At 38.6% G+C, this 144,179-nt stretch overlaps 3 protein-coding genes across 7 annotated transcripts in view; 1 reads left to right on the top strand and 2 right to left on the bottom strand.

The window, feature by feature from the left end:
- Nucleotides 1-1,146: 1,146 nt before the first annotated feature.
- On the bottom strand, nucleotides 1,147-33,457 carry LETM1 (leucine zipper and EF-hand containing transmembrane protein 1). Of its 2 annotated transcripts, none has more exons than XM_032987339.2 (14): nucleotides 33,274-33,457; nucleotides 27,789-27,846; nucleotides 24,698-25,154; nucleotides 19,543-19,686; nucleotides 18,364-18,501; nucleotides 15,229-15,432; nucleotides 14,632-14,751; nucleotides 13,844-13,975; nucleotides 13,100-13,279; nucleotides 12,311-12,466; nucleotides 9,403-9,537; nucleotides 8,650-8,837; nucleotides 6,502-6,658; nucleotides 1,147-5,105 (listed from the first exon to the last, which is right to left on the bottom strand). In XM_032987339.2, the coding sequence occupies exons 1-14, from the start codon at nucleotides 33,350-33,352 to the stop codon at nucleotides 4,956-4,958; spliced, it is 2,298 nt and encodes a 765-aa protein (XP_032843230.2). In that variant the 5' UTR covers nucleotides 33,353-33,457; the 3' UTR covers nucleotides 1,147-4,955. The 2 variants fall into 2 exon arrangements, with proteins under 2 accessions (XP_032843230.2, XP_032843232.2); XM_032987341.2 differs by having other exon boundaries at nucleotides 6,502-6,640.
- Nucleotides 33,458-58,793: 25,336 nt separating this feature from the next.
- On the top strand, nucleotides 58,794-136,193 carry NSD2 (nuclear receptor binding SET domain protein 2). Of its 4 annotated transcripts, none has more exons than XM_042807707.1 (23): nucleotides 58,794-59,042; nucleotides 73,434-74,059; nucleotides 89,259-89,424; nucleotides 94,780-94,946; nucleotides 95,313-95,804; nucleotides 100,511-100,655; nucleotides 101,691-101,768; nucleotides 103,243-103,361; nucleotides 106,149-106,230; nucleotides 107,242-107,366; nucleotides 120,405-120,536; nucleotides 121,598-121,721; nucleotides 122,714-122,914; nucleotides 123,590-123,769; nucleotides 124,814-124,970; nucleotides 125,699-125,904; nucleotides 126,343-126,446; nucleotides 126,706-126,975; nucleotides 127,071-127,187; nucleotides 129,521-129,662; nucleotides 130,356-130,462; nucleotides 132,086-132,290; nucleotides 133,374-136,193. In XM_042807707.1, the coding sequence occupies exons 2-23, from the start codon at nucleotides 73,463-73,465 to the stop codon at nucleotides 133,640-133,642; spliced, it is 4,185 nt and encodes a 1,394-aa protein (XP_042663641.1). In that variant the 5' UTR covers nucleotides 58,794-59,042; nucleotides 73,434-73,462; the 3' UTR covers nucleotides 133,643-136,193. The 4 variants fall into 4 exon arrangements, with proteins under 4 accessions (XP_042663641.1, XP_042663643.1, XP_042663644.1 ...); XM_042807708.1 differs by lacking the exon at nucleotides 58,794-59,042 and adding an exon at nucleotides 59,685-59,794; XM_042807709.1 differs by lacking the exon at nucleotides 123,590-123,769.
- A 3,369-nt stretch (nucleotides 136,194-139,562) lies between these two features.
- LOC116960306 (flocculation protein FLO11) overlaps nucleotides 139,563-144,179 on the bottom strand; it is a 16,915-nt gene continuing 12,298 nt past the window's right edge. The window contains exons 7-10 of the mRNA XM_032987432.2: nucleotides 143,924-144,012; nucleotides 142,767-142,879; nucleotides 142,170-142,326; nucleotides 139,563-139,996 (exon numbers count right to left, since the gene is read on the bottom strand). Of these exons, the coding sequence (XP_032843323.2) occupies nucleotides 139,845-139,996; nucleotides 142,170-142,326; nucleotides 142,767-142,879; nucleotides 143,924-144,012 (511 nt within the window). The 3' untranslated portion in view covers nucleotides 139,563-139,844. The remainder of the gene's footprint in view (nucleotides 139,997-142,169; nucleotides 142,327-142,766; nucleotides 142,880-143,923; nucleotides 144,013-144,179) is intronic.

Raw genomic sequence — 144,179 nt, 5'->3', positions numbered from 1 at the left:
AGCCCTATTCACCCCAAATAAATCTATCTTTAATGAACATTTTTAAAGCAAAAGCTTAAAAGGAACAAGTTCTGCTACTTTTTAAGCTATTTGATACTTAGTGTTAAGCAAAAAAAAAAAAAAAAAAAAAAAGGAAAAAACTGCAGCCCAGCCCAGCCTATCTATTATTTTAAAAGCATCTGAAGGCAGGAGGTTGTTTTCAGCCATCTGTTGAAATACTTTGACACTAGAAAGTAGATCCAATGTTTGCACGTTCCCAAATCCTGTTTGAAAGCAGCCAGACTACTTTTGTCAACAGAAGCCCATGAAACAGGACCTCCATGTCTTTTGGGTCTGGATCTTCTTGGCTATGCATTTCTGCAAGCACCAGCCACAGCTGGGCCAAGGCTAGCGCTGAAGCTTCTGAAACAGCAGCAACACAAATTGTTTGAAATAGCTTGGTTATTTCCAAGAGACCAGACACGCACAGGACACCTTGCTGGCTCGGGCTCTCTGCCTTCCCACCCAGGCTGCCAAGGCTCCAGCAGGAGAGGTAACTATAAATCAGTAATAGCTTTTAATTGAAAAAGCATATTGTTGGATATGCCCAAGACTTACAAGTCTGCTGTATGCAGAGATGAACTTTGTGAAGAATATTTGGATTAGGGAGGAATACATATAATTTCGCAAAATCAGGGGTGAGGGGCACAACATGCCATAAAATAACCAATCTCTGGAACCATTTCAGATGTATTTTCTCCCCTAACTTGGACAAAGCTCAAACATGGATCCTTCCTACAGGGACTTATTTCTACCTATAATAGATCTCAACCTTTCCATTAGCTCCTTGTAGTAAAATGAGTACACTGCTCCAACACTTTCATACCTAATATATAATTGCTAGAATGGTTTAGCTCTGTTCACTGCACCAGGCGGGCAGTCCCGCGTGCATCGAGAGAGAATCTGCGAGAATTAACATCCCTCAAATCCCACACGACCCACCACTCCTCTGGGTTAGCGATCTGTCCTTCACCTGCCCTCTTCCACCCCCAACAGCTGAGTTCTAATACACAGCTCATCAGTGTCCAGCTCTGTGACTGGCATCTCTTCTGAACAGCGATAAATTAACACTAAATAATCAAAAGCAACAGAAAAATAATGGAGAGATTGGGTTTCAAAATGATACATTTATTATAACTAAACAAAGGACATGAGCTCCAATTAACTTAAAAATGTGTACTGCATTATGGCAAACACAGGACCAGTATGCTCAGAGCACAGACAAATGATTTTCAACTTAGTTTGACAACATGGGCTGAAATTCTTCAACTGAAAAACAGAACCCAGAACGCATACAAAGAATAGAATATGGGATTATTCTTTTAATTAAATATACCCAGTAATTTGATATAAACAATTTAAAAGTATTTAAATACATGCTAAAGTAGCTCAAGTTTAAATTATTAGCAAGGTATGTAGATATAAAGTTACAAGAAATATTTTGGAGCTGTATAAAAGATGTAACTTTTTCTCCCAGACAAAGCCTATGTAAGTGTAAGGTGCTATCCTGTCAAGAGAATATTCTCTACCTGCATGCAGTCCTGCTGACAAACTACCTATGAAATTAGCGTTCTGGTACTTAACTTGCAAGATTTACTCTCTTAGCATACAGTCAGTGATGAAAATCTCAGTAAAAAACATCTTTTGCACTAACATGAAACGGCAACAAATTTTTCAATAAAATACATCCTATAAACTGCTTGTTTTAAAGGGGAAAAATTACATCTTACTTTACTTCTCATCCCTATTGCTAAATTTATTTTTTAAAAGGCTTTTTCTATGTTTTACACTTTTTCCCCTGAATAGTTTATAATCAAAATCTGATCTTATTTGAATCTGAACAACCCCAACAACAGTCTGACTGATTACCCAACTCTGAGCTTAGAGGCTTTGCCTGTGTAAGTCACAAGGTCACTGAAATCTCACACATCTTTTAATTATTTAAACAAATATCTTACATCTGATTAAATATTCACTCAGGAACAAGTTCTGACTAGTTACTGTACACTCGGAAATCATTCTTTCTCTGAAAGTACTGCAGCTTCTGGTGTTTTTGGTCAACACGGAAGACAACAACGCACGTTATCCAAAGCCAGTCCCCAAGCCACCGATTTGCTGGAGCTGTCTGTAGCGCCCGGACAGAGCCGCTCGGGAAGGTTCAAACACGGGTAAATGTGCATCACCGAGGGCCTCCTGATCTTTTTAAGCTTGCAGAATATGTGTTTTCAAGTCCAGCAGCCACGGGTTTGCCTACTTTCAACTTCAGAAGGAAGATATTTCCCGTGAAAATGCTTTGCTATGGTTGATGCGTATGTCCTGGAAATGCTTTACACAGCAGGGGAAAACTGACATTTGTGATTGCCATTTAAATGTATTTTATGTAACCTGTTAAAATTTCACAGTATGCCAAATTTCAAACAAGTCCAAGAGCTAAAAACGTTCAATAAATGTATTATTTTAATTGGGACATTATTCATTTAAAAAATCAGTTATTTTTTGGCTCCCTTCTTATTTAATCCACAGGAAATCTAAGTGAACAGTAAACACAGAAAAAGAATAGCAAAGTGTCTTAAACTTCCAAATACTACAATCAGATAATTAACTGTAAGGACAGTTAAAGCTCTGTAAAACTTTAATTAACAAATCTTTGAAAACAGCTTTTTCTGCTGCTTCCCTGTTTTAAACTTGCATGCATTCAAGTGCCTACAATTCTTCGGTTTTTGATATTCCATGAAAGGTAGCAGACAATTTGAGAGTACCTTTATCATGTTTCAGGAATGTCAAGTAAAATTGTTATACATTGCTTTCAAAGTGAAGATATGCAACTCCAAAGTTTATCATCTCAAAGCCCATTAATTCTAATTTTATATGACAATTTTATAATTCTAATTTTATATGTATTTTTGTGAAATTAGTTTTACTCTTGCATTTCCATCTAAGAGAAGTTTTGGCCTAAAAATGCATCTAGTGAAATACTATCTTAAAAAAAAGTCTACAAACAGACTTTCATGCTGAAATCTCCAAGTTAATCTTAATTTGCAAGGAAGAGAATAGCCCCCTTTGTTTAGGGATACATTAACTAAAAAGATTATACTGATTTGAAATTTCAGCTTTGTTAACAATTTTTACACTTCAGATACAATTACAGTAATTCCCAGGAGGATCTTACTGTAAGCAGCTTTCTTCACAAACTGTACAGAATATGAGCTAAATACTTGAATCAAACACTGATCCTTTTTCTAGAATTGTACTGTACATCTCACTGTACATCTTGCTTTGGAAACAACTAAATACAATGGTCCATCATGCAAGGCATGAGACTGTCAAAACTTTTGTTCCACTAACTTCAAATAAGTTTTTACAAATAATTTAGCCAATCTAGATAAATACTGAACATGGAATTATGCTGAAATACACCTGGGAGTCAACATTTTCTACAAAAATATGCAACTATGACTAAAAGCATTAAGTACTAACTGCCCACCTCAGTATCACTGTGTACAGCGCCATTGTAAGATGTGCTCTCTATAGTGTACACAAAAATCAAGAATGTTCATATATTTTAGAATAGTGGGTGCAAAATAAAAATTAAAAACACCCAACAAACCACAACCCTGCTGGTTCAAGTCACACTATGTGTATTTCTTAACGAATTTTAAGAGCGGAAAATTTAGGCTACCAAGTGTTATGAAACATCCCAAAGTTGGTATTTTATTTTTTAAATTTAAAATTTTACTACTAAGGACAGACATTAATGAGTAAACCTTGGCTTACTGTCAGTATTTAATCACACAGTTAAAGACAGTAACTATAAGCAATTAATTAGAAAGTCAATGATGTAATCAAAGCACTGGCAATACTAGACATGACTTGTCGACTGCACAGTAAGCAAGGCCATGAGATGAAAGTATTTATGTACTTTGACTATACCTGGTTAGTGATTTTATACCTGAGATGAAAATTGAGAGGTAAGAGAACTAGTTATGGTGTAAATAATTATCAGATGAAAAACAACAAACATGCAAAAATAACTGCATTAAAAAAAATGCAAAAGATCACAACTGACCCTTTCCCCTTATGATTATTTTCATTTTGCTATTTAGACAAACATTTTAACTCACTTTATTGTGTGACAGATTGTGTTCTGAAACTACTTTAAAGGCTCATGTGATTCCAATGCTTTAGTAATTCATGGAATTTCGAGTAGAAGCAATGTCCTCTACTCCCTAGTCTTAAGAAATTTAAGGCACCCGTAAGAAGCAAACTTCATGGGAAGTTTTCATTCTAGGGAAAAATAAATCTGATTTTCCCTTCAACAGAAAAAAAAAAATAATCACGAATTCATGCAAGTGATTAGAATGCCACATTCTCTGTCAGGGAGGCAACAGCTTAGTGATATTTAGCTTAAATAATCTCAGTCTAAAGAGCTACTACTAAAGCCACAGAATCTTCACTAACATGTCACAAAATATGTAATATTGTGACGGAAGAAAAAGTTTGTATTAAATTCTGAAAAAGCTAAAAGGTAGAAGCAGAGCAAGGCTGGGCCCCATGTAATGATGAAAGAAAATAAAAGAGAAACATTTTTCCATGATAGATACACTTAATTTATACAGCAAACTTCTAAGTTTAATGGATCACTGTACCACAACAATGAGTGCAAATACATGATTTTGTGGGCAGGAGCACTGCTAAAGAATCTTATTTTGTTTCCATCTGTATGGAATGACAGTAAATTACTTTTCTAATGAACGGAAACTTCATTCCATATGTCAGAAAACATATCTACAAATTATTACTACAATCAGCTCAAAACACTTCCCATAATCACAAAGCTCAAGTAATATGTAGCCATTAGACACAGAAAGATATACAAGGTTTTGGTTACAATTCAGATTAGCTTCAGATCCTGAAGCTTAATTCTTTGCTTCTGCAGCTTCTTTATCATGTTTTTCCTTTGCTTTCTCTTTTTCTTCCAGTTTTTCTTCTTTTTGAAGCAGTGCCATAATCTCAGCAACCTGACTGGTGCCAATATCAATATCTTCTTTGTCAATCAATTCCACTACCTACATGAACATAAAATTCAATTGAGAGCACCTTTAGTTTTTACATGATTGAGGCATTTTCATATCATAAATTTTAAGACAAAAAAAGTCATCAGTTCTCTCATGTTCAAGAAAAACAGCATTTCTTACACAAAATACAAATTCAAACCACAACCAGTGCCTCAAATATATCCAGAGTATCAAAAAACAAGCTAAAACTTAAAGCAAATGATCTAGAATTTTTGACTCAGCACACAAAAACTCACATTTTAAAGCATTAGTAAAACACACCTGCTTATTATATCTGTTCCAATGGAAAGCTCAGATTCAGTACTTGCTGAAGCAATATTTAAGACTATTCTTATTTTATACGTTTAATTTTATCAGAAAGACATAAGGTACTAAAGAGGCACAAATTTACAAAATCTTAAAAGTAGAGGGGGGTAGGCCTTTCAGAAAGCAGAATGAAAAAACAATTTAGCAGGTGATTTCGAATTCCTTTATATAGCTTTTTGTACAAATGTATTCTTGACATAGATCCTCAAGTTCCTAGAATTACTCTGCATTACATGCAGAATTCAGAAGTACATTTCACCTGTGTTGCTAGACATACAACAGCTGTTTAGAGCAACAGGGAAGATAATCACCACTGGGACAATTTCAATAGAGAGGAAAAATGTGTTTCAAAAGGCTGATACTGTATTTTCTAGCTGACCATAGTTTAAGTGCTATTTCTGTATTGAGTAGGAAAATTACTTGCAAGGAAGTAAGTTTCAAGACATCTCTAAATTTGCCAAGTAAAAAAGAAACAAGAAAATAAAGGAGAAATGCAGGGAAATGTGAGAATGTTCTGCAAAATGAGAAAACAGGACATAACAGGCAAAGAACACAGGTCATTTACAATGGACCTAAAAGGACAACTGACTGATGTCTTTCAAGCATAGGTAATACAGGTCTCAAATATCTACGGTATCCATGTAGACAAGAGAAGCTGTTACCTTGGGCTGACAAAGTCTATCTATCTGCATTATGTCAGAACTCTGGCTAACAGTGGTATTCCTAAAGTAGTTCTTCTAAAGATCCTTCCCATCCTTCCTCCCCTTGATTAATAGCACAACAAAATTACCGTATTTTACAGAACTTGACATAGGCAGACACAGGAAAACCTACAGCTTTAAAGGTAATGTGGGTAATGGACAGATGATAAAGATTCCCCACACACCCCTCTCCAAATCGCCATATAAATTCTGAAGATGCTAATATGTATTATAAGATCTATTTATAATATATTACCAAAAGCCTCACTAGCATCAAGTAAAGCCTCTTGCAAAAGACAGCAATATGAATTTAAGTCAAAACAGGTACAGTGTTTTAGAGATGGCTAGCTTTATTTTCTTTAAGTAGTTCACAGGCTTACCTTAACAACATTATCTATATCAATTTTGCCATCCTTGTTTTCATCTAGTGCCTCTGCAATCCTAGTTAGCTTCTCCTCTGGAATCTTCTGAATTTGTTTCATCGCGTTAATTAGCTCAGCAATACTGATGAGATTCTCCCTGAAGAGGAAGCACAATCTGTACATGGCAAGCAGTTACTCCAAAGGAGTAAAGTTGACAAAAGGCAATACTGAAAGTCACTATGCTGTAAGTAATTTGTAAAAACATTAATTATTTATTTATAACCCAGAATAGAATGCAAAAAAAGCAAAAATGGGTTATCAACAAGCAGATTTTCAAATGCATCTTTATCTTATCACTGAATCTCACACTTTTGGTTTCCATGTGCTGTATTTCACATATGCAGGTATCCAGTAGCATTTTAAATAAAGTTTAGCACAGTTTCTGTGCTTCCTAGACTGTGTATCTAATGCCCTTTGCCCACTCCAGACCATCTGCCAAAGATGCAGGGCCATGCATCTGTCATCCTTTTAGAATTAGAGAGGCTGGCCTACACCAAATTAATGAAAGTCACAGGAAAACAAAAGCTGGGAGTTATTTGCTTTCGCAATTTAGCTGTTTCATTAAAATAGTCTTCATTGTGCATATCAAGGTATAGACTTTGTAGAAGCAAGGACTAAACTTGACATTGTGACTAGCTAGTTTCAGATGTTGCCACTGTCTGCTTACTGATGCCATGAAGCTAACGTTGTGTACCTTCTGTAACCTAACGCCTGTGCTTGCCTATGCAGTTTTGTTAGTTTGAAGGACCATGTTCCAGCACAGGCCAAGTTGAAGTGCAGGAGACAGTGAACCCAACAAATATTCAACAGAAGGGCTTTATCAGTCTAGTCCCAGCTCCCTAACCTCTGGGCACAGACTGACTTTTATTCAAGGAGCATTTCTCAAGCTTCCACTACATGTCCTGGACTTGTGTTGTTTCTACGACTCTTGACGGCTCAGGAATGACTACACCAACTTGAAGGTTAAAAAACCAAGCCTTCAACAATTAAGCAATATTTAAATTAATACTTTTCAGTCTTCCACAATCACCTACAACATTATCCACAAAACCATCCATTACATAAAGTATAATTACATTCAGTACAAGCAGATTCTATATCGTATTTTTAATACACAAATTCGGATGGTTTTGATCAACAGCTTCTCTACAGCACCACTTATATGGCCACCTTAATCTTATTACACAAAATTTGAAACAAATGACCGTTTGCCCTGGGGACTGGAAAAAATAAAGTTCAGAAGCAACAAAAGCAGAATCCTTTTTTCTGTTTAGGTTATGCTCTGTGAGAGCTGGGAATCTCTCTCAACCAATCACACAAAATGGTGCAAGCATAAACTGGAGTAATACAACATTCATAACCACAAACTGAGAATTACAGTCACAGTTTTTAGGCATTTCATTGCCTGTAATATGCAACACATGACAGAGCAACATATGATTGCCTGAGAGACTCTCCAGTAACATTAAGACCTGGAGAAGTGTTGATAAGTGAATTTTGCAATTAAATTATCAAGAAAGATTTTTCTTTGAAAATCTGCAAGCGTGTTAAAGTTGAAATGAAGCTAATTTTCTGAAAGGGATCACATAGAATTATCTCCTTGCACTCATTAGTCTTGTTCCCCCATTTCTCTCGAGAGACAGACTAGACTTTATTGCATTTTTTTTCCTCACTGGCATCTTCACTACTAAAGAACAAGCATAAATATGCTTACCATATTGTCACATACCTTTTCAATCAATGACACAGGATAAACCTACTGCATGAGAAGCATGACTAAAGGCATGATTTCAACTGCATCACCATTAGTGCTACAGGCATGAACAAGTTCATAAGATACTAATCAACACTGACTTTCAGAACCCCCTCACGACTAGCATCTGGGGAATTATACCTGCTTTTTTCCTTCCTCATTTCAACCATATTTAACACACCTTAAAAGACAGAGAATCTACAGAACAATTTTGTCCATTTTATTTTTAAAATAAATTATCTTAATATTCTAAACAACAATTTATTGCTAATTCTTTTCTAATCACACATCACACAAAAGTGAGACTGAAGATGAACAGTCAGAGACACATTCAGTGCTCTCAAGTCACTTACCCAGCAGGACTATCACCACCATCCAGCTTTATATCCACCACTTTTTGACTCGTCTCTAATTCATTAATAATTTTGTCTATCTGACCAATCATTCGGTTCACCCTCTTGGTCAATCGCTTGCTTGCCTTTGACTCTTCCACTGACTCTTCCTGGCCAGCTTTAGAGAGCTCTTTTATCTCTTGCAAATCCTAAAAGAAACAGTCAAGAGAGAAAAGCTTTTGTTGGTGTGAACTCTCAACCACAGACACTACTGATTTCAACTAGCATTTCAAGACAGGAGCCATTAGTATATGAAATGGAAACGTATAAACATATAAAGCCAAACTGGAATTAGAACAGTAAATTCTAACACTGCTTCCTTTTTCATGCACCTCTTAAATGTTATTTTCTACATCTTTCATAAGACTGGATAATATTAATTTGACTTGAAGTATCTGCAATACTGACATCTATGCTTGATGAGAATGAACTGCAGCATGCAGCAGTTAGCCAGCACCTGTTAGTCTAGTCACCCAGGGAATAAGAGCAGGAACAGGATTCACATCTGGTGGGAACTACTCCAAAAATTTAACTAGGCTTCATAAACGTTATACAAATGAGGTTCTGCATCGTCCAATACAACATTCATTCACCCAGCTACCATTACAGGCTAACAGACATCCAAGCAAGATAATCTTTAAACTTGCGGATCATCTGTGATAAAGTGAAACATGAACAGAAATAAAAAATGAACTTCCATGCCCCATTCTTCACCTCACTATACTCCTGGATATCATCTTTCAATTCCTCAAGCTCCTCCTTTTCCTTTGTTAGTGATTTTTTCTGTTCCTGCAGCTTGGTGCAAGCATCACTCAGCATGTCAATCTCCTCCTTAGTGATTTCCTCACCCTGTAACAGGAAATACATACAAATTAGTAGAATATACATTTGTGATTTCTCTCAAATATTTCAGGTCTTTTGCCAGAAAAGACAGACTCGAGATTCTTTTTCCACATTTGGAGTCAATACTGTTATAGCAATTTTGAAGCTAATGCAAAGGTCTTAAATGGCAACTAATTTGCTATGGTATATATTTTTTAAGTCCACTAGTATTAAGTTCAGCTAATGTGATGGAGTATGTGGGTTTTGGCAATTTGAAATTCTGTATCTAGTTGTCTCATTTAAGAATGTTTTACTTCCTTCTTTCCTAGGTGAAAAATACAAACAATCGAGAAACAATTCATTATGTACAGGAAAGATAAATTACAGAGCAAAGTTCAGGAAGTTGAGCTGGAGCAAAGTTATCTTCTACAGCTTTTGTGAGTATGAGGCTGAACATCCATAGTTGGTGAACTATACGTGTCTCTTGAAACGCTGAGAATAAAAATCTAATCCCCAATTGAATACTTAAAATAAGACTTCAAGACAGTTCATTAAAAATGCCAAAATCCCATAACACTAGCTACAGTTAGCATATTAATCTTACCCAGACACCAGCTTTTATTTTGAATGGCTAAACTCTGAACAGCCACATGAGTACAGAAAGACATGTGCAAAGAAGGATGCTAGAAACACAGAGCAGAAGGATGATATACTTTCAAGAAACAACTACAGAACAGTTCACAAAGTAGGCATCCAGCCCCTTCATCAACTCCAAAAGAGTTTCAGTGTGCTGTTAATACCTAAGCATCAGCCTAACTTCTGATTTTAATATATCTATAGTTCACCGTGGGAAAAATCACAAAAATTAAAGCAACTCAGTTTGAAAACAAATTCCTCTGCCTCAGATAAAATCAGTCATCTTCAAGAAGCTGGCAGTCCTACATTCTTCCTTTAAGAGGCAAAAATGTATTCCATGGTGTTTAAAATCTTTGGAAGCACCTTTAGGGAACAGGCCACACTAACTTTGGTTTAAAAATGTGACACTAACTTTACTGTTTTCTCTTATCAGTTAGGGCTGTTGAAGTCCTACTTGTGGCCCAGCATCACACATTCCCACGGCGCTGGTGGCACGGTGGGCAGCAACGCAAACGCTGTGCCAGATGTGGCTGGGTAAGCTAGCTGCGACATCACACATCCTTGCTCTTCCCAAACGAGATCATTCCAGCCTTGCGCGCCTCCCTCCCACGGCATTCCTCATGGCTGCACTATTATGCACCCAGCTACAGTCAGCCGAGTCAGCTAACTCATCACACAACAATGCATGATTTCAATGTGGATCAGTTCCGATTTGTTTTTACCATTAAAACCTTCTCGGCAGCATTCTAAAGTAGAGTGTTACAATAACAGCAGGTAGAAAATGATGCTGTCCAGGAAAATTGAAAATTTTTTTCTACTTAAAGCATCCATTTCAAATTAATGTTGTTATTCTGCAAAGTAACACTGGGACTGAGAAAAATCCTGACTTCAAATTTCATGGATAAAAATAAAGTGCTCAGCTACAAAAAAACCCCTCCAGATACAACTGAAATGTGAAGAAGAAGCATACAAGAGGTGTAAGCAGGGACAGGTGACCCAGGAGAAATACAGAGACACTGTCCCAGCATACATGGATGTGTTCATGAAAGCCAAAGCCCACCTGGAGTTAAATCTGGTGGAGGAATGTGAACGGCAACAAGAAAGGCTTCTATAAGTACATCAGGAGCAAACGGAAGACAAGAGAAAATGTGGGCCTGCTGATGAACGGGACAAGGAACCTAGTGTAAAAGGACACGGAAAAGGCAGAGGTAGTCAATGCCTTCCTCAGTCTTTACTGAGAAGAGTGGCCTTCAGGAATGCCAGGTCTTTGAGACCAGTGGGAAAGTCTGGAGCAGGGAAAATCTACCATCAGTGGAGGAGGCTCAGGTTAGAGAACATTTAAACAAATTGAATACACACAAGTCCATGAGACTTAATGGGATACAACCACAAGTGCTGAGAGAGTTGTTTGACGTCATTGAGAGGCCACTCTCCATTATCTTTGAAAGGACATGGTCACCAGGGAAGATTCCTGAGGACTGGAAGAAAGCAGATGTCACTCCTATTTTCAATAAGGGCAAGGAGGAGAATCTGGGGAGCTACAGGCTGGCCAGGTAGCAAATGATTAAAAACAACACACACTGACTGCAACAAAGCACGCTAATCTTAGAAATTAATCTGTTACTTTAATGGTGGTATAAATTATGTTCAACAACATACTAAAGAAATAGTGAAATACAATAAAAAGTTTTTATAGCGTACATACAGTGCCCATATCAACTTAGATGAGGAAGCCAATTCAAATCTAGTACAGTCTAGTTGAAACCTTGTTCCTTACTTAAGCCTTTGGTCTTAGCTACACCCTTCAAAAGAAGGGAACACCCACCTTTACCTACTCTTGCCCTCTCCCTCCTCATGTCTTACTACACCCAGATTAAACATGCACAGGTCCATTATGTCTACAGCCAGTGCAAATACCCCCCCAAATAGGTATATTAGTTTCGATAACACAGATAACTAAAGGAGATACTTAGAGATGTTTTGTGCTTTCAATTTCTTCATTGGTGGTGAAGAATTTGCAATCTACTAATTAGCTGGTTTTAGCTTACAGAATGTGGTGAGAGGGTTAGAACTGAAGGGCAGCCGGGCAACTTATCATGGCTCTTACGTGGATGTTTTGAATCTTTACATTAAAAAGTATAAAAACGTACAGTTATCCAATTACCTTAATGCCTTCCAATACTGGTGCTGTATCTTTCAGGGTCTCTGACTGCACCGCCATATCTGCCCTTGCCAGTTCTTGTTCAGTGTCCATAGCCACTGGACTTTTTTTAACTTGCAGAGCAGCTGCTTCAAGATCTACTGCTGATTCCACCTCTTTCTAAATTTGAAAGACCAATGAAGTTTCAATTAAAACAAAGGTAACATTATCCGTATTAACATCAGTAAAGAATGACTTATCAAAATAGAAATAGTTGCCAAAGTAGACAGTCATTTTTACATGAAGATCATGTCAAAAAACTGCAACGTATTGAGTGGTTTCACATCAAAAACCCACTTGCACTTAATGAATTATGCCTGTGAGCTCCTGTGGCTTAATTCACCAGTAAAGCAGGCCAGCAGCTTTTATAGTGAAGTGTTATACAATGACATTATCAGGTTAATGGCAAATAGAAAGAATCAAAGATAAGAACATTTAAAGTACGGGGTTGGGGAAATCAAAAAACAAACAAAACCACCACCTTTTCTAAAGGAAAAAAAGGCTTCTCTTATTACTCTAATTAAGAAGAAAGAGAAATCAAAGATACATAAGACTGAGACAATGTTTTCTGTTTCACAGTGAACCCTTCTGTTTTGCAGTCTGTTTTAATATTCTCACACATCTTCCATACGTGGATTTAAAGTCCAGTTTCTTCCAGGCAACACCCACACCCAGAGCAGAGGCATTAACTCAAAACACGCTAGTTTTTATGTCACTAACATTTATTTCTCAATAGTTGAGAGCAGAACTTACAAAGTCTGCCACTTGAAGGGTTTCTTTAGCTTTCTCTGCAGCTTCAGACAATCTTTCCATCTCTTTTTCTTCATTTTCTTTTCTGATGGCTTCCTCTTCCTGAAGTGTTGCTTCCAGCCGTGCTTTGTTATCTACTTTTTCACCTTCAACTTCTGCCACTTTGACCTGAGCCTCTTTGGCCTAAAAATAATGTAAGAAGTCTATTATGGTCTATATGTGTGCATATGTATCTATGTCCACGTAAGTAAGAAGTTTATATATCCTTATTGAGATAAGTAGTACAGGTATGCTAATGAATATAGGTAAAACCCCCCAAACGTTACCCTATTTTTGCATTTTTCAGAAAAAGATGATTTGCTTTCTTTGAAAGTGTGAACTTTCCACCCTGAAATTATACATGTTCTTCAATGTCTTTCTCTCAAGACTACCAATAATCTACTCAAATAATTTCTCTCTGTACAGAACATCATCAACATTTTCATGTATTAATGTTTTTATATTGTTCGGAGCATAAATTGGTTTTTATATAAGTAAAAAGTGTATTCTAAATCTTCCTATGCTATTACTGTCTACCATCATGCAATGAAATACTGACTTATTTGCTTTATTCTCAGTCACTCAAACCTATCCATGGTTTAGCTTTTCAAAGAAAAGAAAGGAACCATGAAAAACATCTACTTCTCCAAATGAGTTTTCAGTGATGCTACTGAAAGCTGGTTACAGACTATGTACACCAATACTTACAACACTCTCTGGTAGTGTTTGAAGTGTTGTTTTGAGCTGGTCAGCTGGAGAAAGGGTATCTGGAAGGTACATGGCTCTGGATAAAATAAGCAACGAAGTAGGGATTTCCTGGTTCAGGTGCAGATCTAACCACTATAAATGCAATACATAATACAAAAGTCTTCAACTTTTGGGTTTGTTTTGGTTTGGTTTTTGTTTTTGTTTTTTTTTTTTATCTTTTTTACAGATTAAGTCAAGCATATACAAAAAAGTATATAATTTTTTTAACACTACTTATCAGTCAATATCGTAGCACAGGAACTACATGCTATAAGCAGCTAAGAATTACAGCAACTGTATTTAAATATATGAAGAATTATTTTGTTTGAGGAAGTATTTCAAGAAGTATTGAATGAATATTTGAAAAAGTGTTTTATTTCACATGCATCTTGCATCTTCCTCTAAACCAGGCAACAAAGACAAAGAACTGATCTACTTGAAGAAAAGTTCTTTACAGAGTAATGCTAAATAACTAAGAAGACAAACCGCCCAAATTGAAAATGTATTTTGGATATTTTTAAGTCTAAGTATCTATTTGCATCATCAAAACATCATGCCCAGTCAAAAACTAGAAACCCACTGCTACTATATATTTACACAGCACACATGACACAAGCTTATTAAGGAGAAAGACTGTTTTAGCCAAGCCTTTAACGAAAAAAGAAACAAAATGACTTCTCAGAATCATAACAAAATCCAGAGCTAGCAATTGAAGTTAGGTCTACGTATTCAGTCTTGCAAAAACACACCTGTTTAAGCTGTTCCTTGAGACGCTCCTCTGTCACACCAAGAGCTCTCATACCTCGGGCACGACAAGCTGCCTGCAGTTCTTTAACAGTCAGGGTATCAACACCTTCTTCAGCAATCAGCTGCACAAAACAAAAAAACTTTAATATATAACAGCTCAAAACTGAAGAACTATCATCAATGCACACCCAAAAGTCCGTATTTTTACAACGGCCACTAGAGGCTGCTGTGATAACACAAAATAGCCTTTGCTTTTTAAACAGTAAACACCATACTGTAGTCTTAACAGCTCCATGTCAATCTCTAAATTAGTATTTATGTCATCTCCCTTACAAATTACAGTTTCATAGAAATGCTTTTCTTTCTAACATAATTACTTTCATTGCAATTAATGGTAGAGTAAAAAAATGTCAGCTTTTCTTTACAAATAAGGACACTTCTGATTTTAAGCTCTTCAAGCCTTTTCATTTTAAGTTAGCTCAAAAATAAGACAATTAAGACAGAAAAGGAAAATGCCTAGAAAGAATAGATATAGCCACACAAATTCATTACGCTCACATGTCAAAATTATTAACCTGTGCCTATTTAGAATGACTCACTTTGTCATCTGCTTTTATGCTTCTCAACCTCATAGTCAGCTGAAAGCGGAGAAAGTTATTTGTCCCAATTGACTGAAGTTCCAACAATTTACAAAGTGCCACTAACTGGGGCCTGGTTAGATTATCCAGAGTTAACTCATCTTCAAACAGTTTAGAGAACCTTAAGATCTCCTCATTACTGGGTCTTTCGCCAGTTTCCCTGATCTGTAAGAAAAAAAACACACATAAAGCTTTGCAAAGCAAATGTTATGATCGGTCATTATTTTGAACAATAAAAACATTCTGCACAAGGAAGACATGAAAAAAAATTTAAAAGAACCCAACAATTTATTTACTATAAAAGGCAAAAGAATTGATGGTATCAATAGTTTCCAACAACATTGCATAATATACTTAAGATAAAAATAACAAAACCAAAAATTAGATGCATCTGTATACTAATGAGCAGGTCTGAGTTGGCACTGCTATAAGACTTCTCAAAAAAAAAAAAATACCTGAGAGAATAAATAGTTGCTACAGAAGTCAAACTGGCAAGTATTCTTTCTGGTACCATACTTCCTAAACATAAAAGCACGTTGAAAGCATCACCCTTTGAAGATATAGTGAGAAGTACATCCAGTGGCAAAAGTTTAGCAACACTGTTGTCCCTATGAAACATGGATTTGGACATTTACCTACCTACATTCTCTCCACAGCCACATTCGTTACAATACTGTTTTATTTCTAGTTCCTAGCTGTTTCGCAGCACCTCAATGCAAATGCATTTGTACTTCAAGTTATTCCAAAGTATAAACCACTATTTGGGAAAAGAATCTGCATCTTTCTTGATGAAAGGTTCTATGTAACTGCTTGTACAAATGCAAAGTTAAGCATTTAAGTTATCTGCTGCCAAATGGTACTTCACAGTAATTAAATCCAAATACTGGAAGCAGAAATAGCAGTTCAAAGAAGTTGAAAAAAATAATTCCCTAGTGTCATCAGGTCATAGTAAAACATTATCACCTGTATAAATGTTTATTTTTCTACTTTAAGTATATCAAGTGCTTATTAGTGATATCACTGAATCCAAAATCTACAGAACTTAACAATAAAGTACTCCCAGTCACTTAACACTTTCAGTCTAAACAGTAGATACACAGATATCTAAAAAACACTTTTCCCAACCCCTCTACTATTTTTTAAGCCTTGTAAAGAAAACATAAGCGAAGTGACATCAAGTACAGTCTGAAAACCTATTACCTATACAGCCTGATTTATTATACCTACCTGTTTTACTTGCCAACTCAAATCTTCTAGTGAACAGCTACTGGGTACAGAAAAAGATAAAAATTTGGAAGACAAGATGGTCTTGAGTCCATTAACCTCCAGGACACTTGGATTCTCTGCTACACAACTCAGAGAAAGAAAGGTCAAAGGCCTTGTTGTTCCACTTCACCAGCTCCTTCACTACAGGAGCCCAAGCAGAACCTTAAAAATACAGAAAGTATTTTCTGCCTTGTTTAAAGCTGAGTTTTGGCAGAGCCAAGCATATGTTTCTTGAGAGTACAGACCGAAACTTTCTAGTACATCACTAACTACAAAGCAACACAGATAAATTCTGGAATTCTGCAGAAAACATCTTGAGCCTCTAAAATGGGTCTTGCAGCATCACACTTCACTGCAGAAGCAGCTATAAAAGAATAGCAAAAAGGTGGGAAACATTTAGGTTTCTTCTTGTCCAACATTTATTATCTAGTACAGAGAAATGAGATCAATAGTTTTTCTCCATGGCACAAAAGAGAAATAGCTAGCTGTAAAATTCACACCCATATATAAGAAATGTCAGGCTTGAAATTTTAGTCAGAGGAACTTGGGACTTCCTCCAGCAAAAGTGGAGTGATACGTCATTTATTTCCACAGAAATTAACCACCAATTGTAAATTCTCAGTAGCAGTTCTTTGAGAAGAAAATTAAGTGTTCCAAACATGAAGCATGGCAGTGGCATGTTCCCAGAGTCTGCAGCGTCAGGGCTTCTGCTACTAACTACTAAAACTAACCATTTAAAATTTTCTGCAGATGAAGAAGAACAGAAACAGATGATTGTATGGAGACTTCAAAGTAGATGGACTTTGCAAGCAGATACCAACTGGCAAAACTTGCCAATATCATTATCTGAGGTAACCTACGAAGCACTATCAACATGATCTTATTACCCCACCCTTTAAAACTTTATTCTCAGCTCTGAGAAGCAGAAAAAGCTCAAGCTAGCTGACAGGACTTGTAAAGTTCAGGTCTGAAATCCCCAGGCTTATGTGCCTTTTTCTATGCAAATACACACTCTCCCCAAAGGAGGGGACTACACTCTTACTTTCAACAAAGCACCTGGGGATGGCTGTTAGCTCGGTCTCTTATTCAACAGCCCTACAATTAAAAGAAATCGTAATTGTGAGCAAACTGCGATAAATCCTATCCCTGAGAAGATTCACGAAGGTCTTTTTAATCTTTCCTGGGAATATCTTACCTTACTTACAACTTGATGAAAGGAAACAGTCAAACCTAAAGGCCATTAATGTAGGAGGCAGATACTTGACAATTAGTCTGTGTCAGCAATTGCTTGTGAATAGAAAAATTTTACACTGAACACAGCCTTCCCATTCCAGCAAAACCCCAGATTATACCACATTCTAGTCAGTATCCAAAAGTATTTCAGCTGTATAGAAACTGTGCATTTAAACTGTTTACAATCAGAATTGAATTTGACAAAAAAATTTTAGTTTTCACCTACTGTTTTTATCAGTTAATTCTCCCACTTTTTACACCCAGTGTTCAAACAGAGTTCAAAAACTACATGAGTAATCACTGAGCACATAACTTTGTTAGAGTTAACTTATTAACAAAACCAAACAAGTGAACGAGCAGATATATACTGCTTCTAGAATCAAAGCGTGAAAGTACCAGCCAGAATACCAAAGCTAAGAGCAGTAAAGCTTCAGCACACAAGTATTACTTGCAAAAAATACATTTATCCTAAGAAACTATTAGAGCCTGCTTCTTCAAAACCAACAGAATAAAGGTATCTGATGATTGCCATAGACCAAATAAAACAAGCTGCTTTTTTTTGGTAGGAAGAGAAAATATATTATTTTTAATTTTTACCTTTTGAAAGAATGTTGAAAAATCTTTTGTAACATTTCCTTTAGCTGCTTTATTTTTTAAGGCCATCTCCTCAATTGTGTCTTGAAGGAATTTAGCCAATTCAAGCTTTACTCTTAATTCTTTCTTCAATCTTTCCTCCTGTTAAAAAAAATACTTGGTTTTAAAAGTTCCTTCCAGAAATACACGCACTAAATAACTCGTCAGAGGTCAGAAGTGGTATGAGGAGTACTTCTGAACTTCTGCTGTAACACATACATCACAAGAGACATTCACTCTTACCAAAAATCCCCAAATCACACCAAAAATATCAGTTGATTGGCTCAAAGCTCCATGATGTAGAAGGTGCAACGCCAATAGAGCAAAGTGCAGCATGGAAGGTCCCTCACCTGCTAAAACTAGCACGCACCCTCTGAATTAGTAACAAAAAAATGAAAATAACCAACTGGTTTGGAAAATTCCCAACTCTTGTATCCGGCACAGAAATCCTTACACTACATCTCATCCAAACAAAGAGGAATTTAACGCAGAATTAGAAATTATTGGTTACTTATATCCAAATATATCATCATGACTGACTGTATCTGTGACTGACCAGGAGCTCAATATGTATAAACCTCATGTAAGTCTTTTGTGCTCTAAAAGTGAGGAGTGGTGTGGCTTTTTGGTGTGTCTTCGCAAAGCTGTAAACAATTCCAAGAAAACTCAACTAAAAGTCGTAAAGTTTAAACAAAACAACGCATAAGAAGCTATTTAAAGTATTAAGTATATATACAAAAATATTAAGTATACATACAAATAACCTTGCATAAACAGTAAGAATTACAAATGTTAAAACAAGGTGTGCCTATTTTAACAAACTAGAAAAATAAAGTTTCATAGCTTTCATGTCTGCTTTGTAAAAGTCATGGAAAACAGAGATGAAGATAGAAGAGCCAAGAGAAGCTTACAGCCCTCGTAGGTAAGTACCTGCACATGTGAAAAGGTAAACCAGGATGGCACTGGTTCATTATTATATGTTAACAGCAACATCATCAAAACAGCATAAAGAAAACAAAAGCATTCCCTTAATACTGAAAAAAAAAATCTGATTTTTAGAATTTTCCTAATTTCTTTCTTTATCAAAGAACGTTTTAATTTTTTCAAAACATATTACTGGATTATAAATTCAGACCTGCTTACCTTTTTAGACTTTGTCTCAAATGTAGAGGGAAGCATATTAGGGAACAACTTAAGAGCTACTGGAAGCAAAAATTCCATAAATGGGACAACAAGAAAAACTAGGAAAGGGACCAAGCGGAAAAGATCAGCACATATTCGAAGAAACTGGAAAAAAAAAAAAAAAAAGTTATTACTAAAAAAAATTTTAATATTTATCTAAAAAATACTTGATATGACCATCCACATTATTACTTAAACTCACATATATATATATATTTGCTACAAAGTAAATTTAAAATAACACAGAAGGATGTAACAAAGTCAGGTTTTAGTATCTTTTTCTTCAAGTTGATATATACCACAGAGTGCCAGAGTTTCACCAGTTTTCAACACTATAGAAAGTATTTCAAAAGCCTCACTGTGTCTCAATAGGATTATTGAACAAGTATCTCATTTAAACCTCTTAAAAGCACCTGAAAACAGGAGGTGGTCATTTGTTGTTGTTAAAGCTGCTTAACTTCTTTTATTCATCTTTATATGTGCTCCACCACTTCTTACATGCATGAGCTACTATGGACTAAGTAATCAAGAATAAAATGAAAGAATCCTCCCCCTCTGCCTTATAACAATTGTAATGTACATTTAAATCCAGGGTAATGAGCCCAGCTTGGGAGATTCTCTTTTTTTAAATCACTGATTTTCTAGAGCAGTAATCCTCTGAAGCAGGCCGATGCATTAGTTATTGAATCTTGAACAGCATAAAATAAATATTGTCCTTCTGATTTCTGTACAACCACAAATGTATATGTTAGGTTGTATAGTCTACAATCAAATCTTTCAGTACTCATTGGAAGCTTAATAACCTGGTTTATATTCAGGAGTGCAGATCTTGCTTGACTACTTCATTTTACAAAGCAAATAACCAGTTCTGGGAACTGTCAGTTCCTAAACCAGGACTGAAGGTCAAACTACACTACAGTAAACTAATTCCACAGCACTGCCATTCAACATCATGATTTGATAAACACAGCTATGATCGGCAAAAACTGGCAACATAAATGCTATTACAGAAGTAAATGCATGCTTCCCCCTCCACCCCCTCCCCACAGCTCATGCCAATCCAGGAGAACAGCAGCAACCACCAGTAGAGATTGCATGCCCTTAGGGCTTATTTGCTAGAATACAAAACCCATAAAACTTCAAACATATTTTTCTTAGCATAAAACCAGCCAAAATCTTAAATGCTGTTTAAGGAATGCACAAACTACAGATCCAAAGTTCAATATTTTTCTTTGTATATAAAAAATTTTGGTTTCCCAGAAGGTATGCTTTGGTCCATTGTTCACAGGCTCAAAGATTTTTTCCATTCATTCCAACAGTAGAAGACAAATGACTACCAGGGAGTTAAAAAAAATGTAAGGAAGTTTGAAAGAAAATTTTAAAAATTAGAAGAACAAGCACATTTTCCCTAAAACAAAACCTCAAAAATTTCTATGGAGTGCAGTACAGAGTTCCTATTTCTACCCAGGATCTATTTTTAGACAGCACATGCAAATATTTGTACAAGGCAAAATCCCTATCTAAGGAAGCAGTTTTACAACTGGATTGAGCTAACCTAATGTTAACCTGAAACAGTGTAGAAAGAGTAATGAATGTGCACTACCAGTCACAGTGGAAAGCTACACCACTGACCTAGCTAAAACCCATAAATACATACATAGGCAAGCGAAAAAGGCTCAGTACAAACCAAAAGGGCAGGGGGAGGGAGGTGTTGGAAAACTTGATTTAAGCACCAAGCAGGACTGGCCTTTTTCGCAGCAGCACTGTCCTGGATCAGTTTACATAAAACATGAAACTGCACCCTCTGCTAACTCAAGGAAAACAACTTTGCACAGGAACCTAATACAATGGTGCGTGATTACACACATATTATTTGGCCCCGCAGCATGAAAAACTTGTGACTACTCTGTATCTGCTGCTACAGTTCATGTATTCCACTCTTCCCTCCTCCACAGTGCTGAAGAGTTTGTAGAGCTGATACACTTGCCACAAATTCCACAGTGTTTGCCATCTCACTTTCCACATCCTAACTACCCTGCTGTAGGAGGCAGCACTGGAGTAATTAGTTTTTAACAGTCAGAATCACATCTTGCATGTTTTAACTCTTCCTACCTTCTCCCCTCTCTCCTAAGAGTAGATTATCTGATCCTGTTGAAGCCAAACCCTAACAGCAAGTACAAGCAGAATTTTGGAACCAACTTCTGGTTTACATAAGCAATAGCTCCCTTGCATCAGCCATGCTGCAATTGCTTGTTAATGTGGTTAGATTACTTGGATATCTTTCCATTATTGCCTCCAAAGAGGAAGGAAAGGGCAGGCAGAAATAACTCATTTGTCAGTCTGCACAGAGATAAGATTTCTCTAGGACTGCCCGTTCATATGCAGTTGAATACATTTAAAGCAGTATGGACTTCAATTTTTTTTTTTTTTAATGCTCAGAAACAACTTCTGCAAAGTTGTAGCTAATACGGCATCAAAGTTAAGACGTTTTTAAATCAGTGTACTACAATTTAAGGCTGACCTGATAAAAAATGAGCAGTGCTGAAAGAAACTTAAAATAAGGTTTAATAAAAGCATATAAAAAGGGCTTTGTTCAGCTCTAGGCTGGTTTGCTTTCCACCAATCCTGGGTCCTAAGCCTACTGTGACTCCATTCAAGAGATAGGACATCCTCTACCTCCATATAAAGAAAACACAAAACCTACATTAAGAAAATAACATTGCTGTAGCTCTTAAAACTATTTTCTCTACATTTTCTACACTGGATTGCATACATCCAGACATACACACACACAGTAAGAGACAGGCTACATCAATGTAAACACTAATTTATACCTGCACAATACATTTCTAATTTTTTTTTTTTTTTTCAAATGAGGCAATTGATACTGAAATCGCTTATCTGCTCAAAAAGAATCCAGAAAGGCCAAATGCCAGACCACTATGTAAGTATGAGAAAGACAGCTCTATCATCACTAGATGACAAAACCAAAGAGCAATGAAACGAATAAATCAATCTGTTGATGGAATAATGCATGTGCATCCAAAGATAACATATTACTTCTAAAGGTTCATGCCTTCTAGAATACAGTCCCGATCTTTCAGCAGAAATATTTCCACGATACTCGTATTTTACTGTTGTTTGTATAATTTCGCAGAAGTATGGCTCAGTGAACATAAAACAGGCAGGAAAACCAATGGTTCCAATCTTGCCCTCTGGAGGATTTCTGATTCTGTTTTAAGCCATGGATTAATTTGTCTCACTTGGTTTTCCAAGTTTCCCAAAGCCCTCAATAAACCAGTACAAGCGAGAACTGCTACTTCAAGAAGTCCTGCGGTCCTCATTCCATATCCTCAGTTACTCTTTCCTGGCACTACATAATTCCCCTCTCTTGCGTCAGCACAGGCTGTTATATTTATTGCCGAGCAATGTTTCAGCTGCCAAGTATACTCTTGTACCAGCATAAGGGCAAAAAAGTAGCATGAAGATGCTGAGACCAAATACCATCAACCAGTGCTGTTGTAGAAAGCAACCAAATGTAATCACGGATGAAAACTGCTACATGTGCATTTAACAATTTTCATTATTTGTCTAACCTTGTAAATACAAGAAAAAAAACACTCTTGCATACTGCATTAAGATGTTTTTTAGTTACACATGAAAATGTTCGACTATGTACCTAATTTTATCAGGAAATTATTAAAGCAATGAGCAAGTATTTATATTTTTGATCATTTATTAAAATTTTTGAAGGCAGCGATGTGAACCTAACAGATTGTGTGTACAAACTGCAGAGAACTGGACCATGATTGTAAGCAGCATTTTTCTCTCCTGCTGTCACAGTACATACACTTTTCACTCTCCAACATTTCTTCCAACACATTTCTATCAGCAACAGCTGAAATTTTTTTTTGGTTTTTTTTTTGTTTGTTTGTTTTTTGTTGGTTTTTTTTTGTTTGTTTGTTTTTTTTTTTGTTTGGGTTTTGTTTTCTTTTTTTTTGGGGGGGTGGGTGGGTGGGTGGTGTTTTGTTGGTTTTTGTTTTGTTTTGTTTTTGTTTTTTAAAAAGAGGCAGGAAGACAGGCTTGAATAGTTTATCTGTATAAACTGCTTAAACATCTTGTGTTTAAAAACAGTAAAATGAGAACTATTAAATCAGCATGTTTGATATATTGCTAATGAACTGAAGTTGCATTCCAATGCATTCTTTCAAAAAAATTTTTTTTAAACTACACCAGTTTTAAAGCTTACTATTTAGCAGTCTTTCCATATATGAGCTCACATCAAAAATTTGTAAATATCAATATATCTTTTAATTCCACTTGACTAAGCACATTTACTTCATCCACAAACTGAAATTACTATTGAATGCATGTATATTATCCTAATTCAAAAGCACTCTCATTTTGTACTCCAGATTTAATCCCCATCCCCTCTTCCCTTTCTCTAAAATTATCAGTTGCATTTTTACAGTTTCATAAATGTAAACTACATGCTATAAAGAAAAACAAAAGTATAAAACAAAAACTTTCCTCAAATTATCTCCTTTGGACTAAAATTATCTCACGAATACATTTATAACTGAGATAGTACTAGTATCTGATTACCAAGCATGCTTTTCAGCTTGCAGCTTTTCCTCTGAAAAAAACAAAACAAAACAAAACAAAAAACCACAAACAACAAAACCAAACCACCACCAACAACAACAAAAACCACCAGAGAACACAACAGAACTGGCACAAATCCAACCTTTACTAGAAGTGTTTTCCCTCTATTTTTCCAGCTGGAATGAAAAAGCAGAGAAAGTGTCCAGGTACACACATGTGGCACATGGATAGGAACTTGAAAATAAACCACGACTGCTGTCCAAGTGACAAAACAGAAGAATTCTCTGCTGTTCCAACTAGAAAATACCAAATTTATCTTCAATTATGGTGAATAAGACTAAAATGCTTTGGAGTCATATCCAAAATTTTTAGTGTCCACATAACGGAGGAGGGAAATACACTTAGCAATTTTAATTCTAGGAACAGAAGACAACAGAAAGAACCAACTCAGTTCAAATACAATGGAGCAATCACTAAGGATACTCAAACAAGATTGGTATTTACTCAGTACCTGTCTCCGTTCTCGACGAGACAAAGTGTTTCCATGAAGTATTCGCCAGAGCATCCTTGCAGCTATTTTGGTGTCAATCCACAGTAATCGAAAACCATGGTAATAGTGCTTCAGTTCATCCACAATCCTCTGTCCAATAGATTTTTTCACAACTTCCACTTCTGTTGGACTATATACAGGACCTCCTTCTTCTAACTTCTTGTTTTTGTCCTTTAAGGACTTTAATGACTTTTCAACTATGGAGTCATCTCGAAGGGGACGGGAAGAATGCCACCATCTAACTGGAAGATACTGGGGACCTAAAACACCCATGGTTGCTAGTGGTGTCCATGAGCCAGAAGAGCTCATAAGAGTAAAGTGTATTTGCTCAGATCCTTTAGTCCAACAACAGTAGCAATCTTTTTTGGAGTACACGTAAACAGGAGGGACACTAGTGCAATATTTAAAGTGTACAGTCCTTGAAAAGAAAAAAAGCATCCAAGAATTAGCAACAGATAATAAGCTATCTGTATATTTATATTTGTATATTTGTATAAATTTATGTATTTATAAAAATGCGTAATTTCAGAAATATCTACTGCATGTTTAAGAAAAAAAACAAACACAAACTTGTGACTCTCAAGATCAACGTCTACCTGAAAAGAATACTTAGCTTTACTTCGTGACAAATAAATAATCTGCAGAGAATTTTCCATTAAACAACTTTGAAAAGGTAGCTTATTTTACTCCAGTTAAATCAAGAGCAGCAACCAAAAGTGCTTTCCATTTAGAAAGCTACATTTGAAAATAAATCTGTAAGTAACAGAAAGCCCCTTCTCTTACTTCTCCTGTTTGAATAAAACACTCAAGAGAAAACAACAGACATTGTGTATTTGGGATAGGTGCTGAGTGAGAGGAAGAGAATCAGTATCAGAGAAACACAATTTCCTTAGTTCCTCTTTTACTATCTCTAGTTTTCCTTTTTCAACAGAAATTTTTGCACAAACTTCCATCATGGTACTGAGGTAGGGCATACAGAACCAACACTCTTCTACCTTATTCAGAATTTTGTTCCTTTCTTAATTAAACGTAAACTGAAGTTAGAAGGAAAAGCTTTGCTCAAACACCCCAAACACTCATTATACATGCAGAAGAACTTCTCACTATATGCCAGTAGGATTGTACACTTTATAAAAGGATGCGACAAACTTAAAATAGTAGATCAAATATTTTATATAAATGAGTTCCATTAGGTGTCCCTCAAACTGAAATGCCAGCATTAAGTTGTCTACAGGACAGAATTGACTGGGGTGTTTCTTCACTGAGCCCTTTCACTACCAAAACCAAATCAGAATGTGTATTTGTATTCAGTCAATGAACAGAAAATAGGTGCAAGTGGCTCTACAGCTTTAACACTTTAAGAAAAAAAAGTTTACTAAACGCTTAAAGGTATTAGCCTCCCTCAATTTTCAGCCAGCAGTACTTTTTAAACTTAATCACATGCATCCAATCAATTCTGAATTACTTTAACAGTTTTATCTATTTAACATTATTCAAATAGAGCTTTGTACAAAAAAAAAATACTAAATTACTACTTTTTAAAGACAATTATTTTCTATCTTAAAATGAAATTATAAGCATCTGACCATTCAATGGTCAAATGACTGCTGAAACATACACAGCTACACAAAATATTTTCTTGATTAGCTAGAAAATTACGCACTTGCACAGATATTAACTAATGAGAAATATGGTTCTTTTAAGAAAATAAAGCACATAATCAAAACCAGACTAAAACACTTGCATAAATCAATCCACCCTGTCTCTAAGCCATTTCCCAAAAGCAGAGCTCCAGGCCTAGAGACCAAATTCCACCTACATACATGTACAATGTTCTGCATGCAGGCAGGAAGGGAACACTGCCAGCAGGACTGGTTCTGAGTCTGCAGGGAAAAAAAATTTCACAAGAAATGCACCCTTCTGAACACACTTTCACTAGCAGGATGTCGGACACAGAACTTCTATCCCAAGTTGTCCTCAGTACTTGTAGCATTAGGTCCCTTGCTTTTCAATCTGGGTCGTGTGGATACTAGTCTGTTTTATTTCAAGGAGCAGCATTACATTAACAGCAGCTTTTGGTAAAAAAAAACACTTCCCAATGAATAACAAGAATTTCTGTCCCAATATTCTGCTGCTCATATAACACACTTAAAACTGTAAGTTTCCAATTTTCCAGTAGAGAGGCTCCATATAATAATCTACTAAGAAGCAGAGATCTGCAAACGCTTTATGTATTAAAAAACCTCCCATAACTAATTATACAGTAAGTGATATAGAACTAACATGAATAATAAAGGAATTACTTTGTTTCATATTAGAGGGCTATGTCTAGAGACACATTCTTATGTTAAAATGGAAACTTAGGAAACTAAAGAATAGTCACTGTTTCCTGAGCAGTTAGACTGTAAATAAACTAGAGGGTACATATATTAACATTCCAAGGAAAGGCATTAGGAAATTCACATCCACAACTATGCCTTGTGAGCCAAGTCAGGAACAACTAATGGATTCTGCCAACATCCATTGTTCCATAAGGGCACACAGAGGCTAGATTCATTTGCAGAAGAGGACACCATCTCCTAGGAGAGCCTCACCCAAGGCTGTAACATACAGTAAACTACTTTGGTTTAATAAAGACACAACTCAAATGATCTACGTTCCTAACTGTCACCTATGGGTTTTAAACTAGCTGTGATTGAATATTTGCTCTATGGAACTTCACAAAGAAAGTATTCAAGAAGCCCATGATATCCCCTGATGCCACCTGGAATCACTCAAAAACAAGATTAACACTCTATTGCTTTCACATCATAAGTGAAACAAAAAGAGAGGAAGTGGGTGAAAAAATTAAGATCTCATATCTGTCTCCCACACACAACTAAGCAGGTAAAGAGAAGAATACTCACACTTGCCTTAATCTGTCAGTAACGTAAGCGGAAGCTAATATTTTCATACTTTGACTAGAAGATATAAACCTACATGTTGTGATAGCATACTAACTGATGGTGTTGCACAGTTCTGAGTTTAGGAAAAAAAGTTCATATTTACTCACATTTTGTTTGCCAGCCTTAGGGATGTACAGCTAAGACACGCCCGATCTCCTAAATTACCTAGAAAAATACCAATAATTAGCATTAATTCTGAAATTCAGCAGGACATTTATCCATATAGCGAATTGTACACAAGCACATGATTTAAAAGACCAACCTTTACTTAGGAATGGCTACTACTAAAAGAACAATAAAGATGCTGCTTAACAATAACTTCCTTATGATGTGCATCACAAACAGCCAAGACTGAATTTTTTTTTTGCTTTGACAATAACCACGTGAAATACTAAAGCCCAAATACCTCATCCTATTCCAAAACATGTCAAAGCACATGCCTTGTTCTTTTTTCTCTCAATCTGTAATCCCAATTTAGAGGCTAAAAAAGAGGAAACAGGTGGGAAGCAATTCTGTAACTCAGCTAACATCTGCATAAGTGTTCAAGCAACTGTCAGCGCATACAGTCGAACTCTGTGGACATGTGAGGTACTGCTTGCACTTGTTCAGTTGCCGAAGCCAGGTTTCCAAGTCCTGAGACAAGCAACTACATTGCAGAAAAACTTCACTGAAAGCAAATGTGATTTTTGAATGGCTCCATGACAACAAAGTATTAGATGATCCGAAAGAAGCACTTACTATCTGGGACGAAAATGTTTCTTCTTGGTTTAAGCAGGACAACAAAGGAAACATGAGTAGGAACCTAAGCACACTTCACTAGAGAGGTGGAACCACAGTATTAATCCAATACGTTGCTGCCCATTTTGATTAGCACCTGGTAAAAATAGCTCTACCCTTGGATCTCTCTGCAAAGGATATAAATTGTCTTGAAGGGCAAGAAACTGATCCAAAAAATATGAAAGGTTAGCTTTCCAGCAAATGCTGTGTTCCTCAGAATTCATTTTATCTGAAAGGCTAATTCAGAATCAGTCCTAATAATAACTACTAAAGTCTACAAGGAGGACTGACGCCTGTATATAAGCATCCTCTATCCAGCTACAGAAACAAGCTGCATCCATTCCAGAAAAAAATTGAGGATACCATCAAATGATAAGTTGCCTAAGTCAGTTCACATGCGTTAATGAAGGGCCATCCAACACCATGGAAGCACCATCAGCTATATAAAATGCTACCTAGTGACTGTATGTAATCTGCAATCACTGAAAATCATCCCTGAGCCCACTAGAAAAGAATCAATCTCCCTAGAACAACTGAAAAAAAATTATTGTATCAATACCCATCTGCAATATTGCAATAGCTAGCCAATACCAAGTGCAAAAAGACTCCTGGACAGAACAAATGAAGACCACATGAGCAATACTCCAAACACCTTTACTTCTTCTGGCCAGTCTTTTCAGAATTCACTGTAACCAACACAAAAATGGAAGGCCACATGGAGCAGGCATGCTGTGGATTGTTTCTTGTCCTGGGTTGAGTAAGTGGTGGAGTTTTTTGGTGGCAGGGGAGGGGGCTATCGGGGCGGCCCCCTGTGAGAAGCTTCTCGAAGCTCCCCCAGCTCCACGTCAGCTCTACTTCTGTTTGGGAAATTGAGCCAATCGGCTGCACCTCTGCGATAACGTATTTAAGAAGGGACGTGGTGACAGGCAGTGGGACTTGTGAGGAGGAGTTGCTGCAGCTGCATGAACACCAAGGTCAGTGGAGGAACGGAGGAAGAAAGGAGGGGGGAGGTGTGCCGGAGCAGAGACCCCCCTGTATCCTGTGGGGAGACGGCAGGGTGGCCCCCCCCATCACCCATGGAGAACTATGGTAGAGCAGACATTGATTTACGGCCTGTTGCTCCTGCTCGTATGATCAAGGTTCTGTGCCTGAAGAAGGCCGGGGTCTCACGGGAAAAGGCATCCCCGCTGCTGTAATTCAGTGCTGGGAGGTTGCAGCATGCGGGGGAGTCCCATGCCGGAGCAGCTCGGGAAGGGCTGCAGCCGTGGGAGAGAATCCAGTCGGAGAAAGTTAGTGACCCATGACGGAGCAGTGTGGGGAACGCTGCGGCCCATGGGAGGAACTCATGTTGGGGAAAGTTTGTGGAGGACTGTCTCCTGTGAGAGGGGGACCACGATGGAGCAGGGGGAACAAGTTCCGGACACTCCCCTCACCGAAGATAAGGGAAGTGGCAGCGCTGACTGCACCCCCCATTCCCTGCCCCTGCGCCACTGGGGGAGGAGGTAGAGATATCGGGAGCAGAGCTGAGCCCGGGAAGAAGGGAGGGGTGGGGGGAAGGTGTTCTCAAGATGTGGCAATGCTTTTCACTGTCCTACTCTGTTATGTGTTGTTAGTGTCTGTAATAAATGTATGTTCTTTTTTTCTTCCCCTAACGAGTCTGCCTTCTGCTCATGACCATAAAGGGGAATTTTCTCCCCATCCCAGTCCTATCTCGAACCCCAAGCCTGGCTCTCTGTCCCTTCTCATTGCCGGAGGGGGAGAGAGCTGCTGCATTGTGGTTGGCTGCCAACCAGGCCTAAACCACAACATTTCTCTCGTCTGGAACCTACTCTTGCTGGTCAATCCTAAGAGACAGCAGGATAGAAGCATCATTTTAGAAGTTAGTGGTCAACTTTTCCACCACCAAAGCTAAGATACAGCCTGTGAGAGAACTTGAAGTAGACAACTATATCGGAGAAAACACAGCACCCAACGCTAATGACCAAAAGCCTTTCCCAACAAAATATCCTAATTATTAGAGGAAGAGAGATACCTTCAAAATCAGGTGGGACAATCAGAAAGTATGGAAATGAGGAGGAAGAGGTGAAAATAAAAGATAAGTTAACTTATAGAAAAAACCTCTCGATTACCAAGGGACATCCCATGCTAAGTAGGTTTTGATGTCATTACAGCAAAAGCTATAGCATTATCAAGTCAAAAGAAAAGGATTTACCTGTCTCAAGTTATATCAAACTCTAACAAGTACTCACTGCCACTGCAAGTAGAGCCAGGGGAAAGATCTGTCTCTTCTTTGATCAAAAATCAAGCCCTGATAATCTGCAATGGCATTCAGATACTTTCCAACATTTACAGAAAGATCAGTAGCCAAATTTCTTGACCCAAGAAGCTACCCATCTCAGAAAGATGCCCCTGACTTTAAGGAACAGCTGAGCAAAGCAGAGTAGTACTCAAAATCCTGAGAAATAAGTTGCAGCATAGTAGTCTGTTTCTCTCAACTGAGTGCCAGGAAGCACACAGAGCCTATGTGCCAAAAATTAGAGTCCTGCTAATAGAGGACATCACCTGCTATGGACTGGTGCCCCTACAACAAAGAGGGATGATCTGGAGAGATCAAAACTGGCTTGGAGTTTCTTAGATAAAACTTCGTAACTGCAAGACACTTTCACTTCACTTATCTTTATTTTTCTTTTTTCCAACCAGGCTCATTAATGCTAAGGAAGAGGCCAAAGAACAAAATTCCAAGGTTACCGTAAGAGAACATGCTGACTCAAACACTTCTAGTCAACCACCACTCTTTCAGAGTGTGAATAGGCACATCAAAACACAGTTTCAACAACAGATTCTGCAGAATAACGGTTAATTTCATCTTTGCCAGTTCTGACAAGAGGTCTTTATGTTTTGCAGCATCTGTTCTAACCATGTACCTAAGCGCAAAACAGGCCTGAAATAAAATACGTACTTCCTTCAGAAAGGAGCAAAGTCCATACTCTTTGCCTCTAGGATAATACAGACATCCAGAAGTATCTGAACAAGGTGAATGTAGCTTACTGTACTTAACACTGTTAATTTAAGAAACCTGCACTAAGATTACTTGGTTTAAAAGTAACAAAGGCAGCAGTGCCAGGAAAACTATATGCTAACATATCCCTCATGGAAAAGAAGTCATGAGAAATTTTATTTTTAAACTTAATGAAACATCAAACACAAATTTTTAAATTAGGATAGCTGTGTACTGTTCCTATGGTTAGAGATTTTAAAAAGAAAAGGCTAACTTCATGAAGTAAGTCCCTACAGAAGCATAAGCTTGCAGTACTTAACAAGCTGATCTTTACAGGAAGAACATCTAGGATTCTTAGAAGCACTTAGCTTTAACTTAATCTGAGACTACTTAGAGGTAAAGCAAAGAAGATGAGCTAAGTAAAGCAAAATACTATGCAAAAGATTACACAATACAATCGTGTGTCAATAATAGATTAACACGCCGAATAAAATAATTGATTGTTATCATAAACACAGTGCATCACAGCACACAAATGATTTGATTCTATCACAGTATTTCAGCAAATGAGAATTTTCATGTGGATAAAATTTATAACACAACAAACTGTAGAGATCATTAGTATTTCTTCTTATGTTATGGTATGCCACAAGAAGAATCAAAGCTCCCATCTAATCTGAAGGTACACTGATGTGTCTCTTCCCTGTTTTCAATACACTGGATAGCTAAGATACCCCAGATTTTTGTTCAGTTCACTGTACAAGCTCAACCTAAATAAATAAACATCTTTAAAACAGTAGCTAAAAAAAACAGGAACTAGAAGAAACTACCACACCTGAACGATCAGTAACCAATAAGACAGCTTGTTTATCAAAATAAATGGTTGATCAGGTTTGCTGGAATCTGAACGTGCAGATAGCCTGATCTCACTGACAGCACCTCAGTGACAAGTCAACCGCTGCTTGTTAAGCTTTCACTCATCCCTCACTAAACCCCTGCCATTCCAACTCGCAGACGTAAAAAGCAACCACAGGCCTCGTGTACGTCACAAGTTATCAGCTGTTTCATGTCATTAAACTTCACCGCCCAAAGGTATTTAAACTTCCAAATTCTCTTGATTATTAATGGAAACAGTATCATGCACTGCCTTTCCTTTTTATTTCCTCAAGCTTTCAAAGCTACTTGGAAGAAGGCAAATTCACAGTTCTCTCCTAATACAGACTAAGGAAAAGACTTCTTGTACTTTCTTAAAGGGTATTGAGAGGCTTGACTAGGGCACCACCACTTCGCAGCCAAGCTATACCGACAACAAGGCAGGCAGGACTGAAACGTAGTAACGTACTCCTGTACCTTAATAAAAAACCCACGTTTTTTCCTTCCTCAGCCAGGTGGCATTTAAGAGCTGCACATGTCGTAACTGCCGCTGGGGGAAGGCACCCCCTCACGCCAACCCGGCCGGGAAGCGAACGCGAGAAGACGAGCTGCCGGCCGCAGCAGCCGGGGAGCGAGGGCCCCGCCACCGAGCCGCAGCGGCGGGAGGCGGCGGGCGAGCAGCGCCGTGCCCAGCCTCGGCTCCACAGGCCGCAACGGCGGGGACTCTCCTTCCCTCCCGCAGTAACCTCTCCGCCCACACCGGGAGCCCCCAGACGGCGTCGCCGCCTCCGCCCGCCCTCCCTTCCCCCTCCCCCAGGCCTCCAGCGCCGCCGGCAGCACAGGCCTCGCGGGCGGCGGCCGCGCCGCAACGGCCAGGGCCGAGGGACGGCGGCCCTTCCCCTCCCCACCACCGGAGCCGCGTGACATCCCGCGGGGAGCCTCACCCAGCTGGGGCCGGCGGCGCAGCGCTCGGGGCAGGTGGCAGGCCCGCCGGCCGCAGGTCTGTAGCAGCGCGGACGCCATCTTGCCGGCGGCGGGCTGGCGGTCTGCTGGCGTCCCGCCGCCCGGGCCCCGCGCCGCGATCCCCCACTCACCCGGGAGCGCCCAGCCACCGCCCGCATTTGCATAGCCCCGCCCCGCAGAGCTGGGCACGCCGGGAAGTGTAGTCCTCCGGGGCGCACGGTAAGCCGCCGGCGGGCGTGGGGCGCGTGGCATGCCGGGACTTGTAGTCCGAGGCGGCGGTAGCGGCGCGCTAGCCGCAGGGCCTCGGGAGCGGGGCGGCGCGGGGCGTGCTGGGGGATGTAGTCCTCTCGCCGGCACGGCGCCCGCCAAAACGTTTCTCTCCTCCGGCAGCCGTGGGCGGGCCGTCTGTCCATCAGGGACCGGCTGTCGGCACCCGGCTGCGTGAGCTGCCTGTTCGCCCGAGGGGGCCGTGGCTCGCAGCCCGCCAACCGTCCGCCGTGCCGGGGAGGTCCCGCAGGCTGTGTGCGCGGAGGGCGCTGGTGCCTCACGAAGCCGCCCTGAGCCGCTGCGGCCGACGGAGCCCATAACCGTATCCCGTAGCACGGCACAGCAATACCGGGCTGTGCGCGCAACGACGGTCCCTCATGTTTCGGGCCAAAATCTGGCGTTTGTGCTGGTGTGAAGCATTGCTTGGCAGCAGCTTTCTTGCTGCATGCACCTGTATTTCTTAGGGATCTCAGGGTGTGGCAGAAAAAAAAAAAAAACCTCCTATGAAACTAAGATACTTTTGATATAAAATAGTACATGATTTAGTAAAGCGACCGATGTTCTTCACTAGTGCTGGTTAATAGTTTATCTACCGTTAGCACATTACTTTTCAAATACCGGTCTATTCCTGACCAGCATTAGGGTCTTTTATCAAATAGTTAAGTGCTCAGGTAATACAGTATTAAATTGTACCATTAATTTTGCTTAAGTTTTTAACTGTATAGACAGATGCAGGGAACAACCAGAATCGAGCTTCAGAAATTATAATTTAATTTGAGAATGGTGCAATTTTTAAAACTATGTATATGAGGTTTGGGTGTTAATGCCTTCCTTGTTGTAAAAAATGGGGGAAAAGCTGCTGGAACTGTTTTTCAACAAGATGGCTGACACCTCCTGACAACAAGATGGCTGCCTCAAGGGCAGGGCTCAAAAGTGACAAGGATAACGTGATTTCAGACCTCTTCTATTTCACAGGTTACTTATAACGCCAAGCATTTGTTCACCTATAGACCCACCTAAGCCCCAAAGCAAATAGGTGCTATTTAACTTTATATGGAAAGGGTAGCAGAAGCTTCAGGTTTGACCCAAAACATGACTGAAACAGCGTCTCAAAGCAGGAAAAAGCAAATGTGTCTGCAGTCATCCTTTCATGCTTGAGACTTGGAAAATGCAGAAAATTAATTAGTAATATTTTAAATTTCTTTTATGTAATTAAAGAAAATCAGGGTTTATCCTAAGTATGAAAAATTTAGATTAAATTTATACTACTTATATTTTTAATTTAAAACAATACGTAAAGATGGAATATTCAAATGACTGAAACTTAAAAAAATATCAAAACACTGTTTTCTCACATCTTTTGACTGTGTTGGCTACAGAAACAGTAGTGCTGTTTAAATTTAGTGATTATTTAAAAATTAATTGGTACTAATATTTATGCACTTATTATTAGAGCTACTTTTAAAATTTTAGGCTCCCAAATGCATTGCAAGATTTTGTCAGCTGTGTTTGCTTTATAAATATTTAAATATGTAGTACATTTAAATGGTTAAAATTATTTAAAATGTGCAACTTAACAATAGTGCTTTATGTTAATATGGTACGCTTAAAAAAAAAAAACAAAAACAACATCTTCCCAATCTACACATTTCTCTCACTAGACTGGGTTTATAGCCTTCTCTTGTTATTCTTTTTTCTTTCTGGTTGGCTGATAACAAAACCAAATGAAATGGGGCAACTAATGGCAGTTCCTCTAACAAAGCTGCTTAATTATGTAGAAACATTATATGAAGCCTATACAAGAAGAATAATATGCTCTGAAGTCATTAAACTATTGACAAGAGATTTCAGACAGCAAACAGATGATTACAGAGGTCTCAATACATTTATGTAGACAAGTAACCAGTCTTTCAATAGTTTCATTAAATTCATTAGTATTCAGGGTGGCAGACAATGTAGATGCATGAGCCTTTTCAGAGCTGAATCCGTTATGTTTTTGTACAGTCTTTTGTTCCAGATTTGATTATACCTGGAAGTTACATGGTTTTCTACTGTATATGAAAAGTAATGATAATATACTCTGCGAAAATTTCCTAACCAGATGCAGTTTCAAAATACTAATTGATTTTGTGCATTTACCGAGCATTGTGAAATAACACTTAAGAAAAGACGAAGTATTAATAATTTTCAAGTAGTTGTACAAATTGCCCCCACATGAAAAGGCCTACTGCCTGTAGGCCCCTGCATGGGCCTTCCGTGAAAGTCAGTTTTTGTTTTAAATAAAAACATCTTTCAGTCTACCCAGACCAACAGCTTACGAGTTTACAAAGAAAACACTCATCCCTAGAATAAAATATGATACACGTAGTTATTGGGGGTTTATTTTTAAAAAACTTAAGCTGCTACAGCCATTTTAGACCTTGTTCCTAAAGCAACCATGCTGTTTGGAAAAGTTGTCAGCCATCTTGTTGAAAAATGTGTTTTCTAGCAGGCATAAGGTGAGCGACTAAAAGGAAGAAATACAAACCCTTCTTTCTAGATGGATTTAATAAGGATCTGAGAATTATTAAAATAGTTGTAATATTTAACCAAAATTAAAATTATTATTTAATATTAAACATCAAAATTACTGTCTAAACAATTACAAAACAAACTCCAAATGACAGGAAGTTGTGGTGCCTGTTATAGGCTGTGGGAATATCAAAACATGTATTTTACTGATATGTGAGCACAGCCCAGTGATATGAAAAAATCAGGAATGTTTTACTTGTCTAAAAGAGGTATATGCATCAGACCTATAAAAGCACAGAATATGCCTACATCTGTGCATTACTTGCACAGACATGAAAAAAGAACAGATGAACCTATAATTCTCACTGAGGAAGTTCAGAGGTCTTTCTAGAAATTGGGGGGCAAGTGTCAATATGAAGAGGGAGCAAAACTGTAAGGTAACTAGCTATATATGCAGTATTCTCTTTCAGAGAATCTCTACTTTACAGCGCAACAGATTTCCCATAGTAAATAGTTATATTCTTACCTGCTATTGTCCCTTACTCCTTCCCTCTTCACCACCTAACGAGCCCTCGTGGTTGGTAAGCAGGTGCATATGGGGAGCAGGATTCCGTTGTGGCCTGCCAAAAATACTTGCACAGTTGGAGGGGGCACCCCTCCATGCTCACCACGGTTGTCACCCCTTCCCTGAGGACATGGCCCAGGAAGCACCTCCTAGGTCCTGTTGGGTTTTTTGGCGGACGGATAACAGGAGCCCCCTGCTCCCAACTTCAGACAGACGGTCAGTTGCCCTATAGCTTGTGAAAGCGGCTGTGTAACAGCACCGAGTCTATGACACTCCTGCCAGAACCACCGCGTGCGGTGCACTGGCACGGCCTGGGTTCCCCGTTACACCCGGAGGACGAGCGGAGCTGGCAGCAAGGGACTGGGGAGATAAAATTCAGTGTGTGGAGGGGAAGGAGGTGCAATGCTTGATGCTCTGGGCTGTAAGCGAGAGGAGGTGGGAGCGTGATTAGCATTTGATAAAATCGGAAACAGGTTTGCCATTTCTCTGCTGCAACATCATGTGTTCACAGTGTGATTCTATAAGCTATGTTGTGGTACAGGTCCATATACAGTACTTAAAAGTAGGATTACACTTTTAGTCTGTAGAATCTGTTTCCATGGCAATCCCCAGGTTGTCTCTTTGAATAGGTTTAACAATATGGGATTAACCTCATCTTTATTCACCGCTGTTCAGCATAAATCTGGAGGGGAAAAAAAAAAAAAAAAAAAAAAAAGAAAGACATTACTGTGTAGCAAGTTGCATTAAGTTTCCACCCCAAGGAGAAAACCAACGGATTATTAGTAGTCCTTTAAAAAATACTCCCATTCATTGTTAACAGATTTTTAGGAGAGACTCGTGGGATACTGAAGCCTGTGGCTCTGTAAATGTTAGAGCCCAAAGGTAAAAGTTCAAGTGTTTGCTGGATTACAGACTTGCTCTGTATGTACATCCAGGTCACAAGTTCACTCCTGTCAGTCATGTGCCAAAAGCAAGCAGCAGTGGCTACGCATTAGCAACAGCACAGAAATAATCTGCCTTGGGTGCCTTTTCAAACAATGCAGTGAAAAGCTACTCAAGAGATTTCTTTGACAGTAATAACGTGCTGTAAACAGTCACTCCAGATCCAAGGATAATTACCTGCTCAAATTCTAGTCAAAAAATGGTATTTTAAAAGATTGCATAGGCTTGACCCAAATTAGCAATACAAAATAACGTATTAGATTGTCATTAATTAAATTTGACATGCAGGCAGACGAGGAGAAGACAGCTGGGGGAGTACAAACAGATAATTCTGAAAATCTTTTCAAGTTGAGGAAAAGGTAGCATTTGCAGTTCATAGTGAAAAATCACACAAATTTTAGTTTTAACCAGCAGATGGAGCTTATGTGAAACAAACAAGCAGAAAGGATGCATAATCATCGCACAAAGCAGTGTTTTGGGGCGCTGCTGTCTACAGCACTGGACGGAGGGCGTGGGGAAAAAGCTAGAAGGTTCTGGCTAAGGCAGGATCAAGCAGAGGCAGGAGGGCAGGCAGTGTTCAGGCTACACGCACAGCAAGGAGGGAAGAACGCAGCTATAATAAGTAAATTGATTTAGACCTTAAGAAATACAGAGGGGGAAAGGACAAAAGGAGTCTCTAGTGTTAAAAATGCACCTGTTCATTCCAGCTGATATGAGAAGGTCTGGGATTTTGCTGCAAAATTATCAATTCCGTATTTAAGATAACCTGTTATGCCTCTAAATGCGTCAATTTAATTTTATGAATGGCAAACTTTAAAAACACATATACAGAGTTATTCTTTGCCTCTGTTTTTGGTGTTGGTTTTTTGGGGGGGGGGGCGGGGGTTGTTTTTTTTTTTTTTTTTCCAGTCTGTAAGGTTTGCAAGTTCCTGTCTGCAATTAGAAACACAGAAAGCTGACAATCTTATGCCATCATTTGCCTCTCAGAGTTGGGTCTTTAAGAAAAGACCAAATGTTGTGTTACTGTCAATAAAAGCTCTAAATCTGCCACCTCAGCTTTTATAAACCCATCAAGAAGCAAGACAAGAAGCGCATGCGACCAGGGAAGCCCTCCCCCACCCCACCCCATCCCGGATTTTGTAGACCTGATCCTGCACTCCTGATATATCTCCAAATTCCTGGTGAAGTCTGCCAGTATTACAGGAGTGCTGGAAAAAATAGGAGGTCTCTGCAAACCAGAGATACCTTTCAGTTTGTGTCCATTAATGAAACAGCAGAAGGTCAGCACACCATTTTAGGAGATTTTTTACCTTTGTATTCTAAAAAGGAGAAGAATGGGCTACTTCCAAGGGCTGTTTTGGTGGCAATAACATAACTTGCTTTAGCAATTTGTCAAGGCTGAGGCTGCTTGTGATAAGCCACGGGTTTAGAGGGAAGAGGATTACAGCCAGCACATGCACACAGCTGTATGACCCGGTAGCAGGCAAAATGCTATGGAGTCCCATTGTCCCCCAGGCATATTCAGGCTTTGTCTGCCTCTAAGGAGGGAAGCAGAACTATGCCTTTCTGTTAAAAGAACAAGTAAGAAAGATATTGAAGATGGATAGGTTGATTTGCTGAAGCCTGATACTTAAAATTCCTGTGCAGAATTTATCCCTCTTGGGCCTCAGCTGTTGTTACCTTTTTCTTGCTGGTTTTGCTGCTGATCTTATCAGCCCTGGCCCATATTTTTCCCTAACAATCAGCCTGAATGACCCGACCAGAATGCATCTTTCCGACCTTTGAATCGCTCTCTCTTGTTTACCTTTCAGCTTTAAACTCTCTACCTTACATAATCCAGACCAAGGCTGTAACACAGATCTCACACTTTTTTATCCTGTTCTCCTTGACCTGACTAACACTCCCATCTTCCGTGCTGCCATACAATGACCTCCCCATTCCAGCATGCAAGCCCACAGCCCCTCCTTTATTCAAGTCAAAGAGCTGCTTTTCTCAAGAGGCCTCCCCACAGAGATAATGAAAAGCAGATTAAGAGATTTAAAAAAGGAGTTGGTTCCTTTGGAATGGTCAGTGTGCTTTCCCTTTCTACAACCATCCTCTATACTGTAAATTTTCTAAATCAGTGTTTGTCTGGATGTCTGTGCCTTGACCTCAGCAGGACCTAAGCTGTTGGGCCCCAACCCTGCACATGCATATGCATGCCATGGCCCTTTGCTATCAGTGACGTTCACAGACACAGAACGGTAAAGGAACAAGCGCTGTTATGAATTTGTAAAATCAGATCCCAGTGCTTGCAGATAATATCATAGAAGTGTTGGAACGGGCTAAAATTTAGAATTTTTATCTCTGTTCTTGTGACACAGAAAGAATGGCAACCTCCAAGGCAAGTGAAGTAGCAGCTCTGTTGACAACACTTGGTTTGGACTGATTAGTAGGTATATGAGAATCTTGAGGGGAAACACCTGTAAAATGTGACATGAAGCTATAGAAAAATAACAAAAAGCCATGAGCACAAGTACATCCAGTGGTGCTTTGCCAGTATCCTGCCTTTTTCTTATGCGGCCGAATTTCAGGCATCAGAAACAGAAGATGCTTTGTCTGGGCTTTCCCATGTAATCAGCAGCCTCTCTCCTGCCTGTCTTAGGCCTCTGTTCACTATTACTATTATAGTATCCCCTAGAGACAGACTTAGGAGTCATTCACCCCCAAATGTCTTGTTACCTTAAAACACTTAGGTATTTTCTCAGTAATGCATTACACATTTTAATCCTCGTTACATGAGTGTATAAAGTGTGGCTAGCAAGTTATATGCAGATAGAGTAAGAGGAACTTGTTGGGACTCATCTGAGCAGCACGTAAAAGTAAGCCATCCAGACTGCTCAACAGTCAGAGCAAGCCCCACACCCATTCCAATGCGACATCTATCGATGATTTCTTTTTTAATTCAACAGCTGAAAGAGGAAATACACCCAACAGCTATCAACAAAAAGACTCCATTCCCCTTTGGCTCAGCTGGCAGTGCTTTCCTGTTGTGTCAAGGGAACAACCTCCTCCCCTTGCCGAGGCCTCTCCTCCCAAGGAACAGACATCTAACTCTCCCTGAGCGGGAAGCCTCTTTCAGCGTGCCAGCTGGGAATCAGGGCCCTGGGCTCAGTCCCAGCACCTGTGCCTAGTTTTCTTAACAGAGCGCAGCCAGCTGCTCTTCCAGGTCTGCAAATGTCCTGTATACCCTATTTCTTTTCCTTTCTGTGTATTGCTTTGGGTAAGCAATGCAAATGTGTTGCTTGTGTTTGGATTTTTGCAAATACACTATTTTACATTTACCTTAACCTGGTTTGTGTTAAGGATCATACCAGGGTGCTGACAAACAGAGCCATGCCATGTTTTTGGTAGTCCTTAAACCAGGGTTCTTGAACCAGTAGCACCCAGAAGCCCTGTACTATTTTTGAGGAAATTTGAAGGTGAGCATGATATAACTGCAGGCCACTTTGGAAACTGGTGACATGGAGTTTGGGAGGAAAAGTGTTTCTGATGGCTGGTGTTTGTCACTGAACTTTTCTGGCATTACACATGGTAGCCGAGAGTACAGCTGACCCTGAGGGTTCACAGGCATTAGATAATTGCTTTGGCTCTGACTTAGTTCACAGCACATTAGACTAGTCATTTCTATCTGTGACACCGAACTATCAACTGCAAACTTCCTGCGTGGAAATAATTATGCATCTTTTCTGAGTTTGCATTATGTTCTTATTTATCCAACGGTTCTTATGCAGAGAGGCAAGGTTAGAGTGAAGAGAAGACTGTTGTCACTGCTAATAGCTTGACTATGAAAAGCCTTCATATAATTCAGAAATCCTAGTATAAACAGGAGCCAGACTGGGGCTTGCATTCTGTACTGCAACAGGAAGGCGATACACAGAGGTCTGGAAAATAATGAAGGTGGCAGGAAAGTGAATAGAAAATGTTTATTATCACTACTCATAATACCATATTAATTCAATCAGTTTATCTGGAAGCAGGGTTTAAAAAAGAACAGAAGGAAATACATTTTCATATGAACTGGTTGCTACAGGCTGTTCTAAACCCCCAAAATATAAATAAATAGGTTCAAAAAGAAAATAGAATCAAGGGAGCTAGGCTTTACAAAGTCTCTGACACATGCTCATCTAGATGCAGTGTCTGGTTTGGAAGTTACAAAGTCCCTAAACTACTGAATTTCAGAAGCGGGAATGACACAAGTGGGTGAGAGCTACTTTTCTTACACCCTGTTCCAATTCTAAGCATCCATCACTACTTTCCTTCTTGGTTTCCTTTGAGAAGAGGACACGCCTGAGTCTGCTTTGAATTTTAAAAAGCCTTCTCCATTCTGCACAAATAGAGGTGAGAATAAGTGACCATAAATGATTACCCATGGGCAGCTAATGGGCAGCCGTAGGATGCGAGTCCTAATTTGGAACCAAGGAGGTGTCTGAGGTGGACTGAAGGGTCACTACTGGTGAGTCTCAAGGCACTTGAGGTGTGCATGGCTCACCCCATGCTGAGGGGCTATGGCAGTTCGGTTAGTCCTAGACAAGCACAACACTGTTTCTGCTATCCTTACAACTCCGGGTGTTGCTGTCACCAACAGAAGAACAAAGAGGTTAATAGAGGTGGGGATTTTTTGAATAAAAGAGTAATGAAAGCCAGGTCAGAAAGGGAAAGGATTTCAGTCCGGTTGGTAACTCACACAAAACTTTGCAACATGAAACTCTACCAGGGCAGGGAACACGCATCTTCTCTGGCTTTCTTAGTACAGTGTTTCCTCTGGACTTTACAAAGTCCAACTTCTGCCATAATCCACCTGGCAACAAGTTACGGTCTATCTCCCTCTAGTGGGTAATTACCCATGAAAGCCACAAGGAGACGTGCGTTAAAAACTTGCCTGGTGCTTACTTTCCATTATCTTACATCTTCAGTTTGCTTTCTTCTTCTTTCCTCTGTGATCTTTCTCAGAAATATATTCAGTGTTTTCTTGATATCCCCTAAACATCATGTCTGCTTTTCCTCCATTGTTGTGCTACGTGAGGAGTTGGGCTGTTTGAAGGTTTTCTATTTGACTTTGATGTAAGTGGAAATAAGAGTAAAGAAGCTGCCCAAGAATGACTTTAAATTTAAATATTCTAGAGATTAGTGGTGTTTGCACATAGGCACATATGCAACCCCCAGTATGCTGCAGATTTCGAAATCTGGGAAAAAGAAAAACCTATCTTAAATGGGTTCCTGAGGTTTGTAATTTATTTTTTCCTTCTAGAGTCAGACAAAATAAATTTACAGTTGCATTTTCTTATCCTTAAAGTTGATTTATTTGGGTGCATTCTGCTTAGTAATTTGTTCACTTTGCATTTCTTGTTCCATTTACAAAAATGTTAACGGCAAAATACATAAGCCAGCTGTGTTATATCTAAGGTTAGCTCTCTAACAGCAACAGTTAACTACCAAAGAGTATTCCCAGAGCAGAGCTGACATTAATTGAGAAAGATAGCGCTCTCAAATATGTCAAGACAAGATGCTATAGAAATTGATTTAACCAGACCATGCCTTTTGTCTATGGAACTGCATTTCACTCCTTTGCAGAGCATACAGGCTAGATACTATTGCTGTTAGTCCATTGAGATTAATGAAAATATATCAAGGATGAATCTCAAAGGTGTTTCCTTTCTCTGACTACTCTGATTTTTTTGTCTGGTTAAGCACATTTCAAAAAACAAGATGAACAAGCCAATATTGTCCAAATGAAAAATGACAAATCTGGTTGAAAGAAATTGTTAGGTCAGGCTTTGATAATACTACATTTCTTTGAGTGACAGTAGGCTTTGTATTAATCATTATCTTTTATCTTTCTGTTTAAAACTTTGAATAATCTGAATAAACCAACAGGAAAGAAATTTTCCTCCAGTCCAATTATTTTTCAGGTTCCTTGAGACACTGACCTTTTTCTCAATTCACTGTGGTAATGGTGTTCCTCAAAAGTCACTAATTAGAATCCCAACAGAGTCTTGATTATGGCAAACTTAAGTATCACAAGGAGAATGCATGAAATTAAGATAAACTGGAATGTAACTGAAACAAAGTAATATCATGGATTATTCGTTCTGAGCACATTCTGCTCCTACTAACACCTATGCAATCCATATATTTACATTATTTTGTGAAACAGCATCACACAAAAATAATTTTACTATATAGCATATTGGGATTATCAACAGAGTTATTTTACTTACATAGGTAAAAAAATATTATAGCTTTTGCTCACTTTATAACTGAGATGTCAACATAACTAATTTCATTTCACTGTAATAAAGATGAAATCAATTCCAATCCTTCTCCTATATCAGTAACAACGTATTTTTATTCAGCTGAGACATTTCATAAACCTGCTGAAGGTAAGAATTGCAGAAGGTGCTGAGACAGGATGCGGAGGCAGGGAGGAGGTATTGCTGAAGAAATTTACAGATTTTGTCTCCAGAGCTTTACTTGCATTGATGTACAGGACAAAAAGAATCTAGTGACTATCAGCTTTCAAGACCGGCTTGTAGAGCTGATAGTAAGAAAATGTTCTTTTGCTTCCAAATTGAGTACATTTGTTCTAGAATTTATTAAGACGCTGTAAACAAAGAAACTTACAGTGCCACATCCTGTTCTTTATGTAGGTTGGATGAGGGCTTCATTTGGCATTACAGAAACTAGAAAGACTGCACTGGGCTAAACCAAAGGCCTGTGAGTCCCTTTATCCAATCTCTGGTCATAGCCAGAAACGAGCGCTTAGGGAAAGAGCATGAGAAATAGGGCAAGCACAGAGTGTTGCCATTAGCCTGCTCTGCCTGCAGCAGTGACTGTTGTATTTCATCGCTGCTGATACAGAAACACAGAAGGTAGTCTAGTGGTCTGAGCACAGAGCTGAGAACGATGAATCTGCGTGTTTCAGTCTTGCCTCTGTCACCAAGGTTACTTGTATATCGCTGTATCCCAGCTCCTGTGCATGTGTGCTTGTGGCAAACCTGTCTTCAAGCCTCCGCACTGCAGAGGCACACACAACCCACACTTGTGTACCCACACTCCCATTCATGCTGTAGTTGGCCGGGCCTGGCATTATGGTTTGGAGAGATTTGTTCCTCCCTAACGAGCTGCTTAACATCTGTGATTGTTTCCTGAAGAGCTGCATAATATCCTGGTGCACTTCTTATTGTGCCCCTTTATCTCTCCCCCATTCCTTCTGGTTCCTTTATTTTTCACATGGTTATCATCACCTGTCTTTGTGGTCCTTGTACTTTGTTTTAAGCTTGTCATCCCTCAGTTCTTACACTCCAGAACAGCAGGCTCAGTGCAGTGTAAAAACTGCAAATGTTTCCCCTGACTGCATAGCCCGAGTCAAGGTCAATCTGTCCGGTAGCATGGAGAGGCTGACTCAAACATCCCAGCTGAAGCTGCTAATAAAAAGGTGATGTTGTTAGATTTCCAGTAAAACCAGAAGGATAATGTTTAAGTCATTTCCTTAAAGATTCCTGTTAAAAATTTTGCTTAAAAGCTATGCTCCACCTTGCTTCAGGACTACCCAGCAGTTCCCAGCGCCATGAGATCACTCCGGAATGGACCCTCAGAAGCTGAATCCATCAGCTGCAGACCCACTTCTAGTGACCTCACAACGTCGCCGTTGCTCCTGAAACTCTGCCACCTCTTCAACAACTGTCTCCTCCAGTGCAACCATTGTTTCCACCTCCATAGACCTACTACCCTTCCAGAAACATGACGTGGAGGACTGCAAGCTCCACACTCAGAGCACTACTCAGAACATCATGATACAGGCAGGTAGGTAGGCAGTTGCCAAAATTCCTGTTTCCATCTTTAACCTTGTAATGGAGAGTCTTTACCAGTTTGATGCATTGCTTGCCCTCTACAGCCACTGGGCATGTCCTCCCTTCTGCAAGTTGGTGCAAGCTGGCTGGATCAAAGGGCTGATTCGAGGTATTTCTCCCCAAATCCTTGTACCTCAGGTTGAGCAGAACCCTGGAGAGCTCCTCCTCCTCCCCGTGGCCTCCAGCTGCGCCTCTGCGCAGGGCAGGTGTGCGCAGAAACTGGAGTAAGCCACGTGCAAATCAGGGTTGAGCGGCAACCAAATATGTCTAACCCAGGGGGAAGCTGGTGGGAAGAACTGAGTCTGTGAAAGGGAAGTCATCGAGCAAATAGGCTGGAATATACAGGCCCCGGTATATTGGCATATTGGTGGAGGGCTGGGTGTAGTAAATAAGTAAATATAGATACACGATTTAACTATTTCCCCAGGGTAAAGTGAGCAGGAGTGTGTTCAAAGGGTAATATTTGGTGTACTGTCCTGTGAACACAGGTTCAATATATGCATTAAGAAGTATTTATAGGCTGTATGTGTAAATGAGCAAGGAATTTAAACCACCTGAATAATCAGCAGCATACACCAAATCCCATCAGTCTGATCCCAATCCCAAATCCCTTACTTCTCAGTGTTACAATTTCACAGGCAATTAAAATGGCTACTTAGCTACATTATATTATTATGAGCAACATCACTTGTCAAGTATTTTAAGAATGAAAATTGATGTTAATTGTTAGGCATTAGTACCCAGGTAAAAATTGCACCCCAGTGTTAAAAATGCACAACAATATGTCATTAACTTGTTTAATATGATAGCTTTGAAAAAGTGTTAATGTTTTGCCTTAACATTTCTACTACAAGACCATTGTTATTATTTTGTTCATTAAAATTCTTTCTGCAATAAAGACGATTCATTGATTTTGCAAACCAGCCTCATCCCTAGAATGTTATAATTTGACAATTTCAAGGCTTTTCACCACAGACACTTGCATATATGTCATATATCGCATTGCAGATTTCATCCAATAGCGGAAAATGTACTCTGAATGTAATATCATCTTATCAGTATTCTAGCACCATAAGCTTTCTCACTGCAAGCAGGGTACTGTTCATTACAATGAAACTGAAAATGGAATAACTGAAGGATTGATTTATATGACCTTCATTCAGGAATGTTCTAATTCTGACATAATCTCTCTGACTGAAATCTTAAACACTGTATAATTTTGATTTATTACCCTTAAAAAAAGGAGCTTAGATCTATAGATCAACAGAATACCTAGCATGAAAAAGAGTGGTGCAACAGCTCAGGAAGACTGCAAGAAAATGCAGATTGATCATGTGACTTTACTCCAAACATTGTCTCAGCCAGCAAATCCAAGAACAGGGCTGAAAGCTAGTGGAAAAACATTATGCGGATGTTTTCACAATTCTACTCAGTCAGAAATCTCTCTTGATTATATGCATTTTTATAGCAAAGATAAGAGCGTGTTAATAAGTTAAAGCATGAACCAATCTGTTTACTAAAAGTTGCACAACATGTTTATTAAAACAGCTAATTTATGGCAAAACAGGGCCAGAGCTGGATTCCCAATACACTACAGCTCTGTTTTCCTGCCACACCAGCAGTATAATCTGTTCTGTGCTATTCTGTCCTAACATCTGCTTGTCATGGGGGCCAGGAGGAGGCTGATCTGTGGTGTGAGGGTGTGTTGGACCTGTGTCTGACTGCTAGCAGGTGAAAGCTAGAGCAGCCCTACAGTGTGCTGCTCGAAAATAACAGCTGATACCTTTAAAGCAAAGTAGCTGGATCTAAATCGAGTGGAATCTTACTGAACTAAAAGGTGAATTGGGTTGGCTGTCATTTTCTTGGATTTTTTGGTGAGGTAAGGAGAGCAATTAGAAGAAAGGACAGGTACAAACTATTCATAACAAACTGGTTGATAAATGTACATTCAAAGCCCAATGAACACAGTTTTAATACCTTCCAGAATTGAAATCAACAGATCATTTCATTTTAAGCAGACTAAGAAACAGAAATCTGCCCCCCACCTGCGCCTTTTTTCTGTTCTTAGTGTTGGATGAAATGAATGTGCTTGCCTCCTTCCCTCCCACACACTCAGCTCACAGTTCCCACTTAGCCATTTCCCAGTCCTATTTTGGACAAATCTTTCTCTTGTCACCCTTGTCTTGCAAATCCTTCTTCTCTAGAGCACTTCATAACCTCCTCTTTCACAAAATCCACCTTTTACAAGTGGTACCTAATCAACTGTTCGTTATCCCAGCTGGAAATTTTTTTTATTATTTTAGAAAAAATTCTTTTTATTTTGTGTCTGGTATGAATACTTTGCTTAATTCTAGCAGATGGTAGTCTCCTCTATGCAGGAACATTTGTCTGCTTCACCGTATTGCACAATGCTAGTCCAAGTATATTATTCTCACCTATGAATGGGCCTGTTCCTTACTACTCCCAAAGATCAAACATTACACAATTCCTCCAGTATTTTTCACTTACAGACAGTCTGAGCACAGCTACTGCAGCCTCTGTAAAAGCACTACAGCCTCAGAGAGATGATTCTTTCCTTCCTGAATACGTTAGAATTGATATATCGGGAACTAAGTTTGTGCTTAGTGATAGCAGGAAGTACCTGATTCTTATTATGCATTTGTAGAAAGGCAAAAGAAAAGAAAAGGAAAAAAAATTAAAAAAAGAACTTGGGTGGAATCAGATTTGGGACATTTATTTCCTCAGCTATATGGGCACAGTTTTCAAGAGTAATCAAGTACACTATTTATATCAAAATCTGTTTTCTACTAAAATGACAAAAAGGCCAGGAAGTGGTGGACAAAAGAAACAGTGCATATTATTTTTATAATCAATTAGCACCATAATCGTATATGGTACATATCAACATATATGAATACAAGACAGACAATATTTGATTCTTTGGACTAGAAAACTTAATGTAAAGCCCAGTTCTGCAAACCAATCCTGGCATGTTTGATTTTAAGCATGAGCTGTTTATTGAATTCTCAAATGAATGTATTTATCGGTAGGAAAATCAAAACAGCAGAGGAAGTAATATAGTCTTAGATTTCCCAATAGTGAATTCATTAGCAGAGTCAATTCTGGAGTCACCCTGGTATCTCATCCACCAGAACACTCGCTTTCCAGTGTAATGACAGATGATTGTAAAAGCTTAACAGTGTTTTGCTGTGCTGGTAAAGCAGATAGGGATGGGAGTGAAGAGTAGCATGGTATCTTCTTTGACCAGTGACAAACCATTAAGTATGAGAGATTAAGAACTAGACTTTATTAGGATGATTATCATTACCCTCAACAACTATAAAAAGCTCTAAGTCAAATGGCTCTGACTCACTTGTTGAAGGGTACTAGCATATGTGGAGGAAATTCTGGGTATGGGCTGTCGCCGGTGGCTAATCCCCCTGGAGCAGGTGCACAGCACTTTGCCAGTCCCACATCACAGCAGGGCTGGGAGCCAGGGGATCCAGCTCCGAAAAGAGATGCCCATTTGGAAAAGAGGTGGAACAAAACAAGAAAAGGGCACTGCCTGTCTTGGCATCTCTCCCGAGTGGCTTCCACTTGTAAAGTTTTGGTGCCTACTAGAATTTGGAAGCCTTCGCTCAGTGCACATCAGTGGTAATACCCTACTTGTCCTTCCTCAATACCAAGTTCTCCTGGGCCACAGCAGCAACTCTTGGGTGAAGCACTTTTGCAGCCAGTATGTTTGTAATTGTAAATTCAACAGATTCTCTATAAATTGGTGACTGTTAATATTTAAAAATATCACTACAATGCATAAGTGGTAGATCAGTCTAACCTGACTAAGGTCAAAGAACACTGATTGAGTCCTTTCAGGACAGAGATATTGCAAAATTGATTTTCAAATGAATGAACAAGGAATATAGACTCAAATCTCAACTCTGGCAGATGCTGAACCCAGTGTCATTTGATCTGCAGTAGCACTTGGGTGTCTGAGTAGGTCAGCTGAAGCAGAAGAAAACCTTTCTCAAAAATAATTGCTCTTGTTCAGCTAGTCCAAATTGGTGGCTTCTAAATAAAAGCAAAGCATTTTCTTACACTGTAAGTAATATAAATGAAATAATATAAAGTCTTTTCACTGATTCAGATACAGCTATTAAAAATTACATGTTACAGAGTTAGAGGACCCCGTTATCAGACCTGCACTAGACAGATTGGAAGGGATTTTTTAAAATCTGAAATACAACATACCTTTCAATATACTATTTCTGCCCAATTAAAGTAACTCAATTGATGGAGAGTCTATCATAGACTGATTATGATTACAATTTATTGCAAACTTATTGTATTCATTATTAACCTGAGCTGTAAAAATATTAATACTAGTAATTATTAAACTAAAGAACAACGTAAAAAAAGATAAAGAAAAAAAAAGAGGGAAATGAAACTGATTATATGTCTGGCTCCCATCGATTGCCAATAGCTGCTAATGTTAAATTAAGAGGTTATTTTATTGTCCATTGCAGCCAAGCTCAGTCATACCCCATTCAATAACCAATAATTTAGGTCTCTGAGTTAATAATAATTACAATAAAAGTATTCCCAACTTTCTGGCGTGCTGTGTTTATTTTAGGATATTAACACAGCAATCCAAATACAACACGTAAGACTCCCTCAGGGCTTTCTGTCTCACATCCCAGACCTTCTGTTTCTTTCTAAGCTTTAACAGCCACAGTTATAAGAGATATAAATAGTCTGAAACACAAGAGAATCTCTCTTCCCTGACAGAACCTTTATTTACAAGCTGTACAAACCTAAGCAGGTCAAATAGTCCCTCGCTGGCAGGTTAATAAGGCCCACCTGCCAAATAAACCCACCAGTGAACTCCACGGGGCCCACATAAATCCAAAAAGCTTGGACAAGAGAAGATTTTTGCCCTAGGAATCATACTGAGATGGGATGGTTATAGTTCAAAAGGGGTTCATCTTTCAGACTCCAGAGTGCTTGCCTACCTGGCACATACTCATAAGTGCGCAAAAAAGCTTGCAAAACCCATGGTTCTTACCTTCAGAAGACACCATTATTTTACACTTACATGTCAATATTGCTTACAGGACACCTACATGGAAAAGGGCTCCTGTACTAGTGCTATACAAACATGTAAGACTTTTAAGTTTCTGCCCTTGAGATTTTTTAAAAGGCAAATATAGTTGGGTCATAAATCAAATCTTTAAAAATATTTAAGTCTTAACATACAATTAATTTGCCTATGAGGCCATGAAAAGGAAATGGAAAAATAGGATAACTGATTATTTAAGATGACCTAGAAATTAATTCTCAGAAGTCATGGTAAATTTTTAAATTAATATTGACCACTATCAAAGTTAAATTCTGTTCTGAGACCTGAGCTGTTCAAACACTACTTTTGGGTAAATGTTTCTCACTGAATCAATGACTTCTTTATGTTCTTTCCCGAATCAAATAGGCCCAGCAACTCTCCCAATGTGGGCATATCCATAAACCTTTCAAGAGGCCTAGTCACTATATATTGTATTGTAAAAAGCATCTCTAAAACATCCTTCAGATTTCTATTTGCTGTTCATACTGTCCACAAACTGGTAAATTCTGAGAGCTTGCCTCCTAATTTATTGTCCTTTTAGGATGGCATTAGGCAGATGAAGGCAGCCAGCCATGCAGCAGTGGACTGTAGCTGGGCAGCAGAAGCTCCCTGGCCCCAAACTCTGGAGCAGAAACTTGTGATCCATCCGTGAAGGGAGGTAGTTTACCTTTGCACACCAGGCCAAGAACTGCGGCAGTACCCCAGCTGATTCACAAACAGATCAGATGTTCCAGCCGCAGAGGTGGCAACAGCAATCGGGAAGGGCTGTATGTGGCTGGAGAGGCAGCGTGTGTATAGGGGGAAGGGATCACAGGTCCAATTTTGACAGTAAGTCTGATGAAGTTCTTTAGCATATCATGAGGGACACGTCCATACCAGGCCTACAGGCTGTCTGCAGCCTGCCCGTAAAAATCCTTGGGAACAGGTTACAGGCAAATCAGGGAGCACATAAAAAGGCTGGCAGCTATTCCTTCCTGCAGGTCTAGAGTGGGCTAGACCAGACTCCCCGCAGGCACTGGGGATTACAGCTGTATTAAAACATACAGGAATGAGGCTGAAGGGAGACCACTCGCATACGTAATGCTGAGTACATGTATTTGCCAGAGTGACTCCAAATCGAAGTCAACTGTAACAGTCTTACAAGTCAACTGTAACAGTTTTACAAGTATACATGAAATAAGGAACACATGTAGAATGTGCATTTAAGATGGTATGCTGTGGCAAAGCGTTTAGTCACACTTTGATGGCCTCTGTCAGATCACTGGAGTGAATGTTGGGTTTCAGGATTCTGGTATTTTAGGTGAGCTGCATGCTGGTGAGTGGTGTACTTTTAGTCAGGTGCAAAAGCACCTCTTCTGGCCCCTAGAAGGGACTTCTGGGGCGAGACAGAAGCCAGGGCTTTGAATCACAGGTTAGATTCATGAATTGAGTGCCATTTAAGTATCTATCTCTTCCTTTGGACCAGTGCAAACAGTTTATTCCTGCCTTGAAGAACCAGCTCAAACCCAGATGCATGTAACCTCAGCCCTTTGGCAAACACCACATGCCCAGCTGTTGTAGCAATTGCAAAAGGAGTGTCCAACACATAGTGGCTTGTGTCCATGGGAATGATGCTATTCTTAGTGCAGTGGTACTACAGCCATGCCCAGCTTCAGTGTGAGACAACGTCGAGTGGGTGAATCTTCATTTGAATCACAGTTTAGTTCAGCTGCTGTAAATGCAGCTGAGACAGTCCAGTGTTTTTCTGCTGTACGTAAAGTGGATGCCTGTTTGGTGCTGGAGCCAGAACTGCCACAGTGGGATCACTCTTGCATATAGGGTTGAGCTGCTGACAGTGAACCGCAGTGTAACTCCTGCAGGCAGCTCAGCAGCCACCTTTCACTCCCTGCTAGGGCTTGTTCACCAAGCAAGGGTGTCTCATAAAATGCCTGCACTGATTTGCAAAGTGTAAGCTCTGGCTCATTAACAATAACTGAAGCAAACAAATATAGCTTAGAGGAGCGAGCATATCAAGCTCAGGAAGAGTGTAAGAACATGGTAAAATGTGCAAGAAACACGTCCTACTCCTTTCAGTTTTCACAGCAAAAACAGCACAGGTGATAATTTAGCAGTTAGGCCTGCATTTGCAAACCTGCTCATCCTATGCCTCAAATCCAGTTGTTTCAGCCCTCATTTGTCGAGTACATTGACACATACTCAACACCAATATAAAACAAGTCCTAGGCATCTTATATAAAGTCTCCAAACAGTTCTCAAAATTAGTGGATATTTTTGAAATTGTCTGTCAATAAGCATTTTTTTCAAGGCATATATACTGAGTAAATGGGATATGATCACAGCTACAATTTCTCAGTACAGGAAATTGCCAGTCACCAACATAATTAGAAACAGTTCATATGGTCAAATTAATCATTCAAAAAAGAGCAATTACTGTTAACAGAATAATGGCATGCCTTAAAAAAGAATGAAATTAACCTTTAGGACCTACATAGTTCCCCTCACCATTCTGTACTGAGGCAGCAAAGATTAATATACGTGCAAAATAAAACACTGCATTAGCGTCTGCTGAAAACAGAAGTAGCATTATCTATCTGGCCTATTCAACCCTTAACAAACTTTATTCTTTGGCACTGGCATAGAGTGGAAATATCAATAGTCACTTCTCTGCCAAAATGAAAAAAAAAAAAAAAAAAACAAAACCAAAAACTTCAAGACTTCCATTGCTATATAACTTACCACATTGTGTTTATTGCTGAACAATAATTATATGAAGATTAAGCATAAATCAGTAATTTGAAGTGCAATAGAATTAACATTCAAACCTACATTACAGCTCCTCAAAAGCTAAGAGTTACAGAGTTAAACTTTAGCTTTTACAAGCTAAGGTCTAGAAATGCTACCAAACATATTGCAAAAAAACTGTAGTTTTCTTCTGTAGTGCTAAACATTAATTCTGATTATGAATGTATTTCAGTATTTATATTTCTAAATGAAATTTATGTTTATAAACACTGTAACATACTATGCTATCAATAGATAGAAGAGTTAATGTGTTTTGAATTCTCAAGCTGTGTGTTTCTACATGGATTAGATTTATTTTATTCTGAATGTCAGCAATGTTTAAATGAAGTCATATTGATGTTGAAGATAATTAGAGACATATAACTTCTATAGATAAATTTATTAGTGCACTGAAGTTACTTATACCAGGCTGGGACATGTTAGCTGCTTATAGCTGGTATACAGCTGGTTTTTATCATCCCAACACTGGAAAACAGCAGGGACATGCTCCTCAGTTTTCCTTTCTCCTGGCCTCTGCCTTTCCCCTGAAGATATATCCCACTCCCACATGTCTTCAACTTTTGTCTTCCTTTTGCTTCTTCAGTGACACTTCCCTTCATTCTGCTCAGCACAAATGATGCAAACAGAAATAGGTATTTGCAAGAAAAGTGACGTTTACTCTATTCTTTTCCTAACTGAAGATGTATCTGGTAATCAGACTGGTATATAACTCGTAATATGAAGAAGATTCACATTCAACTGTATATTTTCATCCAGTTTATAATTTCTTACTCTGAACAGTTTTTAAGCTATAAGGTATAGTTGCCCTTAAGATGTCTCTCATTTGGACAGAGACTAATGCTGTTTGAAATTCTCTAAGCAGATTATTTTCTTTTTCCCAAAGAATCAACTTTCAATTAAAAAAATACCCTTACTCTGCTTTCATATGAGATTACAAAAAACATACGAGAAGTCTGAAAAGCCTGTACTTTTGCATTTTCAAGCTAATTTAAAAGTAAAAACAATCCTAATACACAATGCTCAATTTTTTAAATAGCCATTTTCAATGAACTTTCATTCAAATTTACTAGCAAACGTATGTGTAGGTTCTCAAGAATGCATTAGTGCTATGATTTATGGATAGCTATGTTGCATTTAATATAAAATATTTTTAAACACCGATTTAAGTTTTATACTTCATTCTTTCTTAATTCTACATCAGCAGCTTCAGCTTGCCGTCTCCATATTAAACAGCCGGCAGTATGTTGCATGGCCAAAGACAGAAATGCATACATGCCAATAAAGATTTTTCTTAACGGTCGTGATGACACACAGACTGACATGCTGAAGGATCAGTGGCTCTGTCTAGCAATACCTAACATAGCTAAGGATAGGTTCAGACAGGTGGGAAACAGTGATTACTCACTGTTAATCTGAAGAAAAAACATGGACTGCTGGCCAAAGTCAGTGCTCAGGTGATGCGCTGCCAGCTGCCAGCATGAAAGAGAGTAATGGTGATACAAGGGACGACGCTGGGAAGGTATGTCTGCATCAGCGCTGCAACAAAAAAGGACAATGGGCAGCACTGACTTTCCCAGTGCGTTCACATTTTGAAAGAACTAGAATGTCTTCAGTGTTTAGCCCTAATAGGTGAAAAAGTTTGTGAACCAAGAAAAACCTACGTTTGTGGATTCTATATGGCCTAGCACAGTCCTTATCTCATTAAACACCTGTAGTACAATAAACACTGTGGACATGCTGTGCTTGTGTACGAACTAACTTGGGAATATCTGATTAACTCATCAGCTGCACTCGCGTAACTTCAGTTTAAGTAGTTATGTTTACATTGCCACCAAGATGATCTGCATTCAGGAAAATATTTATTAAACAGATGATTATATAAAATCCTGAAACAAAAAGGGATACAAGGAAGGAATTCAGAAAGCAATCAATCCTTATGATCCATACAGGAGAGAAATATAAACATGATGCTCCTGTCGCAAAGATCTACAATGAGATTAAACGTGCTTGCTAACTGCACTGTCATTACAACTGGCCTTTGCCAGCAGAAAGGCAAAGCTTTAGCACAGGGACTGCTAATCTCCATTATTTCTAATAAGAAGAAGTACCCCAAAATGTACCCCATCCCCTTGTTAACAGGGCTGACCAAACTCTCAGGGGAGGGAGTTCTGCACTATTGCACGGAGTAGTGCCACACACGTAGAATTTGTTTCTGCGCTCTGCCTAACGCAGTGAAACTACAGCAACTGCAACGCAGGCCGCCGCTTTTTTGACACTGTCTGTCCCTGTGGTGGCAACAAAAAAATAGCTTCCTTCAGCTTCAGAATTTCAGCATATCCTAACATATGCCTAAGGTCAGGGGCACTGACTACCATTACTACTGAATAAATGATCTTGAAAAAGTGTTTAAACTGTAAAATATCTTTCGGCCTAGCAACTAATTGACAACTAAAATATTTAAATATTTCTAGAACAATATGCAAATCCTACATTTATTTAAATTGCTTTATTGAGTTGAAAAGAGGGATATTGATCTTGATACTACTTCTTAACACAGTATATTCATAAAAGTTGAAAGTAAGGAACAATAAAATCTTAGATACTAAATGAAACAGGAGTCATTAATGAATGAATACTATTATCTGCTCTAGTTGTACATCTTTTGGTTTCAATGTCCTGTTTGGCTACCCAAGAAATATGTTAAAAAATACTAGCTAATTCAAAATCATAAGAAAATGTAATGAAAGGGAATAAAGTCTCCAAAAAGTTCAGTCTGAAAATTTGCAACTAGAAACAGATTACAGGACATTTACTTCAACTCTTTTGAAGCCATCGCTCAAGTATAATGCAGTGTGCCTGTTACTTGTCCATACAAGCTTGTTCTGCACTGCATGTGCATTTACACTGTAGGAAGTTAAAGGTTTTTTTAACTCAGTTTTCAGAAGTGTAATATAAGTATATCCACTTTCAAAGAATCAGCCTTTTTGTGTACTGGAATGGAAAAAATGAGACATTTTTTATCATCATGATATGAACACAAGAAACAGACAGTTGTTTTTGAAATTAAAAAAACCTGCATGCACAGTTTCTGTTTAAAAGGGTCATCGCATTGGAGAAGTTTGCACCAGTGTCTATATACAGTATAAACTGGTGCTATTCCAGTTAAAGGTGTTAACTCCCAGCATAAACTTTCCTGGAAGTTTGCATGGTGGGTCTATCAGGAGGTAATTACACGGTTGCAAATCTTCATAGCATAGACAAGGCCAGTGATCTATAGGAGTTGAAAGGACTAAGGAAGATTTGTTGTCACCTTGACCATGATAGCAAAATCTATCCACTATAAATCTTAAATAACTGACACACAAGGCAAACACGAGAACTGCATTATCGGGAGGATCTTATGCATTAGTAAGAAGTACAGATTAAAACTCTGTTTCTACATCATACGCAGAGATGGATTTACATCATTGAGCCTGAACACAGAATTTATTCCCAAAAGAAAGTAGAAAATGCATTTATAGCATTTGATATCTAACCTGGTTTCTCACACAAGTTTGTTGAGCTGGTTTTTGTTTTGTTTGTTTGTTTGTTTGTTTTTTGGGGGGGAGGGGTAGGGGGGAAAGGGAGGAGGAAACAGCAAGCATCCCTGCAAACACATTATGCTTTGTACTTTCAATGCATTAGCATTATTGTCCAACTACGGAAGAAAAGCATACCTGTATATGCCCTTATATAGCAAAACAACAGGATTCACATATTGTCCATCTGTTTATTCGTATTTATAAGGGTGCCTCTCTTTTTAATTAGAAAAGATAATTTTTCTGTAAATGCATAGAACAACTTTAGGAAGGAAGTTGGAAGATAAAATTGTCATGACTCAATTCAAATTAGCTATTTTAAAATGTGATGGCACTTTATCTTTCTGCTTCATACTGTAAATACTGACATTCAGTAGCTAAATCTTGTTTGTCTAACACCTTAAAGATAGTATATTTTTTTACACGAAGGCTGTAAAACAAGTTAATGTACCTTTATCACTACAGACAGACTTCCTTTAGCCACCTTGAGATTAAAGTTTTAATCAGCTGGTGATAACATTTTTCATTACTAAGTAATTAACACTACATTTGTACTACTCAACTGTTAACTGCCATGCTAAGAAGGGTAGACTCACTGTTAAACACACATGTAAAAACATCAACAAACTTTTATATGTAAATCAAGGATTATGCAAAAAAAAAAATCTGAACCTTTCTGTAACAGATGATGTGACTTCACCATTATCCAGAAAGTATGATGCTGGCGTGTTCCCCTCCTCCATTATCATCTTTACCCTTCACAGGAGTTGCATGAGGCCCTTAGCTACCAGTCTAATACAGTATCCATAGCACCGAGGAACGACATCCTCGGCCTTGTACAGAAAACACAGGTTCTCAGTGCTCCTCAAATCCTTTATCAAACCATAGAAGGCTTGAAGAGGTTGGCTGTTACCTGTTTTACATTATCTGGTGCAACGGTTCACAAGAATATTTGTTCCTATCATAACATGACAGATACTTAACGATTTGGCCTAGAAAAAACAGCTGTGCTTCCAATTGGTAAATTGCAAGCATATGTACTTATTTTGATGCAAGCTTTTTTTAAGAAAAAAAAAAAAAAAACACAAAAACCCAAACCTAAAACAAAAAAAAAACAAAAAAAAAAAAAAAAAAAAACAAAAAAAAAAACAAACCAGGCCATACTTCCAGAAAAGACAGCCCGGGTAATTCGCAGCCAGGCACATTTGGGTTCTTACAACTATCTGACAGCATCAAAATTGTGTGCAGTTGTACGGAAAGTCAAAACATTTGGCTTAAATCAGGATTTCCCGAGAGCGCGCGTGTACGGTTGCTGAGGCCGGCGGGTGAGGAGGGCACGTTCACCGGGCGCTGCGGCCCATGATGAGCGTCCCTATGCCCGAGGGGGAGATTAATAATACTACCAAAACAAACAAACAAAAAGTTTAAAAAACCTACTGTTTTGTTTTTTTTTTTTTTCACCGACCTCTGCAGGGCTGGCGGGCCATCGACGCGCTCTCGCCAACCTGAGGCCGCCCCGGCGGCGCGTCTAGCCCCCGCCTCGAGCGGGCCGGGCCCCACGCAGCTCCCGCCTTCGGCCCCACCTTGCCCGGTGGCCTTTCCCTCCCCTGGCACCCGGCCCGCCCTCCTCTTCCTCCCCGCCGGCGGCGGCGGTAGCAGCGGCCCTGTCAGGGCGAGCGGCCCTGTCAGGGCGGGCGGCCCCGGGGCGCGCTCCCGCCGGCCCCGCGCGCAGCCCCGCCACCGGCGCGAGCCGCGGCTGGCGCTGCTCCCGGCCGCCGCCGCCGGGGCCGGGGCCGCCGGGGCCGCGCGTGCGGGCGGCTCCGTGCGGGGGGATTTGAAACAGCCGCTCCGGGGGCAGCGCAGCGGCGGCGCCCAATCAGCGGCCCGGATTTTTCGCGCTGGTTCTGGCCGGAGGAGGGGGCGGGGCCGCCGCGCAGGATCGCCGGAGCCGCCGCCGTTGCCGCCGCTGCTGTTGCCGTATCGCTTCGGCTCCCGCCGCTGCCGCCGCTCCCCGGCACCCAGCCACCGCCGCCCCCTCCGCCCGGCTCTCGGGGGAGAAGGATGCGCTAGGGCACAGGTCAGTAGGCCGGGAGGGCGACTGGCCCCCCCACCACCCCCCCCACACACACACTCCCGCCTCCCTGGGGAAGGGAGGAGGCACCCGGGGCACGTTCCCGCAGGCCCCGGGCGGGAGGCGGGAGCGGCGGCGGCAGCGAGGCTCCCTCGCTGTGGCGGGGGATGCTGCCGCCAGGCTCCGCGCCTCGCCGCGCTCACCGGCAACCCCCCCCCCCCCCATCCCGGGACCGCGGGCCCTGCCCGGCAAAGCGCAATGGGGGCCGGGGGTCCCGTCGCGGGGCATCCGCTCCCCCCCCCCCCTCCCCTTCCCCTGGGGACTCTCCCTCCACCGGGGCTCCGCTCCCCTCAAACTTACCGCCGGCGCCCCGCCGTCTCCATCGCCCTTCCCTGCCCGGGCAGCCCGTAGATCCCCTTTCCCCCTTCCCTGGAGGAGGGTTTTTTTGTTCGCTCCCCCCCCCCCCCTCTCTTTCCCTCGCCCCCACCCCCCTCGCTACCTGGCCCTCGCTGAGGGGCCGCGGGCTCCCCCCGCCGCTCCCCCCGCCCCTCGTCGTGTCCCGGCCCCCCCCCCCCCCCCCCCCCCCCCCCGCGGAGGCTGCCGCAGGATTTCTGCTGCTGGCTGGGCCTGACTCTTGGGTGGCGGAGGAGCGGAAAGGAGCGATGCCGAGCCGGAGTCCCGGCTGTTGCAGCTTCATCCTTTTCCCCTCTGCCCTCCTCCTCCTCGGCTCTGCGGGAGGTCGGGGGTAACATAAAGGGGTAAGGGAGAGGTACCCACCCGTCCCACCTCCCCCGCCGTGGCGGGGGAGGAGGGGGGGGGGGGGGGCGATCAATCAGTGCAAATTAGAAAGAAAACCGAAGGGGGGCTGGTGAGGGAGATGGGAAGGGGAAAAAGCAAAAAAAAGCTTCCAGGGTTTAAACGCCTGCTGAAGGAGTGGGGTGGCCGCAAATGGCCGTGAGGGTGTGGGGAGGTGGAGGTTGCTCCTGTCCCTTCCCTCTGGGTAGGACAGGGATTGTACAGCAGCAGGAGTGAATGTAACTCTGGAAATGTATGGAGGGGGAAGCCATGTTTGATTTATTCCTCTACTAAACACTGGTGTGATGATCCTTCTACTTACACCCTTCTGCAGTCCATCCTGGACCTGTACGGGAGGAGAGCCTTGTTAGGAAAACGGAAAGAAAACATTCCTGCAAAGGCATATGGGCTCGTTGGCTCAATCTTCATTAAGTATGAGAGGATAGGGCTCTTGTAACTTGAATTGATATTTGTGTGGTAAAAGAGCCTGGGGAACTTGTATTCCCAAGGCCATAGTTACAGCTCATCCGCTGTGGCTTTATCGCTCTGGGGGTGGAGAAGGGAATTTGCCACACTTCTTGAACATATTTATACTTGCATTTTGGTTTTGTTTTTTTTTAAATATGTCGGCTGAAAGGAGGAGTAAATACTAGTAGAAGTACAGAGACAGTAAACATCATATTTAAACAGATCTCAGAGAAAATGGGCCTCTTGCTAACAGGCAAGAGGCTGGTATCAGTCATTGCCCATGAATTTTGTGTGCATGAATAGTTTCCTTATTGGCATTTGCATTAAAATTGGTCCATAATGATTCTTAAATTTAGGAGCTAGTGCTGCCTGCGCTGAGTAAGCTAAATGAGGTCTGCTTTAAAAGAAAAAAAAAAAAAAAGACAAAAAAAACAAAACACCAAGATATGTTTGGCGTTTAGCCTTTTCAGACATCTAAGGAAGGTAACTGTAAACATTGTACGGTGGCAATGAAGTTTATAATAGATTTTGCAAAGGATCCTTGCTGGTGGTTTTATGTGGACATATATGCTTACTAAAATTCCTTAAGCATGGAATGTGTGGCTTCAGCTGCAGGAATAAATTGGTACTTCACCAAAACATTCATATGTTACTAAAATCTCTGTAAATTTCTCACTGAAGCTATTATTTGGTTGTTTTGCTGTGGGAATTTTGCTCAGGAAATGCAGCATATCAACCTTAATAAACTCCTCAATTTTACAGTGTGGTATTATTCCAGTGTTGGATGTAATCACTGAATAAAACCACTGTTTTTCAGGACTTCTCAGGGCTCAGTACTTAGAGTATATGCAAGTTTTGGTAGTTTCGGTAAGCATCTATATCCCATATATTAAAACATGCAGGGATTTTCATCTAGTATGAAGCCATCAGAAAATATGACCCTTTTTTTTTTTCAGTATTTGAATGTAAAAGCTCTGGATATTCCTGGAGACTATATGTCTAGTTCTTACGAAGTTTATAGGAGTATCCACTCTCATGCATACTCAGGAAAATTCAGCTATTAAAAATACAGTAAAACCTACTGATTTATCAAATATTATTTGAAAATGTCAGAAGAAACTAGGTCATTATACTTTAAGGGTGTAGATTTAAAGTAGTTTATAAAATGGAAATTAAATGTAAAATATCTTTCTTTTTAGTTCAATATGAATCCAACAAATAGTAAGAATAAAAGAAATTGTGTTTTAATATCTGTAGGGCTACGTGCTTTTTCAGAAGTCAGTGGCTGCTTTGCAGATGAGACTATTGCATTTAAATTACTGCCTGTGTGCAGTAGACTGGATATTGCCAGAGAAACAACCTCACGTTGGTTTAGACTGGAAGCAAAAATGATTGTTGAGGGGTTTCTTTCTAATACTTGTGTGGTGAAATTGATGTGTATGGGTGTATATACATATATGTGTGTATGTATATGTATTTTTATATAAATATATTTTTATATATATATATGAGTTTGTGTCCAAAACACTGTGCTAACAAAATAGCAGAGGCATGGCAAGAAGGGATTGGTTTTCAGTGTCCTATTGTTTGTGGCCCATTCACCTCTCGTGTTTGCACTGAGCCTGCTTTTTGTTCCACCGGTGTCACTACGTTTCCCAAGCAAGGCCTTATTTCTACATAACGATAAATGCATGTCTGTCCTTGCGGTCGATCAACGCCTATTGACTGCACTGGGACTCCATGCCTATATAAAGGTTCACCTGCTCTGGTCAGATTACTGGATCAAGGATGTAGTTTATGATGAGCAGAAGATACAAGCACAATTCTTGCAGTATTTCAGTCATATGTGGTCATTCCTGCTTACATAACTACAAGACATCTTTTAGGCTTTAAGCATAGAAGATGGTTGAATGCATGAAAATTGCAAGTATTTTCTGTGTAGGACAAGGTAAAGTGCCTAGGCTTTTCTGGGAATAAAATTTTCACCTTTCCTTGGGAGCTCTGTGCTGCACAGTGAGAATCATCCACTAAGTGATACTGCTGAAAACAACAGATACCCTAACATTCAGTAATCAAACATAAAGAAATTCTTGGTGCGACTAATAATAAATGCAGTAGATGATGATGACTGCATATTTTAACACTATGTTTGTCACTATGCTATTTGAGCTCTTTCATTATTTTTCCGCAAAGACAAATGAAATGGCCTTATGGTTGAATAAATATGATAGTTCTGGTATAATTCTTGAATCTAACCTTTGGGTGAAGGAAGAATGGAGATACTGAAGTGGATCTAAGTGAATAAGTAAGTCCCTGTTTCTAGGAAGCATCACTTTCCAGTTAGGTTATGGCCTTGGCAGATGTCTTCACTGTGTATGTATTGGAATCTCCCTGGTGCAAATGAGAAGGCAGAGATGGAATATGGCATCAGGGTAAGTGGTCAGGTGATAAAGTAGACAGAGAAAATAATCCCCCATCGGATCTTGGCATGGGAGTCCAAATTTCCTTCGGTGCATAATTGTGGAGGACCTGGGAGAAAGGAGGAGGGTGAGGAGAGCCTTGTTGATGTGCCAGTAGACACCCTGCAGCTTGCAAATTGGTGTAGCTGGTTGGATGGGTTGGTTAGCTATTCTATAGAATTAATGGTTACTTGGGAGGCTTTGGTTCTGGATACATTTTTGAAGGAAAATAGAGAAACTACCTAAATTCCCCCTTCACTGCACTTTCAAAGTACCTTCTCTATGACCTGCAGTCATTGGAGGTAATAAGACAGCTGTATAAATGTATTTACTTTTTTCCTTTCAGTTTACACTGACAGAAATTACAAAAGTGATGTATCAAGTGCTGGTTTTAATGTTTTTATCAAGTTGATGGTGTCTAGCATAGTTATTTTATATTTTCTAGCATCAGCAAGAAAGGCAGTTTTTGGAATATAAGAGAAATTTAGATCATAGTCTATTCTCTTGGCCTTCTGGTGAATAGTAAGCTACAAAAATAAGCAAGATTCCTGGAGAACAGATTGTATGCACTAATACCTTGTGTATGGTGATGATAGGTTAATGCATAGTCCATCATGCATTACTTTGCTCACAAGCAACTCTGAACTTTAGCACCAGATAATCTGTTGTCTCTCTGGTACATTTGAAAAGCTGTTTCTGTCCAAAGCATATAACCCATTATACCATAGACTGAATTTTTTTAAACTCATTTTTTTGTGCGATAAACAAATACCTGTTGATCATGGTTCAAATGAAGGCAAAGTTACTACTATCCTTCCTAATGTTTAGAAATAGTATCATTACATGGAACTTGTTCTGGTAGTACAATGGTGATGAGCTACATGTGGGAAGTAGATGTTTAAAAATCTTTTGAACGTTTCATATCAATCAAATTTACCAAGTATGGAAAAGTGAAGTGCTAGCCCATGTGTACTTCAGATTATTCTTATGTTGGGCTAAATTACTTTGCCCTGGGCCATCACTGATATAGGTTCTTGTATTTGACATAATTTGAAAGTAATAAAATATAAAAGTGACTTAAAGCATGTGTTAAATTGCAAGGCTTACTCAACAGGTGATGGCTCAGTTTCTAGTTTTGTCCCCATCCTTTTAACCTGACCTATTTTTATCTGACTGCGAGATAGCAATTTGATCTTGTTTTGAACTTTGGTATTCAGCTCCCCAGCACAAATTGGAGCTATTTTATATTCATCAATATTTGGGGTAAGGATATATATGTGGCAAATGACTGGAAAAACCATAGCATGATGTGCTATTGAAATATACTTTCATAGAAGCTTTCTTCTGCTACCTGTGAAGAATACTCAGTTTTCTGTGTTGTTCTTTGGACAAGCACAGGGCAGTCTTGTTCCGTTGGCTGACAGAGATGGCCATTTAACTGTCTTTGTGAAACCTCTTCTGGCCTGTGCCTCATATCAGAATTCTAAAATACTGGCATCTCATATCTGTGTTGAAACACACGTTAAAAAAAAAAAAAAAAAAAAACAAAAACAAACAAACAAAAAAACCCCAAACAAACAACAACCAAACACACCACCACCACCCCCAAAAAAACAAACAAAAAAAACAAACAAAAAAAAAAAAAACCCCTGTGTTTTAAAATAATGATGATCTTTAAACATATTTGGCCTTGATGGCTAACATCAGAATTCCACTTTTTCTTTTCTATAGTCAAAAACCTAATAGAGAGTGAATGTTGGCCTGCTCTCTGAGTTCTGCCTTACTAAATGAGAGATACACCAAGGAGCAGAAGATGAAATATTTTCTGACAAAAATATTTTCAAGAAAGAAGGCTGAGGTTAGGGAAGATTTCATTAGAATTGTAATCTAAACACTATTTGAAATAATTTGAAAAGCTACTGATAAAAGAAGCAATAGGAAGGGGATGCAGTAATGCAGCTTCCTGTCATAATGTTTGGGAGCCATTTCATTTATTTATTCGTTGTAATAAGTTGAAGTGTAAATGTTCTTGCTGTGGCATGGGTTAGTCTGTGGAGCAGAGGTTCCCAAGATCGTATATCAGATAAATCAATTGTGGAACTTGCCAGCCTTGGTGGGATGCCATCAGAGCAAAGAACCTGACTGCACTGGCACTCAAACATCTAAATTGGGGAGTTATCTCTGTAGTAAAGAATGCTCAGATTCGAGGCTGATAATTAAGCCAGAGGGATTTAAGCCAAAGTATGAACCTTGGAGAGCAGTGTAGGATGAAAGGTATGAATATGGATCATTTTGCTATATGGAGTACTTGCCCAGAACTTTCAATCAGATACTTAAGAATTAAATTAATGTTGTGATTTTTCTGTGGATGCAAAACACGGACCATGAGAAGCTGTTTCATAGTAGCACTCCTGACCAAACTGGAAACAAACGCTGTGATTAAGGCTAGAACATGATTGAAATTCAGCAGTAATATAAAAAAAAAAAAACAAAAAAAAACAAGTAGTCGGCTTAAAATGTGTAGTGGAAAGTGCACGTGCAATATCTACTCATTGGATGAATGCCTGGCTCAAAAGTGGTAGTGATAGTTGAGTCTTCAGAAACAGCTAGTAAGGTTAGCAACTACAGTTACTTAACATGATTTATTCATCCAGTCAAAACCTTTTACGTTTTCCCATTAGAAGTCAGTACAACAGAATTTCTCTGAAGAGCTACATTTTATAAGGCAGTGAAGTAATTCATGGAGGTAGTGCTATGCTGAGAGAACGAACAGCAAAAATGGTGAGAGATACCCATTGCAAACCTCTCAACACAGAAATTTTGGAAAGTGGACAAGGAGGAATCGGTTTGTTGGACAGGAAAGTGTTTTATCATTCTGTCTCCAAGTTAAATGGATAAGCTACACTATGTCTGCAGAAACCTAAAAACTTGCCTCAAATTCCAGACCTCTCACCTGTAACAGTTATGCTAATTGCTCTTCTGGAGAGATTCTTGATGTAGACATAGAGAAAGAAATAGAAAGGGAGTTAAGAACCATGCGGATGGTGGTAATGCATTTTGGCAAGAGCATGTTAAAGCCCCAGCACAGCAAATAATGTCCAAACCATAAAGGCCACTTAATAGCAAGTATTTGGGTTTGTTTGGAGGTTGTGTAGTGTTCCAAGACTTGGGCCTTGTTTGAGTGTTCCTGGCATACATCTGACAGTTGTGTGTGTGTGTTTTGCTTTGATGTAATACATTGATAGAATAATTAACAGAGTCCCATGTATATAGTCACAGTCTAGGGGTAAAGTAGACCATAATTACCAGTATGACCAGGATTACATTATAGACATGGTTGCATTGACCAGATATGGGTATATACAGTTCTTCATGAAAGGTACGAGTCTATAAGTAAAACTCCATAGTGCCACTGAACCAGTATTAACTACTTCTGAACTTTACCTTCCAGTTCTTTACCTAGTGTTATGGTATGTGAAGTTGCATGCACAGGATGAAAGAAATCTTATGTATTTTTACACGTTACCTGTTCACATTAGAGAGGTGTGTTATCAGTGCACTGTGTTGCTGTTCTTATAACCAACAGAAGACATGGCCAAATACTGCTCTATGATAAAGATTGATTCCTATGTTTACGTATGGCTAGGCTTTCATACTACAGACAAGGGTTCATGTATCACCAGTGTCACCACGCTGCTTTCTGAAATTATTCCAATCCACCAAGTGTGCTTCTGACATCTAAATCCACCCACTTAGGTGAACAAGTTTTAATGTCATGATAGACGAAGATAGCAGAGTTGAAAGGGTCTAGGCAAAATGATTATATCCTCTGTATTAAAAGTATTGCTGTCTGGTCTGATCTGGGCAACATTGGTTTATTTTTATAGAGGTGTAGTGGGTAACATTTTGTTAGTACTACAATTTGATTCATTACTTATATTGATAACTTATTTTGTGGTGTCATCCCAGATTTGATCTTCCCTTCTCAGAATTTGCACGATCAGAAATTTTCATGATACTCTCAGTGAAGCTTCAGGCAATTGTTATGCTGTCATGACTACATGTGGGAATAAGGGCAGAATCATTTGCCACAGTGAAGAGGAAACAGATTATAGTGCATCTGTCTACTGCCGTGAGTATTATGTAGAACCAGAGGATCCAGGTCCTGAAGGTATGGTGCAAGGTGCGGAGATAGGATGCTGAATAGAAAAGGGGTAGGAAATTAAAGTAGGCTTGGACCCGATGAAAAAACAGTGTAAATAAGGAAGGAGCTCTGTACCTGAGTGAGGTATTTGAGATTGCATTTGGTTCTTCATTCCCAAGCTAAGTAGAAGCCGGATGCACAACTCTCGCCCACCTGAGAAAGATTTAATTGGTGAACAGAGACCTAGACAGAATGAGTGTTCTGTTTCGCTAGAGAGGGGCCATTCCTTTCAGCAGGACCATTTGTAACTCTCCAGGAGACAGAAAAGTCTCAAGTTTGTATTTGAAAACATAACTTTTTTTTTTTTAACTTCTAGCCATTTGTTAAGCAACTGTTGAGGGCTGCATTTTCGTGTTTATTAAATACTGGTGATAAATCCAATAGTTCCTACTGGTGTAGGCACCCGTGTTCCTCTGTTTATCTGCAAAGGAGAAGCAATTATTTTCTATTGGATTTGTGGTCCCACCGCAATAGTGTCTGTATTCTCTCTTCAGACAGCAGAAATACAACGTGTTGCAAGAACTTGAATTTACTCAAATCTGTCTCCTTCCCTCATGACCCAACTTCAGCAGCAGGAGTGGAACTGACAAAATTAAATTTCTGCAGCAGTGGAAAAGGAATATTTTTTCTGATTTTTGAGAAAACGAATTAATGGGGAGGAGTCCTGTTGTAGCATCTTCTAGCCTTATCCTCAGCAGCAAGGGATGGTTGCAGAAGCTTTTCCTGAGGTCAGGTCCATCAGTTTTGTAAGCTTGGTTTCTGCAGTAGCAAATAACATTTATAACAAAATTAATTCTTTGCTTGCCATGCTACAGTTCTAAACTGTACAAGCTAGTATTGCTTATAAATACTTGTTTCAGTTGATGAAAATAGAACTTAATTGTCATGGTCTAAAATTTTGTCCATTAGGGAGGAAAAAAAAGGCAAAACCAAAACAAGTCAGAAAAGATCGATACTATTTTTAAAAAAAAAAAAAAAAGAGGGAATTAAGTGCAACTGTAAGTACACTAACCATTTTCACATAATTTTCATAATATGCTTGATCTTTGTGCAAATGTATATTACATCTCTATATAGATATTATTATGTACTATAAGTGTAAGGAAATTTTCATGTGATCATCTAAAAATACTGTCTAGGTCAGCCTTACCAACTGACTGCTTAACTGAAATCATTGTGTATCTACTGCAAAGCTAATGAAGCCTTTACTTCAGGTGCTTTTAAACTCAAAATTGGCTCCTTTGGGCTAAAGTTTCCTGTTTTATTTTTTTTTCCTTTCCCAAATGTTCTAAGACTAGTGGTAAATTGTTAGAAGGTTTTGGTATAATTATTTTAATTTCTCTGTCAGCTACTATGGTAATGGTATTTTTCATGAGAGATAATGCTTTTGAGTTTGCTGGATAGAGCTGGTTTGTAACAATGCTTGGCAAACCCACAGTGCAATTTTCAGTTATGCATTTTCTTCTAAAAGTAAACTCTGTTTAGATTCTGTATTAATTTTTCATTATTTTAATACAGTGAAAATACAGTGTACTGCATGATAGTAAATATGTCTCTACTCCCATTTGATGGTTTAGGTTTTTTATACAAGATAATGTGAATAACCATACTCAAGTTTTCAAATGTATTAGCAGGGATGTGTTGTAACTTTACTAATCTCTAAGTATTTTGTCTCATTCTGGTCTGAAAATAGGAATAACCTTTGGTCTTAAAATGGATGAGAGAATCAAGAAGTCTTCCCAGAAAGCTATCTTTAAGACGAAAGAAGTAGCTGTCTTAGTTTTTTTCAGTGCCATTGGAAAGCCTGATTTGTAGGTAGTAAAAATAGCCTTTGTGGATAAAGTTCTCTTAGTCTGAATTTGTATTTAGGTGTGTCATCTTCCCCCCTCCTACCCCCCCCCCCCCCCACCTTGAGTAATTCACCTGCGAAATGTCTTTGAGAAAACCCTTAGAGAAAACAAAAGTGGTATTTAATAACGACCCTTGTTGATTACTTACTCTGTTCACTCCCTTTGGCAGAATTGGAAGGAATGGACTACTCCATTATTTCTGACACACAAGAAAAGTATCTCGGAAATTGCAGCAGATGTGGAAGAAATTAATAATAAATATCACATAAATGATAGTGGCCTGGATAGTGAAGGAGGAATCTGACATGCAGACTAACTGTATTTGGCTCATGACTCCTGTCAGATGATGGACCTTCAAGTAATTAAGAACATTGCTTAAAATGTCTGCAAAAGTAATTTGCCTTACATAAGACCTGGGTTTTTTAGTATGAAAATGTATACAAAGCCTTTGCAAGGATTGTCTGATTGTCATTGTCCAGTTAAAAAATCTAGAGACCTTCTGATAAGTCAAATCTGCTTACTGAAAGCTATTTGTTCACAAGCCAAAATACTATGTTTATTCAGCAGACTCCTCAGCTATCATATTTTTTTCATCTTTGTTAGTGAAAATGGTACTTATTGGGTCACCAGACAGTCAATATGGGAGGATACTAGCTTAAGCTCATTAGCTGCTACTAGTGTGTGGTGCTTTTGTCCCCTTCCTTTCCCTACACTCACCTCAGTTTCCTTTTCTATAGATAGAGTCATCTAGAAAAAGATAAGGGATTGCTTTTACTTCTATGTGATACGGTGGTCCAGCATGAGTGCACTTAATTTAACTACCAAATCTAATCATATGCTCAGCTGCTTCAGGACCTTACTCTTACAACTCCGATCAACCAGATCTTGTCTATGATCTATCTCACTTCATTCTTTCATGTCCTATCTTCTACATGTCTTTGCATTAATTCTAAGTTCATAGTACTGCTTGGTTATCTGTTGCTGGTCATTTTATTTTCTGCTCTATTGTCCCCCTCTCATAAAGAGCCCAGTTGGTTTTCTTGCTTATGGTATTGTGCTACCATGAATTTTAGATAGCAAAGGTTGTGAAAAATTTAACTAGCCTCATTTTTGCCTTTCATTTTTGAAATCCTTTGTTATTCCCATGTGTAGATTTGCTAGCTTCTTCCATTTAATTGGACCCCACAACATAGCTTATCGTTTATGAGGAGAACTAAGATGCATATAAATAGTTTCCCTCTACTGTTTGTCCTAGTTAAGTGACTAACCTGCAGGTTGTGCTCTACAAGTCTCATCTCCCCAGTGAGACTATATTTGTTTATAAGTACTCACATCTGTTGTCTTTGCCTGTTATTCTGCCTCCTACTTTAAGCCTCTTCTCATTTGGCTCCATTAAATCTTTGTACAAACATGGTCTATTTTCCATGTTCTATAATCTGTAGCTACAGGTTCTGATAATGTTCATGTCTCAAATCACTGCCTTTGTCTTCATCTTCCCATTTACTATTGGCCTGGGTACACTGACTTCCTTTTAACAGTTATACTCCTGGATTTTTTGTCTCTAGGCTCCAGTGATTTGAGGGGTGCTTTCAGCTGGTTTCAGTGACTTGTATTCATGAGAACCATTAACTGAGCTTTCACTCACTGAAGTTCTAAAACCTGCATGCTGTGCATCTTCAGACATATTAGGCAAATCAAGGTAGCCCCTAAAAGTTCAGGGTTTTTCAATGCATGATCTTACTGGTCTTCATATTTTTGTGATACAGAATTACTACCCTGAGGTTTATTAGCTAGAAAGAGAGTAACTTGATTTGTTTTAGCTGTGTCTTTTCACTTAGTTGTTTACTGGTCATTGTCCAGACAAGGCCCTGAGCAGCTTGATCTGCGCTGGCCCTTATTTAAGCAGGGGGCTGGGATAGATGATCTGAGGAAATCCCTTCCAGCTTAAATTATTCTGTAACTCTATGATGATTTTTATGTTTTGAACCTCTTAAGCTATCACTTTTTTAATTCATCCAGTGTTTTGAAATTGTGTACACCACTAATGCAATCTGATTTGATTATTTGTTGCTTTTTTTGATCTGTCATGGTCTGCCTTAAGCTTGATGGCTTTCTAGCTTAAATCAGTGATGAGAGTAAAAGTTATTATTAAGGAGGACAAAAAAATAATAGTAGAATTGCGGATTAAAATACAGTTACAAAATGAAGATGTCTCGAACCAGAAATCAAGACCCTGGTAAGCAGCTAATGGAGCCATATTAAAAAATGTCTTTTAAACCTAACCATGCAGTTGAGGGACAGGAAAGCATTTTTGGTGCTGGTCTTCTTGCGAGCCGCTGTGATGAGCAGCGGTTGGGGAGGTGGGGACCTCGTTGGGGAGGTGGGGACCTGCGGCCTTTGCTGCTCTGGCCCATTCAGGCAACCGCTGGAGGGCGTCTGCAGCTGCAGAAAAGCTGCTCACTTATAGACTTGTTTTTTAAAGATGGAGGGAATTTAGATGCCTAAAAATCTCTGGTTTACTCTGCTAAGAATCTGTGGGAAGGAAATACAGATTTTGCAACAATTCAGTGTTTTGTTTATTTTTAAGGAATGTTGCTGTCATCTCCGTAACTGTAAGCGTCACATGTTCTGTAACATGTTTGCCTCTTGCATAGAGATTTATAGAATTTGTCATCAGTTGTTTCTTAAAATAAGTATGATTTCAGTTAAATCTGTCGAATCACAGCTTGAAACACTGTCATATTATTAATTGGGTTTGAGAGTCTGTCTCATGTCTATGTTTTCAGAGAAGATGTTGTGAAAGTACTTGGGTTCTCTTTCAGCTTAGTGAGTTCTTTGTTCTGTTTTGGTGGATTTCTAAGTTTCCTTTTACCTCTGATTCCTCTTCAGAGGGGTTGATACAGTTGACTGTTTTCCACCTATTTTATCAGAGATCTTATTGGCAATTTAGACCTCATCTGACTAAAAGATTAGAACCTTTCCTGTCACAGACATACTTGGGAGTTCAGGTACACTTGCTCATCTTGTTTAATGCCAGCTTTTCAGGCTGCTGTTTGTCTCTGGAGAATGGTTTTCATCTCTCAAATGAGTTTGTGTAGCTTGTATGGAGACATACCCTTTTATCTTGTAGGTACCTTAGAGCAGCATGTTAGGGAGATGGGAGCATCTGCTAAGGAGTGATGAAGTTATGATTTTAGATTTTTTTTTTTTTTTTTTTTTTTTTTCATCTTTGTGCGTGAAAAGGTTTCATGTTGGCCAGTTGCTTTGAGTTGAGGCTTGCCACCCTTAAGAAGCTTTGCCAGGCTAGGGTAATGCTCAGTTATAAGCATTTGTACGTTGCTACTCCTGGTCTAGAGGTAGCAAATATTCAAGCTGCAGGAATATGCCAGCTGTAAGCATTATAACTGTGTACATTAATAAGCAAGGTGGTGAGATTCAGACAAGATGTCTTCCATAGCAACTGACAATTCAATAGTTATTCATCATGGTTTTTACTTGACGTTTTTGGAAGCATGTGAGATTAATTTGATGAATTTTTGATTCAATGTGACAGTTCTCAGGCTTAATCATATATGAAATTGGTTACCTTGAGCATGGATATGATGATTATTGTGCTGATCTTTCATAATATTTACGAAGGTGTATTTCTCTATATCATGTATATATTGGACCTGGTAATATGAAGAGTCTATGCATATGAATTTTAAAAATGAAAACAATCCTCTTGCCTGGTCTAGGAGCACAAAGGAGTTATTCTGACATTCATTTGTTTGCTACAATAGTATAATGTCGAAATGGGTAGGGTTAGCTTTTAGAACCCTCAGAAAACCCGTATAGGGCAGATAATAGTGCGGTTTTAGCTTGTTGAATGGTTTCAAATTTCTGAATGAAAATGGGTGTTAGATGATGTTGTTGTTACTAAAAAGCTGAAACTCCAGTGCTTGCTTTGACCATTTAAATCTTGCACAGTGTGGACACTGTCCTGACGATCAGCAGTTTCCCAGTGGGCTAGTATTCACAATAAAAAATGCTCACCTTTTACTCATTCTCACAGCCAGAACTCTTTGGGATATGTGTGAAGACAGCTGTGTTGTTTCCTCGGGAAGTGTGTTTGGTAGAAGATTGAGGGCCTGTTTGTAGAGCGAGGAAGAGAAGCGATGCTGCTGTCCATGGTGTAGGTGCTCCAGTAACACAGCCTGTGGGGTTTTTACGCTGGCACAACCTCTTAGAAATAAACTCATCTGTTGTTATTAATGATATTATCTTAGATCTAACTCTTACTTGTTTTAAACACTGCAATACCATTGAGTAATTAGCGTGGGTAAGACTCATGCTGTGGATTGTTAACAGATTGTTAAAATGAAAGCTGTGAATTTGCTCTGCTTTTACTTCAGCAAAATTGATGATTCATCAGTCTATTTTTTGGACTTTTTTGTAATGCATATTAACAAATATTGAAGTATTTTTGGTTATGAAGATTGTAAGCAACACTTTTTTTAGTAAACCTTGAATGAAGTACATTGAGTGTTACATTAGAGGGGACATACCTGTCTGAATACTTGGTAGCTTTTGACATTTTTGTATTATTAAAAATATTCTCTGTCTTCTTGTCTTAATATAGCAGTGTAAGACTGGAAACATCTGGGCTGAATGGACTTTAGCATCAAAAGAAGTTCTCAACTGTTAACTCGAAAAATTAACTACATCAGAATGAAGCAGGTACCAGAGATCCTTGGAAATACCAATGGGAAAACTCAGAATTGTGAAGTGAATCGTGAGTGTTCTGTCTACTTGGGCAAAGCACAACTTTCTGCCACTCTACAAGAAGGTGTCATGCAAAAATATAATGGCCATGAGGCTCTTCCATTTATTCCAGCTGATAAGTTGAAAGATCTAACCTCACGTGTGTTTAATGGTGAGTCGGGGGCCCAAGATGCCAAGCTGCGCTTTGAACCGCAGGAAATAAAGGGAGTTGGAACACCACCCAACACTACTCCTATCAAGAACGGCTCTCCAGAAATTAAGCTGAAAATCACTAAAACCTACATGAATGGAAAGCCTCTTTTTGAATCTTCCATTTGTGGAGACAATGCTGCAGATGTGTCTCAGTCAGAGGAAAATGAACAAAAGCCAGCAAACAAGGAAAGGAGAAACAGAAAAAGAAGCATAAAATATGACTCCTTACTTGAGCAGGGTCTTGTTGAAGCAGCATTAGTATCAAAGACTTCAAGCCCCACTGAAAAGAAGGTAGTACTTTTTTTTTACATTCTTTCTTCTGTTAGGCTAGTAATAATACTGATATTTCATTTGTTCATATGCTAATCTTCATTTCAGGTATTTCGGTAGATGCTTCCCACAAACAGGTCACTTTCTACGATACTCTGTCTCAAGGAAGGACAGATGCGCTCTAGTTCTGGTCTGTGTTTCTTGCTTTGGCTAGGAGTATCCCATAAATTCTGTTTCCATATAAGTAAAATAAGTCTCCAGAGCAAATCAGGGCTTGTGGTAGTATGGGACGTATGAAACAGAAATTTCATCCAGACATGCAGCCAGGACCTAGCCAGGATGTGCACCTGGGTAAGGAGGCTGGGGAGGCCTCTAAATTTAGAGATGGCCTTTAACTGTTGGAGCATGAGGTATTCTGGCTTCCTAATAACCAGATGTTTCAGAAAAAAATAACTATTTCTATATTTCTGTTTCTGAATTAAAGAAAAATTTACTCAGCTGTCAGTTGGCTGATAATCTAGGCTCTTTACCTTCAGATTTTGGCAGTTGGAATGTAGTCCCTGCCCTTGTTTGTCATCTGAAAAGAGCTGGTTTTGCTTGCTATAACCCAGTGAATTGTATTCATTGAAAAGATCTAGATACTTGTATTAAATGTCACTAACTTTTGTGGTCAAGCTCATCTGTTTCTTGCTTCTTTTCAACATGGACAGAAATGGAAATTTCACTTTTTTTAACTTGCTTTACTAAGTTGTGAATAAGAATGCTGCTGGGAGCCGTTTTACCCCTTTATTCAGTTTTTGTTGCTAGACTCCATTTAAAGGAATGTTGTTTGCAATCATTTTATCTCAGAGGAAGAAACCTACATAGCAGGGATACTTTTCTGTGTATTAAGTTTCTCAGTGAGTAATTCAGAATAGTTTTGTATAACAATGGTAAACATTAGCAAATGCTTTGGCTAGCAAACAGGTCCTGTTTTTATAAACCTTAAATGTGAAATGTATGTAGTTTTATGTCAACAGCAGGTTTACTATGTAATGCTTATTCTTACTTTCTCCTGAGGTCACATGTGCAGAGAAGAACGACACACATAGCTGTTGTATTACTGATTTTATTTATCCTTGTTTTCATTAAAACTACTTAATAAGTGAGTTTACAGAGCTGTATAAACATTCTTTTCAGTATCAGAAATGTTTATCATTTATTTGAGTATATTATTCATCCTAGAATGATCAATACTGATGTTTTCTGGAATTTTATTGAAGAGTTTGTTTAATTTTGTTAAGGAGAATGTTTTAATGCTAATTGGTTCAGACTTTTCCAAATCACTACTCGTAGGTAAAAAGTATGGGCACAGTCAATAGCTAGGATGATTCTTTGTCCTGCTCATTGTTAATGAGGATACATTGGACTAAAAGGTGGTATAGTTATTAGCATCAACAAAGAGCATATTTATATAGCTGCTTGTTCTTGTTAGAAAGAGAAGGCAGAATTTAATGTGACTATCTACAGAGTTTGTTCAGAGGCCTTTCCTATCAGTTGTCGATTAAGGGTGGCCTTTAATTTTTCCTGGTGAGCGGTTCATTTAAGATTAAAGGAAAGGTTGGTCTGGCTTCTCTGAGTTGTCTCGTGGTGAGAAATGGTCAGGAGAAAACCACATCAACACAGTTTCCCAGAGTGGTTGAGACTTGATGGCTGGAGAGTGATAGGGTTATTTGCTCCTGTGCCAAACCAGTGAGCTACCAAACTACGAAATCAGGACAACCACCTGCTTGATCTCAGATTTTGCAATATTATAACCCTATTCTTTTCAGAGCCCTTAAAAGATACGGTCATACTTCTGGCTTTTTTTTATTTCCCTTGCATTTTCTTGCACTTCAAAGCACAAAGAGCAAAAGGAAAAGCATTTGAAGTTCACAAGTTGTTGATTTATGATATAAATCCTTGATGGTAAAAAGTCTGGGGCTTTTCTTTCTCTAACAGGGAGGGTTTGCAATTGTGCGGATTTAAAATAAAGAAAAGCATAATACTAGGGGACATGCTGAAGGAGACTTTTCAAATGTTTGTCCACATGTAGACTAGTGATATACACGGGTTCTCTGTGAACATAACTGTAATATCTTAATATCGGTGCTGTTTGGTTTCAGGCCCCTGCTCTAGCTGTTACTTTATAGCCAATATCTAAAGCCTTAATGTTAGTGCATCACACTGTGGTTTTATGTAGTTGATTGTGGCTTCAAAGTGGAAGTTAGAGGAATATCCTTGGAGTAAAAGCTGATTAATTTTGCACTTAGATATCTGTTTATTGTAGGTTACAAGTTAATGTAGAACCTGTTTGTCTGGTTTTATTTCTGGGCTGGTTTCTGTTGTTCAAGCTCTTACTCTTTGGATTTAGCAAAAATCTCCATGGTTCAAATACTGCCTTTTGTGTAAAGCAATTATATCTCTGTTTGATGGACACAGCAGATTACTGTCTTGCTGAGGTGAGAGGCATATCATTTAACAAATGTTCCAGTGCTCTGTTGTTGTGTTCTCTTGTTGTTTGGGCATTTCTTGTTAACATCAAGGAGAGCTGTTTAAAACTGCACGTCAGTTTTCAATCAGGAATAAACATGATCTGCCTAGCTCTGACGTTCTCTTGATAACCACCAGCTTTTCCAGACCTTCGAGAAGCAGCTATACTGCTTTCACTTTCCCAGTGGAAAGGAGAGGAAAGGGGACAAGCCGTGGCTCTTTCCTCCCTCCCCTCCTGCCTTTCACCCTTCTTCCCTGCACCCCTGGTATCTTTCCATCTGAATTTACTTGAAAATCCAGGCCTCTTCTGTTAAGGGCTGAATTAGCAACTTCTGTGTCCAAGGCACTGCACCAATAGTGGTCTGACACCACCTCCAAATGTTCTGTGTTACTGGTTGTAGGTATCACATTAGATGTTTGAATCAAAGCCAAACCCATGGACTCTGATAGTTGCCCACTTGATAGTGCTACTCATGGGAGTAGCAGTGTGCTTTAGTACTAGATTTTGTGGTGGCTGCTATTTGAGTCATTGTTTTTGTCAGTTCTTGCAACGCTACCAGTTAGGAATGAGGACTTGCCTGGATTTTTCTCACTCAGTGATTTTTCTTAGAAGTGAAACAATACTGTTTGGAGGAGAATGGCAGAGGTTTATTTCATATACTAATATGAAGTAATACAAGTCTGACCCCTAGAGCAATCCAGAGTTTCTGTATGGGAAACAGAGAGTACGTATACCTGCAACTCTCCTGCTGGTCATCCCAAAGTAGGTCTGTGTTCTCTAACCCTAAGAACAGCTCAGTATGTGATACAGCCACATTTGAGCTTGTTCTGTATAAGCTAGTTTGGGCCTACAAGTGGCAGTTTGCCCTTTTGGCATGGCTTCCTAGCATGGGTGCAGGCCAGAACAAACCTGGAAGTCTGCGTACTGCTATACTTGCTAGTTTAGGGATTCCAGCTGTGCAAGATGTACATGATCCAAAAGCTGTACCTTCCACATAGCTTCCTATCCAGTTTTCTTGTAAGCCCTCTTTTAGTATTGGATCAGAAAGTTGGCACTTTGTTACTCTTTCTGCTCAATACAGTCTGTAATGACTTTGCAACAGCTACATGGTGGGCAACTGCAAGGTACTGGAGAAATTGCACTAGTCTTTGTCATATGTTTATGTTGCCATTTCATCTTCACAGAGGAAAACTGTTCCAGCCAACTCCATTATATCTGATATCTACATAATGTTATAGTGCCTTACCTAGTGAATGGCAAAGATTTAGAAACCCAGTAAGAGGGTAGAACAGCAGCAGTCTGAGGATTGATTATCTGCTGCTTTTTATGCTTTTGTGCTAACTAAATACAGGAAGATGGGGACCACCGAAGGTGGTGATGTTGCTCTGATGCCTGCATCTAATCAGTAGAGATGAGCAGAAACCAACAAGTTCCCTCTGTAATATTGGAGAGCTGTGCTCAAAAACTGTTTGATTATACTGTTACAGCCAGATCCTGAGGTGACTTGTTTTAATTTCAAAAAATAAAAAGAAAAAATAAAGTCAAGTAAATGTGTCTTTTTCAGAAGGAGGACTTGCTTGATTGTTTTTCATTATCAGTTATTAAGAATTCCTGGTCAAGTACAATTACTGAACTTGTCATAATATGTGCAGCTAAACTACCACAGGAGTCAGGACATGTAGTTGTAGGGTAAAATGAACTCAGCTACTTTTTTAATAGGCTGTAATAGGGGTATCAGATTCTGTCTTCAGGTGAGTGATAACACAGGCTGTCTGGCTGATGTCATCAGAATCACAAAGGAGTAGGAGTAACCCTAAAAATCTCTTCTGGGTGATCCCTTCAGGAGCAAGCGAAATAACTTGTTATCCTTTTTGGAAGGATTCCCAAGCTACTGTTTTGTGTTAGCCGTTAGCAACGGATTATGTTTAGCTAGGCTGTGAAAACTTGTTTGTGCTACGAAGCTCACAATGTGCAGCAGTAATTGTTACTTTAGAACTTAAAATTGTTTGTTCTTAACGCCTCATTGAAAAAGTATCTTAAAGAACTACTTCTAGGTTAAGAAGCACCAAAAAGCATACAGTGTCAAGAGTATACTTGATTGGGGGGAAATTAGAAGCTATGAGTATTCTCAGAGTGGCTACAAAATTCATTACAGAAAGCTTAAGTATTTGTTCAAGGCTCTCCATACCAGACTTCTTGTTCTTGTATGTAAAAGTGTCTGAATTAAGTACACTTTCTGCATAAAACTGTCTCAATATGTAATGTGTAAATACATTTTACTGTTCTCTCTTCATAAGCACATTGGTGGAAGAATGGAAATCAAATATGAAATAATATCTTGAAGTGATGACAAAAGTACTATATAATAATAGCTCTAACAAGTTGGATCAAGGAGCCGTTTAATTCAGCACCTCAGCTCAGAGGTGAGGTTCTGTGGAGGATGCAGAGTGGAGATCACTGAGTGATGCTCTCTTTGAATCCATTTAGCCTCTAGCACTTTGTGACTCAGAGGTTTCTAGAGCTAGTGACTTTGTATGTAATATCTGTAGATGGCTAAATTCATGGAAGAAGACCTCAGGCTCTTTTTGAGCCAATGTGAATTTTTTGCAGCCATGATATTAAGTAATAGAGCAATAGAGCAGCTCTTTTTCCTTTTCAGTTTACTTGTTTCACTTAATTCTCTCATAATACCAGAATTAGGGATTACGGACAAACTTTTCTATTGCTGATAGCTTTATAGATTTCTCACAAACTGGCTCATTTTTTAATTTCAGGTTGATGAGTCCTAGTGCGTTATTCCACATATAGGAGCCGTTCCAGAGTGTTACTTTTTGTTACCATCCTTTGACTGAACTGTAATGCCTGTTGAGTTCTGCTGTCTCTTTTTTTGAGAATGAGGGACCAGAACAGTGTCAGCAACTATTGCAGTGTTTCATACTCACCTTTGGTTTGTTCATTCCAGGATTTTTTTTATTTCATTTTGGTCTCTTAGGCACTATGGTGAACATGCCAGATCAAAAAAAGTGGTGAGCAGGCCATCTTCTGGAAGAACTAACTTCCCTTTATGTCTCAACAGCAGATAGTGTGCCATAACACAGTTGGGAGGTTAATGACACTTGCTTGGTTTAATTGTTTTTTAAGCTGACCATACTTATTCTCAGTTGTTGCACTGGTAGGTATTGTCTTGATTTAAATGAATGCTGTCATCTCAGCACCTCCTCTTCACATTGCATTGACCATTCCCAGTTAATGTGGCAAGGAACTTGTTTGTTTTCACTACTTTCCTGTCCAAGATATGGTGAAGCCTTTCTATTGCTCTGCTCGGTGTTTGGCTTAACCAAAATAATGCATGTCTGACTTTTGTGTTTAGCTGAGAGTTAGATCTACTGTTCAGGGTTATGTTGGTTGGATGGATTTACAGGCAGATTTTGGGAAACTTAAGTGATCTGTACCAGGTGGCATTTTGGGCCCTTAAAGACCCTTTTTGTCAAGAAAAAATGATGCTTTGTAGTAACCCTTAGGCAAAGTAGCAAAAGCAGAGTATTTTGATCTGTATTGGAACAGTGATATCAGCCTGCTTTACAAGTTTCCTTCTTCTGGAATGGATTTCATGTAGGGCACACAAACTTTAGGACCTCCAAAAGAGGTCTTTGTTCACAGACAATAATTTTATGTTTGTTTATTAACATGTTTTGTTATCCTCCTATTGTAAATAAATAGGTCCAACCAGGCTAACTTTTTGCTTTTTGCAAATACCTGAGGTACCTCTAGGAGTTGTTCTTCTGTGCATCATAAAATGGGCAGTAGCTAAAAGTGTAAGTTGTCAATAATAGGGAATTAATTCCCTTCTCAAAAAGACAGTTCATAATGATGCTTTACTTTGGAAGCCCAGTGCAAGGTGGAAAACTGGATCTTGCACGTACTGTTGTTAAACAAGCTGTGCTGCTCTTGTATGAAGTGAATCTGTGGTCTCATAGCAGCAACTAGCGCTAGAAAAGCTTGGTTTTGTTTCTTTGTTGTTGGTTTGGTTTGGTAAATAAATGTCAATTCGAGTGTATGTTGGGGGTGCTTGTGATGTACAATAATTTGGGATCTTCGTTCTTGTGGAACTGATAGTACTTTGATATTGTGCTTCACGATGTGTTACTGCAATGATTGCCCTGTTTTAATACTCATGGGGTTGGGGCATTTCTGGTTGGGGTTTCCCAGTTTTTCTGTACTTCTATATTTGACTATACGTCAAATCAAGGTAATGTCTTTAGGTTTTTTGCCCCCACTTGCCCCTAGGCTGATTAATCACTGGTACTGTTTCTTGCATTTCATCTCTAGAAGAGGAGGATCTACTAGGTATCTGTAACAACACAGCCTGGATGGAAACATCTTGTGCCTGCTTTTAGGTATGGGGATTAATTTTAAAGGTCTAATCTCAAAGGCAGAGTAGTGTTTGGACTATGTCAAATTACTAGTTAATTAACTGAGCCCATTCATGCCAAATCAGCATTTGTTCTATTTAAGCCTAGACAGCTTCTTTCAGAAGTGTTCTTGTTGCAAAAAAAAATGCGCAGAGCTAAGTATCTGCCTTCACCAGAAAACAGTGTTCTGTAAATCTAATTGCTTACTGGTAGTATTATCTGGGCTTGGGTTTTTCTGTTTTCTACTAAGAATATTAGTATTTGGAATGTCTACCCATGCTATCTTGGATGTTTGTGAGCTACCAAGAGGAGGATATCTGTTAAAAAAGTAGGAAACCTCTTTCCTACTGAATTCTATTAAGGGCATAGGAGAGTGCTAAGGCCTGAAACAGATTCTGATCTAGAAAGTATGTGAAACCGTTATACATCCGGGTAACAAAATACATATCGATATGGCATTCTGAAAGTCTGTAGGTACGCTGAGATTATTTAGTTTTCATTCTGTTATCCTGTGTGAAATTCATATGGAAATTATTCAGAAATAACTGTTTTCCATGCCAAACTTCCTCATGGCTCTACAGTTATGCTTTTCCAGACTTCTGTAGCATCTCATATCTACACTGTCTTATATACCCAGATACCACATCAAAAGTTTAAACTTTTGAGGGTCAGTGAAGGTTAGAGAAGTTGGATGTAGGTAGAAATCTTTTTCTAATACTCAGTATAAAAGAAGGTTTCATCCATTCTGATCAAGCCTTCTCTAATTTAAATTTCTGAATCATGGAACCTTTCAATAATAAACCAGTAACTTACAGTTTAAGAGGTCATCTAAATGTAAATGCAGAAATTCAGTAAAGCAGCTGAAAGAAACTGCTCTCCACATTTTTAAGAAAGATGTAGGGTTGGGAAGTGTTCCAGAACCTGCATCTCACTGGATCTATCTGTGAATGATTGGATCTGTTTCTCTTCAACTCTTTACTCTGAGAAAGGGGTTGTATCCTAGTTATTAAAATACTCTGTTAAGCTTATTTCTAAAATACTTGCTCATATAGTGTTTGTGTAAAGGAAGGTTGCTGATTTGCATAGACAGATTTGGTTTTAAATGTAAAAGCATCTTAAAAAAATTTTACCTGCTGGAGATTTGCTAATGAGGAAACCAAAGCCAGAAAAAAGAATTTAAAGGTAACAAGAGTTTAATAGTTGATTTGAAATACAAATTTGAGCTTTTATCTTGTTCTAAAATCCATATTCTACATTATATATCCCTGTCTAAACTCAAATGGATTTTCATCATCTTCTACTTGCTTTCCCTCTTGGAGGGGAGGGTCCTGCGTGGTGATACTCAACATGCTGTCCACGTACTGATTTAGATGAGTTTGCGGAAAGAAATGGAGGAAACAAACCTATCATCACAAAACTTCTGATTGGTTTCGAAGAGCCTCAACCAGCACAGAAAAGTTTTCAGGGGATCTGCAAGTTGAGCAGTGATTTTCTTCAGCCTTTTTGTCCTCTTGTTTTATAGCTCTACCATTTAAGCACATTTAAGAAAAATAAGTCCCGGTTGTGGCAGGAAGATTCAAACTTAGTGTCTTCTGAAATTTTAATTCTTCTCACTGCCAAATTTGACCCCCATTTAGTAATAGAAGAAAAGAAGTGGTTAGTAATAGAAGAAAAGATAACTTGAACAATTACATTTAACGTAATTGCTCTTGAAATTGAATTTGGAAGGTTTTAGTTAAATCTCTGGCTTGGTATAAAACAATTAGAAATCTGAAAAACTAACAAGCAAACCCCTGGTATAGTTTGCTTATTTTTTTGTTTTGGTCTGGACTTTTCATGTCCTCTTCCCCTTCAGTCTTTACCTCACTGCACAATATAGTGCATGTTTTATGAGGGTATTGCAGATTTAATTGTGCAGAGTTTGATGCAGTGGCCTTTTGAGGGCTGCAGTCTTTGGGTGCTCTACTTAAGTGTCCCTTTCTGTTTTACTGAAGATGGAATACAAAACTTTTCCAACTCATTGATTCTTTCTTCATGTTTCTTCATTGTTCCCCATTTTGTAGTAGTAATCCAGCATTTTCTCTTAATCTTCTTCTGAGGGTCTGGTATGCTCTTTAGTCTTCTGTCTGAAACATTCTCTCTGTAGGCAGTGGTTTGCTGAATTATACAGCATTCTTCCACTAGGTAATAAACAGAATACAACAAGACAAAGTGGAAAAACTTATTTTTATTCTTAATACATTCTGGTACTTGTGGTTTGCTGTATATATTTGCCTACATCCCAGAAGGTGGGAGCTATTTCGATAAACATAGGGTCTCCAAGGACATGTCCTTCTCAGGTAAACAGATTTACTATTATGTGTGAATTATATATATATATATATATATATATATATATTTTTAAGAACAAAACACTAAGGCAGTTATGTTTGTGAGGATACTGTATTTTTATAGACAGAATCATTTAGCATGAGCACTGGCCATTTCTTAACGGAATTAAGTTGCCACCTTTTTCATTTGAAGCAAGAGGGTATATTGAGGGTTTTTCATAGATTTTAATGAGCTGTAGTTGTAAATTTTTTGTTTTGAAGTCATTTGACTTCATGAGATTTTTGTCCTCAGAGTGAGAAGACACCATTTCTCAGTCTGAATGACAAGACATCACTCATTAGGAAAGTAGCGGCATCCCTCCATTCCTTTGTCTGGAGGTGATTTGTCTTTTGTCAAATGAAATTCTGGAATTTTCCAGAAAGCAAGAGCTTTCCTAAGAACATAATTGTGATGGTGGTTTTTCAAGGAAGAAGCATTTGGGATTGTTGTCCCGTTATGTAGTTTGTTTGTTTGCTTGTTTATAGTGTCCTTAATCATTGGTGAATTCAAGTGACAGAACAACATTACAAAAATAATCTTTTTTTGTTCTGTTGCTCCCTTTTTCTCCAGACAAACCTACCACCTCTCCTGAACCTCTGAAAGGAATGAAATTTGTTCTACAACCACTTCCTTAGTTCAGTATCTTTCCTGATAGAGAGGCAAGAGAAGTCAAAACATTTTTACTTTTATTTTTATTACACGAGTCCATGTAGAAAATGAGGAGTACTAGTTGATGCAACACAGCACGAGTAGATAGCAGGACCAGAAGAATGTGATTTTGGTCAGCAAGAAGTGTTATCTTTTCCATAGTAAAGAAAGATGTTTGACTGTCTAAGTTTGTATATTTTAACTTTGATTCAAAGTACATTTTGATTGCATATATTCTGTTTAGGGACCTTGATTATTTTGCTTTAGTTTCTTTGTAATGCTAGTAGATTGGGTTTTTTATGATGGAGTATAAGTGGAACTTCAGCAGTCTGTATTTGTAGTATGGCCTTCTATTATAGTGCAGTCCAGTGGAAGTTCTTTGATACAGGATTGAATTGAATATGAAAATAGAAAGGGAGATAGCAGATAGCTGCACGTTGTTCAACATGTACTTCCCCATTATGTTACACAGAGGAGAGCATTTACTGTCTTAATTGTTCTCTTTTTTTTTTTTGGTCCAGTACTAATTTCTGGTGGTGTATTCTTCACCAATTCTCAATGCTGTTCTTTGTCTCATCCCTTTTTGACAATTTATAGTTAGATGAAGGTTTTCTTAATGATTTCTATAGTTTTCCAAGTTTATATAGTGAAATAGAAGCTTTTTGGTGCTTAAAGTAATTAGCAGTAAATTTCAGGGGCTATAATTCCTTGCGTATGTGCATATACACACAAAATAGTTGATGATGATATTAGTATCTCATCTCTACCACTGATCACTGTAAAAGGGATAGTTATCTCAGTTTGACACCACCTATTAAGCCTTACCGGTGTTGTTTGTTTGTTTGTTTCTAAATTACCTTTGTCTCCTGTTTACTAAACAGTCATCATGGTGTTTTTATAACAGAGTCTACACACAAACCCAAAGTTCTCAGTACAGTAAAGATGCTGCCCTTAAATGCATTTTTCTCTGGTCATTTTAAGACAATTTTAAGCTTTGAAATTACCCATCACTCATGGTGTGTTCTCATCTCATCAGACCAGGACTATGTGGAAACTGATTGAATTATTTTGAGCAGATGTAGGCAAAGTTAATTAAATACCAATGTTTTCTATGGCCAAGCCACTTCTTTGGGTTGGTAGAATGCTGACAGCAATGTCATAAATTCTTGTCAATCTGCCTGTCACTCATCGCTTATGAAAGTGCTGAGAGAAATGACAAACAAATCTGTGAAACATTAGGGGAAGAGGAAAGCATGTTAAATTTTCCTTTCCTTTTTCGTCCTTGTCAGCCTATTGCAGCTGCTGGCCCAGATGAGTTTTTAAGGATGCTGGTACTTTTCAAGGAATAATTTCTCACAGAAAAATTCAGTTGCAATAAGGGAATTGCTTCATTCCACACTCCACAACCCCCCAGACAAAATAAACTTAAAATCCATCTAGCTGCCTCTCAGAGCAAGTCTTTCATTAGAATACTAATCCAGAAAATTGGGAATTTTGTTGTCTGCCGTGCTGAGTAGTGCAGAGCCTGCCAAATGGCCTGTGTATTCAGTGTTAGGACTGGTCTGTGTGGGAGTCACCCAGGCTTTGATTGCCCATTTATGTAACTTCTCTGCAGTCCAGTGTTTGAAAGTGGGGGGGAAAAAAAACCCTGGAATTCCTTCCCAAAGGAGAAAACAAATATGATCAAGAGCTGTTTTCTTCTTCCATTTAGCATAACTGGTTTAAAGTTTGGGGCTAAGGTGATTGAGGTGGTAGCTATCTCAGAGGCTGCAGAGCTTGCCTATAATTAAGGAAGGTGTGTGTGGGGGGAATTTCTGTGACTAAATATGTATGTGTTTACCTCTGTCTAAACTGCAGTAAAAGGTAATGGGATAGGGCATATGCAGAGCAGTCCAGACTTACTTGGCAATGATGGCAAGCAAAGACTGTTCTGTGCTCCTCTGCAGCACAGAAAGCCTGATAGGCTTTACTTTGTTGATATTTATGTGTAAGAGATTTAATTAGACATGAGAACAATTTCAAGAAATTAAAAGTTGTCAAAAAGATGCAAAGAGCAAAAAATAAGATTTTGATTTTGTGTGACCTTCCCTTGCTTTACAGTTATGCTCTAAACGAGGAGTCTCCCATCTTAATTTGCTTGCTTAAGTATCATCACAGAAAGAATTGATCAGCTCTCGCAGGAGGAGGTGTTCCTGTCTTCGGGTGCGTTCGCACAGATCACCAGGAGTGCGCTTCCCAGTCCTGCCTCTCCATCTTCCACAGGTGCACAGTTAGATGCCCTGTTCTGTCTGACTACATAGCTATTGTTAGGAATCAAAATTTGCCTAAACAACAATTCCTTTTTTCTTCTGGAGGGAAAAAAAACCTGCAAGCCAAATAACTTTTTTGTAACTTTGTAACTTGAATGGTGATTTCCTGTTAAAAATTGCAGAGACTACCGAGTGTCTCATAAAGAAGCCCCAGCTCTCACCATATGAGAACATGGTTACCATCAGGGGACTGGGTGGTAAATTGTTTAGAAATGCTCTCTTCCTCCCATTCCATTCTATCCCATCCCATCAATAATTAAAAAAACCCAAGCTGGATACCAAAGAATAGTCTATGCATATGACTGCCTGCCAGTATCTAGCATTTTCTGATGTTTTAAAATAATTTAAATGCTTAAGCATTCAGTGCCATGGTGGCAGTTTGCAAAAATGTTTTTGAGAGGAAGTATTGAAGAGGCTGTTGTTGTCCTACATCTACTTGTCACAGCAGTACCTGCCAGGAATTTCACCTCACTGTTTACTGTTGAGATACCTACCAAATAGATCAGAGTCACTCCCTGAATGAGAAAATCAAACTAAACCAGAATGATGTGGGAAAGTAAGATGTCAGTGAGTGAGTTCGTGATGATATTTTCTATAGACCTGTAAATAGCCTCATATGAGAGCTGTTTAAAAAATTACGTATATAGAAATCTATGTTGTATTTTTGCCATTTTTTAAAGTATACATATTTTATCAATAAAAGAAGACATAAATACAGCAAGCATTGTATAGCTAAACCTTGCAGGTTTTATCACAGCCTGTCATTTTCAAGGTTTTTTTTATCACGATCCAGTATAGTAAAAGAATTCAGGGCATATTAAAAATTTCTGAAGTGCTTGTAGGTATATTGAAATGTGATATTCACTGCTGTACTGCCACCTCTTTTAGATTATTCTGCAATAACAAGCACTGCTAGAGCCTTTTCATTATTCCAGCCAGCTCCCTCAGACTGTAGTCATAAATCTTTGCAGCTTAGTTGCACTTTCTGAAAAATACAGGGACTCATAAACCAAAAATGACATTCAGAATCCTGAGTAACTTTTACATTTCTGAAAAGTTACCTCATTGAAAAATATTTTCATCCCACCTTTTTAGTTTAAATGCTGGTGTGGTTTGTGTGTGTTAGGATTAATGTTCTTCTGGATGTCTTTTCAACATACGTATTTCTTAAGCATAACTTTTCATGTCATGTTTAACTGCTAGAAAGAGCATTTGATTTTTCACATCTGCTTGGAATCTTTTAGGTCTATTGAGAGTGCTGGACTTGGGGCAAGCTCAGTGGGAGGGGGTTTCTGATAGTCTCACAGAATCCTTAGAGAGCCAAAAACCTTGAGACATGGGAACATGGCTCTAGCTGGAGGCACATGAACCAAGTCTGAATTCATCAGAAAAGCTGAATCACTGGATGAGTAACTGTCCCTAACAATCAGATGACAGCATCCTGTATGTTTACTAGACATAACTTTAAAACATTTGAGGAAAGGAGTTTCTGAGTACGTTAAGCTTAAGGTTTTTTTGATTGGATGTACCTCTACATGCGAGTTACAACATTACTGCATTTGCTGTTGCAGCATATCAGAGATTTTTGTTGTTTGTGTTTGGAAAGTAATGTATAATTACTTACGATAGTATCCTCTGGATTTAAAAATCTGTACAAGGTAACCTGATCTGCTCTGATTTCAACATAATGCTCCAAATACTTGTTTCCACATCCTAGATTTCTGGTTTCTTAACTGTGTTCTTTCTTTCCTCTTGCCACTTTTAATCAAAACAGAGTTTTGCTCCAGCTTGTAACATAAAATCCAATGAAAGCTTGAAGCTCTGGTCTGCTTTCTGTGTGTTGAGTTGGACTGTGTGACATGAACAATATATACGTGTTGCACATAAATGTTGTACTAAAAAAATGAAAAAGCAAATTAAAAATACGTGATTTTTTTTTTAATATATCTCTAATGAGACACATTCTGTGCTTTCTTACATTCAGAGTTAGTGCTTACGTAGATAAAGGTGGTCATTATTTATATCAAATAGAACAAATGAAGCTAAAAAGACAAAATGTTACTAACTTCATTAAATGGTTCTAGTTGGTGAATAAATGTCTGTGTTGCTGAATTTTGTTACAATGCAGTAAAAACGTGTCTGTCATAGGGGAACACAAAACTCCTGTGTAGTTAAATCTATCCCTTGAAGTGGAAATAGTTCTGTAATTGTTTTCCAATAGTTAAAATAGCTTTAGAGCACCAGCTGAGCACTTACAAATTTTTACTGCTAGAACTGGAACAGGAAAAAAAGTCTTGCAAAAGGGTGTGGGTAAGGGTTCATGTCACAAATTCTCATTATGTAAAAAGACAGCTGAAAGATGCAGAGTTTGGGGTTTTGTGTAGTTAGTTCTGTAGTTTCTATTCAGACAGATACACAATATTTCAGTCTATTCTAGTTTGGGATTTTTAAAAATCTAGGAACACATTTGTATGTATAGCATTTAACTTGATTAATAATATTTAATACAGAGGGAGGTTGGGTTTTCTACATCCAGTGCTCAGTTAATGTGTTTGAAATTAAAATAAGCCTTCCTGATGGTCTCTCAGCAGTTATTTGAAAAGATACAGGCAAACCACAGCTTACTTGCCAATATTTCTAACTAAAACCAAAAATATAAATGGAGCTTGGAATTTTTTTGCTCTGAGAGAACAAAAATTATTACTTTTTATTACACATGAAATATAATTATTGTTTGTTAGCAAACATGATAGCTCTTTATTCTGGTGAATTATTTCTTCTTTCTCTCCTTCCACTACCACTCGTGTTTTTACATATGAAGGGAATGTTTGAAGAGAATACAAACTGTAGTTTGGTGTTTATTTTTGTGTGCTGTTTAGTAATCGTAGTGCATATCTGAAGAAATATGGTGATAGGTTGTTTTTTTATTCTTTTCTTTTTTTTTTTTTTTTTTTTTTTAATCTTTTAAGGCTCCTGCTAAGAGAGATCCAACTCAAAGTACCATCAAAGAAGACAAAGTCCACCTGTTGAAGTATAATATAGGAGATCTAGTGTGGTCAAAAGTGTCTGGTTTTCCATGGTGGCCATGTATGGTTTCTGCTGATCCTGTTCTCCATTCCTACACTAAACTAAAAGGTATGTCAGTGATGCTACAAACATCCAGATTTCTCCAGGTACACATGACCAGTATTTTGGGAAAATTCTGTTCTTCATTTATCTATTCAGTCGTATCAGTAACTGAATCAGCTTCGTGTTGTCAAGGGGAATGTTAAAATCATATAAACACTGTTCTTGAGCATATAGCAGATGGAGCTCTTTTTCCACTATGTCTTTTTAACTCTGAACATTCTCTGAAAGATATCAAAATTGTGATCTATGAAACTGTGTGGAGTCTTATTAAAAAAATTATCTGATGGTATTTTCCATTGTTTTTATGGAGATACTTGGAGAAGTGATATGGGATAAAAGTTTATTGAAAACTAATGGGACTTAAATACTCCTGATTATTATGCTTTGCTAAAAGCAATCTGTAATTCAGGCAGCTAAATTTTCTGTGGTTCATAGAATCAATACTGTTATCTACAGACAATATTAGTTGATTCGAAGTGCAGAGACTACCAAGTGTTAATGAAATTTTGAAGTAGGAATCTGTACGATTTCTTAATCTCATTTGCAGCTTTGTTCTCTGTTCTGACATCTGAAGCTTTCGAGGCTTATCTGTGCTGGTTGTAGAATGATAAAGTAATACAGGTAGGAAAGGACCTCTACAAGTCATATGGTCTCCAAGTTAGAGCAGGTTGCTCAGGGCCTTGTCCAGTCAAATATTTAATGTATTCAAGGATGGAGACTTTACAGCCTTTCTGGGTAACTTCTTCCAGTGACTGGCAGCCATTATGGCAAGAAGACTTTTTCCTTTATCTAGTTTAATGTTCCTTTATTTCAACCTGTGTCCATTGCCTTTTGTATTAGTACTGTGTGAATCAGATTGATTAGGCACAGTTTGCCCTTGGTGAGTCTGTGCTGGCTGTTCCCAAATACCTTCTTGTCTTTCATGTGCTTGGACATGTCTTTTAGGAGAATTTGCCCCATAATCTTGTAGGCATTGAGAGTAAGCTAGTCAGCCTAGCTTGTACATTCCCAAATTGTTCTTGTTTTTCTTGAAGATAGGTGTGATGTTTGCCTTTTTCCAGTTGTAGGGTCTTTCCCCTGATGGTTGTAACCTTTCAAAAGTTACAGAGATCACCCTTGCAATCACATTGGCCAACACCTTCAGCTCCTTCTGATCCATCCCATCTGATCCCATAATCTCATAGATGTCCAATTTGATTAAGTGCTCGCTGACTTTTTCTTAATATGCTGTGGGTAGTGTGCCAAGTGTTGTGGCCTTTATCACTAGACTAAAGGACCTGAAGGTTTGGGGGCAGATGTTACAGTTTAAAAAAGCCAAACAAACAAATAAAACCCTGAGAGAAAGCATAGAGTACCCCAGCCTGTGTCCTTTGTCACTCAGTTTCCTGCCCCAGTGAATATTCCTTAGTTTTCCTTTTGCTACTGTTGTATTTACAGAAAAATCTCCTTGCTGCACATTGCAACCCTAATTAGTTTTAACTCCAGCTGAGCACTGTAAACTAGTTTTTACCATGTTTATGCCAAACTGTGCTGAAATTTTAGAAAACCTGAAAACTGAATCCAGAAAATTTGCAGAGTAGGGAGAAAAGCAGGGTGTTACAGTCAATATCAAACCAAAGTAGGAGTGCATAATTTTATTTTGATATTTATGCTTCTAAATACTTTCATGTATTTTATTAGATCAAGTGAAAGTATCAGCTTCCGTTGTTATGAACCAATTAGGGCATTTATTTGTCACTAGAGGTTTCAGTAACTTTGAATGTAGTTCCAAGTCTGGGAAAGGAGTGTTTTTGTGGTTTTGATTTTGTGTAGTTTTCAAGGGTTGCACTGAGAACTTGGAAAATAGACTAGAATATACATCTAAAATTTGCATTGAAATTACACAAATTTCCAATGTGGAGGGACTGTAAACATGTAGGACTGGAAATCAAAATAATCTTGACACTTTGGAGTTTAAAAAAAAATGCAGTTCGGTAGGAGTAAGTGTTGGATTTTTTTAAAGTGGTAGGTGATCAAGCTGGGAAATGAGTGGAAAGTTGCATTTTCTCAGAAAGGAATCTGAGAGTCATAATAATCCATTGTAGTTTTCTCTACAGAAAGACCAAAGTCACACTGACAAAAATTAATCGTGCTGCTTATAAAAAGCACAAAGTACATCCTTCTGATGGTAGCATGGCCTCAGCAGGAGTACTTTGTTCATTTCATCCTGTTTGGACCATCTAATTTCAAGAAACTCGGACTAAACAGAGGACGTTCTGAGGACAGCACGAACAGAAATCTAGGAGTCTACATGCCCAGGCAGACTGAAGGAATCGGGGTTGTTCAATCTGACAAGTCAGAACTAAAGGAGAACTCAGGAACTGGCCTTAAATAACTTAATTTACATGCAAAGAAGAAAAATCATAAACTCTTCTTGTTCTGGAAAGGAGATCTTAGTAGCAATGAATGTTTAGATTACATATTAATAAGAACCTGGAAGGAGTAAAGATAGTGAAGCATTGGTAAGCATTACCTGGAGAAGAGATGTGATCTCATTCATAGGAAGTTTTTAAGACTGAAATGAATGGGGATCTCTAGGATGATAGCTAGACTCAGTGTTGGTAGTAAACTAAGTGGCTTTTTGAGAACCCTTTCAAGCATTCATACAATTGCTGGAATGGTTATTATAGACTCTTTGGATAAATTTTTCTTGTAGCAATCTTTCAGAGTTTTGATCAGGCATTCCCTGTGATTTTAGATAAAGACCTGGATTTGGGGAGAAATAAAGCTGTTTGTTTGTTCCTAACTGAATTACTCCTTGAAAGGAGCAAGGTTTGTGCTTCATTATCAAGAGTCTCTGTGGTAGCTTTTTATAAGAAACCATAGAAATAAATCTAGCAAAAACTCATGTTGTGTGTCTGAATGCATCCTGTGGAGTACTAACAGAAAGAAGGGCCCATGTACTTTGAGATGTTAACTTCCATCTCTTTGAAGTAATGTGGATAATGTTAATTTCTGATATTTGCTCTGGAGTTGGCTTGCGGCCTGCCTTTTTCTTCAGGTTTGACTAGGTCTGGGCAGCCATTAAAACTGATAAATGCACACTGATATGCCCATTTTCATCAGTACGTATTTCCAGTCTTGTATTATGTTCTACCTACCATTTACTGTTGAGGCACTATCAAAGTTAGGTCTCTGTATTTCTCATTTCTAGGATTAGAACGTGTTTATAACAGTCTGAATTTCTGGATGCTAATACTTGATTTCATCATTCCAGCTGGCCAGGCTTGAGAAAAGTTTGTAACTCTCAACTTGCGGGACATGCACTTTCATGTAAGAAGTCCCATACTTAGTCAGACTAAAGTTCCATCTCATTCAGTATTCTGTTGCTGACTGTGGTCAACCCCAGATGCTAGGATACACAAAAAGACAAGTAATAGTGGTGGGTCCCCAGAACACTCTCCCAAACCTTCAATAACTAGTGGCTCCAGGATTGCCTGAGCCAAAAATTACGTCTTTGTATATAACAACCCTTAATGAATTCCATTATTTTATCCAGGAACACTGATACAAATTTAGCCCACAGAAGATATCTGAAGATCCACAAATGGATTCAGTGATTCTAGTGGTAGGCACTACTATTTAGACTCCTTAATTACGCATTTACAGCTGTCCAGCATTATATTGTAAAAGGAATATAGTGTCTGTTTCTGCTTAAAACTGGGCTGTTGGCTGTTCAGAGGCAGATCTTTACAGGTGGTTGTAAATGTAGTCTGCCATCTCTCTGCAGCCAGGACATCCTGGTAAAAAACAAAACTTTATTTCATCATAGACAGAGTAAGTCATCAGAGCTCAGTAGTCCCTAGTTAAGCAATATTTTCTTGATGAGTATGAAATAATTACTGTGCAAGAAAATTGCTCCTGACTGTGCGTTACTGGCGCATATATTAAACTACTCAAATGGATGTGCAATACATACAGTCCCAAGACCTTTCTCTATGCCATTCCTCTAGATTCTCATATCTGATCTCAAATGAGTCATCACTGTTCTTGTAGCTCTCGTGTGGTTTTTATATATATATGTATGTAATGGTTAATAAATCTATATATGTAATGGTTAATAAAACTTATGCATGTACCATTAATTTCATATTACCATTCCATATGCCACATCTTGAGACAAGATTAAGTCCCTTGAACAAACTATTGGCTGAGTAATTACAAAACCAAAGTTCTTTCTGAGCCTGGAAACCCCAGTAATAATAGTGCATGAAGCAAACGACTAGGTGTATTTGCTGATTAAGGTAGACATGCAATGTATGAGTAACCTAGCAGAATCTAGACGAGTTCAAAGACAGCTGTAACGAGAACTGTGACTGTTCTTACTGGGTAGACATTCTTACCTGATTTCCTCTTCCTCCCAGACTATACGTTAGACATACTAGTGTGGTGACACCTTGAAGAACCATAGATACTGTAGCAAGGGTAACTGATTCTTTTCTAGCAGGACTGAATTTACGAACACAAAAGTGTAGGTCATCACAGTTAAAACCATTTCTATTTTTAAATGAGACCCTAATTTGAATAACAGCAACTCAGACAACAAATCTGTGAGTTTTAATGAAGGAGATGCTACAGAATGTCTAAAGTCTGATTCTCTTACCTCTGCCTTTTATAAGTTCATTGTTAACTGTGAACTCTTTGGTAAATTTTGTAGGTGGTGTCTTCCCCCTTCACTGTGGAATAGCTGAGATCTTTAGAAGGGGAAGGTCATATGCCTGTATCTTGTTACCAGTGATACAGTATTCCTCTTTACAATCTTAGAAGAATTAATGTTTCTTCTCTAGATTTCAGAATTGATCTCTTATCTTCCCATTCCCCCTTCTACCACCCAAATCCTTTTAATTTCTTGCTTTGATTCATTAAATGCTTGGCTAAGATGAAAATGTGATTGCAAGTGTTAAAACTAGCCGAAGTATGTTTCTGTTCAAGAATAGTAAAAGATAAAGTTTAGGCGAATCAGAGACGAGGCTGAGTGCGCGGGCTATCCAAGCTTTGAAAATTTTTTCAAATGTAACATTTTCATAAACATCCAGGTCTACATCTAAGTTAATATAGGTAGAAAGCACTGACAGATGATTGTAATCTTGTAATTTAGCAAAGCATGTTCTTTTTTTGGAATTAAACTATTGGGGTTTTTGTGTCAAACTCCATGGATTATAGCTGAGACACTTTCAAGCTGGTTAAGTTGGTTTTGAAAGGTTAACCAGCTGTACTGTGCTTTTGTCATGATAACTATAGCAGCTTACAAAAGACATCAAGTCTGAAAATGCTGAGATCAACCTAAGTTGTATCCTAAATACATTTGTTTTTAATTTTCAGGACAGAAAAAGAGTTTCCGTCAATATCATGTTCAGTTTTTTGGGGATGCCCCAGAGCGAGCCTGGATATTTGAGAAAAGCCTTGTGCCCTTCAAAGAAAAAGACCAGTTTGAACAATTATGCCAGGAAAGTGCAAAACAAGCCCTCACTAAAGCAGAGAAAATAAAGGTAAGGGGCTACCAAGTCAGATAAGAATTTCAGCTTTTAATTTTATTGTTACAGGTATGCAGATACAAATAAATATTCTGGAAAGCTTTAAGGACAGCTTGTTTTACAGAGGCTTGTAGTCTTATATTTCACTTATAGACACAAAGAATGGGGTGATTTACCACTCTTTGTTACTTATTGAAAATCAGTACTCTACTGCTTGTCATTAATTCATGCATGGTATCGGTACTATAAAATACAGTTCTCTTTGAACGTCTGAATTATAATTATAGATTACACTTTGTCATTTGGAATTGTTTTGTGTTAGTGTTGGAATTTTGAAATCAGAAGTGGGCAAATTTCTCACACTTTCATCTTACCTTGCAGATGTTAAAGCCCGTTTCAGGGAAGCTGCGACCACAGTGGGAGATGGGTGTTAAGCAAGCAAGTGAAGCAGTAGGCATGACAGTGGAAGAACGGAAGGCCAAGTACACCTTCATTTATGTGAGGGACAGACCTCATCTTAATCCTCGAGTGGCAAAGGAAGTTGGCATTGCTGTGGAACCGTTAGAGGAGATAGATGAGTCATCTTACTCAAATGAAGAAACCACTCAAAATCTGAAATTGATGAAGGAGTCTGGCATTCCTAACAAGAGGAGGAGAAGGACATCAAAATTGTCTGCCACTGATGATATTCAAGAAGGCAGTCAGTCGGGGACTAAGAATATTACTCCTCAAAAGTCATCCGAACAGGCAGAATCCAAAAGAGGGATAGGCTCCCCTCTCAATAGAAAGAAAACTCCAGCATCTACTCCACGAAGCAGAAAGGGCGATGCAGTATCTCAGTTTTTGGTCTTTTGTCAGAAGCATAGAGATGAGGTTAGTCTATTTTAGCTGTTATTGTTTACCTCTTCTTATTTCTGTACTTAAATAAATTTCTTTACTTTAGTTGACAGAAACTAGTTGTCACTGTAGAATCCATAAAACTCTGGTCTTGAGAAGGTATGCCTGCATCAAATCTTAGTCTAGGTAGGAACAGAGAAAGAAGGGATTGTAGGTGAGCAATACAAATAAGATAGTGATAATGCCGTTGTACTTCAAGCATAAGTCACATAGTATCTTCCTATGTAATCTAATAGTCCTTTGTATTAGCCATAATTTTTTTAAATGTATGTAAAATATAGTGGATATGCATACATATGCTCAGGCAAATATAACAAAGGTTATCCTGTTTATGGGAATCGTAGTTGGCTTGTACGTTCTTTCTGAAGACATGGCTCAATTCCTTTGGTGTGTTCCCTTGTCTTTGAACTCCTCAAAAGCCGTGTTTACTACCCTAGAATCTTTTGCTTAGCTTCAAAAGAAGCTAATTACCAAAGCTTATGAAAATCATTGTCACCGTGCAATCTGCTGGGACAGAAACTAGGTCCTCTTGAGAGTATTACACTCCAAGACAAGGTAGAATAAATAAATACCTTGATATCAACATTTATTAGGAAGACAGAAGTATAAAAGGAGTACTGCTAGTCTAGCTCATTACTTTAAAATCACAACCATCATTTTTCTTCCTTACAACCTTCTGCTCCATTTGCAGTACAGTTTCATGCACTAAAAGAAGAGTGAGTTCTCAATTTGTTGTAGTTGTACTATTATATAATACCAACAGAAGAACCAGAAGGTTACTGGTGACTTTGTCACACTCTAGCTACTGAGTGGTTGACTTTGCTACAGGATATTTGTGTTAGAAAACCTTAATAGACATGAACTTTTTAAAGAAAAATTGAAAACCAGATTCTGTTATACAGAAGTCAATTAGTTGTGGTCCACCTTAGGATTTTTTTAGATCATTGCAACCTAAGCTGATATTAAGAATTAAAATGAACACACCATTACATCCTTTTAGTGTCTTTGGTTAAATTGAGAAAAGCATTGGCAGTTTAGTTTGCTGGCTCCAGAAGGGAAAGGGTTTTGTAGCCAGATTATTAAATGTAGATTTTAACATAGTTGATACGAAAAGTTGTATGGGTAAATCATCAGTCTCATGTTTGAGAGACCAGAGTTCTGTTTCCAGTTCTTCTATAAGTAACCTTGTGTCATGTATAGTGGCAAGGAGGAATTTCCTTGGCCTTTAACATAGGTAGCAAGAAGTCTTCTGCAATATCGAAAGACATGAAATTACTTCTCTGAAAGAAATGAGATTATTATGACTGGGTTTATGGGCTTAGTCAAATATATCTTACCACAGAAGAGACGTGCTGAGTCTCTGATGTTATATTTCTATTTTCTGTGCCAGTTATCAAGCTTCATTCCCTACTCTGGTTATACTGTAATTCTAAAATTAATAGATGGAAAATATGAAGACCATTACAATATTGAGGAATTGCTTTGTCTTCGGTGTCGTTTCAGGAAACTGAAAAACTTGCATAAACTTGGCAATAACACTGATGATAGTGGCTAATATTTGCAGAGTTTTAAATAGAAGACAGTTTCAAAATAGCACATATATTTAGAGAGAAGACCTCCTACTATTTATGACTATATAAGATCAGTCATGAAAACCCAAATCTACCTGATTTTGTGATCCATTCTAATAAGTACAAAAGCACTTCTGTGCATTGAACAGAACTGGAGTATGCAAACTGCAGGTACTAGGTAACTGCAGATAGCAGTCCCTCTGACGGATCAGGGCAGTAGAACCAGTCTTTCCTTCTCTTGATTCGAAGTTAACTGGCAAAGTGAGGAAATACCATTTTAGATATTCATAAATCTTGAACAGAATCTAAGTTACCTGAATTTAATTAACGCTTCCAGACTGTCATGTCACTTTTAAAATGGCAGTTTTGTGCCTTTGGTGGAAGATGGAGATTGTATCCAAACTAGTATTCGAAATTTCCTCTTCCATTAGACTTACCTGGTTCAACTAGCTTGGTTTGCATTTCATCCAAGAGTTTGTTTTATTGTTGTTGTAGATGTTCTGATGCTTTAGAAAGAATGATAACGTTGGCAAAAAAACAGACCTGGTTTTGAGCTACTTGTATTGGTGGCATCTGAGAGTTTAGTGTATGGCTACTTTAGTATTTTCATGTAGAAACTTAGAAGAAAGAGAAACTGTGAATCCAGAAGAGGTGCTCTCTTCCTTAGGTGGAAGGGATGGAAGTGAATGGAAAGGAATGACTGAAGACCTCTCTACTGGGGGCTCTGGTCATCACAAGCTCTCTTTAAAGTAGAGCTGTTTCTGCTGTGTCTTGCTTGGAGTCCGGTTTTGTTAAATAGTAGGTTTCATATATTAGTTTGGTTTTATTAATGACTACTTTTTGTGTTACTTTTTCTGGGGATAGGAGGATGAAGAATAGTTGAAATTTTTAGAGATGAATGATGACTGCTGGAAGACTGGATGAAGTGCTGGAAAATGTTTTTAATGATTTAAGAGGCATGCTTCCCTGAGAGAGGTGTTGGAAGTGTGGAGCACTGTCATGGTTGTACTGATGTATTAAATATTTTGTGCTGTTACTGAAGGAGTAAAGATGTATTTTGTACTGTTGGCATTTTTATGCATTTCCTCTGTGAAATGTCATCATAGTAATCATTAGAAGGACGTGTCTGACTTGAGATAAAGGCATTGTGCAGTGAGAGACAGACGGCTATACTGTTTATCTTAATTAATTGATTTGGGCCTTGAGTCTGAGGTAAATTAAGAATTCATTTCACTAGTAGGTTTTACTAGTGGCTTTCTGCATGCACAAGGAGTTGCTGAATATCAAGAAAAATAATAGTGAAGGTAATACGCATTGCTTGGATGAACTAGGACGTGCCTGGTCTAACTGCGATGTTTTCCACACCTATAGTGATACTAATTCCCAGTGCCAAGAAAAGATCTTCCATGTGTTCTGTAGCACAGTTAGAATAAGTACCTGGGAGAAGTGCATGATTTTCATGTATATCAAGATACCCAATATATAATTTCCAGTATGTATGCTGGAATTGAGTATTACAGTGTGAAGACTTTGGAGAAGACTGCTGGGCATCTTCCTTGGAGGCCTTCTTTAAGGCCTTAACCATTAAGGACCATGAGTGTCTTCTGCTTGTCATTTCACAGCATTCCTAGTCAGTTGAAAGTTGGTTTTATTCATATTTTGGTGGACTGGAGGTGATGCTAAGCTGTCATTGTGTGAACAAAGCTACTTCTTTCTTAGAGAATTAAATAACAATGCCCTAGTTGAGTGCAATGAACTGTACACTTAGCAGCAATTGTCAAAATTGATGCTAATTTATTTTCCTGAAGAAGTGAGATTTGTGGGAGGGGTATCTTGTAGGTCTGTCTATGTTCTCCCCGCTCAATAACTTTTTTTACATTGTTGGATTTTAATCAAACTTTGAGTAGAGGTCCCCAAAGATGGTTGTATTCTCCAAGCTTTATACAGATGGCTTATGCCGGAGAGAAGCAAGAGAACACTTAGTACTCTACTAGGAGGAAAATAACAGCATGAATTTCCCTACTAGACACTGAATAATCCCAATGGAAGGAAGGCAGTACAACTATTCTAACCCCTGGAGAAGCTTCAGTCACACTTGTATCCTGTTTGACAACAGAAAATGCAGTTTTAAGTTATTAAGTTCTAAGAAATTAGGTTTAATCATTTCCACTTATCACAAAAAATATGTATTTCTGTTCTGTTGAATGGTGCTACTGTTTGAACTCTTGGCTTTTTTGGCCTAGTTTTTATTTTGCTCCATGATTTTGGGGTATTGGTTGCATTACTCCAGTAATGGGATTTTGAAAAATGCTGGGTAATAGGATGAGAGGGGTCGTTTTTAAAGCAACTTTTTCATTTCTGTAGATCATACAATCTTCGAGCTTTCTGACTTCTGTGATTAATCAAATCTGGCTTTCCTTAAGTAGAAGTATGGGAATACTGATTGAGTTTGGAAGGATTTTTTTCTTTGGTTTTAATACCGAATTTTCTGTTTGTGTTGAATAAACTTCTAGAAACTCTTAAATTCCATGTTGATGGCTATTATGTGTCATGCTCATATTATTAAGAAAAGGTGAAGAGCTTTTTGAATTCCTAATATTCATATACTTAGTATAAAATGATGAATTAATACAGCAAAATGTTGCATCAGGTGCTAGCTTGTATAAATCTCTCTGCTAAGATAAGTGTAATGAGTTCTATGAATGATGGATGTCTGTGTTGGCAAGCATATATTCCAATATCATATTAACTTCAGAGATACAGATTTAAACTTAATGAAAAAATAATACGAATTTTTTTGAATGACCACAAGATTTACACTTACTCCATTTTTTTAATATTAAAAGGCAAATAGATATTTCCAAAATGATTCTCAATACTTCTGCATATGCTAATAGATTATTTTTTTTTTTTAGAGAAACAGAGAGAGAGAGAGAGAAGTGGTTATTCAAAGCAAACTGGATACAGAAGGTTTTAATCTAGTTCTGTCTACAGCAGAAATGTTAGATAAATTGTTTGTATCCAGTTTTCCAAAGCAATATATAGAAGTATGTATGTCATTCTCTTCAACGATCACCATTTTTTAATACAACCCTATTTCTGCATGTATAGGTGGTTGCTGAACATCCAGATGCATCAAGTGAGGAGATTGAAGAATTGCTCGAATCGCAGTGGAACATGCTTAGTGAAAAACAGAAAGCTCGCTATAACACAAAGTTTGCCATAGTGACCTCTCCCAAATCTGAAGAAGACTCTGGTAAACGTAAAACTGTGCTAGTGTACTCTAACTAAATTTGATATACATAGTGGTGTTAAACTAAGCACATATTTGAGACCTGTAGGGAAAACAGCTTTCACTGTTTTCCAGTTTTAATTCTTGGTGTTTGTGCCAATAGCAAAGGAATGCCAATGGTTACAATAAACGCAACCCATGAAGTCTACATTTCTTGCTCATTGTTCTGAAAAGTTGTTATATGTAAATCTTCTACTGTTTAGAGATTGCTGATTTCTCATTCTTCTTCTGCCCATAAGCAGCTGCCATTGCATCCACTGCTTGTTATGAGTGGATGGTGGGAAGGGAAGACGAAGCGTTACCACTAGTAAAATTTGAGTTATTTTTCTATAGAATAGTTAGGAAATGGTTAAAAAGTTTAATCAGTGCTACACCTTTTCTTCATATATTTCTTCATATATACCTAAAGTATATTACCTCATATCACCATCAACTCAGGAAGAAGTATTCCAAACGTTACTCTGAAACTCTCATCCGTTTGGCATTTTATTTATGCTACTCAAAGTTTTTAGGACACTGTACAAGATTGCAAATAGGGTTTTTTTTCTCATTGTATCTTTTTGTTGCTATTGTCTAACATTTGGTTTTGATAGACAGTATCAATTAATTTGCAAAATATTTGAGGGGGTTTGGAGTTGCTTATTTGAGAAAGAAGGAGGAAGATAGTTTGGCATTTGCATGAACTTTATCAAATTTAACTAGCTATAATTTTTCAAATTTTTCAAATAGCTTTACAGCACTGTAAGAAGACTTATTATGGAAGTCTTAGAAGCTAACAGGTGCTGCTTTGGGCAATGACAAGAATGAGAGGGAGTGTTTGAAAGTTTGTGAGACTTCGAAAAACTTGTATAAATATGGCAGTCAGTTTTGTTAATTATCTGTGTGTGTGTGAAATAACATCATTTTGTGGAAAATTGAAAAGTTTTTAACTTTAAATTTTAAGTGTCAAATATTTGGATATCATTTTTAAAAAAAAAAACACATTCTGTATCTCTCAAGGTTCATCATTGAAGAATATTGGAGAGGCCAAACGTAAAGTGTTTCAAGACTCACCTAAAAGGAGATCAAGATCCAGAAGTAATTGAAATTTGTGTTGTGTGCAAATAGTTCAACATTATAAGTAGCTATTGAGTGTATTTTTTTATGTAATCGCCCACGTATCATAATCTCTTTATTTTATCTCAGATGTTGTCTTCCTTGACATTAGAATTTTAATGGATCCCAAATTAAATATCTAAACACTGTAGTGCTGAATTTTGTTCACCTTCCTCAGTGTCATATTTCAAGAAATGTAATTGAAATTGTACCTGTACCAGGTGTTTCTAGTACATATATTGTGTACATTTATAGTTATCTACAGATGAAAACATGTCAGTTCAATCGTTCCCCTACCCAAATCCTCTTATCTTAAACTTGGAAGAATATTGTGGGATTTCTTTTGCTGGCTTTTTGTAAGTAGCAGGTTCTCCTGGAGCCATTTCAGTCTGCTTTGTGGATTCAGAGTCTGATAATAGAACATGTCCTAGATTGTTTAGATAAGAACATTAATTTGAAAATTATCCATATTTTCAGGTTGTTTTATTTTTAATATTTACAGCTGTTTGTTCCCACTGGAATAGAATGCTTGTAGCTGTAGGGCAATTTTCAGTTAACATATTTGTGCCCCTGGAGCTTGCAATCTTCATACTAATAATATTCCGTAGCTTCATAAACTAGAGGGTACTGGAGAGTGTAGTAATGTTGTCAGTTCATCCTGATGAAACAGACCACTTCCTAAACGTTCTTCTATCTTTTTGAGCTAGAGCAAGTGCAAACAATAGTTGAACCTATGGAAGGGTTATGTAGCTTAATCACTGACCTCTTGTAATTTAGCAACTGCTTGAACTTTATAATGAACAGTCATCTAAGTATGTCAGTAAGTCTGTTGGTTTAAAATGACCAACGTGATTCTGTTCTTAGGATTTTGGTTCACAATGGAAAGGGATCTTAGTCTCCTGTACAATATAAGTAAGCTTGTTAAAGAGAGTCTGGAACTGCCATACCAGAAAGAGACATAATCTATACGATTGGTGATACCTTGTCTTTTCCTGAGGTCCCTTAATAGAGGTCACCAGTATCTTCATCCTTATCATTCGGACAACTTAAAGGAGACTTAAGGAGAAGACTTAAAAATTCATTTCAGTAATAAGACACTGTTACAAAGTGGCAGGAGGGTTAAAATCTGTATAGATCAATTGTGCAGTTTGAAGATATGAAACAAATGGTGGGCAGTAATATTCTGGTCTTAAACTAGTGCTTACACAGTTAGACTCACAATTCTAAAATAACGTGAGTATGAAGCAGTTGATTTGGACGTGTTCTAGAGTTAGTCTTCAGCACCAGAAACCAGACCTTAAGCATTAAGAGGTCATCAAACTGTGTTAATGTTTAACCATGTTTAGAAATAATGACTGAAAGAAAAGTAACTTAAGTAACTAGATCAGTTCAAAATAATTTGAAAGTGGGTTTTAGATTATTTTTCATGTAAGTTTCCCCCATCCCCCATCCCAAGGTAACTTACATGGAAATAAAAGAAACCAAAAAAAGAGGACAAAGGAACCTACAGAAGATTTTGAAGTTCAGGAAGCACCTAGGAAAAGACTCAGGATGGATAAACAGAATAATCGGAAGGTAATTATGTTGTTGGTTTGTTTGGGTTGATTTATAGCAGCACCAATCACATTGCTGTAGTTAAGTTTGTCAGCATTTCCATTTTCAGGATTAAAAAGTAATGTCTGTGTATCAAACCAAACTGTTGTAGATATTCAGAGATATGTGTGAGCTTATCGATGTGGGTTTTTTTCTTAAGTTAGAAAACTGCAGTAAATATTACAGTATCTGTATCACACAAATCACAGGCTCCTTTTCAGTTTAGCTTGCTTGTGAGAATGAGAATTTTCCTTACATAGGTCACTAAAACTATGTATACGGATACAGCCTGAATCTTGTAGAGACTTAAGCATAAGTTTATTTAGTCATGCATGTAGATCAGTGAACTTCATGGGTTACTTATGTGAAAAGCTTAGCTCACAAGTGTTTTCAGATATGTTATTACAGTATCGTACTGTACTGTATCACAGACCTCATCTCAGGACTTTAGTGGTACAGTGATTACATGAAACAACCTAATACAATGAAAGGTAGTGGATTTAATTTTTAAATTAATTATGGAGGTCAAATTTGTACATGTCAGTTTGTTTGGCAGGCTTGTTATTTCAGTACCTCTGTTGATATTGTGGATATTCAAACAACTTGCTTAGAATTCAGTATAAAAAATAAATAGAATTTGATAGCCAGGCTTATTGAGCTTATTAGCAAGGGACAAAGATAATTCTTACAGATATGTTACCGTTACAGAAAGAAGGGCCAAAACTGTTTTTTGCACTTCTTGCTCGAATGGGTTAGTCGTTGACTATTCGTCTTACATTCTAGGAGTTCTTCAACCCTTTTTAGACTTTTCTAAATCCATGGAATGGATGTGCCTAGATCCATGGAATAACTAAGTTTTACATATTGCAATTAGTTCCTGCTATGAAACCCTTGTTTCGTTTGTCCCTGAAGTTACTTCTTTGCTGTCCCACCAGAATTTGTACACTACAATTAGTTACATGATCACAAGTAGAATGAAAGGTGATTGCAGTACAGTTCATGCAGAGGAGGTTCTGGTATCTTTGATGCAGATGTGAATATTAACAGGAAAATAAATAAATGAGATTGATTACTCGCATGAGATAACATACCACTAATAACGCTGACTTAGTAATGTGCATTTAAAAAGTGTTGTCCTCTATCTGATCCGTTTATGAGAGCTAGTTACAAAGATTCTGCTGTGTGTAAATATTAGATAATTTGGAAACTCTGAATGAATAGTAGTGTTTGTGCTTCAGTCCACAAAAGGGTCAGATATCATTGGTTTTGTGGTTTCTTTTGTGAATTATCTCTTGGACTTTTTTCTGCTCTCACCAGCCCAGGGTGTAATTCTAGCTGTATGTGCTGCTGCTTAGTAAAACATTTAGTGAATGACAGTGAAAATGTCTATGTAGTGATTCAAAAAAAGGCAAACACTAACCATACACCTTCCTTCTGCTATTTCTAGTTTACCTGCAGACTTTCGTTACAGTCATTTTGGATAGGAGGAGCTTTAATGACTTTTTTCCACGATGTTTTACTTCTTGCATAAGAGTTGTGCGTTATCCTCTCCTTTTTGTCCTTAATTCTTCACTTACAAAATCTGAATGTTTTCACACAAAGTAACTAAGTCATAAGTACCTATATGGAAGTTTTGATAAACTTAATTCGTTCATGGGTGCTTTCATCATGTATGTAAAATGCACATTAACAAAATGAGGCTTCTGTAAAGCACGCTTTAAATTTACGAGTGAACTATACTGTACATTTTCTTTCTTTTTTTACCCAGAGGTGTAATAGTAATCTTACAAAACTGATATTGGGAGCCTCCAGTGGCATTAGTGGTAGGGTGTCTTAGTCTACTTAGAAGTCAGTAAAAGCACAGTGTAGCACATCTGTAGTACAGTAGCCATTCATACTTATTTTTACAAAGGAAACCAGTTCTTTGGCCTTTGAGGTATTTACCTGCACATCTTTTGTAAAACTGAATATCAGATGAAGACTATGAAAAAGTATGTAAAACCTTCTGTTTGATAGAATTATTCTTATTGGTCAGGTGAGCATTTGTCAGGGTTAAGCATTCCTGGCTACAATTTTAGTGACTTACTACTTTAATTTGTAACATACCAAAAAAAAAAAAAATCCAGTGACATGTGTAAGGACCAGTGTCTAATTTTGACAAAGCTTTGACAAAAACATCACTAGTTTTTGGCCTAAATTTTAAATGATAAATTCTTAACCTGGAGCAAATTTATGTGTTGTTTATGCTCCCTTGAAAACAGTGTTTTTATTTTGGAAATGCTGAAACAATCTTAACCATAGTAATTTACAAAATGGCACTGCTATAAGTTGTGGAGTTGAAAGCAAGCCTCTCTGAGACTTAAAATTCTGCACAGGGTTTATTCTCAAATTTATGTACTAATTGTGCAGCTTACCTTTAATAATTAAAGGTTTCAATTTGACCAGTTTAGACAAAGAATAGTAAGAATAATTTACATGTTTCATGTTCCTTTAGAGCTCCCCTTTTTGATATGCTGAGTTTGGGTTGGATAAGTGGGATGCTGGAATACTGTGTTCTTTAATTTTTCTCATTGTTGGTGAGTTTGTACCCTGTGCTGTAAATGAGTTTTAAAAATCACTTAAATGGGGCTAGCTTAACTACATTACTATTCAGATATTTGTAAAGACACTTTCTTTTTAATAACATAAATCCAGAAGTAATTGCCAGTTTTATCCAACCACTCATAAATTAGGAGTTTTTTTATTTTTTCATATTTTTTTTTGTGACAGAGGGAGACAAGCAATGACAAAACAGCAAAAACAAACTCTTCTAAGGTCACAGAAACCTCCTCTTCACAAAAGAACCAGTCAGGTAATGTGGTCAGAATAAGTTTTAATGTAACCTTTTCAATTAAATAATTTTAAAATAAACAGGTTGTCTGAGGCAGCCAGCTAAATTTTGCTGACACAATAACCAGTTACAGCCACTATGCCACAGATGGGGTGGGGAGCATGCCCTCTTCCTTCACTACCACCATTTTGCAACATTATACTTGACTGAAATTGTGTATTGCTGATTTAGAGCAGCAGTTCACAAGTTCACCATTTGATGGCACCAAATTAAAGCTGTTGCCCTATGATCTTGGCGAGCAGTGATACAAATCCTACTGCTCCAATTTGTCTTTGTACCTTAGCCAAATAAAACAAGTGTAGTGACCGTCAATGTAATCAGTTACTATGTGGTTTTAGTCCTTTTAAATGATGCTTGATGGGAGGCAGCGTGGAGTGCAAGAGGGAATTCTAAATAACCTTGTACCAAAATCCAAAAGTCAGACTTGTTAATGATGCTCAAGTTTAACTTCTGTAAGAGCATGTCTCTTTAGGTATTATAATAATATGCCAAAGACAAGTAAGCTTCAGCGAGTTCTGTGTAAAGTAGAAGTGGTGACATGCCATAGATGATGTCTGCTACCTGGCTCCTGTATATAACCTTTCTCTTAAAGCGTTAGTGGTACTCAGTGATGAAATCACGTAGGCCTGCTAATGTTTATCCGAGGAGATAACTGTTAACCTCTGCTTTGAAGAGGTCCTAAATCACAAAATATTTTGATTTTAATAGAAATGAGCCCCAAAAAAAAAAGGGAAAACATTTCCTAGCCATTTGTAGTACATATTTGATTAACAGAAACATCTTGATTTTTAAATTCAAGCCAAAAGACATGGTTTCAGAAATGTACTTCATGTTCTCTCAGCCCTATGTAGGGGCCCAGAAGACCCACCTAAATCATTCCTTCATTTATCTGAAGGAATATTTTAAATGGCTTCAGGGAGATAACGTTTTAAAGTTCCCAACTTCACTTTGTAAACCAAAATTATTTTACAGCAACGAAAAATCTGTCTGATGCATGTAAACCTCTGAAGAAGCGAAATCGGGCTTCAGCAGCAGAATCTTCAACTCTTGCTTTTAGCAAGAGTTCATCTCCTTCAGCTTCCTTAACTGAGAATGAGGTAAAAAAAAAGTGGTGTTTGCACACAGCCATTTAATTACAGAAATTTTCAGGTGTGAATCTTGTTTCAAAACAAAAATCAAAGGCAAATTCTCTAACGTTGGTGCTCTAGACAAGTTACAGTTTTGGCCTCTGTGAAACCTGTTAATGTGTGCATTGCAAATTCATTTATTGTAATACGAACGTCTGATTTGGGGACGTTGAGATATTATTGTGGTTTTTAATGTATTTACCAACAAAGTTTTAGAATTGTAACCTTCTATTAGAGGCAGAGTAAAATGCCAGTGTGTTCTGTATTTTCTTCTACAGACTTTATGTAAGTGTACTACATTAGTTACATAATGTAACTCAATATTGTCATGTTGCCATAGCTTTTATATTGAAGCAAGTTTCCTAATCCTCTGATCTAGAACTGGACAGTTTCTGAGCAGAGCCCCTTTAAGCTCAAACTAGTTTTCAGGCTGTTTAAATGCTATTTCTCTGTGATGCAAATAGCTTCATCCCCAGTAGAGTTAAACAGGCAGTGAAGGATGTATCTTTTTGATACTTACTAATCATAGCCCTAGCTCTGCATATTTGGAACTAATTCTTCTCAATTGGCATACAATAAACGAAATGTATGTACCAAAAGTGTATTCATATAATCCATTAAACCATTCCCCAGGTCATCTACACTGTTAAAACCAATCAGCCAAAGAGTGGCAGCATGAGGGTGAAGTATGCATGCTGTTTTGCAGGTGGATTCAGAAATGTAGCTGGTAGGATTTAGTAAAATATCCATAAACAAACAGCTTCAAGCAGTTTGTATTACAAAAGCTGTAGAGAAAATACTTGCCTGCTAACAAAGGAGTAAGGCTTCCAGCTATCCTAGAGACTCTTTCATCTCTCCTAACAAACGCATGAGGTGCTTAAAATACTTTAATGAATGCAGTTAAAATATCTAGACAATGTTCAGTAAATGGTTTACCTTTGGGTGGGGAAAAAAGATTGCATGTTAATGGCTGTATATGTTAGTGTAACTGGAAAAATATTTTAACAAAAAAAAAATAAAAATAAAAACAAAAAATTCTCCCTCCTGTACCCCAATAAAACAAGCAAAGGAAGTCCCACAGGAAATAATGTCCATAGCAGTAGTCAAGTAAAGTAATACTTGTTCTCATTCTGTTCTCTCAATTGAGAGACTCCTGTCTGTTGGTTTACCAGCTGCTGCTGTTTTGGCTTTACTACTGGGACTTGCTCTGTAATGGCTGTTCGTGTTTGGGACCATCTATTCAGCCAGATCACTTTAAGGAACATACGGACTTTTTGGCTCTAAATTTGTATCTCTGTTGTAATTTCAGGAGAAAGATTCTTCTATTTTTAGATATTGTATATATAAAATGAAATCTCCAGAAATCTTTCTCAACAAAAGGCTCGTTTTTGTAGCATTTTGGGTTGTGACTCAACGGTTCACATGTAAAAAAGGATATGGTTATATAGGCTGAGATGGGAAATTTTAAAACTCAGCTCTTATTTTATTCAGCTACTGCTAAACAGCAAAAGATGTGAGAAAAATTGACATCATACACTGCTCACAGAGCACAGATACATAAACTAGAAAGTGAATTAATTGTTTCCAAGACTTTAAAAACTTTTAAAATATCTAAACAGTCCCAATCAACATAACAGAAAACACACCCTGTCAAATAACAGAGATTTTGCAGGGCTGGGTGCAGGGGGAGTAGGTTAGTGGGCTAGATCCTTAGATGGTTTAAAGCCACACTGACCTGAACTTGTGCCAACTAAGGATTGGGCCCAGTTTGTTTTCTATGATATTAGATATATTTTGCCTTTAAATAAAACAGAAATGTCAGGCATGTGTTTCTGAACTTACTATTGATCTATCGATCTATTCTACAAAACAAGGAAAGATACAAATTTTGGGTTGTGTGGGTGGCTTTAAAAAATTCTTTCCCTTTTGTATTATTATTTAGCACTTGTCTAAATGGCTAAGTATGTGTGTGCCCTGAGAGCATTCATCCAGAGAGAAACCTTCTCCAGAGTGTTAAGAGAAAGAGTTTAAAAAATAAACACAATCATGCGATGATGAAAGTCTTGCACAGCTCACTGAACAGAATGTAATTCTTCTCAACATTAAATACATTTACTGATTAACTTTTACATTTCTGTGTTCACTATAACACTTCTAAATGTTGGCTTGTATGCTCTCTTAACAAAGATATAAAAAGTCCTGCATATTCCACAAGCACATACACCTTCACAAGCAATACTAAGTGGATTCTAGCTTTTTTTTTTTTTTTTCTTTTTTCCCCCCCTTCCTTTCTTTTCCCCCCACACTATCTGTGGACAGCACGTTCCAGATTGGAACCTGGATATGACTGTTATCTGTCAAGGACTGTTGCTAGCTGCACACCTCTTAAATGTCAGTCCATTGCAGCTAAGTTATAGGAAAGGTGTGCTCTGTTTTTTCTTGTTTGAAAGATGCATCTTACTTGACAATTTTAAAAAATATTTTCAATGCTTTTTGTTGTTATTGGGGGTATTTTTTAAATGAGATTTACTTGAAATATTATAAACTTGGCTGGGGCCAAATTTTCAATTGATTAATTACTTTGGGTATGTAATTTATGGGGGAGAGAGTCAGCGGTGGGGGTGTGGGCTTCTGCCTTAAGAACAAACATTTGTAGACCTGACGTATCAGAGATTAAAAGGTAGGCTTTCACTCCCTTCAAAACTTTGTGCTTTGAAGTTATTTTAAGGTGGATGGACAGAAGCAGTATGGTGTTCATACATGAATAAATAAATTTCATACCTGCATTTAATCTTGAAACAAAATACATAATTCTACTTCTAGGCACTATCAGTAGTCATCTCCTCTGGTACTTCATGTGAAATATGAGTTTTTTTAAAATCTAATTCTTAATGAGCAACTGGTAGAGCCAGATGTGAGAAAGATACTCAACGCTTCAGAGTCTGCAAAAGCTCGATGTAGTTTTTTACTGCTTATGTAAGACTTGGTGTAACCGTCCAAAAGCTCATGATATTTGTGAGAAGAGATACAGGTCGTATATTCTCATTTCTTTTTTTACCTTGGCCCTCCACCCCCCAGTAATGTAGTAGGTGCCAGTAGAGTGTAACCAGTATTTTTTTAATAAATATAAAAGGTTTTATATTACCATTACTGCTGGATTGTTGGCACACTTCGTGCGTTTGCATGAAACATATCTGCTTTAGCTTTTCAATCAATTTCTGTGGTTATTGGCTGGCTTCATTAAATTGGGTGGATTTGTTGACAGCAGATAAGTGTCATAGTATCCTGCAGAGTCTAGATACTACTTCCGAACTTTGTCATAAAATTGTAATTTTTTTTTTTTCTAAGAGAGGACAAAATAAAGAACATGTAATACTTTAAATTCTTAGTTAGCCTGTCATTCATCATAGCCTCATGAAATATGAGGTCACCAGCAGATGGCAGTTTAAAGAAGCCTGTAAAAGATTTTGAAGGTGTTGCTTTTATCGTAAGTTGCTTATCTCTTCCCTAGAGGGAATTCCTTCTTTCTGTAACATCCAGTGACAAAACAAGCTCAGTTGCTGGTTATAGCTACAACCTCTTGCGTTTCCAAGGACTAATAATGCAAGTTATCATAACGCAAGCCTTAAGTTTTGCTCTTTTTCTGCGTATTAAACAGTATATGTTTTTCTCATTACCAATTTGATGCAGATTCGTTTTATCTACATTTTTTAATGGGTATTAACATGTATACACAATGGAGAAAACACATACAATTCTTAAAAGGTAAGGTATTTGATTGAGAAGGCAGTCATGAGATATGTACAACTTGCAACTAAAACAGTACATCAGCTCCATTTATCAGCCCTGGAGTCTAGTTGTCCTACAGTATGCAACTAAAATATTCTGAGCATGCTTACTGAAGTTAAAAAAATAACTGTCTTTGAGATCCTAAAAACAGGAAGGAAGGAAGGAATTAATGTTATTTTAAACAAACTACTGCCCTAAAGAAAAAATAGTTGGACCTAACCTTGCATGTTGTTAAACAAAATCAGTGTGCTTGTAGAATTTCGTTCTAGCTTCCTTCAAAGATAATTTTCTCTTCAAAACAATACTTAAGAATAATTTAATATATAGTGCCACTTTAAATCCTCTGATTTAGCAGACAGTTGTTTCCTGTGTTTGTTTCTGTATGCCTATAGATTATTTCTTTTCCTGTTTCAAAGCACCAGTAAGCAGTCAGGGGTACATTTGTGTGGTACACTGCAAGTAATTGGACTTGTTTCTTACTAAACCTCTGCTAAAGCCTCTTAACAATTGAAATGACCTGCATCCCCCACCAGATCATACAGTTTTGTTACGATGCTTCTACTTTCATATGGAAAAAAGTTCTAGGCTTGACTCTTGTTATTTGGAAGCACATTCTATGTAGAAAATTAAGTTTTTTATGTAATTATTCTCATCTTGTGTATTACTTAGGCTTCAGAGTGCAGAGAATCTGTTTACTGAATGTTTACATGATGTAGATTTTTATTCCACATCCCCTACCAAAGTATCATGAATATCTAGGCAATTTTATAATGTTTTAAAATGTTCTCACAGAGTTTTAATTAATTTTCCAGGCAAATTCAGAAATGCATAATATCCTTATCTGAAACTTCTAATTCCTGCTAATAATAAAAATGAAACTTGTCCCAGGCCGTCTTTTTTGCTATTATAGTACTGTGTACACTTGTGGCACCGCATACTTAAAGAATTTATCTAGTCTAGCAGTATGGGCCAAAATATCATTCTTCATTCAGTTCAGGAATTCTTATACTGAAATAAAGGAAATGTTAACTGTAACTCAATTGGCTCTGTCAGTTTTTCTGTCTCCGTGTGGGTGCACGATAGATTGTCTTTTGAATACAGTCTGATCTGTTGTTTGTATGTTGCTTATTGACTTACATAAGTTGTGTTTAGATCAAAAAAACCCCAACCCTCTAGCCGCTGAGATTTTGTTAATAAGACAAAGGAAAATGCAGTTGGGGTTTGTCTGTGGAAAGACTAAAGAGTTTGCTTATCAGCACATGCATATTCCGAACTTTCTAGAGAAAGCTCTTATGAGCCAGACCAGACCACATCCTCCTGGATGACTGTGGTATTACCACAGTCACTGACTCTAAAGTCATGTCAGGAAGTCTGAGCTTGTAGCAAGCGTCCTTAGTTTTAAGCAAAGTGGAACTGAATAGCCAACAGCATTCAGAAGTCATGGAAACATGCTTCTAAAATGCTTATTAAAAAATGCAGCGTATCTGTTAAAGATAGCAGGTGACCTGAGAGAGGATGCCACTTAAGCCAGTATCTTAAAGCAACTCTGAAAGAGTGATAGATCACTCTTTGTGGGCCTTTTCTTTTATGGCTCCTGCAGATCCTGCTGGGGAGGTGACTTGCCTACCAAACAAAAAAGCAGAAGGAAATAATTTTCTGCCATAATTTGTTTTCATTTTATATACTCCTAGCTTCAAAATAAGTATACATAGCGGATTTTGTTTCCATTCGATGTTCTATAGCCAGAATTATAAAACAAGAGATTCTGGAGTAAAACAAGGGGAAGTGGGAGGGTTAACCTTTTTGGCTCTGGAAAAATTTGCCCTTTAGTTGATTTTGTAAGTGTTTAAGCACAATGTGACAGAAGAACGCTGTTGTCTTAAATATGACTAAGACCAAAGCTTGTATTGTTAAAGCTCAAGAAGTGCTGTTAAGCAAGCATATATGAGTAATATAAGAATTGGTTTTGTAAGACTGAATGAGTTGTTAAAGTGAGTTTTCTGAGGAAGAAATTTTTTTCATGAAAATCTTTGTTAGCTAGAAAAGTCTGAAAATTTCTGCAACTGGTGGAGTAGTAACTGTTGGAGCCCATTCCAGTGTGGACACCATAGATACATAAATGTTAGCATCTAGCTTTTTCACTCAAAATTTCCAAATTAGTTTTGAACCTTCAATCACTGAGCAGAGAATGCTTGTCTGAACTGGGTCTATGAGAGAAGTCTTAGTGAAGCTGATAAGCACAGAAGTGTGAATGTTGTTCACTTGCAATTGCAAACACACAGTGAATAGTATTTGAAACTTGCTTCTGCTCCACGAGGCACGAGGTTTTGCCTTAACAAATACTGATGCTGTAGTCCTTTAGGACATCCTTTAGCCAGGAGGTTACTTAGAGGGAAGAAAAAAAGATTCTATCACCTTCCCTTCCCCACCCCCCAGATAATGTTGAGCCAGCAAAGATGCTTTTGTAGATCATATTTTAAAAATGAAGACTTAATCCTAAACCTAAAACAAAAAGCACATTTAATAGCCAGGTGAACAGCTGATTGAGGGCCAGTCTTGACAAGGAGAGCAGTTGCATTTTATGTTCTTACTATGGTGACTTCTTAAATTCTCAGGCTGAAGATTGGATGAGTACAGCCTTTTGTTTTCAGACCTAGAATTTCTGAACCTCTGTTACCTTGGACCTATAGTGTAATGGTCTTGCTGACACTGAGAATTACTATTTGATTTTGGAGCTGTCTGAGAAAGGAAGTAGAAAATTTTAAACAGAAAAAAAAATTGTTTTCCTCAAGTGGGTGAGTAGATAGAGCAAATGTCCACATAAGTATTTTACTTCATCCTCACCTGCTTCTTTGAAACACAGCATCATTTGAACATTTAAATTCTAAGCTATCCTTTTTTGTATCACGTATCAGTATGATTGAATGCCAACTGAGAAAATGACAATACCTATCTTTTTTTTTTTTTTTTTTTTTTTAAGAAGTGAAATTTCAACCATCCAGCCATGGAACTAATGACACCATTTGCTGCAAAATTCACCCACGTGATTCTAGAAATATGCAAACTGAGTGTGCATACCAGTTTGCATCCAATTTTTTTTTTTTTTTTTTTTTTTAAAGCCAGAGGGAATGAAGAATTGGCTCGCATTTCTGCTGAGGTGTGTGACTGAGACTGGAATCAGGTACCTGGTTGCAAAAAGTGCTTAAAAAGTTGTAGTCTTGAACTCAACATGTAGATGTACTGAATGGTGTGAGAAATGCTTATGTATGTTAGTGCTTATTCTTTCACCTTTGAACGCTGTAACTGATGGTGCAGTGAACTATGCAGTTAACTGAAACTCAGTGTTGCAGCTGAGGAAAGTCTTGCAGTAGAAAAAACATTTGAGAAGTGATTTTGTATACAGTGCTTCTGTCAAATCATCTTCCTGCCCCCTCCTTAATCTTTTTAGAAAGCTTCAATCAAAAGGGAAAATTAAGAATATAAACTCACAAAACGCACATAGGTGACTCAAGTTAATCTGTTTTAATACACTAGTGTCTTAAGTCTTATTTTAAATGTATGGAGTTGCACACGTGTCCTCCTCTTTTCTTAGCCTGCCCAGTAGCCTCCATCAAAACCAAATTCTTACTTAACGTAATCATGAGAAGGAAACTCCGTTATCCCACAAACAGTCCTTGCATTTGTATGCATTGTGTATCTTTTGCACAGAACCAGGAGAAGTAGTCCAGGAAGCAGTAAAAAAAAAAGTAAATCTCATCTTCCTATTTAGCAATTAAACAATTACCCAGTATTCAGTGGTGATTGCTGCTGTGATCTAACTTTATACATCAAATATTGTAGTATGCAAAGCATCTTCATTTGGTTAAGAATTAATGCTGAAGATTGCTTTTATAAGCTTTCTTACATAGTCTTTCTAGAAATAGGTCGATGTTTGTCTGAAAGAATCCACTAAACACTTATTTTGGTTATTGTGAACAGGGAATTTTAGCATATACAAAAGGCTCAGTTCAAAAGAAAATTAAAAATTCTTTGGAGATAGGAGGTCTTGATGTGCTGATTCCTGTACAGTTGTGAGTCTGAGTAGCCAAAAAAAAGTTGAAGTAGTATAAAATGCACGATCAAAATACCTTGAGATGAGTAGACTCGATTCTTAAACTAATGACACATTGCCACAATTTATATTATTTTACAGGTAAAAATACAGCAATAAACCCAAAGAATTTACAGAGATGCCAGTATTTTGTCCCATTTTGACTCAGTAACAAGTATTTTTCCAATAACAAAGCTGTAGAGAACTTGGAAAAATGCAGTTATGTGTCTATACATGTTCCCTTCAAGTCTTATGTGTCTGAGTAGTGAATAATAACTGATGCATGTAGGAAAGGAAGGATTGCCTTGGGAATCTGACTGTAAATGTGTTGCTTCTGCAAGCAACTGTATTCTGAACCTCAATAATCCCTGAAGTAAGTTCTGGCCGAGCTCAAATGAAGAGCAAAGCTCCTCATGATTTCATTTTTAGGCCAGGGTCTTTTTTTTTTCCCCTTTCACTTATGTGCACAGATACACAGTTTTCAGTAAAAAGAACCGGATTTGATTTCTGAATTACCACCCAGTTGCTCACTGTTCATGCAGTGCAGCATGAACAAAATAATATTGACGTTCAATAATTGAAGGAAAGCCTGATGTGCAAAATGTAGTTTGATGGTGCTTGCAATGATACTAACTTCAGCAGAAGGTTATCTTTGTGTTGCAGCATCGGTAATTACTAATGAAATGTGGAGGTAATTGTAGAGTTTGGGTACAATTTCATGGCAAAATCTTGTCACTTGTTATAAATCTGAAGTGAACAGCCTTGCCTTCCCCCCCCCATATTTGGACTCTTAAAAATAGCACTTAGCCTTTTTGAGAAAGAAGAAATTACTCATAATGTAAAACAGAATAAAATAGCAGAATAGTGAACCGGCAATTGCTACAAATTGCAGATTAGTTTTGCCACTAATCTAAATGTTGATTACTTTGAACCTTGGCCTGGATATCAGAAGAGTTAATTACATGCGATTTACTTTGCTAAGGAGATTATATTACAAAAGTAAGGACAAGTCAAGCTCTGGCATGATCACAATGGAAAGATTTATGTTTGTAACTTAACAATTAAAGAAACAACACACACCCACCCCCCCAAACCTGTGCTGCTTTTTATTGAATTCTGTGATTTGGTCACTTGTATGTGAACTATTAGACCTTCCATTATGGAAAGTTGTGGTAACAAACCACAAAAGCATTATGTTGATTTTTAGAGGTGGCTGTGTTTCATATCAGCGTGAACTGATTTCCAACAATCGTCTTGTAAATTATCTTTAGTTAGTGAAACTCAGCTGTCCCCTTGGTGAACCAGAACATGTTAGTTCCGCTGCAGCTTGCTTGGGGTACTAATATAGTTTTCCCAACCATCTCATGCTGTACTTGTCATTAGGTTGTAAGCCCTCTCTGAGAAACATTATATGAAGGTTGTCTCAGCCTCTTCTATACAGGCCTGAGGGGATAGACTCATTTTATTTCCCTGATATTTCCATTGGCTATTCTGGGATAACTTCAGGAGCTGAGGTATTGCGTTCTGGCTCTCTTCATAGAGGGAGATTTCCTAGAACAGGGATTATTTGCAAAGGGAGATGGCTGATAGAGAGTGCTTCGCCTTCTGCAAGATATAAATAAAATGAGATTAGGATCAAACTCTGAATAATCCTGAAGAAATGCTACTCTCTCTTATAACAGGGAATCTGGTAGCCTCCCCCTTTGCTAGCCCCCTCAAATTACCAGTGTGAAAACTCTCAGATAATGGCAGAGTGGATGCAAGCTGTGCATGAGTTACATGTAACGTGGCTGTTGGATGTGATAGCTAAACCTTTGGTCATGGTAGCAGGGATCAAGAGATGTGTTCTGCAGCAGCAGCATGCATCAGGCAGTAGAAGTATATTGCTGAGCTGCTTGTGAATGTATTGATTCTTAGTTGCAACAGCCGGGAGCTGCTCATAAGATATCCAGGCCTGTCTGTGCAGTGCAAAACTGGTGGTTAATAGAGCATTTGATCCGTGAAGTGTGCGAGGCTTCTGACAGCCGTCAAGGAGAAATCTTGAAAGACATTCAGTCTAGTAGCCATACAGTTAATGCACTAAAGGTATCTTGTTCATGCTATATGTGTTGGTATTCATGCTTGAAACACAGTATTAATCTATAGGCGGGTGTAAATTGCCAAGTTTTATCTTGAATGGTCTAATAGAATCCGGGGTTTGTGGTTGCATTTCTGATGTGGAGTTTGATTCTCGCCAGCGCTGTTCCTTTTTGGCTCAGTAACTGTTTAATTTAAATGAAGGGCTGGTGCATTAATTCTGAGGCAGTAAAATCTCAATGCTGTAGGAAAATAGTTGTCAGCCTGTGGTTCACAAATGGCTGGGACTTTGTGACCTATATCTAGGGGGTTTCTGAAAAACTCTAATCTGCCAATTCCATATAGAGGTCTTCATCCTTCATTTGAACGTTTTACAAGTATATAAGCCAAAGAAAAGCTAGGATACCATTACTTTGAAACAAACATTATTGTCTTGTGACTGAATATAACTGTCACTGGATATGATGTTTCTCTGCTCTGCCTTCAAAAGTAGTGAGCTGAGGGAAGAGGAGTACTTTTCTCAAGGGCAAGACTCTAGCTTTCGCTGTTGGAAAGAAGACTGTCTTAACTCTTAAGGTGTGCTGCACAGATGGCTTTTCTCAGGGTTTTAGGTGTATTTTATGGTGTGGGGAAAAGATGGGGGACAACTGTAGTGTCAAGTTAACATAAGACTTCTTGCCTTGTATACAACATAGAGTACTTTTTTTTTTCAGTAGAAAAGTAATCCAGATCTAAGGACTTCCAGCTTATTTTTTCTGGTTTGTTTTTTTTTTTTTTTTTTCTTTTCTAACCATGACTAATTTTGGCTAGTTGAAACAGGAACATAATGAGGTACTAAAAATGTTAGTGCAGTGCAGTGCTTAGACTAATTAATGTTTCTGCGGGAATAGTTTAAACAGAAATAAGCATGTGTGTAAGTCTACTTAAACGGTAAGGGAAAGTGGTTTTGTGGTTTTGCCGAACTCCCACACTACCTTTATCTGCCCCTTCCCAACAAGAACTAGCTGCTCTTGGTCATGCACTCAGGTTGCATTTGCAGTTTACTATTTCACAACTCCTTCCAGGGGACAGAGATCCTGATGCCTGAAGAAAGCAATGATTTTACATGCAGTTTCTTTTAACCACTTCTAGTCTGGCAGAATCTCCAAATCACTCCAGTTGTAGAAATATTTGTAGGTGAATTGTAGGTACAACTCACTTTGATAATATACATGTGTACAGAGGAAATGCATTCACACCCTTGCAAGTAGTTTGGGGAGGGGAAAAAAACACCACCAACCAACATCTGTCAATCTGATCCAATTTACAAAATATTTTTAGACATGACCAAGGAAAGTAAATGTTAAAAGGAGGAATGCGAGTTAGCTGGCAGCAATGGTGAGAAGTCATCCCTCAAATCCCGTGTTTCTAAACAGATTTTATGAAGACTAATGCTAGTCCTGGTTTGGCTTTACATTTTTCTCTCTGATTGCAAAATAAGTCACTTCTAATAAATTACACATTACGTGGAGATTGGCTGATAGGGAGGTTGCATGTAGCTGTCTCCATTACTTGTTAAGCTTGGCCATTTTTAATAAAATATGTTTTACTATAGGTAAATATGAGATCATATGTCTGAAAACAGAACACAAATTCTTCCTATAGAGAGTGGTGTCTTTATCCTGGCAAAGGACTACTGGCAAAATAATCTCTTTAGTACCGTGGCAATTTACAGTGACTGTCAGCACTGTATTGAAAAGACTTAGAAAGATCCTTACACAGCAGAACAGAAGTGGTGACGAAGAGTAGCATGTTGGTTTGCTTTGGATATTGTACTTACGAGACTTGTAATTGGCTATTGCCTCCAGTTCTCATGCCTAATTTTTCAACAACCGTTTTAAAGTGCAGATAAGTTTTAGAGAAAACCCACCAAAATTCTCTCAATGCTGGAAAAAGTTCCTTAGGGAGAAAACTGCAGAACATTCTGGCTTACCAAAAAGGGTTGAAGTGGTCTTAATTGCAGCATGCTTACACAGGAGGAAAATGTCTGGTTCCATTTAATGTAGCTGCAATTCCTGGAGAAAGTATCATCAACTGTGAGTTGCAGTTAGACAACTCGGAAGGGACACGAGGCAGTATTTTTGATGGTATGTGTGAACGACCATTAGAACAAGCTCAAAGAGCAGTGGCATGTTTCTTTAGCAGTTCCAAATTGTGATCCTCTCCTGGAGAATGTATTTAGTAAAACACAACTCACTGAGTACCATCTGGAAATAACAGTATGAAATCCTGCATCTTCTGGTGTAACATGAGATAAGACAGATGACTGGGTTGTCCATCCCCTCCCTAAATTCTATTGAACTGAATCTGCCCTTTTTTTTTTTTTTTTTTTTTTTTTTAATATGTTACTTGCTTTTTTGGTGTTTTGTTTTGTTTTTTTTTTTAAAGTAAATCATGAATATTTTTAAAAAATCCTCCATCTTTAATACATCTAGATCTGTTATTTAAGATTTATCCATAACAGGTCTATCTTTTAATTTATTGTTGGCGATAACATTCCTTAAGCATATTCAGAGAGCCACCTTTTTCTTTCTTCCTCTCTTCTATATACTGTTCCCACTTTCTTGGAGAATATTTGGGTCAGAGACTTTAATATGCAGCTTGAAGTTTACCAAGTTTCTTTCTAAAATTAACTGTTACCCTCATAAAACACATATTCAAACTTTAAGTAAGGGATTTTGAAGATAGCCTGGTGTTACTGGCGAGGTACTTCTATCTAACTGTATTACAGAACTGAGTTTAAATAAAATGCCGTAGTACAAAGTTTTGGTGTTTTGTTTTGGCTGCTGTTGAGTTGTTGAGTATGATCGTTATATAGTCCTTTTGATGAGACTTCCACAAATGCATACTCTGTTTTTAACCAAGATTTTTTTAAAGGTGGGGGAAACAAAACCGAAAGACTGTGCCTAAATCTGGTAGTCTGAATTGCAGTCTGTTTGTTTCCTTCAGTTGATATTCTGTACAAAATTGACTGTACATGACTGCTTTCTCTAACACGTATGTTTAATCTTTAGATCTTCGATGGCCAAGGAGATGAGCGGTCAGAGTCTCCCTATGAAAGTGCTGATGAAACTCAGACTGAAGTGTCTATATCATCCAAAAAATCTGAGCGAGGAACAGGAACAAAAAAAGAATATGTGTGTCAGGTGAGAGGTGGTAGCTGGGACAGCGAGCCATGTTTTCTGAGGTTTCCTAGAAAAGTTGTTTTTAAATGTGAAAATTACAATATTAGGCCAGAAACAGGTTTTATCATGTGTGTCTGAGGTATCTGTTAGTGATGAGAGTGCCATGCCAGTAAATGGAATTCTTCATTCCTGATTATTTTTTTTGTTGACCTCCAATAAATGACTTAGCCTTTCTGCTTGAGTTTCCAGATCTCTAAGATAAGCGTAATTTGTATTTCAGAATGAGTGCATGAGTGTTGCCAGGTAACTCGTTAAATGATTGAGAAGAGCTGCTCGCTTATCTGTTAACAAAGAGGAGGAAGTAAAACCCAGTGGGTTTTGTGCTGCTGCGTGCATCAGAGGCTGCAGTGGCACGTTGGTAGCAGTGTGCGTGTGGCATGCGAATTGAAAGCAAGAAGCTTTCTCAAACCACTCTAGAAGAGTTCTTAGATTATTGAATGATAACACAATACAAATGGACAGATCAAATCTGTTTCCCGAAGACTGGGCATGCAGTTCCATTACCATTTCTTGTGCATAGTGATGATGAGGTTATTTCTATCATTAAATGTTGGCTAATCCCTTAAATTCTGCCAGCATTATTGTTCGGTTCATTTTTAGTTATGCATGTGTCATTGCTAACCACTTGGACATAGAAGTATCATTGTGCCACCTTGATTAATTTCCTTTTGCCAAGGAAAAGGAAAATAAGGATGCTTTTTTAACCCTACTCAGATGCATCAATGTGCTCAGGAAAATTTTCTTTAAGCTTTTTTCTTTTTCTTTTTTCTGCCAGATTGTATTTACTCATGAACCATGGTTCTATGAGTGATATTTCTAGTGGTTTAATGACTCTTATTATCTGTTTCAACTGGAAGCCAGGGCATGTGATGATGCTTGTAAAATTATCTTTCACTTGTTAAATTTGATTTCAACAATGGGAAAATTGATTTTGAGGAACAATATATGAAAAGGAATAAAGAAAACAGTTTTTTCCACGTATGAACTTTTCTTTAACATTCAATGCCTTTGTGTTGTAAAAGCTGTGTGAAAAAACAGGTGATCTCCTACTGTGTGAAGGACTTTGCTATCGAGCTTTTCATGTAAGCTGCCTTGGGCTCTCTGGAAGACCAGCAGGAAAATTCATTTGTAGTGAATGTACATCAGGCAAGTTTGTCCCTTTATATTAATAAAAAAAGAAAATTTGTAGTTTTCCCATACCTTGTTCTAGAAAATCCTCCTGGACATAGTATGTATCTTTGGGGAAACTGTATTTATCCTTTGGTGCCTGACAGGGTGGGAGTTCATACAGTACCGTTAAGTGTGCCATGTTTTAGAAAGCTCACTCTGTTTTCAGTGAGAGCTGTCTTGCAACTTGACTGAATTCCTTTGCCTTAATAATTGCAGAATATTAGATTTAAAGTTTGTCACAAAGACTTAAGAAATTCTAGAAATAAAAAGAGCAAGTGAAACGTTTTAAGTCCTTTTTCAGTCCTTTGTGTGTCTATATCAATCTTTCGCTCTTCCTATTAAAAGACTACCGTATTGCTATTAATTTCATTTGCTTTTAATCCTATAATAACTGCTTGAAAATTATTAATCTTAAAACTTTACATAAAAGATTTGTGTTCTTGCTCATAAGCTCAGCTCAGTACACATGGTAAACCTTGTTGGAGCAAGGCTGCTTCAAAATAAAGCTGTTCTAAGCGCTCCAGAGAGAAGATTAGAGGATGATTGTCTTTGATTTGTGGACCTACTTCAGATTTCACAGGATGACAGACAACCCATCATCCTATTTCATTGCTTTAAAAATTAAATAAAAAATTCACAGTCGTACTGGCATACTGAGGCTTATAAATAAGAACGTAAAAGCAGATCTGTGAGGCTTTGGGTGGTGTTGTGTACACTTTAACTGTAATGGGTTTACATTGTAACTTTTATTTTATCTGTATCTGAGCAGATCAGTATTTAACACTAAAGAGTTAAAGTAAATAGATTCCTGCATCAAATAATAGAATGTGGTTTAAGGAAAAAAAAAAAAAAAAACACATAACAGAAGCAACTCCCCATGCATAACAAAAACTCACAACAGAAGCATTTTAAATTAATGTGCTTGGATGAAGAATTAGTTACATTATTTTTATTACTTTTGACACTAGGTGTGCATACCTGTTTTGTGTGTAAAGAGAGAAAGGCAGATGTGAAACGCTGTGTCGTATCCCACTGTGGAAAATTCTACCATGAAGCTTGTGTGAAAAAATTTCATCTTACAGTGTTTGAAAACAGGGGGTTTCGATGTCCTCTCCACAGCTGCCTAAGTTGTCATGTTAGTAACCCCTCACATCCACGAATTTCAAAAGGTAGTTTCATTTTACGTTTTTATGATTGCTGAATTAAGTCTATTTATGCTATGTTAAGGTAAGGAATCTGTCCACTTAATAACTGCTGGCTGCAGTTTTTCAGGCATACATGCACTTGATTGATTTAGAATTTTTTTTTAAATAGTAATTGAATAATTTTTAGTGAACAGTAGTATTTAACTTATCTGTGTTATATTTTTTTTAACTAGCTTTCAGTTACCTATTGTTAACCGTGTTTTCTTCTCAAGAGAGAATGAAATCTAGAGTGCGTACGTGATGAGGAGAGACAGGCTGAGCAGAGTGAGGGCGAGACGTGGATGTACAGATACTGCAGCAAGGCTCTCTGACTGTGGAGACCTTTGATTCTGTGCATATTTTTAGCTTTGGGCAACATCTGTAGACAAAATTGCATGACTGAGGAAATCTTGTGTACCCTGGTGTGCATACTTAAAGCCTTCACATTTAAATATTACAGTGCTTTGAGCTCGGTGTAGGGTTCTTTAAAAACCTTTGTTAATTCAGTTTTGTCTCTAAACGCAAATATGCAGACTTTGAAAACATAATTGATATATTTTTGTGGGTGTATAGGCTAACTCGGGCAGCACTACCATTTTTTAGCTCAAATAACAAATCAGTTTTGTTCAAAAATAATATGGCAGTATTCTGCTTTGCTAGGAAAGATGATGCGTTGTGTTCGCTGTCCTGTCGCATACCATGCTGGAGACGTTTGCATTGCTGCGGGATGTGCAGTCATCGCTTCCAACAGCATTGTTTGTACGAATCATTTCACTGCCATGAAAGGGAAAAGTCATCATGCGCATGTCAATGTGAGCTGGTGCTTTGTGTGTTCAAAAGGTAAACTGATGTAAAACTCTTTCATAAATGCAACATCAAAACGTTTTATTCTTCAATTTACATTTTATTTTACTAATCTGTTTATAGAAAATTATTAGAAACGCAGCATATTAAGTTAGGCTCTATTAGGTATTGAAATAACTTCAGGTTGGCTTGTGCTTTTTCAAGGTTTTGAGTATCCATTTTTTGCAGATATAATTTATTAAAGAATGTTTTTATTTGAACTTCATCCAGCAGCCAGAAGCCTGATGTAATTCCTTACCAAAGACACATAATGAGAAGTATTTCTCTCTTCTTTCCTGTGTTCAATGTACTGAAGCTTTTTGTGTTTCCTTACTGCTGATACATAATATTAAAACGTAAATATTTTAAGAGTTGTTTTTAGTTTAGCAGCAGACAGCAAATTAAATCACTATTAGTTGTTGCTGGGAGTGCCACCAATTAAGGGTGTTTTGTTTTATGTTTTACAATACATTTATTTCTCATTGAAAACAACAAAATGCATAGTGCCGATGTAAACTTTCACTGCTACAGTTCACTGATTCGCTAACAAATTAACATGCAGCATAGCAGCTTTTAAGATGCAGCAACTTTTAACTTGATAATTCATGGAACAAACTAACAATCCCATTCCCTCCCCCCCTGGGAAAAAAAAAAACAACACATAAGTGAAATCTGTTGTTAAAATTTTGCATACAGTGAAATATTAATATATATTAAACTATGTTAAATATATTGTAGTCATTAAAGTTAAACAAAATAATTAGAATGTGCAGTGCGTTGTTCTGGCTTTTTTATCGCTAGCTTGCTTGTTATTTTGTATGTATTACTAATCCTAGTCTGCCGGGTGTTCAAATTAGTAAGGATCTTTTGGGTTTTGTACACAGCTAATTAATACGTATTTGTTGCAGGCCAGCATGTTTCAACCATTTATATTCTAACTGAACCTACCACGTGTGTATCACGCTGCTTTGAACCTGGTTGGAATGCAAAACTTCTATTTTTATCAAGCTCTTTTTTTTTTTTTTTTTTTTTTCTCTGAAGGAGGAAGCTTGTTGTGCTGCGAGTCATGTCCTGCAGCGTTTCACCCAGACTGTTTAAACATTGAAATGCCAGATGGGAGCTGGTACTGCAATGACTGCAGGGCAGGGAAGAAGCTTCATTTCCAGGATATTATTTGGGTTAAACTGGGAAATTACAGGTCTGATGAACTGATTTATTTTGTTTTATGGTACTGGCATTTAATTAAGGATCATACAATTGGTTGCTCCTGCAGGCCAGCCCTGCTGCACAGGTTTCTCATTCCTCTGTGAACTAGGGACCCCATCTCCTTGCAAGCTGACTTGTAGCTTCACTGTTGCTCTCAGCCAAGGCATTATGCATATAGGACTTGCAGTCGTCTGACATCTGCTTCCACTGTCTGAGCCTTAAACCCCTTTTATTTCAGAGATCTCTTCGAATAATTAAGCTGGTATAACCTGTAATTGGTTAAATTACTACCTTGCAGGCTTCCAGATAAGTCACTCAGGTTGTCACTGTTTTACACTTCATTGAGATTTGAGTGAGATAGAGGTGGGTGGGGTTTATCCTAGAAAGAGTTAATAGCTATTATCAGCTGTCTCTTGATCTTTGACAATTACAGTGATTGCAGGCCTTGTTAAAGGTTATGTTTTTGCTAACCAGATACAAGGAGTTTTATGTGTTTGCTTATCTTGCAGGGGTAGAAGTCCCACAGATTTGAGTGTCCTACTTTCCTTTTCTAGTCCTGTCTTCTCTCATTGCCTAGTGAGTGGAGGGAGGAAAGGATTTTAAATCCATTTGAATCTTAGAAATAAAGTTACTGCTCTTTAGGGTGATTTTGTTAAACTGTTTCTTGCAGCAAGAGCTTGACTAAAATGCTGTATTTTTTTATTTGTACTTCTGTGCTAGATGGTGGCCTGCAGAAGTTTGCCATCCGAAAAACGTTCCCCCAAATATCCAGAAAATGAAGCATGAAATTGGAGAATTTCCTGTGTTTTTCTTTGGTTCTAAGGATTACTATTGGACCCACCAAGCACGGGTGTTCCCTTATATGGAGGGAGACAGAGGGAGTAGATACCAGGGGATCAAAGGAATTGGAAAAGTCTTCAAAAATGGTACATAGCTAAAAGTAAACAAAAATAATCTTGCTATATGCATGCTTTAGTTTTTTCACACATAGCCTTGTTTCTGGTTTTGTACATTTGTTTTGAATTTTAAAAATTGTTTTGGAGTCCTGAGCAGCAGTCACTCTTACTAACTTCAAATTAAAGCATTATTTTCATGGCCTGTAAAAGACTAGCATCTAATTGGAATAATTTCTGATGATGCTTAATTTCCAAAAAGGAAATTATGAGTGTAACTGAGAGACAAAGAGTAGAATTAATATATCTGTTAAGAGCATTAACACTCCAGAAGTATTGTTTGCAAGAAAATTGAATGATGAGACTAGGAAGTAGAAGATGATTCTTTAACACACATGGGAATGAGCAAGTCAACTTGGGAGGAATAACCCTCTTTCTAGCATTTCTGTTGATACAACAAATCTTTTTTAGCTTTGCAAGAAGCTGAAGCTCGATTTCGAGAAATAAAGCTACAGCGAGAAGCCAAAGAAACCCAAGAAAGTGAACGTAAACCTCCACCATACAAACATATTAAGGTAAGGTTTGAGGAAGTTACACTGGATATTCAGAGGCCTAAGCCAGCACTGGAGAGGAAGAGCTGAGTGGTGAGATGGGGAGGAGAGGTTGTAGTGATGTGCTGGTGTAATTGTCCTTTTACAGTCATGAGATGATGAAATTTTGCTTCCATTGGAACATCCAGTGTTGCAAAAACATATTAGTAATCACTGTAATAACTCTTACAATAAATTCAAATGTTTTAAAGTGATTTTTCAACTATATCGATGTATTATTCAGGTGAATAAACCTTGTGGTAAAGTGCAGATATATACTGCTGACATTTCTGAGATTCCCAAGTGCAACTGCAAACCCACAGATGAAAATCCTTGTGGCTTTGATTCTGAGTGCCTAAATCGGATGCTGATGTACGAATGCCATCCACAAGTTTGTCCAGCGGGAGAACAGTGCCAAAACCAGTGCTTTACAAAACGTCAGTACCCTGAGACAAAGATCATCAAAACAGACGGGAAAGGGTGGGGTCTGGTTGCTAAGAGAGACATTAAAAAGGTATGAATCATTGTTGCCTGGCAAAGAATTGGTGACTTGTGATGGTGTTTGTGGGTTTGGTATATACTTTACTAGTGATACTTGGTATCTTTCAGGGAGAGTTTGTGAATGAGTATGTCGGTGAGCTGATTGATGAAGAGGAATGTATGGCAAGGATCAAATATGCACATGAAAATGATATTACCCACTTCTATATGCTTACTATTGATAAGGTAGAGTATTTTGCATTTTTTCCAGTTATTTAATTCTAACTTTTTTTTACCTCTTTTCCTCCTGTTGACCACCTTGGTAGGGCACTCTGCTACCTTGATGTTCTAGGGTTCCGTATATTCACAATGTTTTCTTTTGTGCCTGTGTTGTGGTGTAACCCCAGACAGCAACTAAGCCCCATGTGGCCACTCACTCTCTCCTCCCCTGTGGGATAGGGGAAGAGTAAAAGTGAGAAAACTCAAGGGTTGAGATAAAGACAGTTCAATAGGGAAAGCAAAAGCCACATGCACAAGCAAAGCAAAACAAGGGATTCATTCACCCCTTCCTATGGGCAGGCAGGGGCTCAGCCATCCCCAGGACAGCCGGGATCCATCATTCATAACGGTGACTTGGGAAGACTAACACCATCACTCCAAATGTCCCCCCCTTCCTTCTTTTTCTCCCTCACTTCATATGCTGTGCATGACGACATATGGTCTGGGGTATCCCTTGTTGGGGTCAGTTGGGGTCAGCTGTCCTGGCTGTGCCCCCTCCCAGCTCCTTGTGCCCCCCCAGCCACTCGCTGGTGGGGTGAGAGGCAGAACAGGCCTTGGCTCTGTGTGAGCCCTGCTCAGCAGTAACTGAAACATCCCTGTGTTATCAGCACTGTTCTCAGCACAAATCCAAAACACAGCCCCATACCAGCCACTGTGAAGAAAATTAACTCTATCCCAGCCAAAACCAGCACAGTCTGCTCGCTCCATTCTATATATATTATGCATTTCATTAGTCTGTGTCATGTGATGAAGTATATATTAATGTCTATAAATCGTACTTTGTTGCTTGAAATCAAGTGCAACAAAAGTGTTTTATCTGCCTAGTCTTAAAAGGAAGTATGATGTTTCAGGAAATAGTAATGATACAGTTGAAAGAATTACTGTTAGAAATCCTCTTAGTAAAATTACAACAACAAAAAAATTCTCACTTGAGTGTGGAATATAGTTGTGAGACCGTGTCCTATATTAGGCATTTAATCTTTTTGCAACTATCTGTCCATTTCTTTGTTTATAGCAAAACTAACTTGTGCTTTTGTATAAACTTTTCTGAAAGCACTATCTGCGTTAGTAGCCAGCCAGCGGTCCACAGATTCATTCTTCAGCGAAGTAATCCAGCAGATTAATTAACACAGCAAAGTAATCCAGCATCTGTGGTTCTCTTTGCACACCTCCAAGTATTTTGTACTTGAGAAGGGGAAGAATGTTGACAATCCAGACAGCGGGGGGTATTGGTTATATATATTGTATTGTTTCAGTCCCAAAACAGCTATTTAGGAGAAGAACAAGAATTGGCTGTCAGTCTAATCCCCTTTCTTTTGCCCAAGACTATCCTGCTCTGTATTACCACAGCTACTGCTTTCTTTAGTCCTGTAACTGAGGAGCTCCTGCACAGGAATTATGAACTAAGAATGATGAAACCATGTTTATCTGAACACTTAAGTTTCTCACCCCTCTACTAAACTGATACACAACATCAGTGTGTTAAAATATCTGAACTGAACATATTTTGGACTCTTCTGTAGTTAATAAATCCTCATTGTGGTTCTATCTTGCAAAAATGCCTGTGCCATTAGGAGGCTGAGCTGTACATGCAGTTAGAGTGGCTGGATGTATGTGTGGATGTATGTGCATATAGTCATGACAGTCATACATGTGCTTTATAAAGGAAGCTATAATAATGTTTTACAAGTAAGCAAAGCTTTCTTAAGGAGCCTTGCAGAGAAACACAGTTCTGGCTATTTCAAGACTTTATTTTGTTTATGTTTGGTAGAGAAATTGTGTATGGGTGGGATTTTTTTGTTTACCAAGAGCTTGTTTTTGTTTAAACTAGGCTGATTCCTCTAAAGAAAGCTGGTGAGAAACTAGTAATCTCTACAAGTAATCATGCAGTGACTTGCTAAATACCATAAAGCACAGTATGTGTAAATGCATCACAGCTTTGTGAATGCAAAGTAAAAGGTAAATGGACTGAGTTTGGGTTTTGAGGCTTTCTGGAGGGAGGGAGTTCTTTAACACGACCACCATAGCGCTCACAAAAGAACACTTGTCCTGCCATGTGGCTGCGATGGGTTCTGGGAAAATGTGAGCTAGAGCATGAGTATTGCATTGGGAGTGTCACATTCCAGGCCATGTGAGACACTACAGTTTTCAATACAACATGTACCATCGGTTTGCTTGTGTGCTTCTGGGCAGCAACACCATGTCTGTTTTGAATGCAACTACTGAAATAATTTATGGATTTATTTTTTTATATGTGGAGGGAGAAAAACCATTCATTCTGTTGTTGGTTTGATCTCCAGGACCGTATTATTGATGCTGGCCCCAAAGGAAACTATTCTCGGTTTATGAATCACAGCTGCCAACCAAATTGTGAAACTCTAAAATGGACAGTAAACGGAGACACTCGTGTCGGCCTGTTTGCTGTGTGTGATATTCCTGCAGGTATATCAGCTTATGTTGGTTTTGGCTTAATTTCCAAAGTAAAACCTTTTGTACAACTATGGGTGGACAGTCATGGTTTAATTGACTCAGTGCAAATATTTTTGCAGAGAACTCAGCACACAGAAGAGATGCTTTGCGATCTGCCTTTTACTTTAATGGTTTTTAACAGTGAGTCCCATGACTGCTTTTTGCTGCTTGCTTTTAAGGGAACACCAAAGAGCCTGTAGTTAATATCCATGCATTCACTTCATGTTGTAGAGCCTAGTTTTTGTTTTAGACCTCTCAAACAGTACTTCTGCATCTTTCCAAGTGAAGATAATAAGCTTAAGGAGCAGATGTAGGAGGCTATTCAAAGTATATACGTTCTGGTTTGTGTACACACATGCACACACAGTCATCTATCTATCTGTAGCTGTATCTAGCTGTATAGATATATATAACCTGTGGGTGTGTAGACCAGACACATGCAGTTTTGTGAAGTCAAACCAATTTATTTTAAAATGTAATTGCATAAGACATAATGCTGTATTGACATCTAGTGTTTATGAGCAGTAAAGAGGGCGAAAATCCAGTGGTGATAGATCAGCAAGCAAGTATAAAACCAGAAGACAGATAATGAAACCTTTATTTGTTTGTAATAATTCTGATAGACTTTGTCCTTCATAATGAAAGGGTATGTCTTATCTCACTCAGGGACAGAGCTGACTTTTAATTACAACCTTGACTGTCTGGGCAATGAAAAAACAGTCTGCAAATGTGGTGCCCCAAACTGCAGTGGATTTCTTGGGGATAGACCAAAGGCAAGTAATATATCAGAAGATTTTGACAGTGTCTTGTCTAGTAGCCTTGTTTTTTCTTTTGGCGTATGCGTTGGTGGACCAGTTTTATGTGGTGATAAGGGTTAATGCAGCTTGAATAGATGTTAGCTGTCCTCTGAGGGAAAAGCTTACTGTTTCCTTTGCTGGAAAGATTCTTTTGCCAAATATAACCCTGGTGCTAAAGAATACATTTTTATGCTATAATAGTACAGCAGGAGATACTGCTTTGGAGAACCCCCTAAAATATTTTCTCCCACTTTCTCCTATGAGAAATTAATTACTTTGTGTCCTGAATGAGGAATATTGCTAGCTACTGGAGCTAGCTTCTGAAATCAAAAGAATATTAAAAAAAGGGGTTGCAGAAGGAATAACCTTCCCAATCCCGTTTGAAGTATGGGAAGGGGAGGGGTTGTAGGAGCTAGGAACTGACTAAGAACGAGCCTAACTATAGTCAGTGAGGTTATTCTGACATTGTCATTTATATTTCTCCCATCTAAACTTTATAATATTATTATTTTGTTAAGATTTGTTTAAAAAAAAAAATCAGAAGAATAAAAAAATTTCAAATTTGAATGAGGAAAAAGTTATACCAAATTACATCAAGAATTGCTTGTGTGATTTGTGTCAGGCTAATTAAAAACCTGTAATCCAGCAGAAGCTGATGGGGCTTCCTGAAGGCTTGGCACAGGAGTGTGAGAGAAGGCACAAGTACATTCACAAGAGAAAAAAATCTCACCTGTGGATGTGGAAAGGCTGCATGCACCTTCATGTGGTCCTTCACACTGCTCAGTATCAGGCACTTCAGAGGGTGGACTTAAAATCTCCAGCTGTTTTTTGTTAAGGGATGGGCTTAGTTGAGATTTCACATAAGCTTGTGATAAATTTCTGCAGACAGCCATGAAGAAATTAAATTAAATGAAATGTTAGAGTTCAGTTTTGCAGGGCTGTCTGCATTGGTAGAATGGGCTAATTTTAAAGAAAGTGGGCAGTGAGTACTGGGGTGAGGGGGAGACAATGATGATAGGGATGTTGAAAAAACAACCAGAATGAATTTTATATGATTTGGTGAAGGGAGAGTTGAATGCAAGCAGCAGAATGTCAGATCGAAATAGGGATAAGATTTGTTATAGTATTTTTAGCATTATGGGCACAGCTACAGTTCCTGAAATTCTGCTGTCCATTCCTGAAAGAGAAGAGTGGTGGAGGCTGGTTTTAGTGATTCCAATATGAGTATACACAGCTGGAAGAGAAAAACAGATAATGAAGTGGTCAGTGGTGCGAGAACAAAATGGGGGTAAATTAGCTGCAAGTAGGTTAGACTGGAGATTGGAAGACCTTTCTTCAGTGATGATAAGACAGTGGAAGAACTTTCCAGTAGAAAGGGATTGTAGGGACAAGATCTGGTTTCAAGATGACTTTTCACAAGGGCCAGTGTGGGGTTTTTGTCAACACAGATAGGTATGGTGAGGCACTGGGCAGGTCTGCACCAGCTCAAATTTTTGCCTGTGTGCACAGTCTGCCAGGCATGCCAACAGTTTTGCTAGGTTGTGTAATATCTTTTCTTTGTGAAACTAGCATTTACAGATTTTCATCTTACTCTTTTAGAATTCTTCCACTAATGCCTCAGAAGAAAAAGGCAAAAAGACCAAAAAGAGAACACGGAGACGCAGAACGAAAAATGAAGGGAAGAAAGAATCTGAAGATGATTGTTTCCGTTGTGGTGATGGAGGCCAGCTGGTATTGTGTGACAGGAAATCTTGTACTAAAGCTTATCATCTCTCCTGTCTTGGTTTGGTGAAACGTCCTTTTGGTGAGTCAGCTTGCCTCTTAAACTTATGTAAATAAATAGCTTGTGCAGATAGCTCGTGTATTGCACTGAAACCTTGTCAAGAGTGTCGTCCTGAAAACACTGTTTTCTTACGGTGAGAATTTTGTTCATGCATCATGTAGGAGCTCTTCAATGCCAGGGGAGACAAAATGGAAATGCATGCTAGACCTTGGAGCAGGCCTCTCAGTACTTATGTTCAGGCTGAGAGGCCTGCTCCAGGGTCTAGCATGCATTTCCATTTTGTCTCCCCCAACACTTCTTGGGTATGGAGACAAAATGATGACCTTCCTCCTGCCTTTCCAGCAAAATGAGCCTTCTGTTTTACAAATGTAGGTAATTGATTACATCGCTCTGTAGGAGCACTGTGGCCCTGTCCCAGGAAAGTTGATTGTATCTAAGACATGCACATTCATGAAGCCAGCTGAGTTTGAGCCAAAAGAGTAGCAACAGCATCTGGAACAAGGCAAGTAGGAAGATGTTAAGGGCAGCAGACATCAGGTTGCCATTCCAGATAACACCGGAGTTACCTAGTTCCAGTCAGCCATGTCAGGTGGAATATGAAGGAATGAAGCAGGCAAAACCTATTATCCCAGAAACAAGTAAAACAAAGACTGGTAAAACATGCTGGGGCAAAAGAGCATCTGTAGGTAAAGTGCAGCAGCTGTCCCTGAGCAAAGTTTGCAACAAACAGGTGAGCATTGTAACAGTAAGCAGCAGCTGACTGGATATTTGGATACTCTACCAGCCTGGAGAACTACTACCTGCAAGTTCTATAAAATGCCTTAAAATTTTAAACTCTTTAATTAAAAAAGAGTAAAGTCTGAATAATTTCTGTCTGGAGTTGATTGCTGTATTTAAATGAGAGGATGTCAAGTCTGCTACTTACCGCTGTTGGTTGATCTTTAGAAATAGCATTTTGATTTTTGAGATTAGCCACGGTAGCTGCTGTCTCATCTTCCTTTGTTAGGAAAGTCATGCATTGTTCAGCTGCTAAAACACAAAACTTCTTTCAGTACGATGACATGTTTTACTCCCCACTTATGCGCTCTTTGTTTTTGATCGCAGGAAAGTGGGAGTGTCCTTGGCACCACTGTGATGTTTGTGGCAAACCTTCTGTTTCTTTCTGCCACTTCTGCCCAAATTCTTTCTGCAAGGAACACCAAGATGGGACAGTACTAAATTCTATGTTGAATGGACAGTTGTGCTGCTCTGAACACGTTCTCGGGGTGGATTCAGTTGAAACTCAAAAGACTGAGAAACCCCGCAAAAAACTGAACAAGTTGAAGCCTAAGAGAAAGCAGAGGAACAGATGGATGAGAGCTGAATGCAAATAGTCATGGACTGCAGTTTCTACTGCCAACACTATCTTGTAGATAAGTTGTGAATATGACCAGGGAAGGACACAGTTTTACATATATTCTGTAAAGGTTATGGGGGGGGGGGGGGGGATTTTTGTTTTATTTTGTTTTTATAAATCCACTGAGCCAACCACAGCAGTCTTCTGCTGCTTCTGCACTGATAACGAACTGCAAAGTTCAGAAAATTTCAGGACAAACCAAACTTGTTACTCAGCATTACAGTTACACTTGAATTGTTACGAATGTAAAAGGTTCCCTCCAAAATACTTTCGGATTGGAGGTAGGTTAAAATCAAACCAGGTAGGTGTAAAGATAGGTTTTTGAGATAGTATTTGTCAACCAACAGATGTTTAAAATAGTATATCCTTGAAAGAAGTTATTAGCTTTCAAGTCCTTTTAAGTAAGAAATGGCTTGGTCTGTGGTCCCAATGAGATTTGCTTGCCTTGTGTGTTTTTGAGCAAGTGCTTGAATGCCATTTATGCGATCCAGATGCGTATCTCGCTATAAACCACACACATAACAATTTGTTTGTGCTCTTATAAAATAGCTCTCCAATGATTCTTAAACAAACTTGGTTTTAAATATCCTTCCACCAAGAAATATAGTGCATGGTGGGAAAGGCACACCCTGTACCAGAGAGGGGAATTCTTAATTGGTAAGAGATTTTTTTCTATACTGTTTTTTCCTGTATTTCATTCCAGCAAAATAGAGGTGACTTGATCTTGCAGAGCTGTACAAGTCTGGATTTAAAGGGATATTGTCTTGCAATCTAGGCCCAGTACTCTAGGGGTTTTATGTTTTAATAAAAATAACTCTTACTAAATCTAGTATTTTAAAAAAATTACTTGATTTCTATTTTTTTAATGTCAAGTAAAACACAGAGGCAAACATTTCTTTGGAATGCTTGGAGTTCAAGTATTACAACTTTGTGATAAGGCAAAAAATGCCCAACAAGGAACAAAAAAAAAAGAAAACAACATGAATGAAACAGAAATTGAAACTTGACTGAAGTGCAAAAACTAAATTCAAAACAACTAATTAAAAGTGAAACAGATTTTTGAAGAAGTGCATAAGGAACAGTTTTAATATGAAATTTAGCCTGACACTGTTCCTTTTGATAAAGTTTGTATAAAACTGGCTACTTGACTTGGCAGACTAAAATTATTCTTTGCTTTTTTAGGAGCTCTGCTCTCGACTATCGCCACTTTGTTGTGTTGGCAAAGCTGTTCTGAATTCTTTGCTCCCATTAGGTTCTCACACTTGCAATGAGTATACAAGATATAGTATTGATGGAAATAATATTAGAACTAGGAAAAAATGGTAAAGAAAAATGTCTTTACCTGGTTTCTTCCCAGTGCATGTCATTGGTGTGTGATTAGGCAGTGTAACAAGTAAGTTTTGACTTGTGCCATTGTTATCTAGCCTATGTAAACACAATGTGCGCCTTCATGTCCATTTAGTAATTTGTGTACGTTCTAGCTTAGTTTGCCTTTAATAGTGCAGAAACTCTGTGTAGCCCTTTTGAAAATGAAGCCTTGCTATATCATGAAAGTGTATGTTTTTTTCCAAAGTATTTCTTCAGGATTTGATTGCAGATTTAGTTTTTGGAATTATCAAAATCCCCATTTGTTCCCAACACGTAAAAACTATTGGTTTTATTAGAAGATATTAATTGAAAAAGGTTTTAAATGTAGCGCTGCCCTATCCTGAACTCTGGTTTCTATTTTGTGGCCAAACTGCTTTGTTCCTTGAATCAATTTTTATAAACACTGTTGGAAGGTTAATTTTTTCAAATAATTTTGAAAAAATAGCACAGTTTAAAACAGGGGGAAGTGTTACATGTTTGCATTTTTTAAAGTGGTATGCCAAGCCGTGCACTCAAGCTAAAAATCAAGATTTCTTAATTGATTTTGAGGGAAACTTTCCCTCTGCTATAGATATTTGTTATACTAGGACTGAAGCATAGGCCTGTGCCTAAAATCAAAACCAAAAAATGGTATTACGTATGTTTCTCTAATACTAGTTTTTGAGGGGAAGAAAGTGGGAACAGGTAGTAAAGCAGAAAGATTTTCCTTATTGCTTTTAAACAAAATGAAGGAATTTGATGTCATTGGGACCATTCTTTGAATACTATACCATGTAAGGAAGGCTTTATAAGAATACCTTTAAATAAGTTATTATAAAATTTTACCTTTACATTCCATTGCTTTTATAATTTGTTAATTTTTTAGTTGTTTTGTTGCGTTTTCCTCTTCATATATAGGTGTAACAGCTCTGGCACCCCGGAACAGTTATGCCCCAGGTCCTAAAGAGGCAGATACCCACTTCCAGAAGCCACCATCTCAGATGGTTACTGATTGTCACTGCTGCAGTAACACCATCCATTTTAAGATCAGTCATGGAGCCTGCAACTCCCTGCCTGCCTTCTCAGGTGGGCTCACAAGCACATTGAGTATGGCAGAATGCAGGACAGCCACCCATTTTGTATCTGTCTGTGGGTAAATAAAGACTTTGGCGTTCAAAGCAGTCCCTCTCAGCACTCTTTTCGTAACGTTAAATTTACTCAAACAGATCTTAGCAAGTGGCTGTTTGACTTTCTGCTTCCTTCTACCTCTTCTCTGCTCTTTACTACTCAGCTCTTTGGGCCAATGAAGGCTTGCATCAGTGAGACTGCAAACTAGGGGTTTGCTTTTGAGTTGCTAGGAATTCATTCCTTCTGCTGATCACATACTTTGGAGATGGATCTTTAAAAGAAATGTGGATCATGTCCTCCCATAATATGTACTGACCATGTAACCCCACGAGCTCAGCTAAGTCACTCAGGTGATGATCTGGTAAAATTTTTGTTTCTGAATGAGGAAAGGTGGGTTTTCAGTGTCTTTTAATGAAGGCTTCTGTACGTTACTCTGCAGCACTGGGAAAATAGGCTGAAGTTTTGTTAAAAAAAGACAACAAAAGAAAAGTTGTTTCACTGTTTTCCTTCTCCCACTGTTCAAATACAAGGGAAAACAATCTTGAAAAATTAAGCTTTCTCATGATGCAACTCAATACATTTTGGCATTCAGTAACTTAAAAGATTTTCTGTTATAAATTAATCTAAATAACATCTAAGTATGGCATATTATGTGGCATTAAATTATGTACTTAGTGTCTTGCCCATTGAAGTAGAAAGATGTCTTTCCTTTTCCAGCAAACTCTTCAAAGCTGGTACATGATAGCCAAATTCAAAATTTGTCGTTGTTTTATCACATGAGCAAGCATGGAAAAAATTTTCAATTGAATATGTTAGATGTATTTTCATACAATCTAGGCAGAATAATCCAATTAAATGTCTGTTTTGTTCAATAGCTTTGTGTTCATGGTCAGTTTTTAGTTTTGGGTTTTTTTAATTTTAATTACTTGGAGAATCGAAATATCTTAAAAGACATATTAATGGGATTTTTCCACATTGTTGAGTCACATTATTCCATGCCTGACTGCTTGAGAAACTTCATTGTCTTATTAAATATTAAAATTTATTCCTAGTTATTTAAGAAGTTGCTAATTCTTTTTTTTTTTTTTTTTTTTTTTGTAAAAGAGATCTATATAGTTATTTCTGCACCAATTGTTTGGGATTTTTTAAGAAGAAAAAGGTGAGATTATACATACTAAGCAAGTGTGATTTGGCAGTGAGGGAGCTGGATGTTCTTCTTCCATAGTGAAAACTTACACTCCAAGACTTCTAAGAGACTCTGTGGAAATAATGTTTTAAGTTTTTATGGAGGTGAGAACGATTGTGCTTTGGCTTCTTTTCACAGCATTGCTTATCACAAAAATATTGACACTTTTTTGCAGCATAGGTTTTCCTGTTACAGTGATGGTTTCTGTTGCTTATGATTTTACAGGCTGTAATGACTTTGAGCTGGAGTCATGCAGTTCTACCAGTTCTGTTCCCTTGGGTTCGTTTGTCAGTCACTGGTGCTGTTCCTGCTTGGTCAGGTCTGAATTTGGCTGTTTTGCTTTTCCAGCTGGGTTTTTCTTTGGGCCTGGTTTGTCTTCAAGAGTGGAAGCTCCCGTGTCTGACAGCAGCTGCATTTTTTTTTTAAGAGCATTTCAGAAAATCGTTTTGATACTAATGGATTACTGTTCTACTGAGGTCCTCTGGTGCTGTGCATGAGGATTGTGTCCTTTTGCTGCTTCTGTGAAAAGCCACAATTTTTGGCCAGTTGAGAAACTTAAGGCCTGTCTAATATAAATTGGCAGTGTGAGGGGTGTCAGGGAAGATGTGGCGAGCTCTGCCTGTGCTGTGCAGTGGGGTTTGGGGTATGGTTATAGGTACTACCCAAGTTGCTGCTGATCCAGATTAGAATCATAGAATGGTTTGGGTTGGAAGGGATCTTTAAAGATCATGTAGCTCTCATCCCCCTGCCATGGGCAGGGCCCCCTTCCCCCAGCCCAGGTTGCTCCCAGCCCCGTCCAACCTGGCCTTGAACCCTTCCAGGGAGGGGGCAGCCACAGCTGCTCTGGGCAACCTGCCCGACCACAAAGGACCATGTTATCTCTCTTCCCATCCATTTATTCATCTGACATAGTTGAGAGAGATGGAGAACTGTTTTTTTGTTGGTGTTTGGTTTTGTTTTTTTTTTTTTTTAAAACACAATAACACCTCCGCAGGGGAGAGGAGACTGAGCAGCTGAGGGCAGTAACCACTTAACCCTCCAGCAGCTGAGTTACTTCAGCTGACTCTGGTGCTGCATTGTCCCAGTGAAGAGATGAATGTGAGAACTAACACCTGCTTCCACCTCAGTGCACATTCGTTTAAAAGCATAGATCTTTTAATAGTAGATACTGTTTTTACTAGTGGTTGTAGAGCTGGTAAAGCACAGTGCTGTGACGAAGGGTCACAGCTGGCTAGTCTGTCTGGGGTTACGCAGCACACCTACCATATGCATGAATTTTGCTGCAGGAGGTGGGAGGCAACAAGCTGTGAAGGTTAAGAGACCCCAGATACTGATTTCATGGAGCAGCTGAAGCTGTCTCCATTGCAGTCGATGGGCGTTTCTGTGTGCCTGGTACACTGGTGAGTCCTCAAATGGCCATGAGAACCAGGTGCAGAAAGCCTAAGCATCACTGTGAGAAAAACCACAACAGGGAAAATACAGCAAGCAAGTTTAAAAAGAGAAGAGTTAACCAGCCACACAAACACCTACACAGTTTGAAATCAGCCCTGTAAAACACAAATTGCATCGATTTAACCAGATGGTTGAACTGGGCCAGCCGTGCAGGAAAGTTTGGGGTGCCACAGGCCCATATAGGGAGAACAGGTACAAACCACACGTGCTGCTCTCATGCGTGGGGGATGAATCCGAGTGACAGGGATCAGGGCAGGAACCCTGCAGAGGCATTTAAGCGATGGGTCTAGTACAGGCACACGAAGGCATGCAAAAGTGTGCAAGCTGTCTTCTGTGGCTGCAGCATGCTGCTCCGTTCGACTCCAAAGGATTCACACAGTTTCATGTCTTACTGCTATGGCTTGGAGCAAGAAACAACTCCTGTGAGGTTTGCTGGAAGATTTGAGTTGCTTTTGTAACTAATATGAAGCACCATTTACAGCAGGAAAAAAAAGGGACCTGTTTGTCCAGGAATCAACCATTATTTTAGTTGCACCTGTTTTCCCTCAGCTGAGAGGAAGAAGAAAGATTTGGGGGATCCCTTCCCTTGACCTACCCTTGCTTAGAGTAATGGTACAGTTTTGAGAATAGGAAAAAAATAAAGTGCATATTCTTTAAAGGAAACATATTCATGGTAGTTCCTGCTCAGGTGGAAGTGATTATTGTATGACAAGAACCTTAATAACTGGAACAGTTGATCCTCACTCAGTTTGTTCAGCTGACTGGAAAGACACACATATAATTGTTTGTTGGGGTTCTTTCCTGAGGAAAGGAGAAAAAATATTTATTTGTAAATGAAACCAGGAATTGCAGAGGGAGATTTTTCCCCTCGGTCCGTTTCAGTACAGCAGGGCAGCTCGGTTGGTTAGCACAAGTAGCCATAACTCAGAAATTGAGTTTTATTTCTCTGCACTTATTTTAGCTCTACAGAAATATGTTGTTCATGGTTAAACATTTTCCTTATACACCTCATCTGTATTGTCCCATGGAAAAAAGAAGAAGGTGCTTGCTGATGGCATGTCCTACGCTACCAGCCAGCATAGACTGGTTCTGTGTGCTCAGTCCCCCCATAAGTTGTGTTTCTTCTTGAGTCTCGGGGTAGCAATAGAGACTTTAATGATTTCTTGCTATATTCTTGCCTTCTTCTCAGAATTATTAGAAAGACAGCAAGGATTCCACCTGGAAGGTAAGGCAGAGTAGTTATTTTTGGATGGGAAGGTAAAGTCTCGGGTGATGATTGCTCTAGAGCTTCTCAAGAATTCTCTTCCGGTAAATTAAGGGCTTTTTTCTCCTACATAATCTGCACAAAAAAAAAAAGACTTGGCTAGCTGTGGTAATAAATATTCAAGTTTGGCATTTCAGCTTTACTCTGGAAGCTGTGGCAAATAACAGCGAGTTTTAATGAAATAATTCAGTAACTTGCTTTCCTGTTCCCATTTGTTCTCTGCTCTGTGGAACTAGTATTTTCCACTTGGCCTCTTACCCATTGCTGATCCCACGGAAGGATCTTGTTGAGAAATGAGTTTACTCTAAATCACAAGAAGTAACTGACCTAGATTAACTTTGAGTCTAGACTGAGATCAGGTCTGTCAGAAAAAATTACTTTTAGATTGGGCATAGACATGGAAATAACTGGCAAATATCAAGTACTGTGACATTCTGTTTGTTTGTTTCTGGCAGAAGTATAATCAGGGAAAATTGATCTTAACAGAAGAGCACAAATCTGTCGCTGTGATGCAATATGGCCAGACAAATACATCCAAATTTAGGTTGTGTGAGCAGACAGTCTCATGGTAAACAATTGATCTGTTAGACCAGGCGTGAAATACTTGCAGGTTCCTGTGTGGGCTGTTTCCTTTACCCCTTTTGGAGCAAGCTCTGTGACAGGCAGGACTTCACTGAGGAATGCTGTTCTGTGACCCTCAGACTTGTTTATCAGAAAAACCGGTTAATGGGCCGTTGTCCCTGTGTGGGCAGGCTTTTCATACACTTCATTTTAATCTGCTTTTTCTAATTAATACTTGCTTCAGATGGCATCTGTTTTGGCAGATTTTTGGACTACAGCCTGGCACGAGGGGATATGGGCCAGTAGAGGAGCTTTCACGCGGTTCCAAGCCGCAGCTTGTAAGAACGACCCTTGTCAGCTCCCACCAGGACATTTCAGCCCTCCAGAGACCACCAGTCAGTTAGTGCTGCTACAGCTACAGCTCCTCCGGACCCTGCTGCACTTTTCTCCTCCTATGCATCCGTGGAGTTCTCTCCCCAGGTGCCAAGAGAGGAGTTTGATGAGAACAACTAACCCTGCTTTGTTGTTGGAGAAGCAGCTTTGCTTTCTCTTGTTCATTGCGGGTAGTAACACTGCTATTTTCTCTCCCCCTGCCTTTTAACAACAGGGAGCTGGACTGGAGAATGGGTCTCCGTGAGGCACATACTCGTTGCGCTTAAAAAACAGAAACCCATGGATATCAGGCTATAATTCTTTATCCTCTGATGACTTAGTCATCTCTATGACTTAGAGATTAAAATGTTGTGTCAAGAGAGCTGGGGGGATAAGTTCATCTGCCTGGGCACATGAGAGGAGTCCCTCTTCCCAGCTTGCTCATCTGCCCTTTTAGCAATCCATAGCAGTAGCGGTTGCTCATTTGCATCCTAGCTGTTATCTCTGATTAAACATCCCCCCAAGTTTGATTAAAAACTACAGAACTCTTGTTTTTCCCTCTGCTAAGACTACAAATGCATATTTATTGTTTTGGAAGGAGTAGTCACCCTGTAGCTTCCAGGTGGAAAAGCTCATCCACCCCCTGGCTTGCCCTGATGAGCTAACTGGTAGCGTGAGGTCGGCTAACAGGGGGCATGAGGGATGCTCCCCGTGCTCAGTAGGTGCTGGTTGTCTGTCACTGTTGGCTCCAAGGTGCACAACAGCATCGGCACATCGACACGACCCACGCTGCACCCGCTGACAGCACCCCGGCCCGCTGGGTGCTGCAGCAAGAGTTACAGGAGGGGAAAGCTTTTAGGAAACGGTCTCGTGCTGAAAGGAAATTGTCCTTTTTCCTACTTCTGGGGCAGCTGAGAAGTTGCTGTTTTGGAGTCCATACACACACCTGCTTCCCCAGGACAAGCGACAAATACACATTATGCTAGCTTCAGAGCAAATACAGCCCTATCCCTACTTACAAATGGGGAAAGGATGATCATTTGCATCGAAAGCAGCCAGAAAGACCTTTATTAGAAATCCAGGCTTCCAGAAACATCAAATACACCATTCAGAGAACACTCGGTATAACACGAAGACACCCAGCAGCAGAGGAGTGTCTGGTTTTACCAGAGGACAGAGAAGACCGATGCTTACCTGCTGAGAAGATGGCCAGGAGAATGACCATCAGGGGAGTCAGCTGGCAGGAGTCTCCTGCCTTGTAGAGAAAGAGCTCCATGCAGTACGCCGGCGCAGCGCTGCCCGCGGGGCAGAAGGCATCAGGGGGGCACTTGACCGGGTTCACATCTGGGCTCTGCCCAAGAGAAAAAGTAACTCAGCACCAGCGGATGAAGAAGAGCGCAGAAGGTAACTGATGTGATGGGAGGTGACATTTCAGCATTATAAAAACAGAAGAACAATAACCAAGAAGTAAACCTGTCATCATTAAACGTCCCAGTGGTGTTACTCAGAGGAGGGTGAAGAGCAGAGGTGTCATTGTACAGCATGTCCATACATCAAACCCCCTCGTTACTGGACGTACCATACTCTGATGTTCCCCTGATGGCCCAGGGAGACTGGGCAGCACAAACCAGGCTCCTGGTGTCATAATGTTAACTGTCTCCATCAGGGCTCAATGTGTAAGAAAAGGAAAGAGGCTTAGATAAAAATGGTGTTAATAGCAGTGTATTTAGCTTGTCATGGGACAGCTTTATTTGTTAATCCAGGCTGTCAAAACAGCTGATGGAGACTCACAGGACAGTAGTGATTTTCTGGGCACAGCTCACAGCTCTCCTTGCCCCACTGTAATTGGTATTCTCCTGTCCTGCAGAGCTTGCAGTTGTTGTCACCGAGACCTTTGAACGTACCTAAAATAGCAAATAAGCACAAAATTAAGATCTGGGGCTAGACCCCGGGGCCTTTGCAGTTGCATATGGATGATTCAGCTTTCAGAGCCACAAGGGGAAAGACCATTAAATCCTTCATGTGCATAACAAAAGCTGAGCCTGGACTTGCTGGGTGGCAAAGGGGCAGGACAGAGAACAAACAGGGACAGAGGGACTGAAGGGGATACGTGGGGTTAGATCTTGGCAAACAGAGTAAGTGTGAGTAGGAGTACGGTGGGAGTTGTGATTAGTAGTGAGCTCTGGCTTTAAAGCAGAAGGAGGATTGGAGCTGGAGGTCAGCAGAGTTTCGTCCTCTCTAATTCTGGATTCAAACGCCTCTTTCCAGCTGTTTGAAACTTGCTGAGCAAAGTTTAAAGCCCAGCTCAGTTTCCTAGCCTTTGCGGGAACGAGGGGTCACAGAAGTCCTGGGTCTCAAAGGGGGGAAGTGCTTCTCTGCGTGTTTAAAAAGCAACTTGACAGCCAGAAATCCCTGGCGCTGTCTCCAGAGCGGAGCCTGGGCGGCCGGACCTCGCCACCCTGCCGCGGGCTCACCCGGAGATTATTTAAGACAGCGATGCGAGGAGCAGTCATCTCCTCAGTGACTGTCTCCTCTGCCTCAGGCTAACTCGCTGGGTGCAGAGCAACCCCCAACCTGCTAGCAAGTCTGTGGTTTCATCGGCAAAGCAACTACCACTGATGGTGGTTATTTTTTTGCTAGAACTGTATCTGGCCGCGGCTTTCGGCAGCCCTGGTGTGCGGGTGACCAGCCCTCCTCCAAACCATTAACCCTGCTGGCAGGAGGGTGTGGCATGGGCAGAGCCTCCAACAGCAGGTCCTAGCAGGCCAAGAAGGGCCAACCAGCACCTTCCCAGTCGCTGCGAGGTCAATGTTTTTTCTCTGCAGATGTCAGCCGGGGCATTCGTGCGGGCAGGGAGCCACGTCCTCTGGGTCAGATGAGACGAGTCTCAGGATTGAATCCCTCCTCCTGGTGCCGCACGTTCCCAGCTGGACTGGCGCAGAAATTACCTGGCGAGCAAGGCGTGCAGTCCCCCGATGCCTCCTGCAGAGCCTCTTGCCCCCCAGGACAAGGCAAACACTCCGTGCAGCTGGTGGTGCTGGGGAGGGGAGAGGAGGCAGGCGACACTGTAGGACGAGCACTTCCAAGACCAGCCCAGCCCACCAAAGCCAGCTCTCTTACATGTGCCCAGTCTGAAGTCTCCAGGCTCTACCAGCAGCTAGGCTTTTGCCATTTTGTGGGTACTCGCAGTGTCTCTCTCCAGTG

The sequence above is a fragment of the Tyto alba genome, unplaced genomic scaffold (genome assembly GCF_018691265.1).
Source record: "Tyto alba isolate M040663 unplaced genomic scaffold, T.alba_DEE_v4.0 Super-Scaffold_6, whole genome shotgun sequence".
NCBI classification, from domain to species: domain Eukaryota; kingdom Metazoa; phylum Chordata; class Aves; order Strigiformes; family Tytonidae; genus Tyto; species Tyto alba.
This window is presented reverse-complemented; position numbering and strand designations above follow the sequence as displayed.

Bases quoted from the DNA above. Each gene is read 5' to 3' on its own strand.
- LETM1 (XM_032987339.2), bottom strand. From the start codon at position 33,352: ATGGCGTCCGCGCTGCTACAGACCTGCGGCCGGCGGGCCTGCCACCTG. The intron at 13,280-13,843 runs GTAAGTATTGGT...CATTATTTTTAG, and splicing joins AAACACTACCAGAGAGTGTT to GCCAAAGAGGCTCAGGTCAA. The intron at 6,659-8,649 runs GTAAGTGACTTG...TGCCATGTACAG, and splicing joins GGTGGTGATAGTCCTGCTGG to ATTGTGCTTCCTCTTCAGGG.
- NSD2 (XM_042807707.1), top strand. From the start codon at position 73,463: ATGGACTTTAGCATCAAAAGAAGTTCTCAACTGTTAACTCGAAAAATT. The intron at 121,722-122,713 runs GCAAGTTTGTCC...TTTTGACACTAG, and splicing joins TTGTAGTGAATGTACATCAG to GTGTGCATACCTGTTTTGTG. The intron at 129,663-130,355 runs GTATATCAGCTT...TATCTCACTCAG, and splicing joins TGTGTGTGATATTCCTGCAG to GGACAGAGCTGACTTTTAAT.